This window comes from Grampus griseus, assembly GCF_964374135.1.
Source record: "Grampus griseus genome assembly, chromosome: 1".
In the NCBI taxonomy this organism is placed as follows: Eukaryota; Metazoa; Chordata; class Mammalia; order Artiodactyla; family Delphinidae; genus Grampus; species Grampus griseus.
This window is the reverse complement of record NC_139017.1, coordinates 132,473,985-132,618,163: the sequence shown is the minus strand read 5'-3', so window position 1 is coordinate 132,618,163 and position 144,179 is coordinate 132,473,985. Positions and strand designations below refer to the sequence as shown.

At 40.0% G+C, this 144,179-nt stretch overlaps 1 protein-coding gene across 1 annotated transcript; it reads right to left on the bottom strand.

The window, feature by feature from the left end:
- Positions 1–30,604: 30,604 nt before the first annotated feature.
- Positions 30,605–107,647, bottom strand: LOC309830263 (uncharacterized protein C1orf87; the record flags this gene model as incomplete). The annotated part of the gene is given in 14 exon segments (XM_082666714.1): positions 30,605–30,651; positions 30,654–30,764; positions 38,434–38,638; positions 41,849–41,928; positions 57,202–57,263; positions 57,403–57,500; positions 64,625–64,790; positions 68,410–68,525; positions 70,233–70,366; positions 70,369–70,436; positions 70,438–70,487; positions 70,733–70,861; positions 87,499–87,733; positions 107,541–107,647. Coding segments are annotated over 14 exon segments (1,608 nt in total).
- Between the last annotated feature and the right edge of the window lie 36,532 nt (positions 107,648–144,179).

Here is a 144,179-nt window from a genome sequence, read left to right as displayed (position 1 = left end):
TGAGTACTCATTATGTAGCAGCAAGTATTATACATACAGGTATGCAGTCAATCAATATATAGGGTATGTAAACTGGGACCCACCATTTATTCACATATTCATTCATCCAACAAATGTGTGTTGAGGTCCTAACTGTGCATTGGGCCCCATCCAGTGCCCCCAGGCACTAGAGTTAAAGCAGTGAACAAGATATGGTCCCTCTTGTATCTGTCATTGATTTGCATGAAAATGATTAAGTGCATTCAGGTGGTACAATAAGCAAACAAATGGTTCACTTTGCTTTAGAGGAAGAGGTTCAGGTAGACAGTACAGTGGCATGGAAAGGGTATTCGGCAACTGGAAGAGGCTCAAATTTTGTGTAGCCAGAGGAATGAGAGAAATAAGCAAGGCCATAGAATTGGAGAAAACCTAGGGTAGTCCAGGAAAAGCTCTCCACTGGTTGGTCCTGGTTGCTCTTCCTGGATGTGAGAGTACAAATGATGTGTCATGTGTGAACAAGTCAAACTGTTTACAACAGTGGGTGGCTGTCCTCTGTGTCAGGGTCCAGGCACCTTCTCTACCTGATGCTCACCAAGCCCCCAGCCCTGTCTTCATGGGGCTTATGGACTACTGATGGGTGTGGGAAGCATTCAGTCATGCGTTCAGCAAATGCTTGTTGAACATCTTCTCTGTGTTAGACACTGTTCTAGGTCCTGGGGCTGCAGTGATGAGTTATATAGATACAATAAGAATAGATTGCCTCCATTCTAGAGGAAAACAAGTAACAAATAAATACATGGTATAAATTTCTGGCAATGATACTTGCTATGAAAGAAAATTAAGTAGAGTAAGTGGATAGAGACAGCAGTGTGTGCAGGGGGGCTGGCCTCATTGAGAAAGTGGCATTTGAATGGAGACCTCCATGGACTGAGGCAGTAGGCCATGGCAAGGTCGTGGGGAAAGCATTCTAGGTGGGGAAAGCATGGTGCAAAATGTTTCTGATGTGGTGAACATTTGGAAAGTTTGAAAACTAGCAAGGAGGCCAGTGTAGCCAGAGTACAATCCAAGGGAGAGAGTAGTAGGAGATGAGTTTGGATGAATGGTCAAGGTCATATCATGTAGAGAGATGTAGGCCAGAGTAAGGGGCATAGATTTTATTATAGGAGTAACAGGGAGATGTTGGAAGGTTTCACAAATTTCCACCTTTGCATAGATTTCATTTCTCATCCACTCTACATGTACTGTGTGGTGAGCTGGCTTACCATAGTCACTCAGGGTTCAGGCTGATGGAGGAGCCTGACACACACTTCCAGGAATACCAAGATGGGGGAAAGGAATGCTAATTCTAATCCACCTCCACAGAATTCTTTCATGTCCTCTCTCCATTTCATATTTGTATGTCTCTTCTTTCACCGTGAGACTCTTGGTTCCCCAAATCATCAATATATTTACACATTGGCTTAATCTTATAATGCAATTAAAATGTTTGGGGACTTCCCTGGTGGCGCAGTGGTTAAGAATCCACCTGCCAATGCAGGGGACACGGGTTTGATCCCTGGTCCAGGAAGATCTCACATGCTGTGGAGCAACTAAGCCCATGTGCCACAAGTACTGAGTCCACGCACCACAACTACTGAAGTCTGTGTGCCCCAGAGCCCACGCACCGCAACTACTGAGCCCAAGGCTGCAATTCCTGAAGCCTGCGTGTGTAGAGCCTGTACTCCGCAAGAAGAGAAGCCATCGCAATGAGAAGCCCATGCATCGCAATGAAGAATAGCCCCCGCTCGCTGCAACTAGAGGAAGCCTGCGTGCAGCAACGAAGACCCAACACAGCCAAAAAAAAAAAAAGTTTGGAGAATTGAAATAGTCCACATCACTACAAAAAATAAAACTACTACTAGGATTTCTTTTTTTATTTTCCTACTACCCACTTCACCCAAGACTGAGGTTATATAGTTGAATATTATATTCTTTCATTACTTAGTTATTTCCCCCTTTCAGCATATTTTATTCATTTGAAATAAGGTGGGTTTCTTTGTTTGCTCTTCATTCTTTTTTTGTTTTGTCACCTATTGTCTGCTTTTGTCTCCTTTTCCAACTATATTCTTTTTTTATTACTTTGCTCTCATATTTTAGTGGAGTTTTAGGGACAGAGATTGATAGGCAGATTTAATCCACCATATTAAGTGAATCAAAGTGATCTTGAAACATGTGAATTAAATTATATTTCTCAGAAAAGTCTTAGTTGTGCTGCAGTAATATAATGTGATGAGGCACTGATCTTCTCTTAAAGCTTTTACTCAAAAGTGGCGTATATCACTTCTGGTCACATTCTATTGGTCATGTCTAACTTAAAAGTGGGCTAGAAAGTGTAATCCTACCATGTGACCATAGGAAGACAGCCAGAATATTTGTGAACAGAATTATTGACACTCACAGTATTCCTTATGTGAAATCCCATGGATTAGAATTAGACGTATCAATTTGGCCTTATGGTTTCTAATATGTATATATACATATACATATAAATACATTATCCACATAATGTGTAAATATATGTTTTATCTTTCTAGTATATATAATAGTACATCTATAATATGGCATATATATAGTACACATTATATATATGGATATATATATATAGTGTGTGTGTATATAGATGTGTATATATGCACTCATTATGTATAGATGGGGGAGAAGGAAGGGCTCTTGCTTACAATAGAAGGTTCAGTGCCAACTGGTAGACATAAGGGAGTGGGAAATCATCATTTTGCAACATCATCATAATAAAGAATGGTTCAGGCAAGAATCATCCATGGTGCTAAAGGGGATATTTTAATGAGGAGCAGGATATTTTCATGGTCTTAAACTATCTCTTCACTGATCACTCTATGTATGTACTATCTTTATTCTTACAGCTTTTCTGTAGGTTTGAAATTATTTCCAAATAAAAAGCAAAAAGGAAAGGAAAAAATAAGAAAAAAATCGCAAATTCCTGCAGAGCCATTGTGTGGGTTACCACTGGACATGGTCATGTGCAATTTTATATAGAACACCCCACATGAAATTATTGTGTGTTCCTGAATGCAATAGCACAGACGTGTTTTTCACCTATGCTGTGTTTGAATTTACACAGATGAGTTTAGTATTAAGAGAAAGAAAGAGCAGGGAACTATTGTTTTTTGAATTTTTTGTTTCAAACTTTTAGCTGTGTTTCTGTCTTTTTATTTAAACTAATTTTAATAGGTGGTATAATTTGCAAGGAACAACATGTATTTCTTCTGCATTGGAGTGACACACTGCACAGGTTTTCTAAATGCTAATTAATTCCAACTTCACTTTACCTGCTGTTTCAAAGGCTGGCAGCTTGTCATCATCGTCTGAATGACAGCTGTTTCTTATCTCCTCTTTTTGAAAAGAAATAAGAAAATAAAGATAATAATTTTCAAAGGAATGTAGCAGTTCAAAATGTGACTGCAAATTCTCTGATCTCCCTCCATTGATGGGTGGAGTGTCTCTATCCCCCCTCTTGGGTCTGGTAACTGGTGGAACCACAGAGGAAGCTGAAGTAGCGCTTGGTGACTTCTGAAGCCAGGTCCTGAGAGGCAATGCAACTTCTGCTTTGCTCTCACACCATTTGGTCTTTAGCCCTGAGCCACGAGGTTAAGAAGTCCTGTCATGTTCAGGCCACCAAAGTGACCCATGTGGAGAGACCAGACGGAGAGGCCCTGAGACTACATGGGGAGAGAGAGCTGGCCTTCCCACAGCTGTTCCAGACTCCCATCATTCCTGCGTAAACACTGACTCAAACTGCGTGAGTCACCCCAAGCCAGAAGCCCCTAACTTAGGTGCTTTCAGAATTCTTGGCCCTTAGAAATGGTGGGAGAAAATAAAATGATTGCTCTAGTTTTAATCCACTAGGGGAAAGAAGATGGAGGTATTAGCAGAAAGATGAGAGTTGAACACCGGGGAAATGCAGCAAAAAGCAAGTTCAACTTACACTGCAGGATCTTGGAAAGCTCTAGAAACTGAAGGACCAGGAACCAAGGAAGATGGGGGTGATGCATGAGGCTAGAAAGAATATTGTATTCTTTCTATTTCTATATTGTAATAAAGTCCTTCTATTATCCTTTGCAGGCAGGCATTTACCCCTTCTTTATCCTGGCAGGATGCAGGATGTTTACTCTGTGGAGAAATTGAACCAAAAAAGGCTCTAAACTTGGCAACACCAGGCATAGCAGACCATGAAGGAGAGGCTCGACACTGAAACCTGGAGGATTTAGTAAAAGTCTATGGAGAAATCCTGAGTTCCCTTCTACTCTTGCACATGGATCTTACAATCAGTTTTTGCATGTATCCTTCTTAACTGTGATGAACAAATAAGGAAAATTCCATTGTGAGAGGGATTACAACACACACACACACACACACACACACACACACACACACAGATACACACTTTCGCAGATTATAGGACATTAGTCTCCAGACTAAACAGGCTTACTCAGTATTCAACACAATGCATGGAAAAGACCCATATGAATGTACGTTATCTTAAAATTTCAGAGCACCAGGTAAAGATATGACCCTAAAATGTTTCATAGGATGGGAATTAGGTAATATTCAGAGAATCAAATAGAATAATGGTAATTGGACCTCATCCAAATTAAAAACTTTGTGTTTCAAATGACACCAAGAAAGTGATATGACAATCTACAGAATAGGAGAAAATATTTATCTGTATATCTGATAAGGGATTCCTGTTCATAAAGAACTCTTAGAGTTCAATAATAAAAAGGCAAATAACCCAATTAAAAATGAGCAAAGGATTTAAATAATTATTTCTCCAAAGAAGATATATGAATGGCCGTTAGCACATGAAAAAATGCTCAACATCATTAGTCATTAGGGAAATATAGATCAAAACCACAGTGAAATATTACTTTACACACACTAGAATAGTTGTAATAAAAAAGACATACAGTTGAAGTATTGCTGAGGATGTGGACCAAATGAAATCCTCATACATTGCTGGTGGGAATAAAGAATGGTGCAGCAATTTTGGGAAACAGTCTGGAAGTTCCTAAAAATCTTAAACATAAAGTTGTCACATAACCCAGCAGTTCCTCTCCTAGGTGTATATATATATATATATATATATATATATATATATATATATATATATATATATATCTCCACGAGAAATGAAAACACAGGTCTGCACAAAAACTAGTACATGAATGTTCATAGAGGCTTTATTCATAATAATCAAAAAGTGGCAATGAAGTACTGATACAGGCTACAGAAATGGATAAATCTCAAAAACGTTATGCTTTCTGAAGGAAGTCAGACAAAAGACCACATATTGTATGATTGCTTTTATATGAAATGTCCAGAATATGCAAATCCTTAGAGACTGGGGTGGGGTGAGGTGGAGAATAGGGAGTGAGGCTGATGGGCATGAGGTTTCTTTCTACAGTGATGAAATGTTCTAAAAATTGATTATGGCACAGGTCATACAACTTTGTGCATACACTAAAAACCATTGAATTGTATACTTTAAATGGGTAAATTTTATGGCATGTGAATTATATCTCAGTAACATTGTTCTATCAAAAAGAGTGAAGACAAAATGTAGCCTTTTTAGAAATGCATGTTTTCAAAACATTTACCTCCCCCAAATCCCTGTGTGGCAAGTTCTGAAGGACATGTTACATTGAGTCAATGGGATAAACCTAGAAAGCTGAAAACCTATCATCTACACATCTCATAATACTGGGACTATAGCAATACAGCGGCAAAGGAAATCCCAGGATGGCAGCCATGAGGCAGGTCTGAGAACAACCGTTCTAACAGGAGCTGGAGGAGAAGAGCTTCAATAAGGATGTCCCCAGGGAAAAAAAAAAATCTTGTGGGTGATGTGGTGGATTTGACCTTGTGAAAAATATTATTCAGAATTGACTGTTGGAGAGTTAGGGAAAAATTAGAGCTGGTGATAGAAACAACTAAACAAACAGAAAAAGATGTAATTGTTAATCCTGGAAGGACAAAAAATTGAATAAGCAGTATAATTAGAGTGAACTACTAGGCTAGCAGTGAACAACACTTAAATGGTCATAATGTTATAATTGAATATTGATACAATTGGTGTTGCCCCATTGTCAATAAACAATGCAACCCACCAAGAAAATGGTAGTGTTGGGGATGAGTTTGGGTATCTCTGAGTTCAATGTCTGCCAGAACACCATATTGACACTGTATTTCACAAGTTTAAAGGTGAATTTGGTTTCACTCTGGGGTGTTTAAGCAGACCAATTATCCCATCAATCTCTGAGAAGAGCCCTTTTCAGCTCTTTGCAAATATTCAGCTTTTGAATATTTTGTTTTTCCCAATGAACACAAAAGTGGCTCCAATGAATGAGAAGTGATGAGACACTATCTTTTTATTAAAATGTTTCGATAATTTAAAAAATTGTTCTATTTTATCCAGGACATTTTGTTTTTTAAACAGCTTTGTTGAGATATAATTAACTTACCTATATATGTATAATCTCACATTGACAGATACATTCCCCATTTAAAGCATACAATTCAATGGGTTTTGTTATTACATTAACACATTTTTAAGGGAGTAGGTAAAATATATATATAACAGAAAACTTGCCATTTTAACTATTTTAAAGTATACAGTTCAGTGGCATTAACTACATTCACAGTGTTGTGCAAACATCACCACAATTTTGTTCCGAAAGTTTTCATTACCTCAAACAGAAACTATGTTGACATGATTTGGCTTACGTGTTAAAAGAATAACTCTTTATGCTATGTGAAAAAAAATTTATATTGGGAAGGGGCACGATTGAAATATGGGACCTGATAAGAGTCTATTGCAACAATCTAGGTGAGAGATGGTGGGAGCTTTGGCCAGAATAATATTTGAAAGTTCACAAGAATAGGTCAGATTGAGGATGTATTTTGAGATGAGAGATTATAGGATTTGCTGAAAACGTGAATATGGAGTACATGGAAAATAAAGGAGTCAAGAATGATTCTAAGATTTTGGTTTGATCAATTGAGTTGTCATTTTCTGAAAGAGGTTGGAGCAGGTTTGGAGTTGTGATGGTGGTGGAGAGTTAGGAGTTCATTTTTGGAACTGTCAAATTTGAGATAACTTAGATATCCAAGTGAAGATATGAGTAGTGAGTTAGATGCCTGTAGTTCAGAGGAGAGGGCCAGGCTGGAGATATAAATTAGAAATAGTGGATGTAGGTGGTATATAAGCCATGGATTAGATGAAATCAACTGGAGAGTGTGTATGGATAGAGAAGAACAGAGTCCAGAGGGTTAGGGCTAGTCCAACACTGTGCCACTAACACGAGAAGCAATTTATTATGTTTTTGAGAAAAGACAGAATGTAAGAGATACTATGAGTGTTCACCCACTGTCAGAGTGGTCCAGTTTCTGTCTGTGTGGCCGCATGGACTCCTACACACCCTTTTCCTGTGTCTGCTGTGTGGCTGTACTGGGATCAGCATCTCAGTGGAATGATAACAGTGAGCTGTGGTGAATGATATTATAGTATTACTCTGATGATCACAAGGTATTAAGATTTTGTGTTGGTTGGATAAGTTGTAAACTCATGGGTAACCTCCCATGCCTTTGGTGTGTGGTAGGGTATTTTGGAAGAGTTGTGGTGTTCAAGATCTGATGCTACTTTCTGACATGTATTGTGGTTCCTTACTTGTCCTGTCATTAGTCAGCCCAGAAGCAAGACTGTGGCACATAGAAGTAATATTGATTAAGCCTGACCCTTGGCCAGGTAGTAACGTAAGCTCAGCCCAGTCTTCTTATTATAGTGCCTCAACCTTTCACCACAGCACTCTTCTCCTTCATCATCTTTACCTGCGTCCAGAGACTTTCAGGGCAGTCTTTACTTATAGTCCTTCATGGAGACATTTATGAAAGGCCTACTTTATCCAGGATACCTTAAAGATATTTATTTTCATTTGATTGAATCATCACAGCAACCCTATGATGTAGATTTTTTTTATTCCTACCATTCCCAGTTTACAGATGAGAAAACTGAGGCTCAGGTAGGTCACGCAGATGGTAAATGGCAAAACTGAGAACCAAACACATGCCTGCTGGACTCCCAAGGCCGTGTTCTTCCTGCTTTACACACTAATGACATATCTAATGCATGAAGCATAAACACATAACAGAACTTCTCATGGTTGCTGGTGAGGACTAAGCAGGTTTTCCCAGGAAAAAAATGCAGGTGGGGCTGATAAAAAAAACCCACAAAAACAGCTGGATTTCTTTATAGAAACATCTTTGCAAAAGGGTGAGTGGCCATGAAAGCAGACAAAGGCTTCAGTTGTGACTGTCTTCACATACCAACTAGGTTGGCTGAATTTACTTTGGAGGAAAGAGGTAAACAGTGTACATTTTCATCCATATCGCCAAAGCTAGCACCTCTGATTGAATGTTTTACTTCCTGGGTGGTTGTTTATGCATTGTGAAGTCATGGCATTTATGTCTCAGTGTTGGTGGAGGGTGGTGGAAAGGGACAAGATCAAAGAAATCTAAGCGCTTCAGGCAACGCTATGCCACAAACCAATCATTTTGCATTTACAGTGTACATCCGAGCTTCCCCTTTTTTCCCTCCCATTGAAATGTGACCTTGGCCTCTGTCTCTGAACCAGCCAGCCTTTGAACAGATGTAGTTTTATGGTTTAGGTTGGAAACTCCAGATACAAAAGCTTACACAAATTTTAAGAACGAGCTGAGATAACTGTGAAAGAAAGCGCTTGCTGGAGGAGTCACAAAGCCAGGAACAAATCTCCAGGCCATGTAATCACAAGGGGTTTATGCAAACCTCTTAAAGGAGGTTTCTCCAAATATACATCCCATTTCCCCTTTAGAAAGGGCTGTTCCTTTCCAATGAGTCAGTGTTTAACAGAGCTTGGCAAAGTATGAGCCTGTTGGCTGGAAGAAGATGCGGTTTTAAAACTCGACCTATTCTTTAGAGAAGAAAATAACCCTTAAGCTGCATTAACATGGCCCACCAGGAGCAGCAGGCAAGGGGATTCGGTTATTCTGTTAGCAAGGCGTCCTCTGGGCTGGCATTTCCATTCCAGGCTGCAGCAGCCCCTGCTCGCCTGCACCTGCCTTGTTATCTGCCTCCTGCAGACTAGACTTGCCTTTGTGTGTGCCATCTCTGAGCGTGTATTTGTGAGCAAGGCTCAGCTTTCTGGGCTTTAATTTTGAATGAGATGGAAAACACACTCAGCACAGCCACTGCCTCCTGTGTCTAAGTCTTGGGGCAAAGTTCATTTCATCTTCCTATCGCGTGAGAAAAATGGAACCACATTGGACGCAGACATGGTAGGATTATGCTGTAACGTGCTATTTTTAAGGACTGATCTATTGGTCTTTTTGGGTAGTATAGTACTGTTTTCTTAGTATTTTTATGAATCTGAAATCAGAATCATTTACATCTTGAGATCAAGATCAAAGACACAACTTTTCAACGCATGTGGAAAGACAGATTGCTGGGTAGTCTCCCAGCCTGGTCAGGGCTGTGGGTCTCACATTCTCAGTAAGCCCCCAGTTCACAGAGCTTCTATTGCTAGAATAATTCTTCTCTGCTCTCCTGAAGGAGTGGAATGTGACCTGAAAGCGATGCAGGTAATTCTTCCCTCTCTGGGATCTCCATCTGTAGATGATAACACTAAATGAAACAGAGATGAATCAGAAATGGCTTATTTGAAAGCAATATTATAGCTCTCAATAAAAACCTTGTGGTATCTGCCTCTCCCTCCCCCAAAAAATGTTTGTTTGAAAAAGATCTCCGAAGTTACCAAACAAGAGATGGGATTGAGTGGAGTCAGATGAAAATATCTGGAATTTATTTTATAGCAGTTTCATTATTCTCTTCCTTCTCTCCCTCGTTACTTATCCTTCTCTTGTCTTTTTTTTTTTTTCTGTCTTGACACTCACACTTCACTCCTTTCCCCTCTTGGCTCCAGTTGTCCCCCACAAATAAGTGACTGGACCCTCCTAGCAGAGGCTAGCTGCTGGGGTTCTAGGAGAGACCAAAGTCCCAGGGAGGAGAGGTGTGGGGGGAAGAGACACAGTTGGAACAGGGCAGCTGGCTGCTGGCGCTCACTCTGGAGCAGGGGTCCCCAACCCCCAGCCTGCAGACCGCTATGTGTCTGCTGCCTGTTAGGACCTGGCTTGCGCAGCAGGAGGTGAGTGGCGGGCGAGAGAGTGAAACTTCATCTGCCGCTCCCCATTGCTCCCCAACACTCTCATTACCGCCTGACCCATCATTTGCTTTACTGCTTGAACCATCCCCCCATGACCCCCATCCGTGGAAAAATTGTCTTCCACGAAACCAGTCCCTGGTACCAAAAAGTTGGGGACCGCCGCCCTAGAGGTCTTCTCCACAGTCAGTCCAGCAGAGCCAGGGGGCACCCCAGTTCTGTTCGTTGCCCCTGGCTGCTTGGCCAAGAACAGTGTGTGTGGTTCCAGGGACAGGGACAACACCAGCCAGAGGAGGAAGCTGTGGGGTTGGTGGGCACTGGGGGGACCAGAGCACACAGACGACTAAAACAGCAGTTCTGTGCCATCTTCGTGATGGACTTGTGCCTCTCCCAGCTGCTGTGTCCAAAGTTGTTACTCGGTGGCTCATGCTATGTTCATAAAGTTTTGAAACCATTGCAGAGTTTTAATCAGAAAAAGCTGATGTTGTATAACTCTCTGTGTGAGGGATAAGAAAATTGTAATTGCTGAGTTTGATTTCTGCACATAAGCAATAAAAAACCTTCATGTTTTTGTTCATTCTCGGCTTGTGGGAGACTGACCTGTTACCAGGAAGGAAGAAAACCATGGCATCAACAATGTATCTGTTGAGTACTTTAGATGCTCAACAAAGATTTGATGATAGTTCGTGTTCCATGGAAATGTGTTCTGTATTATTTAGTTCATTATAAAATCCTAGCAATCCTGGGGCTCAGTCCCTCTAGAGTCTTCTAGATGGCTGAAATGGACCTGGGGATGACTCTATGTTAGAGCTCACTGATTATGACAATGGAAGGGACCTCTCACACCACCCTGCCCAGAAGATGTGAAGTGACTTGTTCAGCGACCCCCAGTGAATCTTTGGTAGAGAAAGGAATGGTTGCTTGCTTTACTGGGCAAACCCTCCCAGATAACATTTGCACAAAGCTGGAGGGTGGGAACAGCATTGAGAATTTCAGCAACCCTGAGAGCCAATGCAAGGAGCCATCTGACCTCAGTTTCCTCTTAATTATCCCCCAATTACTGCCTCGGGTTGTATCCTTTCTTGTTCCCATATCCCTTACTGCTGTCACCTCTCTGGCTCTATGGGGCAGAGGTAGGAGGGTCTCTCCACTTCAGATGCTTGGACCCAGGTATGGCTACATGTCCTTCTCCTTGTGTCCTTAGCAAAGCTGAGAGAACTCTGGGGGTGGCGGCTTGAATGAGATTTTACTAAAGGTGGACACGTGGGGACACAACTGTCTCTTTCCTGATAGACTGACATCATCAGAGGAGTCAGGCTTAATGACTGCAGGCTAATCCCCCAGCTCACAACGACTTGGTGGGACATTCAAGGCAGAGACGTAAACTTACAGCAGCTGTGAGGGTAGGCTGGCTGGGCTTTTTTTTTTTTAAAAAAAAGCAGAGACAATCAGATTTCTCCTCCTCAGGTGGATCTTCCATCCTGATGCTGTGTCTATTTCCTGCAGATTTCTCTCCCTTTACACAAGAGGGCGCTGGAGCCCAAGGTACTGCACTCTTGGCTTGGAGAAGAGGATCCAGGGAAAGGCGGAAAAGCCGTCTGGCTGTGTTCCAGTTGATGGCACTAGCTCTGCCAGCTGGAGGTTCAGGTACTGTGTGTGTACCCCGAGATGCAGTGACTCGTAGCGCTGGGAGGGAGGATGTAAACCTCACCCAGGCATCCAGGAGCAAGGGGTTCTGGGCACACGTCTGAGAGAGGCATTGCCTAGCTTGGAGGGTATCCTGCAGAAAGTGACTATGTGAACCAGGCTTGGGACCTTTTAGTTCAGAGAAAAGAAGATTGATGTTTGGGTGGGGGTCGGGGGGATAGGAACTGCCTCTGCAGTCCTAAAAAATTTTTTTTTAAACATCTTTATTGGAGTGTAATTGCTTTACAATGTTGTGTTATTTTCTGCTATATAACAAAGTGAATCAGCTATATGCATACGTATATCCCTGTATCCTCTCCCTCTTGTGTCTGCTTCCCACCCTCCCTATCTCACCCCTCTAGGTGGTCACAAAGCACCGAGCTGATCTCCCTGTGCTGTGCGGCTGCTTCCCACTAGCTATTTTACATTTGGTAGTGTATATATGTCCATGTCACTCTTTCACTTCGTCCCAGCTTACCCTTCCCCGTCCCCGTGTCCTCAAGTCCATTCTCTACGTCGGCATCTTCATTCCTGTCCTGCCCCTAGGTTCATCAGACCCATTTTTTTTTAGATTCCATATATATGTGTTAGCATATGGTATTTGTTTTTCTCTTTCTGACTTACTTCACTCTGTATGACAGATTCTAGGTCCATCCACCTCACTACAAATAACTCAATTTCATTTCTTTTTATGGCTGAGTAATATTCCATTGTATATATGTGCCACATCTTCTTTATCCATTCATCTGATGACGGACACTTAGGTTGCTTCCATGTCCTGGCTCTTGTAAATAGAGCTGCCATGAACACTGTGGGACATGACTCTTTCTGAATCATGGTTTTCTCAGGGTATATGTCCAGTAGTGGGATTGCTGGGTCATAGGGTAGTTCTATTTTTAGTCCTAAAAAGCTTTTGTTTGGAAGAGAGACTAGGCTTATTTTATGTGGCTCTGGTTGCAGAACGGGGACCTATGAATAATCTTTATCAAGAAAGAGATTTCAGCTCAACATATGAAGAATTTTGAACGTGTGGAAGGTAGTGTGGTTTAAGCAGGAAGGGCGTGGGCTGTGGAGGAAGCCAGAGTTCACCTTCTGACCCGCCCTGACCAGCTCTATGACTCATCACCTGATCTCCCTTAACCTCAGTCCTTTTACCTGTAAAATAGGGAACATGTTGTCTACTTTATAGGCTGGTTGTGGAGAGTCAGTAATTTGAATAAAGTGCACAGCATCGTGCCTAGCATTTTTTGGGGGGGCTCAATTAAAAACATCATAGTAGCTAAGCTTGATTCCTTATTCTGTGGAAATTGCTGTGCCATCTCCCATCCATTGTCTCTAAGCCCCCAAACAACCCTATGAGGTAAACGTTCCTACTTGTATTTTACAAAAGAGGCAGGCGGGTTCAGAGGGTGTAAGAGATTTGCCCAAGGTCTCAAGCCTGTGAACTTTTGCGACGCTGAAATCCTAAGCCGGGTCTGTCTGTCTGCAGAGCTGTGCTCCTGCCAGGACACCATGCTGCCTGCCTGTGTCAATGTGGTGTCTTCACCCCGAGGGCCCCTGGGTCTGGGAGCTGTTGGCGGGTTTATGTATCACACACAATGATGCAGGGGCACATATGTTGTTCTGGCAAAGGCAATGCGCCTTTTCCAGTGTCAGTTGAAGCAGCGGATGAATAATACAGGGAGAGGGACCCACAGAAGGGGCAAGAGGAGGCCAGAGTCGCATCAACTCCCCTGCCTCTAACAGGGGCAGCAGAAGGTGCAGCTGGCGGGGCCCCATCATCCCGCCCCTGGGTTTTGCACAGCTTTCCTTCTCCATTCTTTCCCATTTTTGACACTTGTGATTATTACCAATCCTGGTGGCGCTGACGCACGGGAGTGCAATGGTTACCATGGCATGCTTAATAGCGAGAGCAGATGTTTGGCAGGCTAACTCCATGCATTCTAAATACACAAGGCAAAAGGCGGTGGAGGGAGTAATTGATTTGCTGACTGCGATGGGAAGCCAGCCCGTGCCGCGCTGGGCCCAGGCACCTTCCCACATCCTCTCTCTTACACAGCATGCGGCCTCGTCAAGAGCTGACCCCTCTGGCCTCACGTGTTACCAGTTCCCACCTGCTCACCTCTCTCCTGCTCAACACCTGTAGCCTCCCAAATAAGCTATGGTCTGTCTCCTGTCTGGGTCTCACAAGCAGTTGCTTCCATCCAGAATCCCATCCCACGTTGCCCACCTGTCCCTCAGTTCTGGGCTTGGCTCTCTAGCATGCCCTCCTGAAGGCTGAGTTGGCAGGGTCACCCTGTGCCTACCCTTTCATAGAACTTACTGCTGGGCAGTAATTGCTTGTTTAATTGTTTATCTTCCCAGTAGAAGGCAAGGTTTTTGAGTGCAGGTACCATGATGTTTACAGGAATAATTTTGACTCTAATTTATATAAAAATCACATGAAATAAAACTTCCATCTTTTACCATTAGTATCGCATTCCTTGCAAAAACACCTCACAATTGGTCATGACAGCAAGTGCCCATGTCCTCTTTCTAAACAGGATTATTATTATCTGCATACGAAGTACCTCTGAGCCTGTGTTTGCAGCATTGCCTCCATCTAGGAATCTAGTGTTTCCCTTATTCATCTCTACCTTTTCAAATCCTGTCCATCAATCAAGACAGCTTTCAACTGCCATGTAATCTTCTCTGATATACCCCTTTTCCAAGCAAATATGATTGCTTCTCAACCACGGACCCCTTCCCCATCACCCTACTTCCACTGCATACTTAACACCAGAACATACTGTTTGCATTTCTTTTGATACCCTCGACTTTCCAAGATGCAGCCAAGTGCAGTGGAGAGCCCAGACTTTGGCCTCAGGCCCAAGTTCATGTCCTGAGTCTGCCATTTACTTGTTATGTATAATTTTGGACATATTAAATGACCTCCCAGCTGCATTTGCCCATTTATTGGAATGGGTATAATCACACCCACTCCACTGGGGAGCCATGTGGATCGAATGAGATACTGAAGAGAAAATACGCAGCTCAGTACGTGGAAACAGTAAGAGCTCATTAAATGGCTGCTATTATTAAGTCACTGATTACATGTTTGCCTGACACTCCCAAGGAGACTGTGCCCTCGTTGAGGTCTGGTGCCATGAAACCTGCCACCTACAACTGGGTGAGTGGAGGAAACTTGCCCGCCCTGCTGAGCTCCGCTTTCCTTGTCTGTAAATTGCGGTTACAAGACAATCTGGAGAGATAAATATATGAGTTCCTGTTAAACTGTAAGCTCAAAAACAACCTGAGTCAACTTAAAAGAACCAGATGAGAGGAAACACAGGGAGCAAAGTCACATCCAACTTCTGCTTCACTTTGAAGATGCTGGGGCTCGTTTATAGTCAATTATTGCCTTGGTGACACACGTGGTTTGTATTCAACTCACCCACGAGTTCTGAACCAGGTAAAGGAAGAGTCAGAGAAGGGAGTGGTGTGTGTGTGTGTGTGGGGGGGGAGGGAAATGGAGGATAGAGAGAGGGTTTTCCAGAGACAGAACCACTGAGAATTTGTCTGGAGAAGAAAGAGATACTTTCGTTTGACTTTATTTTCCAATCATCACAACTAAGAGTAAAGAAACTACCAGCTCTGTGATTGTGACCAAGACCTTAAATTAGTAAAGAAATCTTTTACCTAGTGGTTTGATGTAGGGCGTTGACAAAAGTGAATGTTAGTGAATGTCACTGAGCTGATCCCCAGCTGGGTGGTAGGATTGAGAGGTCCTTGCCATTTCAGTTACACCAAAGTGTTCGTAGCCTATTTTTCCCCATCTTAATGAAAATTCTGTGATTTTCAAAAACTCTATTTCAAAAGAACTATAACTGTGGCTCATAGTTTTCAAATTATGAAGTGGATTTTTTTTATATCACGTTTTCAACAGTTGCAATTTCCACCTCCTTGGGAAAGTTACAGGAAACACATAATCCCTCCCCTCCAACCCAGTGCTCCCTTGATTCTATGCTTATGAACTGGAGCTCAGGTATTTTCTAGCATGGCTCTGGCTGGAGTTAGCTTGTTCCCACTCCCTCACTTCAGCTGCCATGTGAGAGCTGTGAAGGAAGTCTCTGGGTTATTGCCTCTCTATACTTCATAGACTGCTCTGGCCCCCCGGCATTGGGTGACAGCCACACACAGCCTTCAGGTCTGAAGAGCTGGATTCTAAATCTTGATTTGTCAGTAATTTGTAACACTGAGAATGTATTTTCTCCATTCTGGGCCTCAAGCTTCTCACCTGGAAAACACCAGGATCGGACTCCATCATTTTCTATGTCTATTCAGGAGATCATACGGTTTTTCTTCTTTAGTCTGTTGATAAAATGAATTGTATTGATCGGTTTTTGATTGTTCAACCTTGCATTCCCAGGATAAACCTCACTTAGTACTTAACTTTTCACGTATTGTTGGATTTGATTGGCCAGTATTTTGTTAAGGAGTTTTGAGTCCATGCTCAAGAGGGAGATTGATCTGCTGATATCTTTGCTTGTAATGTCTTTGGTTTTGGTATCTGAGCATCCCAACTGAATTGGATAATGTTCCCTCCTCTTCCATATTCTGGGAGAGTTCGTGTGGATATTATTTCTCCCTTAAATGTTTGGTCAAATTTTCCAGTAGACTCCATCGTTTTGAAGGTTTTTCATATTCTAGGCAGCTCCCAGATAACTGAGGGTCTTTCCTGGGGAAGGTTTGAAGGGGTGTCCCACCTCAGGCCTGTTAGAGGAATAGGGGAAACACTTTCTCCAAACCACACATGGAGGGTTCCTCTTCCATGGTTACTTTTGGTGCTGTGTCACCAACTTGCAGGCCAATTTTCCCAGAATGATTTGGAGCCTCTGGGAGACAGCATGGATAGTGGAAAAAGCTCAAATCCTTGGCTCTAGCACTTAGCGGTCACGTAGCCTCCCACCCACATTCCTAAAATTCTCAGAGCCTCGGTTCCTGCATCTATAACTGGGCAAGGTAAATTTTAGCTTGCAAGACTGGTACGAAGATAGGTTTTCAATGAGCGCTAGCCTCCTTCCTAGGAAATAGGAACACCCCGTCCTACTTTACTCAGGCTGTGGGACCCATCTGTGTATAAAGCCTGTTTGCTCACCTCTGAATCTGGGATAGAGTCTTTTGAAGGGACTCAGAAATGCGAAGACAGAGAGCTATTTTTTTTTTCCCATCTGTTCAGCAAGACAAATGAGTTTACCTTGAAAACAGTCACGTTACAAAGTAATTGCTGGATCGGAACAATTTGTTATAATGCTCCAGTTGCAGGACTTCCCTGGTGGCACAGTGGTTAAGAATCCGCTGGCCAATGCAGGGGACACGGGTTTGAGCCCTGGTCCGGGAAGATCCCACATGCCGCGGAGCAACTAAGCCTGTGCACCACAACTACTGAGCCAGCACTCTAGAGCCCGTGAGCCACAACTACTGAGCCTGCGTGACACAACTACTGAAATCCGCATGCCTAGAGCCCGTGCTCCGCAACAAGAGAATCCACCACCATGAGAAGCCCGCGCTCTGCAATGAAGAGTAGCCTCCACTCGCCGCAGCTAGAGAAAGCCCGCATACAGCAACGAAGACCCAATGCAGCCAAAATAAAATAAAATAAAAAGATAGACTGTCACTCTCCAGTTGAAGAGAACAAGACTCAGGCAATTAAGTGATTTGTCCTTAAGATAATAAGTTGGGGATCCAAAATATAAGTCTAAGTTTTCTAACTCAGAGTCTACTGTTCTTTCTAAGACAGGACTATATTCTGATCATACCAATAAGTGGCTCTCTTCTTCTGTTAAGTTCCATGTCGTTTTAAGGACTCGAATTACCTTTACTTCACGGGATGCTCTTTTATTACAATATGACATGGTTATTGAAAGAAACAAAATCACAATCCTTTGGTCAACATACTTTCCATTCAAAAAGCACAGTGCTCTTTTGAACCTCTGGTGTTACACAGAAAGCCTGAGTTTTGGAATCAATCCTAGCTCCCTTAATTACACATTATGTTATTTTAGGCAAGTTTTTAAGGCCCTTTGATCCTCTGTTCCCTCATCTGTCAGATGGACATAATCACATCTACCTGTTGGGTTGCTGCAATGGTCAAATTACCTGTGTACGGTGTGGGTAGTGCCTAGAAGAATGTTAAGTGCATGGTGGAAGCTAAGTCAATGTGACTTTTCTCTCCTTCCTCCTGTCTAGCGTGTACTTTTTGATCCACTTCCAGATCTCTAAAACTGTCTCCTAACATAGTAACTAATAACAGTGGAAACTAATCTTTATCACTAATGCACAATTCATCTGGGAGAAAGCCATTCCTCCTTAAATCAGGACTAATCAACAGGGCCTCAAGACCCAGACCCATCCTACCATGAGCTTGTAGGAACAGATGGAAAATGGGCTGTGCAGATGGGAAAACTCCATTTTCCAACAGGAATTATTTATTTGTGAAGTTGGAACCACTTGGAATGAATATTTTGAATCAGGAGGATGAAATATTGTAAGATTCAAAACAGGGCCATGAAATTAACTAATGCACTGTAACTCCCAGCATCACTGTGAGGCAGGGAGAAGGAATAATAATGGGGCTTTTAAAAAATGGTCCAAACACATAAATTATTTACTTGCGTGTGCATCAGTGTCAATGACTCCCTGAAGCTCTTCTGCTGATGGCATTATCCCTCACGCCCTTCCTAAGAAAGGCCGTTCTCATTGCAAGGTCCTTTGTCTTTGTGATCAGGTTATTATAGAACATGAACACTATAAATACATAGCTGTCATTTTATGAGACCTGTGTAGGGTTAAGCACTGTATGTGGTTTTCCCATACCTTATATCCAGCCCTTATGATGGTCCTGCAAAGTAGGTACTTTAAAGCCTGCTTTACAGATGAAGAAACTGAAATTCAATGATGTTAAGTGATGTACCCAAGTCACACTGTAGTATGGAAGAGTTTTTCCTGCTTCTGTTCTTGTGTGTCAGAACTTTCCCCTAAGTGGCCCCTGAGCAATCAAAATGTTCACCCCATCTCATCACAGCCCTTTGCCCTCTGTATGGAGTCTTAGCTGGGCACCAAGGGTCTTCAAGATCTGATCCTTCCTTCTCCAGCTTTGCCTCCTTCACTTTCACCTGGAGCATCATGCTCCAGTTCCCAGTTCCTAGAACAGAGCGTTCATATCTCGGGGGTTTTGCTCATTTTGTTTGGCCTACCTGGAAAACTCAGCCCTGCCACCCAAGTACCCCACGTCTGGCCCTGTTCTGGCAATTACTTCTCCTCTGCCAGGACTCAGGTCACTCATAAATAGTCTAGGAGGCCTTGCCTGACGACAATGACACCCCTATCATCGGGCCGAGCTGAGTGCCCCTCTGTTGTGGTGGAGTACTCCTGGCTTTCCTCTCACCTAGCACTTATCCTCTGTGGGACTTAGCAGCTCTAGTGTCTGCCGTCACTGACAGGTGAGTCCTGCCTTACTCGTCTCTGTATGCCTGGTACCCAGCACCGCTCCAAGCACAGTGGAGTGTTCCTTGAACCGATGAGTAAATAAATAAATGGATGGATGGACGAGAATGAGAAAAGCTCCCTGCTAAAGCATCCATGTAGTATGTCTGTGGTATTCATAATGGCCTCAGATCAACAAATAAATAAGTTATCTGTATAGGAGTAAGTCACTAATGCCTCACAGAGATCCCAGAGAGGGTTGAAGGAAATCATAGTGCCGCCTGAGTGCTGTTCTCTGAGTGGGAAGGGTTGAGCTGGGAGACAGGTAGATGGGAGTGGACATGCATTTCCTGACCTGTTAAGTGCCAGTGAAGGAAGCTACCGACAGACCAATTTCAGGCAAGGGTCAATAATGGAAGGAAAGAAGTCCAAGTTAGTCAGTGGTATTTGGCTATAGGCCTTACCTAGGATGTCTGGAAAACGTTCTGTCTGTTGGGAAATCCATTCACACGGTTTACTGAGGTCTGATCACAGTAGATGCTCAGTAAATACTTGTTAAGTAAAACAGAGAGAACTATACAGGGCTGAGCTCTTCTTTTCCCTCCCTAGATACAAGAGATCCAGGGTAATTAGAAATTCCAGGAGGAAGCAGCACCCAGGCAACTGGCCCCCCGTGGGCAGTGCGGAATGGAGGTTAACACAGGCCTTGGCGCTGGAAAAGTCTGTGTATATATCATGACTCTACCACTCTCCTGCTGAGCCTCTAAACCTCAGCTCTCTTTATTCATAAAGTATAAATGGTTCCCACCTCTGAAGGCTGTCATGGGTATTAGGTGAGATTATAGTACCTGGCCACAGCATGTATTCAATACTGAGAGTTTCCTTCTCCTTCTCTTGGGTCAGGGAACCTTGGCATGAGGCAGCAGGAGACAAAATCCAAGCCACCCTGGTGTGTGGAAACGCAGTTCTTTGCACCCTGGCAGGCCTGGTTCTCGGAATGGGGCAGACCAGCGGCTGGCAGCTGGATAATAAGCCAGGATGGAGGAGGACTGGCAGGTCTGACAAGTAATGGCCAGTAAGGACTGTGCTGAGGGAAGGCAGATCATCATCTCTGTCTCCAATTCCTCCTGCGCCTTTAGCAAAGTCACAGAACATCTCTGAGTCTCAGCATCCTCATCTGTAAAATGCTCGCCATTCTTCTTGCATTCCACTCCATCCCTGGCCCAGCCTTGTGTTTTGTTCTGAGGATAGAGGGCATACATGTGCCCTAGACAATGCATAGGCCATTGCAGTGGACCTGGTCAGAAACCACTTCCTCCAGGAGGTGGGGGAATAACCAGCCACCAGTGCTCCTTCCAGAGGCAGGTGTAGATTGGATATCAGGCTCTGGAAGCTGCCACTGTGCACAGGACTTTGTTCTAGGTCTGCCTGAGAAATAGCAGGGGTCTTCTGGACCTCAAGTCAACTGAGGAAGATGTTGATGTGATTACAAGTGTGGTAATAGTTACAAAGAGTAGAGAAGATGAATCCAGTTTAGGGGTAGTGGTACCTTTGCTCTCTTTATCTGGCATTGGGATAAGGTGGCCAAGACCTGGCAACCTCTCAGATGCTTCATAACCCAACAATTCTGTCATTCATAGTGTCCTATACTTGGGAGGGACCACTCATCTTTCCCATTACTGACAGGTTTCCATCTTTTTTTTTTTTTTTTTTTTTTTGGCGGTACACAGGCCTCTCACTGTTGTGGTCCCTCCCGTTGCGGAGCACAGGCTCCGGACACGCAGGCTCAGCGGCCATGGCTCACGGGCCCAGCCGCTCCGCGGCACGTGGGATCCTCCCGGACCGGGGCACGAACCCACGTCCCCTGCATCGGCAGGCGGAGTCTCAACCACTGCGCCACCAGGGAAGCCCTTCCGTCCTTTTTGAATGCTTCTGAGGACAGAAAACTACCTACCTTAGAGAACAGCCCACTTCGCTGTTCACCAGTTCTCACTGTTAGTATGTCTCTTCTCTCAGGTTGAACCAAAGTCTCCCTAATAACTTTCCTCATTTTTCATCCCACTCTTGGACCCAGAAGGGAACAGAACACCTCTCCCAACTGTCTTTTTGTTCCTTTGCTGTCTCTCCCACTTGCTGACTATGAGGGTCGGTGGTGCCACAGTTGAGTAAGGAGTCGGACGTGTCATTAACCAAGATCAGCCCTGGTGGGAGTATTCTGAGCTTGAGATGGCTTATTGGGGATGGGCTGATTATTCAGAGGTGTGCACATGTGGAGCTTAAAAATGGAGGCTGTAGGTCAGGGTTTGCGTTATGGAAAGTTTTATATAGTGAGGGACATATGATTTTGATCTTGCAGGATAAAAAGGCATCCAACAATTAAAAATAAGTGAAAAGGGTATTGCAAGCGGTAAGAAATCACAAACGTGCATAGTATCGTTAGGAAGCAGTGAATGGTCCACGTGGCTGAAATAAAAATGGGGACAGAGTGGCAAGTGAGGCAGGAGAGAGAGGCAGTGGTGAGACACAGGAACGCAGTGCAATGCTTATCTCCAGCAAGATATTAGCTGAGCTGTAGTTGGTCTTATTTGGTAGGTAATAGATAGCTGTTCAGTTAGTATGCAGTTTTATGACACTTTTTTATTTATTCGGAAGTATAGCGTCTTATAGGCCAGACCCTATTCAGGGCCCTGACACTTCAGCAGTGCAGGGCCCAGGATGTAGTATATGCTTTACCTGTATTTTCTGAATAAATAAGCGTGGCGGATGGCTTGTAAGATGTAAGGTGCTGGAACTTTACTTAGGACAGAATTTCTTAGTATCTTGCATAGAACACTAGTTCTGAGGAATGTTAAAATATTATTTGAAAATAAACAGTACTTTGGTCAAATAAGTTTGGATTAAATAAGGGTAAGAGAATTTGTCTTGTTTTGTTTGTTTGTTTGTTTTTTTTGTGGTACGCGGGCCTCTCACTGCTGTGGCCTCTCCCGTTGTGGAGCACAGGCTCCGGACGTGCAGGCTCAGCCTCCATGGCTCACGGGCCCAGCTGCTCCGCGGCATGTGGGATCTTCCCAGACCGGGGCATGAACCCATGTCCCCTGCACCGGCAGGCGGACTCTCAACCACTGTGCCACCAGGGAAGCCCTCTTGTCTTGTTTTGTCTCAGTTGCATGTGCATTAGGCATTTAGACTCACCAAGGGGGAAGAGAGATAGCCTAGGGTGCTCCCCAAACTTACTTGAACATGGAACACCTGTCTGGAGGAGCACCACTCGGTCTTAGTGTTCCAGGAAACACAGTCTGATAAATACAGACCTATAGGTATCAGAAAGTAAGTAAAGAATAAGAATGTTATTTTTTTTATTATTTAAGTATAGTTGATTTACATTACTGTGTTAGTTTCAGGTGTACAGCAAAGTGATTCAGTCATATATACATTTTTTCCATTATAGGTTCTTATAAGATACTGAATATAGTTCCCTGTGCTATACAGTAAATCCTTGTTGCTTGTCTATTTTATGTATAGTAGTTTGCATCTGTTAATCCCGTACTCCTTATTTATCCCTCCCCCCAACCCTTTCCCCTTTGGTAACCCTACGTTTGTTTTCTATGCCTGTGAGTCTGTTTCTGTTTTGTACATAGATTAATTTGTATTATTTTTTAGATTCCACATATAAATGATATTATATAATATTTGTCTTTCTCTGTCTGACTTACTTCACTTAGTGTGATAATCTCTAGGTCCATCCTTATTGCTGTAAATGGCAATATTTCATTCTTTTCTATGGCTGAATAATATTCCATTGTGTGTGTGTATGTGTGTGTATACCACATCTTCTTTATCATTTCATCTGTTGATTGGCACTTGGGTTGTTTCTATGTCTTGGCTATTGTAGATAGAGCTGCTATGAACATTGAGGTGCATGTATCTTTTTGAATTAGAGTTTTCATTTTTTCAGGATATATGCCCAGGAGTGGGATTGCTAGATCATATGGTAAGTCTATTTTTATTTTTTTAGGGAACCCCATACTGTTTTTCCATAGTGGCTGCACCAATTTACATCCCCACCAACAATGTAGGAGGGTTCCCTTCTATCCACACACTCTCTAGCATTTATTATTTGTAGACTTTCTGATGATGGCCATTCTGACCAGTGAGGTGATACTTCATTGTAGTTTTGATTAAGAAGCAGACTGGTTTTAATCATTAAGAGCATGGTAGAAGAACAAAGTGGAGAAGACCCAGCTACTTCTTAAAATATCTGACTGAGAAGGAACACATATAACTTCAGTTCACCTTCCACTGATGAGAACTAATCACAAGGCCATGCCTCAATGCAAAGGGTGCTGGGAAATGGAATCTCTGCTGGACAGCTACTTTTTTCATCTTCAACTCCCCATTATGGAAGAGGGAGTAAAAATTTTGGTAGACAGGTAGCTATCTCTGCCACAGTGTCTGAAAGAAACACTCCATGACTGAGTTAAAGAGAGAAAACTCAAAAGAGTCTGAATGTGCAGCTTTACACTGCAGAGTTCCAAGGGCTGGAATTATGTCCCCTTTTCTCTGACTTTCAAAGGTGTATCAGTAAGCTTAGCCAAGTTTTGCCATGATAACAAACAATCCCAAATTCTTAGTGGCTTAATTTTTGTTCATGCTCCAAGGTTGACTTTTCTTTATGTATATGTCTATAATACTGATTTCCACTCTGTTCCACATTGGCCTTTGCTCCTGGTCCCAGGCTGCTCTCAGACAGCTTTCTGAATTGTGGTAGAAGAAAAAGAGAAGGTGGAAGAATCATACAATGTCTTTTAAAGCTACTGTTAGGAGTGACATGTTTCTTCTACCCATCTTTATTGACCAGTAAGTGATTGGGATCAACAGGGTGGGGTTGACAATTCTCTTGCTGGAAAGGGAGTCACGAGTCACAGGCCAAACTTAACATCAATGAGGTGGGAATGTATCACCCCCTAGGGAGAGGTTACAAGTTTGTAACACTTGATATTTTGAAAAATAATATAATACACCCTACAGGGGACCCAGAATTCCCACCCTTTGGAGTTAGGGCACTGGAAGTTCCTGTGGAATTGCCCACCAATTTCAGGGGAGAGTCACACCTTCCGTTGTTGGCAGTCACTCAGCATTAAAAAGAGGATTTAGATTTGCAGTCTTGTGAATGTCAGAGGTAATGTCTTCCTGACTTGGGCTGCTCTCAGCATCCCTGGAGTCCTGTGTTCAGTACTCTCTCCTCAACACACGTGATGAGGGAAGGACCCCAAATCCTGGCTTATGGAGTTAAGGGAAGAAGGTATACAACCTGGTGTGTGTGTGTATGTGTTGGGGAGGAGAGGATGGCGAATTCTGAAAAATAGGTGGAAAAGAGATTAGATGTGGCTTGCGTATGCTCTTCCCTTTCCTGGAAAGATAATCTCCCTTTACTCACCTGGAAAAATTCCACTCAACATCTCAGGGTGAGCACAAGTGTCTTATCACAGGAAGCTCTCACTGATCTGCTTAAGTGGAGCATTTATACGCTCTGTTTGCCTTCCTCATTCCCAGGAGAAACCTAACAAAGTGCTTGTCACATACATACAATTATTTATTTTCTTGCTATTATGGGTTGAATTGTATACCTGCTTAAAGACAGGTTGGAGTCCTAACCCCTAGTGCCTCAGAATGTGACTTTATTTGGAACTAGGGATTTTACAGAGGTAATCAATTTTAAGGTAATGACCTTAAAATAAGGTCATTATGGTGGGCTTTCATTTAATATGATGTGTCCTTATAAAAGGGGGAAATTTGGGCACAGAGACTGACATGCTTACAAGGAGAACACCATATGAAGATAAAGGCAGAGATCTTGGTTATATTTACGTCTATAAGCTGAGGGACACCAAAGATTGCCAGCAAACCACATGAAGCTAGGAAAGAAGCACAAAACAGATTCTCCTTCACAGTCCAAGGAACCAACCCTGCAGACACCTTGATTTTGGACTTCTAGCTTCCAGAACTGTGAGGCAGCACATTTCTGTTGTTTAAGCTACCCAGTTGGTAGTGCTTGGACACAGCAGTTCTAGCGAGCTGATATACTTGCTTACACATCTGTTCCCCCAATTTCCTCCCAGTCTTGACACCCTCCCCAACTTGAGTCCATTCTGGAGGAAAGAAACAAAGCTTTCTTTCTTCTTCTTCCTCTTCCCCTTCCCTCCCCCTTCCTCCTTTTCCCTCCCCCCTCCCCCCTTTTCCTCCTCAGCCCCTTCCTCTTCCCCCTCCTTCTCCTTTGGCTCCAAGGGAGGGTAGAAAAGGGATTAAAAGGATAACAAATTTTAGAAGAACAAATCGGAGCTGTGTGGAGAGGAGAAGATGACAAGTAGTGAGAGCCACATCTCTGAAGGTGTTCAAACACAGGGAGGCTGAAGGAAACTCTGCTAAGGACTGGTTCTATGAGAATGCTGAGAAAGTGTTTTGCTGGTTGGAATCTCCCAGGGATTGGCCTATTGATCAATATTTTGGAATTCTGGTGATATGGAACCTCACGGAACTGTCAGAGATTGTGTGGGAGAGCAGGATGTGTGTTTTGAGCAAGGGCTTAGTATAAGGTGCCAATTGCTCTCCACCAGATAAGTCTTTGTCAGAGCTCAATCTGCCCGTGAATTTGTCTGGAATCCATTCCCAGCAGCACCATCTGCTTGTGATTGTCCTACCATCTGACTGTTTACCCTCTGTCAACCCCCCTCCCGTGGGCACTCCCACCACCAGTAAGAGTCCACCCATTGTCCAACCTGGATAAACTGAGTCTGAGGAGAGACCTGGCAGCACAGAGAGGGAGGAGGAGGGAGACCATCCAACACACTGGTGTTCAGGGCCAAGAGCCCACCACGCCTTCACACAGGACCTGGGGAGGGAGCGTGTGGCTGAGCCAGAGCCATATTGTGCCCCAGGCAGACTGATGGCTCCACAAGTAATATTGATGCCTTTTGTTTGGAAACTCTTTGTGGAGGCTTCCCATGTCCCAACCAATCACGCTAAATGCTGGGCTTCCCCCAAGCCACTTTGCCTTTTGCACAGCCCCATGGCCAAATGTGCAGGCAGATGAGCGGCCCTGAATGCTAATGAGGGGAATGGCTGGCATTCCAGAGGCACCAGCTCTGGGAACCCCTACCTTTGTTGCTAAGGAGACTTGGAAGCAGAGCTGAAAGGCTCTCACAAGGGGTGGGGGGCGAGGAGGGGGGAGCAAAAAGGCGAGTGTTTATTTTCAGAGCCACACAGTTCTCCAGCCAGCTCCAAAGCTGTCCAGTTTCTGATCTCAATTAGAATATAAAATCCCGTTATTGTTTCTCTTAATGATCTCGGGAAATTCCTCTGAAGAGTTAGTGGGCACTTAGCAAACTGTTTGGATGGCGCGATCTGTACAGTTGTGCTTCCGCTTTTGTGAACCGATCACGTCCAGAGTCCTGAAAACACCCTTTATTCCTGTCTCCAGAAGGTGGTGATGAGCTGGGGGTACTGGAAGAGGGCAAAACGTTGCTGGCTTTTCCAAATGTTCATGTGGAGGTGCCATTCCACAAACGTGTTCCAGGTTCCCATTGGATGGTGAATCTGGGCTCTGTGCTGGGGACAAAGACCAGGAAGACCTTGGTCCTGGCTTGGCGTGTCCACTAGACTTGCTGGGGAGTCAGACCACACACACTAACGGGAATTCTGTGGGTTATTTGCTCTAACTGTGACCTGCAGGGCACTGCTGGACTGGAAGTTGTGCACTGGGTTCTGGTCCTGACTTTGTCACTCACTAGCTGTTACTCCTTTGGCAAGTCCATTTACCATCCGAGCCTCAGTGTCTCATCTGTACAATGGGCATAAGAATGCCCACCTGGTTGGGTTATGGTGAGGAGTAAGGAGAGCAGAGAGAATGAAGAATAGAAATGTGGAGGACATGGTCTCTGCACTCTAGGACCACACGACCAGTGAGCCAACCGTTGGCTTATAAGGTGTCTGTATCTGGAAAGGGCGCATAATGATTTGGCCCATTGAATGGTGTAAAAGGAAACACTGTGGAGCACATCTCTGTGCCAGTGTCAGGCGATTTGTATACATTATCCCCTTCAATGTGAATGACTCTATGGGGAGGTAGTGGATTGCTCAGGGTCACACATCTGGGAAAGAGTCTGCCCAGGTGGTGAGATCCAGCCTCTGCTATGTCTTCAGTGCTCTTTCCATCTTTAGAGGCTGAGGTTTTTGGGGAGTTGGGGCAGATGCAGTCGACACCAAGTCCCTCCAGGGAATCCTGGAGGTTAACCGGGCCACTGCACACAGACACCCATTTAGAAAGATTCTGCTAGAGAAAGCTGGTCAAGATCACAGACACCAGACTCCCTCTACCCAGTGTTTACTAGAAGTTCACAATGACACAGTCACAGGGAGTATACGAAACAACTCTGATCTGAGAAAAAAAAAAAGAGAGAGAAGGGTAACATTGTCCATAAGCAAACCATGCAAAAGCTTTAGCATAGTGGTCACTAAAAAATATTCTGAAGCATAATGACCTCATAGCATTTTGCTGTTTGTGTCCAGTGGTTTGCTTCACAGCCCGGCCTCATTTAACCTCTGCTGTCACTTTGTCACCGAGATATCTAAGCTGTTCTCTATGGCTTAAGTTGATTTTTTGTTTTTTTTTTAATGCTTTACTCAGAGAAAATCTAATGAGTATTTACTTTTACAAGGGCAAGTCTTACAAATACACACCCTCCCACCTACATACCACATACATCCTGGGGTAAAGCAGTGGAGAATTCCAGACCGGAGATGATCTAAGAGCAACTGGCCCTTGGTTCTAGAAAGCAGATGTATCTCAAAATTTGTTTGTGCTGTAGCAGTAGCATTATTGCTCTCTGCCATTTCACACAGACCATTGTTCAAGCTTCCTGAGGCTCAGCAGCTAAGAGAAGGGACATAAGAAAGGCCCACATCTCTACGATGTGTCTGCATGACATGGCTTTCAGTGTTTATAAAACTCCCCTGAAAAGTACAATTACTCCCGTTTTACAGGTGAAGGAACTGAAGCTCAGGGAGATTTAACATTTGCCAAGGCTGCCACCTACTAAGTGCCTGAACTGGATTTTGGCTGGTTTTTTAAATTAATTAATTAGTCTATTTTATTTTATTTTTTTAACATCTCTATTGGAGTATAATTGCTTTACAATGGTGTGTTAGTTTCTGCTTTATAACAAAGTGAATCAGTTATACATATACATATGTTCCCATATCTCCTCCCTCTTGCGTCTCCCTCCCACCCTCCCTATCCCACCCCTCTAGGTGGTCACCAAGCACCGAGCTGATCTCCCTGTGCTATGAGGCTGCTTCCCACTAGCTATCTATTTTACATTTGGTAGTGTATATATGTCCATGCCACTCTCTCACTTCGTCCTAGCTTGCCCTTCCCCCTCCTCATGTCCTCAAGTCCATTCTCTATGTCTGCGTCTTTATTCCTATCCTGCTCCTAAGTTCTTCAGAACCCTTTTTTTTTTTTTAGATTCCATATATATGTGATAGCATACGGTATATGTTTTTCTCTTTATGACTTACTTCACTCTGTATGACAGTCTCTAGGTCCATCCACCTCAGTACAAATAACTCAATTTCATTTCTTTTTATGACTGAGTAATATTCCATTCTATATATGTGCCACATCTTCTTTATCCATTCATCTGTCGATGGACACTTAGGTTGCTTCCATGTCCTGGCTATTGTAAATAGAGCTGCAGTGTATCCCTCCAGCCAATTATCCATAGGCACAACCCAGCAGCTTTCTTCTGCTTCACTTCTCTGAGCCTCTGTTTCCTCAACTGTAAGGAGCTGTGAAAGCTGCCACATCGAGTTGTCAGAGTTGGATGAAACAGAATACGTCAAGATCCTGACACAGTAGTTGCCCAATGCATATTACATTGTCTGATCTAATATTCTAATTTCCCTCATTTGGTACTTTGGTAGCATGAGAAAGCCATGTTTTTCTGCTTACTTCTCTGTTCTAAAAGGCAGCTAGGAAGCCCAAGGGCTCTAGAGTGTTAGAGGGGCATTTTTCTGGGCAACTCAAGGATTATAAAAACTAGAGCAGGAGAGACTAGAAGGCCCTCAGAGATCATTTATGTTGGTGGATCCAAATTATTTTGTTCTTAAGGTTTAATTTATAAGATTTTAGGAGATACCCCACTATGTAAAATGTATTAAAGGGGATGCTCAGAGACCTTTCTCTTTGCTTTTTCCCTTGACCTAACTCCTTCATCCTGTCTTCCACGCACAGAGATTGGAAAATCAGGATCCAGGTCATTCAGCATTAATGATGGTACTGGGAATACTTCTGTCTCTGAAGTCCTGGGCTTCCTTCAATGAGCTCATACTGCCTGAGTGGTGTGATGTGAATGTAAGTATGTATGTTGTGGCCAGGGTGGTGCAAATTGCAGGGGGGTGGATGTTGAGACTAGAAGAACTTTGGGAACTGATGGAAAGTTTTACTTGGTTTTCCTGCCAGAGGAAGCAAAGAAGATGTTACCTATTTCCACAATCCTTTGTTCCAGGAGTCCCTCCTCCGAAGTTGTATTCAATACTCTGGGAAAATATCCTTGGAGACAGTGTAACATCATCTAGTTTTGTACTAGAGAAAATATTGAACTTGTTCAGAAAACTTCACTTGAAATTCTGCTTCTGCTGCTTAGTATTAAGGTAGTATATTGTTAATACTTTTATTTTTCTTACAATGTGGAAATCCTAGAATAGTGACTAGAGGAAAGGCTGACTTACTCATCCAAATAAGATATATTTAGGTCTATTATTTCACAGGCATTTTTGGGAGTTGACAACATCTAGCATGTTTTTTACTATATGGAATTGCAGGGTTTGCAAAAAAACAGTTTGATCAGCAATACAGAAAAAAAATCATTGAATATTCATCACCAGCTTTATAAGAATAGAAGGGGATTTTAAGAAATTGGGTTTTTGCCACCTCAGAAGAGAAAACCTGGTTTCCTTGTATCACTTTGAGCTGCTTATGAGTGAGCATCATAGCCAGAAACCAAGTCCAAGCTCAAAGTGTTGACAATAGCTGCATCGGCCTCAACTCTGACAGCGCCTCCACCACTGCACTCGGGCTGAGGAGAAACATGTGTCCCGGTAAAAAGGGAGACAAAGGGAACATCTGTTCTCACAATATGGGCTTGTTATCATAGCTCCTTTAAGTACTGAAGCGCTGGCTCCAAGAGCATATTTCTCCAGCATGGAATCTCCGCAAGGCTTGGTCAATTTTCTGAGGGCTCAGGGACAGGTTGTAAATGAGATTGTAGTTGTGAATGAGGCATCTGGCTCGTTCATTCTCCAGAACTCCTGCCATTGGGTTGGGTGGGTGGGAGATTTTTAAAAGAGTATTTTTTTTTAGAGTATTTTTAAAAGAAAAAACAAGAAAGAGGAAAATTCATTAGCTTGAATGACTTCTGAGCAAGAATTAAATGCTAATATTTTGAAATTTTAAGCTTCTTAAAAACCAAGTGACACCCTTAAAAGATATTTACAATCCTGGCTATGCATAATAGATGTTGAGAGGAATCTGAGGGTGATTTTGGGGAGGAGATGGGGTCCAATATAATCCATAGGTAGACTCTAAAGCGATTTTAGCTTGTTCTTCGTAGCCATAAAACTTTAAAAGACCAAGTTTTGAAAATGGTGGGGTGCCGGCTAAAAGCAATTCCTAATTGCTCTAGTTTATGTTTATCTTACTGAAATATCCAAACATGTTCCTAGACATGCAGGATTTAAACAGCTCATTTTTATGCATTTCTGGAAATATATTTACTGTGACTCCCTCCAGCTTGCTGTGTGATCACAGGTAAATCACCTAACTTCTTGTGGCTTAGAGTCTAGATCTGTATAATAGAGATGGTGGTGCTTATCACAGGACATACTCTGGTACCCACATGTTATATGTACCAATACGAATGTGTTGTCCATGCTAAGGGTAAGTAGATTTTGATAACTGCAGAGAGGAGTTTAAGGGTAGAACACAACAACAACAAAGGTCAGTGACTCATTCATAAGCTCTTAATTGTGAGCTTATATATGTCAGATACTGTGCTTGGGAATAGAGAGGATTTTGAGAAGTGGTCTGTTACCTTAGGAAGATCACCAACCAGTTGAGGTGATAAGAGATGCAGAAAATTAACTAGAGTGCAACAACAATAACAATAACGACTGATACTCATATATAACATTTACCATGTTTCAGGCACCCCTCCAAACAATTTACCAATATGAACTCACTTAACACAACAACCCATTTTACAGAGAGAGAAACTGAGGCATAGAGATGGACAGTCACTTGCCCAAGGTTGTTCTAGTCCATGCATTTAACCACCATATTGTATTATAGAATGAGGGGAAAGAGACTGTTTCAATCAGGGCTCAGATTGTTTTCTAAATATTTTCCATGAATTGTAAAGATCTACGCTACAGGTGTCAAGCTTTTAAATATCTTTTATAGGGGTGAGATACATCCCTTGCATGTGGCTCTTCTAGTCTCCTGTACTTGTGCAGACTATAATAATGATTGTGAAATTCTTTTTCAAAGAATCCAGAAGGAGTGGTCCCTGGTCATTTTGCAGAAAGCCACGACCAGTCTATTAGATTTGGGCTATAGTGGAACCTGTCATCTCTGTTTGAGCTCTGTTTGGATTTAAACGTGCAAGGACAGTTGAGCATGATGCTCCTCTCTGAACTGCTCTCTAATGAGTGTTTTTAACAGTGGACTACAGACAGCTGGGGTCCTAATGTGATTTATTCCATTCAGTTCTATTCAGTTCAGTCCTGTCCTGTCCCTTCCCAAGCCAACCCATCCCATCCCATCCCATCCCATCCCATCTCATTCCATACCATCCTATCCCATCTCACCCCATCCCGTCCTATCCAATCCACTGTTTTTTAATTGTCTGTTCTATTCAGGTTTATTTACTGTCTCTTTCTCCTATTAGAATGTTGGTCGTTTCCTCTGCAGAAATATCTTCCTTTGAGTTGGTCAGTTGCATCTTTACAATTTTCTGGATTGGGTGGAGGCTCTTGACCTGGTCTAGGTTGGATCCCTCAAGACATTTCCTCATATTCCACCTCTGGAAATATAAGTCATGGACTTTGGAGTAAGTGTCTGACTGAGGAAGTTACTTTAATTTTCGAGCCTCAGTTTCCTTGACTCTAAAATAGGGATAATCAAATTGTTTGAAAATTAATAAAATAGTAAGTGCTTAGCACAATACCCAGAACTATTAAGCACTCATTAATGTAGGTATTTTTATAGGATAGTTATAATGGTTATATCATCAATATTACTTAAAATACACAAGAAAATATTTTAATTAGAAGACATTATTTATATATATAATTTAGTTTATATTTTAATTAAAAATTAGAATTAATATTAAAAAATGCATATAAGAATTACCACTGGTGTGTGGGGGGGCCTTTTCTTCTATCTTCTAAGTTTTACCGTTGGTAGAGGATTCGCGCATCAGACAAAAGTCCATTGACTGAAATTTATCTCTGTCTAATTTGCTGTCATTAGGGGATGCGCAAGACAGCTGCATAAAATAACCTTACAATCCATCTTAGTGTTGGGAAGCTTGTCCTTGTCCCACCAGAACCAGAATGAAATAAGAACCTCTTTACTCTCCACTTCATGTTCAGTTTACAAAGAACTTTTAAATCTCATTGGATCCTTTCTCAAATCTGGGAGGTATGTTTTATTATTATCAGTCCTATTTTATAGACAAGGAAACAGGCTTGGCGAATATAAGTGACTCAGCAAGTGACTCCAGACTTGGTGAAGTCTGGACTTGAATCTGGTTAAAAACACACAAAGAAACAAACCAACAAACAGAATCTCATGAACTTTCTGGTGTGTCATGGGAGATTGGTGTAGCGGGAAGTCCAATAGAACTGGGTTAGAATTATGCCTCAACTTCCCACCTGCTCATATTTTATCACTTTGAGTGTGGCTTTCTCCTCTGTAAATAAGGACATTAATCCCTTCAGCATGTGGTTGATGTGAGGAGTTAGTGATGCAGCGTATGTTAAGTCCAGACCCGTGTCCTTGAGGGCTCTCATTGCACTATGCCTCCTTGAACTCTAAAATATTTTCTGTCTAGCCTTCAGTTCACTGGGAAAATTCCCAATTACCAGTCACTCAAATATTTATCCCAACCACCCATCTTTCTTTAGAAAGCATGACCAGTTATTCATAGTCATTCCTTATTTCTTTCTCTTCAAGGATATTTTCTTGACAACCCCCATTAAAGAATAAGCTCAGAGTAGGTTCCCAGAAATGCTAATTTGATGATGGATGTTCTGCCTTCACCCTGGATGAGGAACGCCCTGGCCTACATATTTCCTTGCACATAATAAAGAGCACTGATTCATCATTGGGCAGAATAGGGATGATCTGCTCAGTGTCTAGAGGAGGGCCATGGTGGTCTGCTAAATACTGTGGCTAATAAACCAACAAGATGACCTCAGTTAATCCTCTTTCCTCATTAAAGATAGTTATAGATGTTTCCAGATTTGGCTGACACATTCCTTGGCTATTGAGGAACTAATGAATTTCATAGAAACAGAGAAAACAGGCATAAATAGTGAAAAGGCCATGAGAAAGTCATTTCAAATCTGCCAGAATCTGCCCCAAAGTCAACAAAACTCCATTTTTCCCCAGAGCAGTTCAGAAGTATGAGAAAGGTCCCAGTCTTTGGGAGTCTCTTAGTAACTAAATTTATGATCCATCATCCATCATCAAAACTCAGCATTTGTTTCTTTGGAAACGTCTTTTCTCTCTACCTGATTTTTGGTTTTGTTTTGTTTTTGTTTGTAACCCCATCAACACTCTCACAGTCTTGATATGTATACACAGACTCATGAAATAAAGGTTATTTCAGTAAACTTTTGATCTCCTTTTTTCCCAGTATCTTCCCTAAATGACCCATTTCAGCTTTCCCTGTGTTCTCCTCTGGTTGAACCTTTGGTGGACACTGCGTAGAGAATGAAGCCTCATTCCAGCCTTCAGGATTCACAATAGGGTCTCAACTTTACTATTCAATCCAACGTGACAGTCAGTCCTGTCTTTCTCACTCTCTTCCCCATCATACTCATTCTCACCTTCTAACCTTTGCAGAAGATGGTTTCACACTCAGAATGCCCTACCCAGCTATTCAAAGTCTACCTCTCCTCTGGGCTCAGCTCAAGTTCTCTCTTCCAAGAAGCCCTCTCTGAGTACTCACTGAGCTTTTTTCATCTCTTCTGTCTTTTCTTTGGACTCCTTAAGTCTAGTTTGTGTCTTTAATTATAATACTTTATTCTGTCTTAAAAATTTTTCTTTTATTGGCTTTGAACTATTGGCAGCCTCTGTGTCTTACCTAAAAGTTCCTTGAGGCCAGAGACCATGTCTCATCCTTTCTGGTTTCCCTCCTGGTCCAGCCTCTAGCACAGGGCTGGGCTCATAACAAATGTTTAATAAATGAGTTTCTAATTCATCTAGATGAATTTTTTACCTAAAATTTTCATTTCCCCCTCTCTTTGGTATAGTTATTAGAAGTCCTTGGGTATTATATGGTATTCATACTTCATGTGGTCTAGAATTAACTTGCATTGGAAATTCAAAGCAAAATGAAACAAAAACATACAGAGAATGAAAAGGCATTAGTGCTGTTATATGATTACTTCTAGAAAGTACTAATGTGTACACTAACTTTTTTATTGAGATGTAATTGATATATCACATTGTGTAAGTTTAAGATATACAATGGGATGATTTGATACACATATATATTATGAAATGTTTACTGTAATAAGGTTAGTTAACAAATCCTTTACCTCCCATAATTACCATTTTGTTGTTGTTGTTATGGTGAGTACATTAAAGCTCTACTCATAATAACTTTCAAGTACACAACACAATATTGTTAATGAGAGTCACCATGTTGTACGTTAAATCCTTGGAATTTCTTATAACTGAAAGTTTCTTCCCTTTGACCAACATTTCCACACATTTCCTGGCAACAACCATTTCTATGTGTTCCATATTTTTAGACTCCACATATAATGCTAAGTCTTCATGAACAACAGTATGTAGTTAAGTACAACGATTTCAGTGCATGTGTTTTTGTATGTGCTGCCTCTTTTCCATTTCACAGGTCTCCGACCTAGTTCTGAATTTCATTATCTCATTTAAGCATTGCAATAACATCCTTTATCCTTTTTATAATTTAAATTTCTCCTTCATTCTTCACATAGCCATCAAGGACCTTTCTGAAATACAACTTCATCATACCACTCTCCTGCTTAGAAACACAATGTGCTCACTATCTTTGAATTAAATCCAAGTTGTTTGGTCGGTCATCTAAGACCGTCCTAGATCTGATCCTATCCTATATTTTCACCTTTTTCATTTAATATTCTTCTTAATAGCCCTTGTATTCTATTCAAACCAAATTCCTTGTATTGAGCTTCATACATAATGCTTTGCTTGGCTAACTTGCATGTTTGCCAGGAAGGGCCCTCTATTTCAGTCCTTTGTATACAAACTGCACTTTCCCTTAATGATCAATTTCACACTAACATAACCTTATCACCTCACTAGGAATGAATTCTCCTTTGTCTGAATGCCCACATAGCACCCTCTAATGGCATTTATCACCTTCTATTTTGGATTTAGTTATTTATGTACATTCATTTATTTGTTTCCTAAAAAAAAGGTTGAACAGAATTGTGCAAGGTACTCAGGATAAAAAAGTATCTTAGTACTTAGGTAGTACTAAGTCCCAAATAGAAAAATACAATATATCAAATATGATAATGGGTGTTAAAGAACTGTAAGAGGCCAGATAAAGGTTGGCCTAAATCTGTCTGGGGAAATCATGGGAGTCTCAGAGGAGTAGAGCTTGAGTTCCGACATAAAAGGTGTTTAGGTATTAATTAGCCAGGTGGACAGTGTGGGGAGTTGGTGGGGACAGAGGAGAGGCAGACAGCTCAGGTAGAGGGTGTAGGGTTAGAAAAGGCACAGCCATGGGCTTCTCTGGTGGCTCAGTGGTTAAGAATCCACCTGCCAATGCAGGGGACACGGGTTCGAGCCCTGGTCTGGGAAGATCCCACATGCCGCGGAGCAGCTAAGCCTGTGCATTACAACTACTGAGCCTGTGTGCCACAACTACCGAAGCCCACGCACCTGGAGCCCGTGCTCCACAACAAGAGAAGCCACAGTAATGAGAAGCCTGTGCACCGCAACGAAGAGTATCCCCCGCTTGCCACAACTAGAGAAAGCCCATGGCAGCAACGAAGACCCAATGCAGCCAAAAATAAATAATTTTTTTTTTGAAAAAGAAAAGGCACAGCCACAGTAGAAAGCAAGGCACAGTTGAGGAAGGCAAGTTATTCATTATGATGGGGTAGGATATGCTGAGAGAATTACAATAGAAGGAGAAGATACTGGTCAGGTGGATAGAGACCAGCTTTTGCCTTGCTAAACAGTTTAGAGTTCAGCCTGTTAGCAGTCATGCTGATGATTTCAATCAGGGGAATTACAAGGTTGGATTGTAGGTTAGACTCAGAGAAACTGTAAGCAACCTGGTGGGGGATTCATGTCTGATTCATCTTTGTGTTTCCTGATTGTGCTCAGCATAGTGCCAGGCACATGGTTTATGTACAAATTGTATTTGTTAAGAAGTGAAAGAAAGGGATGTGTCCACTCTTAGACTGCAACACAAATGGAAAGGTGTGTGACTGCTTCCATGTCCTGGCTATTGTAAATAGTGCTGCAATGAACATCGGGGTGTATGCATCCTTTCAAACTATGGTTTTCTTTGGATATATGTCCAGGAGTGGGATTGCAGGATCATATGGTAGCTCTATTTTTAATTTTTTAAGGAACCTCCATACTGTTTTCCATAGCGGCTGTACCAATTTACATTCCCACCAACAGTGTAAGAGGGTTCCCTTTTCTCCACACCCTCTCCAGCATTTACTGTTTGTAGATTTTTTGCTGATGGCCATTCTGACTGCTGTGAGGTGGAACCTCATTGTAGTTTTGATCTGCATTTCTCTAATAGTGATGTTGAACATCTTTTCATGTGTTTTTTGGCCATCTGTATGTCTTCTTTGGAGAAATGTCTATTTAGATCTTCTGCCCATTTTTCGATTGAGTTGTTTGGTTTTTTTGATACTGAGCTGCATGAGCTGTTTGTATATTTTGGAGATTAATCCCTAGTCGATTTCTTTGTTTGCAAATATTTTCTCCCATTCTGAGGGTCGTTCTGAATGGGCAAAGAAGATGTGGTACATATATACAATGGAATATTACTCAACCATAAAAAGGGACGAAATAATGCCATTTGCAGTGACATGGATGGGCCTAGAGATTGTCATACAGAGTGAAGTAAGTCAGAAAGAGAAAGACAAATATATAATATTGCTTATATATGGAATCTAGAAAAATGGCACAGATAAACTTATTTGCAGGGCAGAAATAGAGTAACAGATGTAGAAAACAAACTTATGGTTACCAAGGGGGGAAGAGGAGGTGGGATGAATTGAGAGATTGGGATTGACATGTATACAGTACTATATATAAAATAGATAACTAATGAGAACCTACTGTATAGCACATGGAATTCTACTTGGTGCTCTGTGGTGACCTAAATGGGAAGGGAATCTAAAAAAAAAAAAATATATATATATATATATATATATATATATATACACACACACACACACACATATATATACACATATATATACATATATATATACACACATATATATACACATATATATACATATACATATATATATATATATATGGCTGATTCACTTTGCTGTACAGCTGATTCACTTTGCTGTACAGCAGAAACTAATACAACATTGTAAAGCAACTATACTCCAATAAAAACTAATTAAAAATAATTTGTGGAGCCCAGTACAAAATGAAAAAAAAAAAAAAGACATATGAACTGTAAGCTGCACACTTCACCTGTACTCAGATCACACAGGTAGAGGGCATTTTCTAGCTTCCTGAGTCTGTTGATCCATGTCTCACATTCTTCAGACGTGTTTTTCATCACTGGACTGACAAAAGGCTGTGAGACTGGCCTGATCTTCAAAGTGCTCAGGAGATCTTTGGGGGCTGAAGTCTCAGCAGGAGGGTTTTCTGGCTGCAAATCCTTTTCTGGAGTTTTCTACCAAAACAACACAAACATTTCACTGGCAACATATTCATAACCCAGAGCTCCCCCAGTATCTTGGCCAACATGAGGCTACACAACTAGCAAGATTTATTGTAGGTCTGGCTTTGTAAAGAACTACTATGTTGAATACTCTCTTTTTTCTTTAAAAGAAGGATAAAATTGTGACTTTTATTCAGTTTGCATTTCTGATTTACACAAACAGAGGTTTTTGTAACTGACTGAGACTTTCATGATGTTCTACTCTGTTTTATACTAGTGGGATCAATAGGCAATGCATATAATTTCTTGGGAAAACCTCTGGATCGTGAGTATGAGATTCTTGACAAAAAGTGATTGAAACAATAATGGTGTTAGCTTTGGCTTGTGGGCTCACTATAATGAAGCATAAGGCACTAGTTCTGTCTGTCCTATTCATTTAACAAAGGAGGCTGAAGTCCAGAGTGGGGAAGTGACTTACTAAGATCATATAGTGAATGGTAGACACAAAACTAGATCGAGGGTATAGAGGTTATACCTAGCTCATCTTTGTATCCTAACCCCACGTCCAGTACAAAATAGAGATCTTTTTAGAATAAATAGACACATGAGTGTCAGTAGAGCCATGTAAGACATTCTGTCACCTGTCATGTAGAGAGAGTGAGCATCTATTGTTTGATCTGCCCAACCCCAGTTTTCCAGGAATTGCCCCTCCTTTCAATCCATATGGCTGTAGAGAGAACCATCATGTGTCTAAGCACATAGTGCAGGACTGGGCATCTAATGCAAAATGTTCAGTAAACACATTTTCCAGTGATTTTGGAACCATTTGTGAGAGTTAAAGCCAGAGATAGGAAAACAGAGATCATTCTGGATGAGAGGTAAGAAGAGAGAGACAGAGAGGATATGAAACTGACAGCGAGAAGAGAGAAGATATAAGAAGTCATGATGATGTTCAAGGTTCAAGTCTTTGATTTTATTGTTATGTTTCTATCCTTGGGGAGATATATGTATACATACATATAAATAAATAAATAAATAAAATATAATATATATAAATATATATATTATGCTCCTTCCTTATCCTTCTAATAAATTAAGTTGGTAGAGTTGGTTATATTAATTGTAATTCAAATATTCTTAACTAATTTTTCATAGAATTAGGCTTTCCAATTTGTATACCATCTGCACTTCTCCCAAATTCCAAATACCTGAATTTCTCCAATTTTGTACCTTGTCTCAAACCTCTCACATATAAGCTGTGGAAATCCCCTTGCTCTAAAGAATAGTAATTTAAATAAGAGGCCAAGTTAACAAACATGGATTCAGCTACTACTGGGGAATGTGAAGAATTGTCTTGTTTAAAATAATATAATGCTATACAAAACTGTACCCATACGGATGACTAGTGACCAGTACATTTTGAGAGATTAATATATAAGAATTCTACTTTGATAAAGTTTATTTTGGGAGAAGCTGAAAGTTTTTATAAAGTAAATAGAATAGTGATTCTCATACTTTTTAGAGCTTTGGACCACTTTAGAAATCCAATGAAAACTTTAGATAATCTACCCAGATGGAGGCACATTTGCCTACAGTTTAGTGGATGATTTTAGAAAATTCAAAGAGGTCCTTAAAGCTGAGAAACTGACTTTAAATAATTATATATTTCTTCAGATAATTAACACTCTCTTTGACCACTAAAGACAGGGAATGGGGGAATTTGTATGGGCCTGAATTAAGCTAAACCTAGGAAGTAAGTACGTAAGTAGATAACTAACTAACTAACTAACACACCCTATACTGTTTTGGTCCCACTGTGTCAGGATGAAGTCCAAATTCGTTGCTTGGCTCATAAGACCATTCAAGTTCTTGTTCTTCCTTCTCTTCTTTCAATATATACATCATTTTCTCCAGCCACATAAAACCAGAAAAAAAAAATACAGCTGTTTGATGCCCTTATGCCCTATATACGCTGTTTCCTCTGTTGTAAAACTCCTTCTTGCTACCTACGCCTTGATACGTTAGGCTCCTACTCATCCTCCAAGGCCCAAATCATATTTCACTTCTTGGGGGAAGCCTTCCCTGATAGCCCCAGCCTAGGGGAGGGGCAATTCTTTGTAGCCCCTTTATCCATCATAGCACTTATTATGGGATAGTGTAATTGTCTGTTAGAGTATCTCTCCCATCTGCTAAAGATCTTGAGCCTGGGCCTGTGAGATAATCATTTATGTATCTTCAAGTTCTGGTTAGTGACTGTCACATAGTTGGTTCTCAAGATATGTTTACAGGATGAATAAGTGAATGAATAAATGAGTGATTTTCCTGGAACAATAGGAAAGTTGCTTTACCAAACTTCTGCTTCAAGTCGCCTTTCTAAAAAGTGGGACAACGAATGCTGCTTATACAGGAATATGAGAAGAATCGATTATTGCAGAGAGGCAGTAAAATCCTCAAACAAGAGGCAAAATAAAAGAGCAAAGTATATATTTTTTATAATCTTATTCACAGCAGACTTAACACTCAAGGAGAAAAGCATTTGCTGTTGTTTCTTGCATGGAAAGAGGCTTGCCAAAATGGATACTATTTTCTAAAATATTTCGAAGTGTGAAGTGCATGAAGAGGCCTCTCGTCATCTGAAGATGAATTATGTTCTAATCCGGGCATTTAAAAACAACAACAACAGAGAAACTCAGGCAGTTTTTCAATTCTGTCTGCATCTTCTCCTGGTTAAGTGCTGGGAATATTAAAATGAATTTTAAATGCTTGCCAGATTTTTTTTTTTAAATCAAAGAGCCCATTACATTTTAAAATGGGATGTCTGGGGAAAAGGTCACCCTAAGTTTCTGGAAGCTGGAGTTAAGATGTTAAAATAGGTCTTACAACCATCCTTTTGGCAGTTGGTGGACTGGTCACAGGCTCTGGAAGGACACCTGTCCACATGCTACAAGTTCAACTTTCAGGGGCCAATGGCAAGCCCATCACTGAGTGGTGATAAGTGGTTTCTGCATGCATACCAGCTAGGAGAGAAACCAACCACACTTTAGGAGTTTGTCTGTATTCCTTCTCTGCTGGAGTAGAGTCTTGAAGTCAAAGATAGTCTGATAGTCAAGGAACTGGGTGGAAATCAAAAATTCAGAAGGGAGGGCCTCACCCAGCATCAGTGAATAGAAGGCGAAGGATTGGTGAAGCCCTTCGCTGAGGTCTGTATACCCAGCTGCATACCATATGTTCAGTTTTTCCTTGAGATATCTCATTAACTTCAGGATGCACTGGAGTAGCAGAGGTTTCCTTTCCTTTCTTTCCTGGATGAGAAAGAAAAAAATGGTTTTAGTTTGGTCTCTTTATTTTAACACATACACATATACACCCAGGCAAAGAAAATGTGGAGGCTCTGCTATACGATTGGCATTGTAAATGGTGATGGGGATACACTGGTGGATAAGAAAGATCTAGTTCCTGCCCTGATGAAGCTCACAAAGGGGAGGTAAATGCTAAGTAATCACTCAAGATTATTATTTAATTACAAACGACCATAAACACAACACAGGAATATGTGAAAATAAATTCCTTTTGGGCTAGGGATAGGAGTGGTGAAGGATCAGAGAAGGCTTCTTGGAGGAAGTGACACTTCAAGTGGGGACCTGAAGGATGAATAGGAGTTTCCAGGCAAAGGTGATTGTGGGCATGTGCATAGAGCAGAGAGTTCCAGATAAGCAGAGACATCAGCCTGTAGAACTGTCCTGAATCAGGAGGGCTTTTACAGTTTGGGAAGTGGCATGGGACCTCTTCCTGTGGTCCTGCCTCTTAGAGAAGCAGGCACTTCTGCCTCCCTTACCACCCAAGTTTGTACTTGAAGGATCGTGTAAAACCTTTGTCTTCTCCCTTCCTTGTTCCTTTCAATGGTCAGAAGTCCTATATGTGAAGAGGTTTGAATGGCATCCCTAACCCAGGAGATTTTACTGTCCAGGTGCTAGCTGCTCAGGCTGCTGCTTTCATGAATAGAAGAAATTTCCTTAGGATGCAGGAAAGAGACATAAAGACCTTCAGTTTAAATCCTCTAAGGCTTATTGTGGGCATCATTCATTCATCATTCAGCACCTGTCATCAGACTTGGCAACATTCATTTACTGTATAAATCAGTATGACAACGACACAGCATAGACTTCTGGGAGCTTCAGCTTCAATATTTAATGTGTAATTCAAATATGCCATTAACAAATACATATTGTTTCTGAGTTGGGTGTTGCTGTTTTCAATAAAATGGTTCAATCAATGAGTTTTAAACAAAAGGTAGAGGGTGACAGTATAACACAGTGGTGGAGAATAGAGGCTCTGAAGTCAGATGCCTTGGGTTTGAGTCTTGGCTCCTTTCTCTATTAGCTGCATGACCTAGGGCAAGGGACTTGTCCTCTTTGTGTCTCAGTTTCCCTTTCTGTAAAATGGGGATAATGCCATCTATAGGTTATTGTGAGGATTAAATGAACTAGAAAATGTAAAGCAAATACTTGGAGCATAGCAAGTACTCAATAAATGTTAACTAATAGTGTTATCTGTGTAAGGATGTTTATATAAATAAATTCACATATTGAATTAAAAAGCCTTTTGTTAGACTTTTAACACTGCACCTACAACTCATTATGAATCTTCTCCCACAGTTTCTTAATGGAGAAGGCAATGTGATTTCATAATCTTCTCTGAAGTCCCAGCACCCAGCATTAGAATAAATACTCATTGCATGTTGGTTGACTAAATGGATGATCATGTGGCCTAATCTGAGGTTTGGAAAATACAGTCACTGAATATATAGTTCTGTGTCTCCCATTCCTTTTCAGGCCCTATGGGAGGAAGGATTTCTCTCTATCCTTCTATACCTAACCCAGATGCTATAGATGAACTTTGGTGTCAGATCTCATGCTATAATCTGGCTGCTTCCCTTTACCAGCTGCAAGCTTTCAGATCCTAATTTTGTCAGTTGTGAAAAGGGAATGATAATAGCTTTCTGCAATAATATTGTGGAGATTAAAAAAATTACCTAATAAAATGCTTAACATAGGGAAGATGCCCAATACAAGGTAGTATTATTTGTTATTGTGTTATTTTATGTGATCTTAAGCAATCTAGTTTCTCCAGAAAAGAGGACTTTACATTAATTATGATGTGCCAGGCATTTTTGTGGGCACTGTTCACATGCATTATCCCTTTTAGTGTAAGATCTAGAACCTAGAGTTTGTCCTGGTCCAGTTTCTCTACTGTCTGCACTTGTCAAAGTTCTATTAGAAGAAGATGCATGTTCATCTCCCTGGTCTCTTTTAAGCTTCCCTTTCTCCCTCCTAACGCCTATAAGCATATTTTAAAAAGTAATGTTTTGCACATGTGAAAATTGAGAAACCTGAGGCAGAGGTGATTTTTTTTCTTTCTATCACAGCAGGAAGGATAAATAATAACCATCTGTCTAGACTGCCAGTTGAAGATTTGTGCTGGAGGAAATAGGTCAAGCTGGCTTCTAGAGATTTCCAGGTATTGGAAGGACCAGGTTTCACAGGGCTTCCAGTGGATTCTGAGTTACACAGCCAGCCATACCATCTCTCCCCCACCCCAACTAATGACTTGAAATCAACGGTCTTCAGCACTGGCTGCTAAAATGCTCCCACCTGGGGAGCTTTAAAAATTACCAATGCCTAGGTGTCACACAGACCAATTATATCAGAATCTCTAGGGGTGAGAACCCTTTGGGAATTCTAAAAAATTCCCAGGTTATACTAAAGTAAAGCCATAATAGATAACAATTGACTTAAAAGAATGAAATAATGCCATTTGCAGCAACATGGATGGACCCAGAGATTATCATACTAAGTGAAGTAAGTCAGGTAGAGAAAGACAAATATAATATGATATCATTTATATGTGGAATCTAAAAAATGATACAAATGAATTTCTTTATAAAACAGAAATAGACTCACAGACATAGAAAACAAACTTATGGTTACCAAAGGGGAAAGGGGCAATGGGAAAGGGAGGAATAAATTGGTAATTTGGGATTAACAGATATACACTACTATATATAAAATAGATAAACAAGGATCTACTGTATAGCACAGGGAACTATATTCAATGTCTTGTAACAACCTATAGTGTAAAGGAATCTGAAAAACATTATATATATATATGAATAACTGAATCACTTTGCTGTATACCTGAAAAATTGTAAATCAACTATACTTTCTAAGAAAGAAAGAAAGAAAGAAAGAAAGAAAGAAAGAAAGAAAGAAAGATAGAATATGGCCTCATTGGACCTACTGGATGAAGCTTTTGTGAGAAGAAAACATATATATCTTGAATATCTATATATGTCAGACATTTCCCACATGTTTTCTTACTTAATCTGAAGAATAACTCTGTGAGGTAGAAATATCTCCATTTGACAGGTGAGGAGACTGAGCAATGAAAGTTTCAGTTATCTGCTTGAGATGACAGAGGTAGGGTTAGGTTGGGATTCTAACCCATTCACTCACTCAATAAACATTTGTTAAATGCTTATTATGATACGACAATGAACAAGGCAGAATCTTCTCATGGAGTGTACATTCCAGTGGTGAGGGCAAACAAGTAGGTATGAAAAATAACGTCAAGTAGTGATAAGTGCCAGAAACACAACTAAAGCCAATGATGGGGGTAGAAAGTAATTGCAGTTGCTATTTTAGATAGAGAATTCACCAAAGGCCTCTATGAAGTGACATTTAAATAGAGTCCTGAGTGGAGAAACAAGGGAGAAAGCCATGCAAATGTCTGGGGAAAGATCATTCCAGGAAGAAGCTATCACAAGGGCAAAGGCCTCAAGGAAGGGAGTATTTGGTGCATTCAAGCAATAACTGAGAGAAGAGCCTAGCTGACACGGGATGAAAAGAGAAGAGAAGTGGGTTAGATATTTGCAGAACTAAAGGGCCTTATGGGCCATGCATGTGACCCTTCATTTTGCTCTTCTAGTGATATCTTGCTGGCCACCCCTCCCTCATCCCAGTGCTGTGGTTTGGTGGGAATAATCCTTAGTTCCAACTCCAATCTTGGTTTGTGATTCGTTGAAGACTATTTTGGTATCCCAATCACAGTCTTGGTTCAAAGACGGACATGAAACTCAGTCTGAGTCTCTGAGATGAGAGGAGATATCTGTTACAGTTTCTTAGCTAGTAAAGTTCTCTCCTTCTTGGCAGGACCTCCCAAAAGAGAGTGCTGTGAGTATATGATGAACATAGCTGCCAGAGCTATTTTGCTATTACAGGAGTGCCCAGAGCAGTTGGGACACCAACATTTAGAGGCTGAAGATGATGCCAACACCAGGTAAAGCAAGCAGAGAGCCAGAAAGGAGCAGATCCTTGATCTGACACTTGAATGGCTAGATCAAACCATGTCTATAGCTCTTGCTGCGGCAAGACTTTTAAGTTACATAAACGAAATCTCATTATTGTCTAAACAAACTGAGTTGGCTTTTCTGTCCCTTCAGTATAAGTAGTTCTAACTAGGAATTACTATGGATTTTTTTTCCTTAATAAAAGGGAGGTTAAGCTCTTAGCCATTTTTCTGTGCTATCTTGAGTGATGGGCCATCAGAAAATGTTTGAGGGGATCAATGAACCTCTGAGGCTACCATCATTCCCTCCTAATTTTCCCCCATCAGTAGTCATGCTATAGCCCTGCTCGATGCTTCCTGCTCTCCTTCTTTCCTTCCCTCACTTCACAGGCTCCACTGTGAAGAGATTCAAAGTTGGGGTCATATTTCATTTTTGTAAAATACTACTTCAGATCTTAGAACAAACCATGTTTGGAGGAGTCTAAGCTCTTTTGTGTTTGTCTTCATGGGAGTTTGTATCATTTCTTGGATCTGTGGCTTGAGATATTTTTATCACTTTTGGAAGGTTTTCAGTCATAATTTCTTCAGATATTGCTTCATCTATACTCTCTTCCTCCTCTCCTTCTGCAACATAATTACACATATGTTGGATAGTGTCACCATTTCCTATATGTCTCTTATACATTCTTTTTTGTATATCCCATCATCTTTTCTCATTTATGCTTCAATCTGGATATTTCCTATTGAATGATATTCCAGTTCACTAATTCTCTCTTCAGCTATCTTCTATTATACCCATCTGTTGAGTTTTTAAATTTAATTTTTGTACTTTTTAGTTCTAGATATTCCATTTGATTCCTTTTATAGATTCAAATTAATGGCTGAAAATTCTTCATCTTATTCATTTCCTTAAACATATTAATTACAGTTATTTGAAAATCCATGTCCTGTTTTGTATCATTCATGACCATTTCTAACTGAACATTTTGTATGGATAATTCAAGAGATTTTATGAGATGTTAATGTCTTCCACAGAGGGTTTTTTTCTTCTTTCTGTTGGTTGTTCAATTTGAATTTCAAACAATACCTTTCAAAGAAATATTGTTTTGTATTTTTAAAAGTTTTTATTGGAGTATAGTTGATTTTAAATGTTGTGTTAGTTTCAGGTGTACAGCAAAGTGAATCAGTTATACATATAGATCTATCCACTCTTTTTTTTAAGATTCTTTTCCCATATAGGCCACTGTAGAGTATTGAGTAGACTTCCCTAGACTATACAGCAGGTTCTTATTAGTTATCTATTTTATATATAGTAGTATGTATATGTCAATCCCAATCTCCCAATTTATCCTTCACCTCACTTATCCCCTGATGACTATAAGTTTGTTTTCTTTCTTTCTTTTTTTGGCTGCCTTGGGTCTTTGTTGCTGCACATGGGCTTTCTCTAGTTGGGGTGAGTGGGGGCTACTCTTCATTGTGGTGTGTGAGTTTCTCATTGTGATGGCTTCTCTTGTTGTGGAGCACAGAACTCTAGGTGCACAGGCTTCAGTACTTGCAGCACATGGGCTCAGTAGTTGTGGCATGTGGTCTCTAGGGCATGCAGGCTTCAGTAGTTGTGATGCACAGGCTCAGTAGTTGTGGCTCACAGGCTCTAGAGCACAGGCTCAGTAGTTGAGGCACATGGGCTTAGTTGCTCTGCAGCATGTGGGATCTTCCTGGACCAGGGATTGAACCCGTGTTCCCTCCATTGGCAGGCGGATTCTTAACCACTGTGCCACCAGGGAAGTCCCCATAAGTTTGTTTTCCACATTTATGACTCTACTTCTGTTTTGTAAATAAATTCATTTGTACCCCTTTTTTAGATCCCACATATAAGCAGTATCATATGATATTTGTCCTTCTATGTTTGACTTACTTCACTCAGTATGACAATCTCTAGGTCCATCCATGTTGCTGCAAATGGCATTATTTTGCTCTTTTTTATGGCTGAGTAATATTTCATTGTGTATATGTACCACATCTTCTTTATCCATTCCTCTGTTGATAGACATTTAGGTTGCTTCCATGTCCTGGCTATTGTAAATAGTGTTGCCATGAACATTGGGGTGCATGTATCTTTTTAAAAATGTATTTATTTATTTTTGGCTGCATTTGTCTTCATTGCTGCATGCAGGCTTGCTCTAGTTGCAGTGAGAGGGGGCTACTCTTTGTTGCGGTGTGTGGGTTTCTCATTGTGGTGTCTTCTCTTGTCGTGGAGCATGGGCTCTAGGTGTGCGAGCTTCAATAGTTGTGGCACGTGGGCTCAGTAGTTGTGGCTCATGGGCTTAGTTGCTCTGTGAAATGTGGGATCTTCCTGGACCAGGGCTCGAACCTGTGTCCCCTGCACTGGCAGGCAGATTCTTAACCACTGTGCACCAGGGAACTCCCACATGTATCCTTTTGAATTATGGTTTTCTGGGGGTATATCCAGTAGTGGGATTGCTGGGCCATATGTTAATTCTCTTTTTAGTTTTTTAAGGAACCTCCGTACTGTTCTCCATAGTGGCTGCATCAATTTACATTCCCACCAACACTGTAAGAGCATTCCCTTTTCTCCACACCCTCTCCAGCATTTATTTTTTGTAGATTTTTTGATGATGGCCATTCTGACTGGTGTGAGATGATACCTCACTGTAATTTTGATTTGCATTTCTCTAATAATTAGTGACGTTGAGCATCTTTTCATGTGCTTTTTGGTCATCCATACATCTTCTTTGGAGAAATGTCAATATAGATGTTCTGCTCATTTTTTGATTGTTATTTGATTTATTTATTCTGATATTGAGCTGCATGAGCTGTTTGTATATTTTGGACATGGATCCCTTGTTGGTTGCTTTGTTTGCAAATTATTTTCTCCCATTCTGAGGGTTGTCTTTTCATGCTGTTTATGGTTTCCTTGCTGTGCAAAAGCTTTTAAGTTTACTTAGATTCTATTTGTTTATTTTTGTTTTTATTTTCATGAATCTAGGAGATGGGTCAAAAAACATCTTGTGATTTATGTCAAAGAGTGTGCTGCCTTTGTTTTCCTCTAAAAGTTTTATACTGTCTGGCCTTATATTTAGGTCTTTAATTAATTTTGAGTTTATTTTATTTATTTATTTATTTACTTTAACATCTTTATTGGAGTATAATTGCTTTAGAATGGTGTGTTAGTTTCTGCTTTATAACAAAGTGAATCAGTTATACATATACATATATCCCCATATATCTTCCCTCTTGTGTCTCCCTCCCTCCCACTGTCTCTATCCCACCCCTCTAGCTGGTCACAAAGCACTGAGCCAATCTCCCTGTGCTATGCAGCTGCTTCCCACCAGCTATCTATTTTACATTTGGTAGTGTATATATGTTCATGCCACTCTCTCACTTTGTCCCAGCTTACCCTTCCCCCTCCCCGTGTCCTCAAGTCCATTCTCTAGTAGGTCTGCATCTTTATTCCCATCTTGCACCCAGGTTCTTCATGACCATTTTTTTTTTTTAGATTACATATATATGTGTTAGCATACAGTATTTTTTTTCTCCTTCTGACTTACTTCACTCTGTATAACAGACTCTAGGTCCATCCACCTCACTACAAATAACTCAATTTCATTTCTTTTTATGGCTGAGTAATATTCCTTTGTATATATGTGCCACATCTTCTTTATCCATTCACCTGTCAATGGACACTTAAGTTGCTTCCATGTCCTGGCTATTGTAAATAGACCTGCAATTAACATTGTGATACATGACTCTTTTTGAAATATGGTTTTCTCAGGGTATATACCCAGTAGTGGGATTGCTGGGTCATATGGTAGTTCTATTTTTAGTTTTTTAAGGAACCTCCTTACAGTTCTCCATAGTGGCTGTATCAATTTACATTCCCAACAACAATGCAAGAGGGTTCCCTTTTCTCCACACCCTCTCCAGCATTTAATTTTTGTACATTTTTTGATGCTGTCCATTCTGAGTGGTGTGAGATGATATCTCATTGTACTTTTGATTTGCATTTCTCTAATGATTAGTGATGTTGAGTATCCTATCATGTGTTTGTTGGCAATCTGTATATCTTCTTTGGAGAAATGTCTATTTAGGTATTCTGCCCATTTTTGGATTGGGTTGTTTGTTTATTTGGTATTGAGCTGCATGAGCTGCTTGTAAATTTTGGAGATTAATCCTTTGTCAGTTGCTTCATTTGCAAATATATTCTCACATTCTGAGGGTTGTCTTTGGTCTTCTTTAGGGTTTCCTTTCCTGTGCAAAAGCTTTGAAGTTTCATTAGGTCCCATTTTTTAATTTTTGTTTTTATTTCCATTTCTCTAGGAGGTGGGTCAAAAAGGATCTTGCCATGATTTAGGTCATCAGAGAGTGTTCTGCCTATGTTTTCCTCTAAGAGTTTGATAGTGTCTGGCCTTACATTTATGTCTTTAATCCATTTTGAGTTTATTTTTGTGTATGGTGTTAAGGAGTGTTCTAATTTCATTCTTATACATGTAGCTGTCCAGTTTTCCCAGCACCCCTTATTGAAGAGGCTGTCTTTTCTCCACTGTATATTCTTGCCCCCTTTATCAAAGATAAGGTGACCATATGTACATGGGTTTATTACTGGGCTTTCTATCCTGTTCCATTGACCTATATTTCTTTTGTGTGCCAGTACCATACTGTCTTGATTACTGTAGCTTTGTAGTATAGTCTGAAGTCAGGGAGCCTGATTCCTTCTGCTCCGTTTTTTGTTCTCAAATTGCTTTGGCTATTTGGGGTCTTTTAGTTTCCATACAAACTGTGAAAAATATTTTTCTAGTTCTCTGAAAAACCCCATTGGTAGTTTGATAGGGATTACACAGAATCTGTAGTTTGCTTTGGGTAGTATAGTCATTTTCACAATGTTGATTCTTCCAATCCAAGAACATGGTATATCTCTCCATCTGTTTGTATCATCTTTAATTTCTTTTATCAGTGGCTTATAGTTTTCTGCATACCGGTCTTTTGTCTCCTTAGGTAGGTTTATTCCTAGGTATTTTATTCTTTTTGTTGCAATGGTAAATGGGAGTGTTTCCTTAATTTCTCTTTGAGACTTTTCATCATTAGTGTATAGGAATGCCAGAGATTTCTGTGCATTAATTTTGTATCCTTCTACTTTACCAAATTCATTGATTAGCTCTAGTATTTTTCTGGTAGCATCCTTAGGATATTCTATGTATAGTATGATGTCATCTGCTAACAGTGACAGCTTTATTTCTTCTTCTCTGATTTTGATTCTTTTTATTTCTTTTTCTTCTCTGATTGCTGTGGCTAAAAATTCCAAAACTATGTTGAATAATAGTGGTGAGAGTGGGCAACCTTGTCTTGTTCTTGTTCTAAGTGGAATTGGTTACAGTTTTTCACCATTGAGGACGATGTTGGCTGTGGGTTTGTCACATATGGCCTTTAATATGTTGAGGAAAGTTCCCTCTATGCCTATTTTCTGGAGGGTTTTTATCATAAATGGGTGTTGAATTTTGCCAAAGGCTTTCCCTGCATCTACTCAGATGATCATATGGGTTTTCTCCTTCAATTTTTTAATATGGTGTATCACATTGATTGATTTGCGTATATTGAAGAATCCTTGCATTCCTGGAATAAACCCCATTTGATCATGGTGTATGATCCTTTTAATGTGCTGTTGGATTTTGTTTGCTAGTATTTCATTGAGGATTTTTGCATTTATGTTCATCAGTGATATTGGCCTGTAGTTTTCTTTCTTTGTGACATCTTTGTCTGGTTTTGGTAACAGGGAGATGTTGGGCTTTTAGAACGAATTTGGGAGTGTTCCTCCCTCTGCTACATTTTGGAAGAGTTTGAGAAGAATAGGTGTTAGCTCTTCTCTAAATGTTTGATAGAATTTGCCTGTGAAGCCATCTGGTCCTGCGTTTTTTTTGTTGGAAGATTTTTAATCACAGTTTCAATTTCAGTACTTGTGATTGGTCTTTTCATATTTTCTGTTTCTTCCTGGTTCAGTCTCGGAAGGTTGTGCATTTCTAAGAATTTGTCCATTTCTTCCAGGTTGTCCATTTTATTGGCATATAGTTGCTTGTAGTAATCTCTTATGATCCTTTGTATTTCTGCAGTGTCAGTTGTTACTTCTCCTTTTTCATTTCTAATTCTATTGTTTTGAATCTTCTCCCTTTATTTCTTGATGAGTCTGGCTAATGGTTTATCAATATTTTTTATCTTCTCACAGAACCAGCTTTTAGGTTTCTTGATCTTTGCTATTGTTTCCTCCATTTCTGTTTCATTTATTTCTGATCTGATCTTTATGATTTCTTTCCTTCTGGTAACTTTGGGGTTTCTTTTGTTCTTTCTCTAATTGTTTTAGGTGTAAGGTTTTGTTGTTTATTTTGTATGTTTCTTGTTTCTTAAGGTAGGATTTTATTGCTATAAACTTCCCTCTTAGAACTGCTTTTGCTGCATCCCATAGGTTTTGGGTCATCGTGTCTCCAGTGTCATTTGTTTCTAAGTATTTTTTAATTTTCTCTTTGATTTCTTCAGCGATCACTTCATTATTAAGCAGTGTACTGTTTAGCCTCCATGTATCTGTATTTTTTACAGATGTTTTCCTGTAATTGATATCTAGTCTCATAGCGTTGTGGTCAGAAAAGATACTTGATACAATTTCAATTTTCTTCAATTTACCAAGGCTTGACTTGTGACCTACGATATGATCTATCCTGGAGAATGTTCCATGAGCAGTTGAGAAAAATGTGTATTCTGTTGTTTTTGGATGGAATGTCCTATAAATATCAATTAAGTCCATCTTGTTTAATGTATCATTTAAAGCTTGTGTTTATTTATTTTCATTTTGGATGATCTGTCCATTGGTGAAAGTGGGGTGTTAAAGTCCCCTACTATGAATGTGTTACTGTCGATTTCCCCTTTTATGGCTGTTAGTATTTGCCTTATGTATTGAGGTGCTCCTATGTTGGGTGCATAAATATTTACAATTGTTAAATCTTCTTCTTGGATCGTCCCTTGATCATTATGTAGTGTCCTTCTTTGTCTCTTGTAATAGTCTTTCTTTTAAAGTCTATTTTGTCTGATATGAGAATTGCTACTCCAGCTTTCTTTAGGTTTCCATTTGCATGGAATATCTTTTTCCATCTGCTTACTTCCAGTCTGTATGTGTCTCTAGGTCTGAAGTGGGTCTCTTGTAGACAGCATTTATACGGGTCTTGTTTTTGTATCCATTCAGCCAATCTGTGTCTTTTGGTGGGAGCATTTAGTCCATTTACATTTAAGGTAATTATCGATATGTATGTTCCTATTCCCATTTTCTTAATTGTTTTGGGTTCATTATTGTAGATCTTTTCCTTCTCTTGTGTTTCTTGCCTAGAGAAGTTCCTTTAGCATTTGTTGTAAAGCTGGTTTGCTGGTGCTGAACTTTTTCACCTTTTGCTTGTCTGTAAAGGTTTTAATTTCTCCATCAAATCTGAATGAGATCCTTGCTGGGTAGAGTAATCTTGGTTGCAGGTTTTACTCCTTCATCACTTTAAATACGTCCTGCCAGTCCCTTCTGGCTTGCAGACTTTCTGCTGAAAGATCCGCTGTTAACCTTATGGGGATTCCCTTGTGTGTTATTTATTGCTTTTCCCTTGCTGCTTTTAATATGTTTTCTTTGTATTTAATTTTTGACAGTTTGATTAATATGTGTCTTGGCGTATTTCTACTTGGATTTATCCTGTATGGGACTCTCTGTGCTTCTTGGACTTGATTAACTATTTCCTTTCCCATATTGGGGAAGTTTTCAACTATAATCTCTTCAAATATTTTCTCAGTCCCTTTCTTTTTCTCTTCTTCTTCTGGAGCTCCTATAATTTGAATGTTGGTGCATTTAATGTTGTCCCAGAGGTCTCTGAGACTGTCCTCAGTTCTTTTCATTTTTTTTTCTTTATTCTGCTCTGCAGTAGTTATTTCCACTATTTTATCCTCCAGGTCACTTATCCGTTCTTCTGCCTCAGTTATTCTGCTATTGATCCCATCTAGAGTATTTTTAATTTCATTTATTGTGTTGTTCATCGTTGTTTGTTCCATCTTTAGTTCTTCTAGGTCCTTGTTAAATGTTTCTTGTATTTTGTCTATTCTGTTTCCAAGATTTTGGATCATCTTTACTATCATTATTCTGAATTCTTTTTCAGGTAGACTGCCTATTTCCTCTTCATTTGTTAGGTCTGGTGGGTTTTTATGTTGCTCCTTCATCTGCTGTGTGTTTTTCTGTCTTCTCATTTTGCTTATCTTACTGTGTTTGGCGTCTCCTTTTTGTAGGCTGCAGGTTCATAGTTCCCTTTGTTTTTGGTTTCTGTCCTCAGTGGTAAGGTTGGTTCAGTGTGTTGTGTAGGCTTCCTGGTGGAGGGTACTAGTGCCTGTGTTCTGGTGGATGAGTCTAGATCTTGTGTTTCTGGTGGGCAAGTCCACATCTGTTGGTGTGTTTTGGTGTGTCTGTGGACTTACTATGATTTTAGGCAGCCTCTCCACTAATGGGTGGGGTTGTGTTCCTGTCTTGCTAGTTGTTTGGCATAGGGTGTCCAGCACTGTAACTTGCTGGTCGTTGAGTGAAGCTGGCTGCTAGTGTTGAGATGCAGATCTCTGGGAGATTTTCGCCATTTGATATTATGTGGATCTGGGAGGTCTCTTGTGGACCAGTGTCCTGAAGTTGGCTCTCCCACCTCAGAGGCACAGCACTGACTCCTGGCTGTATCACCAAGAGCCTTTCATCCACACGGCTCAGAATAAAGGGGTGAAAAAGTAGAAAGAAAGAATTAGTAGAAGTAGAAAGAAAGAAAGAAAGAAAGAAAGGAGGGAGGGAGGGAGGAAGGAAGGAAGGAAGGAAGGAGGGAAGGAAGGATAAAAGAGAAAGAATATAAAGTAAAATAAAATAAAGTAAGATAAAATAAAATAAAGTTATTAAAATAAAAAATAATTATTAAGAAAAAAATTTTTAAAAAAATGGACGGATAGAACCCTAGGACAAATGGTGGAAGCAAAGCTATAGAGACAAAATCTCACACAGAAGCATACACATACACACTCACAAAAAGAGGAAAAGGGGAAAAAAATCGTAAATCTTGCTCTCAAATTCCACCTCCTCTATTTGGGATGATTCATTGTCTATTCAGGTATTCCACAGATGCAGGGTACATGAAGTTGATTGTGAAGCTTTAATCAATGCTTCTGAGGCTGCTGGGAGAGATTTCCCTTTCTCTTCTTTGTTCCCGGGGCTCAGCTTTGGATTTGGTCCGCCTCAGCATGTAGGTCGCCGGCGGGCGTCTGTTCTTCCTCAGACAGGACGGGGTTAAAGAAGCAGCTGCTTCGGGGGCTCTGGCTCACTCAGGCCAGGAGGAGGGAGGGGCATGGAGTGCGGGGCGAGCCTGCAGCAGCGGAGGCCGGCATGACGTTGCACCAGCCTGAGGCCCGCCATGCGTTCTCCCGGTGAAATTGTCCCTGGATCCCGGGACCCTGGCAGTGGCGGGCTGCACAGCCTCCCTGGGAGGGGGGTGTGGATAGTGACCTGTGCTGGCACACAGGCTTCTTGGTAGCGGCAGCAGCAGCCTTAGCGTCTCATGCCCGTCTCTGGGGTCCGCGCTCTTAGCCGCGGCTCATGCCCGTCTCTGGAGCTCCTTTAAGCGGCGCTCTTAATCCCCTCTCCTCGCGCACCAGGAAACAAAGAGGGAAGAAAAAGTCTCTTGCCTCTTCAGCAGGTCCAGACTTTTCCCCGGACTCCCTCCTGGCTAGCCGTGGTGCACTAACCCCCTGCAGTCTGTGTTCATGCCGCCAACCCCAGTCTTCTCACTGTGCCCCGACCGAAGCCCAAGCCTCAGCTCCCAGCCCCGCCCGCCCCGGCGGGTGAGCAGACAAGCCTCTCGGGCTGGTGAGTGCTGGTCGGCCCTGATCCTCTGTGCGGGAATCTCTCTGCTTTGCCCTCTTGTACCCCTGTTGCTGTGCTCTCCTCCATGGATCTGAAGCTTTCCCCCTCCACCACCCGCAGTCTCCGCCCGCGAAGGGGCTTCCTAGTGTGTGGAAAACTTTCCTCCTTCACAGCTCCCTCCCACTGGTGCAGGTCCCATCCCTATCCTTTTGTCTCTGTTTATTCTTTTTTCTTTTGCCCTACCCAGGTATGTGGGGAGTTTCTTCCCTTTTGGGAGGTCTGAGGTCTTCTGCCAGCGTTCAGTAGGTGTTCTGTAGGAGTTGTTCCACGTGTAGATGTATTTCTGGTGTATCTGTGGGGAGGAAGGTGATCTCCGCGTCCTACTCTTCCGCCATCTTCCCCCCCCCATTAGTTTTTGAAAGATAGTTTTGCTGGATTTAGAATTCCAGATTGATAGTTTTGTCCTTCAATACTTTAAGGTTGTTTTTCCACTGTCTTATTGCTTACATCTTTTCTAATGATAAATCTGTTGTAATTCTTATCTTTGCTGCTCTATGTGTAATTTGTCATTTTCTCTTGTGCATTTAAGGTTTTTTATTTACTGCTAGTTTAAGCAATCTGATTATGATGAGCCTTGGTATGGCTTACTTCAAATTTCTAATACTTGAATTTCATTAAACTTCTTAGGTCCATGTCTTTATAGTTTTCTTCAAATTCAGAAAACTTACAGCCATTGTTTTTTCAACATTCTTTTCTTTCCCCCTATTTGTCTTCTCTCCTTCTGAGACTCCAATTTCTCATGTATTAGGCTCCACTAGAGCACAATACCCTTCTGGGGACTCTAATCAATGCCACATGTGTTTCTCTCTGATTGGTGGAAATATGACTATTCCCAAATCTGTGTGAGATCTAAAAATTTCCCCATCTTTTTCTTTTGGTGTTTCTTTCTCTGGCCTTGTGTAGTTTCCTCAAATGCATGCATTAGCCAAGTCTTCATATGAAGACATGAGGGCAACTCTTTGGAAATCTCCAGAAAGTACCCCTAGGGGATCTCCCCTTGCTGCTACTTTGTACTGGACATTCTAGCCTTCTTGGGCTTCCTGAACTTCATACCCTGTCCCTTTAGCTCAAGGAGAATGCTGGGCTCAGTTTGGAATCCCTCTTCTTGTTCAGTAAACTGAGCTTACTTCATTTCCTTCTCTCAGGAATCACTGTTCTATGCTGCCTGATGTCCGAAGTCTGAAAAATATTGCTTCATATATTTTGTTCTATTTTTTATTTTTTTAGGGTGAAATGGTACATCTGATTTACCATTTACCAGTAAACTGGAAGCGGAAGTTTACTGCTTTTGTTTTTCTATGACCAAGAAGATCCTCTGTTCTTAATATAAGCAAACATTCCTTAACTCTGTCTTTAGGTGATAAAATTGATTGCTTCATACATAAAACTTCTAGCCTAAATACAGATCTATGTGTTTGGTATTCTAATAAAGGACCGTGTGAATAAAAAATCAACTTACTTTATTTCGTCCTGGTAACCCAAATCTTGATGGTTAAGCAATGTTTCCAGGAGGCTCAAAGTCAAATACAATCCATGTTTCCCACATATAGCCCTGACCTGCAAATAAGAAAAGATTTAAAATTTCAATATAATGAAATTAAGATTTGAATTTCCCTCCTATAATTAGAACTTATATAATTTGGACAAAAAATTAATAACCAGGAGTGCATTATACCATTAAGATACCATTTAGGACAAGAATGTCCAACTGAATGTGCATCACCAGCAAATTTTTAGTTGCTTGACACAAAGATATAGTTCATTACTCAGAAGCCACTGAACTTTGAAATGCTGATCTTACATTTTTGTCAGCCATGGAATGGGTGGTCCAGACCTAGAAATTATACACACTTATTATATAAGTAAATTACAAAGTAATTTTTTACAACTACTTTGATTTACCAAAGAAGCTTGTTGTATTAGTAAGGTTACTATCACTATCTGTATTTTATATATAAGGAAATAAAGGCTTAGAGAGATTAAGTGACCTTCTCAATGTCACATAGTTAATAAATGATGAAACTTAGTCTAGAAACCAGGTGCTCAATTAATGTTTGTGGGATGGATGAATGCAGGGTCATTGCAGTTTCCCAAGTACTTAATATTTTCTGAGTCCAGCTGACAAACAAGTTCATCTCTGAAGTTGGTGGGTGAGTGATACTTAGATTCAAACACGTCAAACTTTTAGAGTTGTGATAGTATGTGTTCTGTGTTTAGCATAATGTTTAAACATAGAGACTTAAGAATAAAACATGACTAATTTTGAATACCGGATATGCTGCCTGTGATTTGTGTGATCTCAGGAAGTTACTGAACCTTTTTATTCCCAATTACTTCATCTACTAAGTAAGACCAGTATTTTCTACTCCTCAAGAGAAAATAAGCAGTTAGAATAATGCTTGGATTTTAGTAGACATTTGATTAATATTTGTTGAAATGAAGAAAAGGAAGAGAGGGAAAAGGAAGAAGAAGGGACATAGAAGAAAGAGAGAAGAGAAGAGAGGGAAGGAAAGGAAAGGGGAGCAAGAGAACAAGAAAGAGAGAGAGAGGAAGAGAGAGAAAAAAGAAGGAAGGGAGGAGTAAAGGAAGGAAGACAGAGGCAAAGAAAAGAAAAGAAACGTCTAATTCAGTGTTTGGAAAAATTGTAGCTACTATTATTATTTTTCGAGGAATTTCCATACACTGACTGTATTAAGCATGTCTTTTTATTCTGATGCCTTGACATCATGGGGCCTTGCTGATCCTGGAGAGACTGCCTCTCTCCCAGGGCTAGCCAATTCCTAGAGATAGTGAAGGACTGGCTTGCAAGTGTGTCTTTCATCTGCAAACCAACTACTTCTTTGGGCCACTATTTCCATGTCCTGATTACTCAAGGGCCAAGTGCTAGGCAACTAGGAATGGCCCTTATGTCCCTGAGCCCACTGAAATTATTCAAACTAGCCAATCCTAAGCCTTCTTACTCGTCTCACCCATCCCACAATAAAGGCTCTTGCCCACGTTTTCCCTCATCCTCTCTGCCTCCTAACCTCCTGGTGCTTCCCCATGTGGCCTGTGCAGTGTTCCATTCCCCTCCTCTTGGGTACTGAGTAACAAACTGTCTTTTCAATGGCAATCATCTCCTGATCTGTTGGTCTGACCGTACTTGAATAATATAACCTAGATTTTAATACAGTGACAAAAAGCTAATTTTCATTTGTCTTTATGCAAGGAATCAGCCAATCTGGGTTAGAAACTTGCACATTTACTTACTAGCTGTAGAAGAGTATGTCATGGAAGGAAAAAGATCTATTTAAAACATGAAAAAAATGAATAATAGTTTGCCAGAAGAAAAAGGGGTTGAGTATAATTCCAGGCAGAAGAAAAGCATGTATAAATGATGGGTGAGAAAGAGCATGGTGCTTTTTATAAACTGCATGTATTTTGGCATAATTCACCCTACTGTAGTTTTATACCCCTTTTCACTGGACAGTAAATATCTGTTCATGAGAGCTTCTCTAAGAGACAGTGGTTTGCTGAGGGCTGGAATTGCGTCTCCTTCATTTTCCTATCACCATTCCTAGCACAGTGTTGAAAACTAGTTATTGAATAAATGAATACATGGATGAATTAGGAATGAATGAATGAGTTGAAGGTCCTGAAGAGTGGAATGTGTATGGGCATAGGTTGGAAAAAAATTAATTGAGAGAGGTAGAAATTAGTCACATTATGCCATTTTACTCAATAAATAAAAATAGACTTATCCTCATAATTAGAGCATATTAGTGTATTTTTAAGTATCAATATTAAGACGTTATTCTAAAAACAGTTTATTTACTTCTGGCAACATTGAGTTTTGCTCCAGGCTAAATGAACAGCAGATTAGAAATAGTACATCAGGGTTCCTAGAAGCAGATTGATTGATAGCTGCTAGGAACTGACAGTGACAGTTGTGGAAGAGCAATAGAAACATCTACCAGAAAATCCTGGCAATTTAGTGTTATCTAGGATTATTTAAAAAATCCATATTCATTAGGATGTCCCTTGTTCAATAAGAAAATGTTTGGCTATGTATAGTTTCTTCGTTCAATAACGACATTTTAAAAATCAAATGTAAATAAAATATTTATGTTATTTAGGAAATGACATGTAAAATAAATATTCATTTCCTCAAAATGCTCCTTGAGACAGTGATGCACAGATGCTCTCTCAACTTCCTCCCTTCCCATTTATGGTTCCATTTGAATTTTACCCCATCACTCTACTTAAATTGTGTTTACCAAGTCATTAGTAACCTCCACAGTTTCAAATTTAATGAATACTTTTCAGTCCTGATTACAGATGATCTCTTCGCAGCATGTGACATGGCTGATCATGCCATACTTCCATAAATCTATTCTCTAGACTTTCTTGACCACTGCCATATTTCTTTTGATTATTTTTAGTCTCCTTTCTTGGCTTGTCTTCCTCTACCTACTCCTTAACAATGAGCGTCCTCCTCAACCTTCCCTCCTCACTTTCCATTATGTCCTTGAGGAATCCTAATTACTCCCAAGGGTTCAACTCCATACTGAAGACCCTTAAATCATTTAGCTTTAAGCTCTCAACCTACATCAACATGTTCAAAACTGAACTCATCATCCTTTCCTTTACCTCCCCAACTACTGATGTTCTATTTCCTATCTCAGAGAACGGTACCACCACCTACCAAGTTGCCAAAGCCAGAACCTTGGGAGTCATTTTTGATTCCTCTGAATTCAGGACCTACGTCTAATTAAGTCACCAAGACCTACTTTTCTATCTCCTTAATATCGCCATCCCTCCTGCTACTACCCTGGTCTAAACCCTCATAATTTCTTGCTTGAATTACTGGAACAGTCTTTTAAAGGTTCTCTCTGCCTCTAATTCTCCACATTCTATTACAGTGCTCTTTTCAAATATCAAATTTGATCATATCACTCATTTGTTTGATTCCACTGGGGCTTTAGGATAAAGTTCACACTTCTTAGAAAGACCCTTCAAAAACAAGTTCCTCCTTTCCATTCTAACATCAACTTGAGCAGCATCTCCCACCGTCCCCAGCCACCATATATTTACTGTGTTCTGCCTATATGAAATGGCTTACAGTTCCCTGAATTAGCCATGTTCTCTCTTACTTCAGTGACATTTCACATTGCACCTTTTACCTGGAATATCTTTCCTGTCCCTTCCTCTGCTCTCCCCCAGTTCTTTGCCAAATTCACACGTCCTCTAAGATTCAGTATTTGCATCATCTCCTCTGGAGTTTTTGGGTGAGGCTAGGTTGGTGTTCCTTCTCTGTGTTCAAATTTACTGCCATCACTGCATTTTACATATAGAATTGTATCATGTTTAAAACATTACCTTTTCCCTGAGCTCCTGGAGAACTCTGGAACTGAAATCATAATAGTTTGTTGTCCTTAGTGTCTTATCACACAGAACACATTGAGTGATTAATATGTTGAATGTAAGAATAAACATGCCATATTGTTCAGAAATCTGGCTATTGCTTTGGAAGAAGGGAATGATTTGAAGCTAGTAGAAACCATTTATCGTTTAAGGGCAGAGTGTACTGATATAGAAACAACTAAGTACAAAAAAGGAACCTGGCAAACTGCAGAAGAATGTCTTACAGTTCTGGTCACTTGGTAAACTAGTGTCATTGCTGTAGTCTTGCCATGGGAGTGAACCTCACATTCACAAGCCCCAGTTCTCTAAGTAAAGGACTCCCTCTTGATGATAATGAGGGAGTTGCATGAAAATGAAGCAAGAGTAATTAGAGGTAGAGCAACCTGTGTTGTAGCAGCTCCTCCTGGCAGGAAGGTCTGCAAGTAGTTTGGGAGGTCTTTGTGATGTAGAGCAGAAAGAGGATGAAAGAATATGGATTATGTATAAAAGTGTTAAACTGAACCTGCATGCTTGGAAACTTCTTAGGTTCTACACACTATTCACTCTACACCTGATTTAAATAATGGTCAGGGAAGTTAATAAGTAAATGTATGTGGATCCATGTTGCCTCAGGAATTCTTCCTGAGCTATCATTGCGTCAAAAATGTGATAGAGGAACAGAATGAGTGAGTCCACAGAATGAGGATGACAGATATTAGATACATTTTTATACTCTTCTTTGAGAATGGCGACAATGCCATTGATTCGAGTGACAAGACCCATAGATCACCCTTCAAAACTGCATTTATTTATCTGAGAAGAGGCAGATGATCTCTGAACCATCTGAAATATTGGCTGTGAGGATGTGCTCTTTTTCCCCTCGGCACGGGGTGCATAGATTTCGTGAGAAACTTAAGGAGGTCTGTGAAACCCTTCCAACTCAGATGGCCTTTCCCAGTCTCCTCTGAAGTCCTGTGTCCAGGAACAAGTATGTTGGGGTGCAATCCCTGCTGCTTGCTGTGTCCAGTGTCTGTTGGGCCTCAATTTGTCTCACGTTCTGGGGAAACAGAATTCTATTTGCCATGCCTCCCAGAACTGTAATATACTTTGAATGAGTTCCAGATGTCTTAAGAGATGCCAGATGGCTCATGAGAGGCAGACCAGCTTCAAGGAAAATGTGCCCTATTTCCTTGGATATGAACCACAAATTTAAACTTTCAGGGCCAGCTCAGGGTGGAGGACATTCAGGGCCCATTCTGATAGCCAGCGTTCAATGTGGCTATCACTTGACCCTGGGAAAGGTCCTCCTTCCTTAGGCTATTTTGCAGTGATAATTTCACCAAACACAGATTTTTTTTTTTAAATATAAGGAAGGGAAACCTATTTACTGAGTGCCTCATATATCAGACAGTATACTAAGTACCTTTACATACTTATCTTGCTTAATCCTCACAATAGACACAGGAGGTAAGATATTTGGAACCCAGTTTTTCCAGATGGAAAATCTGAGGCTCAAAGAGTTTCAGTAAATTTATTTTGATTTTCAAGTCATTTATGTACCATTCAACCAGTGCATCTGAGAACATTCAAACTTCACTGATGCTGTTATGTATTTTCCAATCTAACAAGAAATGGCTCCTTCTTAGTCAATTTCCACTGATCTTCTCAATAACATAATGAAGGCCATTTATGATGTACGGAATCTCCTATAGTGTTGTCTACTTCTTCTAGTGAAACAGGCTTGCATGTTTAATATTCATGTATACAATATACATGCACACACACATGTACACACTATCATGTACTTTGCCTTTGCATGGTTAGTTGACTGTATAAATGAAAGCACAGAGAAAGCTACTTCTGTCCTAGAATAAGAATCCACTTTCAGCATGTTGTGTCCTTGCTTCTTTAGTAAACATCACTTGTCCTTCTGAATTCTCTGACTCTCTCAATTCTTAACCCCTGTTTACCTGGATGAAAGGCATTTTCCAATCTTTCCTATAGGATTTTTTTGTTTTGGGGGTCTGTAAATTCTAATTCCTTCTACTCCTCTGGAATTCTAACTCCTGTATCCTGGACTCCTTCCAAATATATCCTTCCAGATATATTCTGCCTATTGGAGTTCTAATTGTGTCTCAATTTCCAGTATTCTTCTGTAGTTTGAATCCTGGCTCTGCCTCTTGTTGGCTGTGGTCCTTGAGAGATTCAGTTGGCTTCTCTGAGACTCCGTTGTTATTGTTGTTTTTCATTTATTAAATGGATATTATAACATCTACCTAGATCTTGTACTTATTTGTAAGTGTTAAATGAGTTAATGTAAGTAGAGCACTTAGTGCAGTGTTTGGCACTGTAGGAAGAACTCAGTAAAGCTTGGCGGTGAAAGTTGCTGAAAATGGAATTGCAGTAACAGTGGTCATTATCCAAGGTAACGTCATGACTGGAGTTTGTCTGGCTAAAGACAACACATGAATTAATATGGTTCTGGATCCTCTTTCATGAAACATATCTGCACTGTTAATTAATGCTCCCAAACAGCAGGCTAATCTCTGTTAGCAATAAATCACATCAGTCCCTACAATTTGGTGTCCCTAAGGAACAGAGTACCACCTGCTGACCTCACTGGAAGCTGGTAGAGGGTGTGAGAAATGAACACTTGGTCTTAGAAAAACATTTGTTTTCCATTGTGAAAGATTATTTGGTATTGTTATATTGTCTATTGTTAGCGTAAAACATAGCCCAGTGTAAGTAATTCCTGGACCAATTCTGCACATTTCACAATTCCTTTTCTCTCTTGTTTTTCTCCTCTTGGGCACAGAAAACAAACAATTGTAAAATGTAATCCACAGGCAGAACACAGATCATAACTGTGCCTTCTATCTTTTTAATTTGAATTTTTATTTTAGTGTCTTCTAATCACTTTTAAATTTCTATTAAACAAGATATTGCCTGATTTCCAAAGGGATGGCCAATTTATCATATAAGGGATTAGATGTAAAAACAGGAAGAGGAAATCTTTTACTGTAAACATTCTGTATTCTTTAGCACATCACTTTCCTCCTGGTTGATTGAAATTTGGGAAATGATTATTAGACTTACACAATAAATATTGAACTTACATTATATAAATGCTCCTAGAACCTACATAGTATATATGCACTCCTACTTTCAAAGCTAGCCAGTTATGTATCTCAGTATGTATTATTCTTAGTGAATAATATAACTGTGCCTTCTTACTATAAACCTGGTACCCCGAGGTAGCCTTCTAGAGATGACTGAATCTGAAATCTAATTTCGGTTACCTTGGGTGGGGGCAGGTAGCCAGAGAACGAGCGATCTTCTTTTCGAAAACTCAGGTTGAGATTCTCCATGTTGAGTTTGCCCTTGGTTGCCCTTAGTGCCATCTTCAGGATCTCCAACAGGTGGTGGTTCACTTCTGACTGGGAGTTGGAGTCTTGAGGGGCAGTACTGCTTGGAGAGGCAGGAGAAAGGCTGTGAAAAGATGATCCACTCAAAGCTATATGGCCGGGGCTTCCCTGGTGGCGCAGTGGTTGAGAGTCCGCCTGCCGATGCAGGAGACACGGGTTCGTGCCCCGGTCCGGGAGGATCCCACATGCCGCGGAGCGGCTGGGCCCGTGAGCCATGGCCGCTGAGCCTGCGCGTCCGGAGCCTGCGCATCCAGAGCCTGTGCTCCGCAAGGGGAGAGGCCACAGCAGTGAGAGGCCCGCGTACCGCAAAAAAAAAAAAAATCTGTATGGCCGATTCACTTTGCTCTACAGCAGCAACTAACACACCATTGTAAAGCAACTATACCCCAATAAAGATGTTAACAACAACAAAAAAGCGGCTGTGTGTTTTCACACCACACCTCTCACCCCAATACATACTGTGGAATGAGAGGACCCACCTAGTAAGGCCTTCTAAATCTGGGTAACCTCATCATGGGACTACATGTGGAGATTGCATAGATTAACTAAAGTCTGTTCCACTCTAGTGAGTCCCACAGTCTGTTCTCCCAGGGGTACCAACCAATTGAACTACAACATAGACCAAAACTTGTAATCCACTAACTCTTTTTTTCCAGGTTAGAAAAACTTAGAAGTGACCATAGTCGTTTACTTTTCCTGCTTTATCTTACTTTTCTTAAGCCCAGATAATTATTGATAGCAAATCTAATTTCCAAACTGTCCATTGCCACAAGCAAAGCAAAGCAAAGCAGATCCTACCAGATCCCCGTAACCAGGGAATCTATATAGAAGGAAATCTTGAACCAGGTGAACTTCCTACATTATCCTCGACTCTGCTCTTTGTATCTGGAAAACCCAGAAAATGTTTGGGTACAATTATTTACTTACCGCCTGGCATGCAAATGTAAGTAGTTATTAAAATAGTGTATCTAACTGACTATTGTTACTTTAAATAATTGGCAAAAAACAACAGGTTGATGAAATGTTATAGTCATTTATTTTGTGAAACTAGTTTGAGATGTTTACTCATTTAACATTCCAATGTATGTGTCCTCCCAGATCCAAGCTGCACTATTTTCTCCACAGTGAAGCTTTTCCTTATTTCCACTCCCTCAACTTAAGTGCCACTTCCCTAGAGGGACATTCCATGACGTCCCCCAACCTCCACTCATGTAAATCAATTTCCTTTCAGTGGTGTGCTGGTAAATCTTTAATGACTAGCTCTCCAAGATAAAGCCCTAACCTGTAGCATTACTATTTTTCATGGTGCCAATACTCCCACCATGGCTGATTTCAAGCTGCCAATATGATGTCCCTGAATGAGGAACTGGGAATTGAGGCTCACTGGCGGCCCTCCTGTTGCTCCAGAACCCCCTGCTTGAGAGACTCTTTCATAATTCTTTGTTCTTTTCCTTAATAAGTCTCCCTCAAGTTGCAATTGCTTCCTTATTCTTTTAGCTGTTGTTTCCTGTCTGACCTCCTCCCTAGTAGACTGCTCCATAAGACGTGGGCTGAGTCTGTTTTGCTCCTATATCATGTGGATCTTGTAGAGATTGGCCTTACCAATCTGATGTATCTGTCCCAGATTTGAATCAGAAGTTTTCCTTCCTCTTTCCTTTTCTTGCAACACCAGTTCCTGTGGGTAGGAATTCGTAAGGTTTTGGCCTTCGGCTCAGCACACAGAGTACTGAATGGGCAGGTGTTATATGGAACCCATTTACTGCAGCTGGTGGATTTCGTAGAAAAACCTGCTGCAGGAGTTTACTTCATCTGGTCCAACTTAGGTGATGAGAGCCGTTGCCACTCCTGCCGCCACTGGTGATGCTGGAGGCTTTTTAAACATCACAGAGTGCCCCATATAAGGCTCTACCTGATGGAACCGGGGAGGACCTTTTTCTAAGCTGTACATTAATTAACAAAGAGCCTGGATTAATTACAGGTCATCAGTCCTGCACTTCCATAAACACACTGTCTGGTTTATATAGAGCAGCACCTTCTCTGATGAATTCAAAATGATGTCTTTATGCACCTTTTCTATACAGTAGATATCCGAATGTCCCTGCGAGTGAAGTGATGCAAGCTCTCTGGATAACTGGAGTGCCAATGGCATTCCACAGATATTTATGGAGCATCTCCCATGTGCCAGGAACTATGCTAGAAGTATGCTGGACACTGAGTTGGCCAGGAAAGATACCATTCCTAACCTCAAATGTCAAAGAAGTAATTACAAGCACAATGACTGTTATAAAGAGAAAGGGCTATGCGGTCATATAGCAAAGAGCTATAACCTTTGCTATATGCGGTCATATAGCAAAGAGATATAACCTAGTCTAGGGCTCAAGAAAAGTTTCCTGTCTAGGATTCGTAAGACCTATATCTGCCAATAAGTGGCAATATGTTCTGGTGCATCGTCTACTACCCTTCAGGGCGCAAATCTCACTATCTGTTCCATGTGAAGTGTGGTTGCTGATTATTAAATATTGCCAGGGCTTTACAGCTCTCAGCAGGGCAATTGCGCCAAGTGATAGTTGACTGGTGTACCCACATGGCAGCATCACTTTCTTTGGACTGTGAGCCCCTGAGGGAGACATTGGGCTTTGCCAATCTCTGAATTCACTGTGCTCAGCAAAGTGTGCCTGGCATTCAGTGAATGTGTGTTGACTGAAGTAGTGCAGTCAAAAAGGGCACATCATAGAAAGGAATCAAGTCTATTACTTGGCCCTTGGATATTTTTATAGGACACTGTGCCTTTTTCCTAGAGTGAAGTGATACACTTCAATGCCATGGCTCTTAACCACTATGTCACATTATTTGTAACAGGAAAGAGTGTCTTCTGGTAGGATAGTTTAAAATAGTAAAAAACACTTATATAGCACTTGCTATCTATCAGGTACTATTTTTAAGAACTTTGCATTGACTAACTCAGTTCCTCTTACAAATCTATGAAGTGAAGGGAAATCTATCATTGTTCCCATTTTACAGTTGGGGAATGGAAGCACAGAGAGGGTAAGTGACCAGCCAGATGTTGCAGAGCCACTAATGGGCAGAAACAGGAATTGAGCCCAGGCTTCTGTCAATGGAAGTTATGCTCCTAACCACTGCACTTTGTCATTTTTTGTGGCGAACACAGAGACTATCATGCTTTACTGTGCCTCATTTCTAACGCTATTCCTCACATCCTAATTTTTACGTTGAGTCATTTCTTTCCTTTGAGATGATGTGAAGGAATTTTTGATTTCTGTACCTCAAACCTTTCTCTGCTAGTGCCTGTAACCCAGGAGTTCACTGACCGAACATATTTCTGGAATCATACTGTATGAACTGGAGCTCTGCCCCGGTATACACTCATTTCTTATTTCATAATGAGGTTTTTCATTTTCACATGGCAACTTCATAAAAAAGACACATGCTTGACGTTAAGAAGCTGGTAATTGTTGCAAATAACTTTCTATGCTGGCCTGCGTACAAGAGAGAAAAAAAAAACTATAAGCAGAAGCCAACTGTTGGTGAAGAGCAAAGTGATTCTGCATTAGGTGAAGTTTTCGAGTGTACGACCTCCACAATCCCTGCCAGCTCTTGAAGTCTACAAACACTATGCCCACAAAAAGGGAGAAAAATACCTTTGATGCCTACCACCCTGAGCTTCTTTCACCTTGCTGTCCTCAACTCTTTTGTTTTGCTGTGGATCATCTGAAGCTGCAACTTTTAAACACCAGAGTAGCTTTTCATAATTCACCTGAAAATTAAATATCAAACAGAACATCCTCATTGAATTTACATGTAGGGGAAAGAAGATGCCTGAGATAACATGTATTTGGAAAAGTTTTAGCATTAAAACTGTTAAAAACAGGTTTTAAAATATAATAATTATTCGTGCTTTTTTATCAACTGTTCCTTTTATTTTCCCTTCTGGACATACGGTAAAATAATACTTCCTGATTGTCTTGTGGTTGAGTAGGGTGATGACCAGTTCTGGCCAGTGAGTTGTGAGCAGAAGTGACATGTGCTACTTCTGGGCTGAGGATTAAACTGCTGACATGACACCCTCCAGGTCTCTCTTTTTCCCCTCTGCCGTCACATCCAAAAGTCCTACAGAGTGGTTGCTTCATCAGCATGGGTTTGGAGCTAAGATGATGATGGTACTGAGAAGAGCCTGGGGTGGACTCATTATGAAAAATAAACTTTTATTGTTTTAAGCCACTGAAACTTTGGGGCAATTTGTTACAATAGCATAACCTAGTGTCTAGCTTCTCTCTCACACACACATCTCTTACACAGATATATTCAACAGATATAGTCAGATTACTTAGGGGCAAGGCCTTATTTACCTAGGTGAAAAACTCAAGACTTTTTTTTTTTTTACATAGGAAAGGACTAAAAGAATGTCATCATTTCCATTGCTGGGCTGGATGACATGCTAGGGACTCTGTTCTGGTGGGCAGACAACTCCACGGCAGTAGAGGGCGTAGCAGTGGGGACAGGAAGCCATATAAGGTCCTGATAGAAACTAGATCTCAGGCTGGAGAATTGGCTTGAACTGAAGATTCAGAGAGTTTGTACTAATAGGTTGATACTGTATTGCTAAATACATCTCATAAATATACAACTGATTCTATTTTCACAGATAAGGGATGGGCAGGAGATAGAACTAACATTTATTTGAGTACCTACTAAATGCTAAACATGAGACCAGGTAATTTGCATTTACTTTACTACTAAATCCTCAGATTGGTTTTGGCCTGATTTTCCATCAACACATGCTCACAAATGATTTATCCATTGGTATTATTCCTTCCTATTTTAGGATATTTTCCTTTAGCTCCCAGAATTTGGTTACACTTGGGCTATGCTTTGTATTCATCCACAATGTGAGCTTGGGAAGTGCAGTGCTCAGAGAAAGAACCCTGGTCTCATCTTTGGGGAGCCTTTATCTCTGTCCTGGGTCTACTATTAATTCTCTGGGTGCCCTGAGCAAGTTCCTTAACCCCTCTGGGTTTCAGTTTCCTACTCAGTGAAATGATGGTGGTGAATTATATTTCAAAGATACCTCCCACCTCTTAACTCTCTAGGAACTGTCATGATACATCTTCGATAAGTTCTCCATTCTAACCTCAGAGCCTATAGACTGATCAGCTTGTAAATAGACTCAGGTGGGCCCATTATCTTGATTCTGTAAGTATCCCAATGGTGTTAAGAGCAGACAATGAAAGTTTGGACAGGAAACCCTTTAAAGAGAAATTAAACAAGGCTGAGACCTAAATCTGTTTTCTATATGGGTCTTATCTGACTAGAGATTTCCACATATAAATATGCTTTGTATCTTATGGGTCAATAGTAAAGGTTATTTTCAAGAAAGAAACTTACCTTTTAATTCTATTACTCTGGTGGGTACAAATCAAGTAAACAAAAGGAACCCACACTTAAAATAAAAAGATGGTCATACCATTTCAGGAGATCCCCTCCCAGAAAATCGCTGGCAAAGGATCTTGACTGTTGGTAACTGCAGAGGGACCTCAAACCTCAAGAAGAGGTGGCTCAGCTGAGACTGGAGAAGAAATCCTGAAGAGACAGGATCTTCAGCTCTTTCTGAAGCTTGTCTAATAAGCCAGAACTCAAAAGGCATGACTTGAGTTCTCTTCTGACCAGCAAGAAGAAAAGTGTCTTCTTTTGTTGTTCCACTTGGCCTCTGGCCAATATCCTGAAACAACAACAGTAATAACAAATTAACAGGGCTCTAAAATAAAATGACTAAATGCTAATGCAAGGAAGAAGAAGCCTAGTTGGGCTGGTATCAAAGCATCCACTTTTAAGCCTTGTCCTAAAAGGAACAGGAAAGAACACTTACACTTGAAAGTAAGTATTAAGTCTGGGTATATTCATTAGTTTACAATGTCTCAGGACCTTCAACCACAATAGAAAACAGCCCAACAACTCTTAGGATACAGAGCTGCCCCTTACCATCTGTTCTAAGGACCAGTCTCTAAGGTTTCTCCTGGGGAGGCCATGGATATAGGACAGGGACTGGTCTCCAGTTGGTACAGAGCTGCAGTAGACATTTTCCTGGTTGGGAATCTTAAAGAAACAAAGACAAATGGTAGTAAGGATCAGAAGGGGTGGGTGAAGAGAAAGAGAAAAAAAGGGAGAATATGAGTGAGTCAACAAATTCTTTTTTTTTTTTAAATAAATAAATTTATTTATTTATTTATGGCTGCACGGGGTCTTTGATGCTGCGCGTGGGCTTTTCTCTAGTTGTGTCAAGAGGGGGCTACTCTTCATTGCAGTGTGTGGGCTTCTCATTGTGGTGGCTCCTCTTGTTGTGGATCACAGGCTCTAGGCGCACGGGTTTCAGTAGTTGTGGCACTTGGGCTCAGTAGTTGTGGCTCATGGGCTCTAGAGTGCGGGCTCAGTAGTTGTAGTGCACAGGCTTAGTTGCTCTGCAGCATGTGGAATCTTCCCGGACCAGGGCTCGAACCCATGTCCCCTGCACTGGCAGGTGGATTCTTAACCACTGCACCACCAGGGAAGTCTGAGTCAACAAATACTTAAAACACATTCACAGTTCCAAATGACTTCAGCCCATGTGGTCATTGAGTCATTGAATCCCCACAGAAGAGAAAGGTTACCTCAACATTAACTTCATCATTATGCAGTTAACAGAAGTTTGATAAATAAATGGACAATTAGACACTTTTTCATTTATGCAATAAAGAAGGTGTCTGTGACAAAGAAAAAATAGGTAGACCATAAGATGTTTATAGGCAAATGGAGGGCTATTATTAGAGATAGGGCTATCCTTGGGCTGTTTCAATTAGCAGATTCAAGAAGGGCAGCAAAGGCAATTGTGAGCTTTGTCAAGAATGGAATAGAAGAGATTAAAACACCCAGAATATTACACCCCAAGAGCAATGTTATTAAAGGTTACAACAGAATAAATGATGGAACAAGGGTCAATGATAAAATCCCATTCCCTCATGCCATGGTATATGATGTATTAATAATGTTTTTTATTTTCTGTATTTTATGATGGTTTGACATCTTGGGGGCCTTGCTGGCTGGAGGAGACTGCCCCTTCAAGGGCTAAGTAATTCCTAGAGATAGTAAGCAGCTTGCCTGCTAATACATCTTTAATATGTGAACCAACCAATCCTAAGTCCATATCTCCAACCACCTCCTTTATCTAACTCTCACACACCAAGCCAATATTTCCCCCACCCTAAATCTACCCAGGTCCAGATATCAGACAGGGGACAGCTCCTCTTTGGGCCTCCAGTGGGCCCAAAGCCCACTGGAATTGTTCAGACCAGCCAGTTCTGATCTATTTACCCTGCCCTGCATTACCTTTCCCATGGAAACCCCAGTAAAGGCTGTGGCCTGTGCTCTCCCCTCACTCCTCTGCCCCCTGATTGACTTTGGTGCTTCCACATGTGGCCCTGCATGGTGTGGCATGCCCCCTTTTCACTGGGAAATGTAAATAATACATTCTTTCAAAGGCAGTTGCTTCTATATGTGTCACCTTGCCATACCTGATTAAAACAAAATCCTGGGTACAAATTGAATCACATGGCTATTTTTAATGTCAAGTAATTGAAAGGAGACATTATCAGAAGGATTCATTGAAAACTGAGTGTCTGTACTCAATTGATAGTTATATTGAATAACCTATCAGTATGAATGGCAACCTACAGATGCTGTATAGTCATGAAACATTTTAAAGAAAAATCAAGAGGGTCTCTAGAGTGGGCAGAGTGAGGAGTGGCAGAGGGTTCTAAAATAGGCATAATAAAATAACACGACATATATTGGGCACATACTCTCTACAAGGTACCATTATGAGTACTTTGTTTATATCATTCAATTTAATCGGTACAACAACCCTATAAGGTAGGTAGTATTTGTACCTTTTTATATTTGGAATGCTGAGGCTTAAAGAAGTTAAGTAACTGTATTCCTTCATTTAAGAAATATTTATGGCTTGCCTAGGCTAGGCCAGGCACTGTGATAGGCCCCACAGTGAATAAAACAGATATGGCCTCTGCTCTCACAGAGCTTGCAGATGATGAGAGGCATGGCAAGCGACTGTGACAGTACACCATGGGATGGTAAGGGACACTATTAGAACAGCCCATGGGTCCATCTAACCTGGACTTGGTGGTCCAGGTCTGGAAGCAATGACATTTAAATCTAGGCTTGAAAGATGAGCTAGATTTGGATAGGCTAAGGAGTGGAGACTTCTGTGATAGACGGGATGGGAATAAAGGGGAATAAAGAGGAGAAGAGAAGAAGGAAGAGTACAGGAAAAGGAAACTGGATGTAGAAAACCTCAAAGGTGCACACACGTGCCTAAAAGAGAGTAATGGATGCTCTCAGAGCATCACTTAAGTTTTTGGAAAGGCAAAAGGCAAGGCTGGAGAGGGAGACAGGAGAAAGGAGATGAATAGCCTTAACTCTTGTTAGTATCTGTGTTTTATCCTGAGGGCAGTGGGGAGTCATGGTAATGTTTTTAGTAGATCTAGCACTAGGCTAGACTTGCCCAAAATTTACTCCCTAGTAAATTATGCAGATAAGATTTGGACCCTGCTTTTCACCTTTCCTCTGGGATGAGAACGATTACACAGTCTGTCCACAGAACAGTTTCATTCTGCAAGGTATTTAGTTAGGTATTTCAGACATAGTGTTCTCAGAACAATACGTTTCTTTATAAATACTTGTAATATAAAATATTTATATTTTCAGGTACATATAAATATTTTCTGCCTCTGAGAATTGATACACTTCTATATTACAGTATTCTAAAGCTGCATTTATCAACACTTATCATTCTCATGGAGTCAAGGTGTTCTTTAGTCCCTTTATTCCCATTTATACAGCAAATTTATTGAGTGCCTTTATCTTTGGCACTAGAGATACAGGTGAACAAGACAGGTATGATTGCTGACTGCCCCTCATAGATCTTTTGGCCTAGACATTACAGACTACATTTTATGGCCTTGCCTATGGAAAGGGGAAAATATATTGTGCTCCCAGGAATGCTGTGAAGAATGAATGCCATAATGTATTTTAAATATTTTGCGTATTGTACAACTATATTATGAATTTGTTTGCTATTTTTTTGTGTATCTCCTTCCAAAAGATCTATGAGGGGTGGTCAGCAATCATACCTGCCTTGTTCACCTGTATCTCTTGTGCCAAAGATAAAGGCACTCAATAAATTTGGTGTATAACTGGAAATAAAGGGGACTAAAGAACACCTTGACTCCATGAGAATGATGTGTTGATAAATGCTTCTTTAGAACCCTATGAGAGCCAGAACTCTCTTGTATCCTGCTGACTCCCAGCGTCAAGAAAAACACTGAACTTGAAGAAGAAACCAAGAAAGACAGTGTCAGAATGATGATGATGTCTTGTTCAGGCCAAGGGCACGCCAGGCCTCAGACTTCTCCCTTCACTGATATAAATCATCCTGGGCTGTTTTTCAAAAGCAAAGAGTGTTCCTAAATTGTCAAAGGAGATAAAATGGGAAATTCTGATCAAGAATCACTATGTTTCTGACTTCAGGGGTTGTCAGAGTACCTATAAAGTCTCTGATACTACAGCTTTCTCTCATTTGTTTTACTTTTTTTTTTAACATTTTTATTGGAGTATAATTGCTTTACAATGGTGTGCTAGTTTCTGCTTTGTAACAAAGTGAATCAGTTATACATATACATATGTTCCCATATCTCTTCCCTCTTGCGTCTCCCTCCCTCCCACCCTCCCTATCCCACCCCTCTAGGTGGTCACAAAGCACCGAGCTGATCTCCCTGTGCTATGCGGCTGCTTCCCACTAGCTATGTATTTTATGTTTGGTAGTGTATATATGTCCATGCCACTCTCTCGCTTTGTCACAGCTTACCCTTCCCTCTCCCCATATCCTCAAGTCCATTCTCTAGTAGGTCTGTGTCTTTATTCCTGTCTAACCCCTAGGTTCTTCATGACATTTTTTCCCCCTAAATTCCATATATATGTGTTAGCATACGGTATTTGTCTTTCTCTTTCTGACTTACTTCACTCTGTATGACAGACTCCAGGTCCATCCACCTCGTTACAAATAGCTCAATTTCATTTCCTTTTATGACTGAGTAATATTCCATTGTATATATGTGCCACATCTTCTTTATCCATTCATCCAATGATGGACAGTTAGGTTGTTTCCATCTCCTGGCTATTGTAAATAGAGCTGCAATGAACATTTTGGTACATGACTCTTTTTGAATTATGGTTTTCTAAGGGTATATGCCCAGTAGTGGGTTTGCTGGGTCATATGGTAGTTCTATTTGTAGTTTTTTAAGGAACCTCCATACTGTTCTATAGTGGCTGTACCAATTCACATTCCCACCAGCAGTGCAAGAGTGTTCCCTTTTCTCCACATCCTCTCTAGCATTTATTGTTTCTAGATTTTTTGATGATGGCCATTCTGACTGGTGTGAGATGATATCTCATTGTAGTTTTGATTTGCATTTCTCTAATGATTAATGATGTTGAGCATTCTTCCATGTGTTTGTTGGCAGTCTGTATACCTTCTTTGGAGAAATGTCTATTTAGGTCTTCTGCCCATTTTTGGATTAGATCACTCCCTAACACCATACACAAAAATAAGCTCAAAATGGATTAAAGACCTAAATGTAAGGCCAGAAACTATCAAACTCTTAGAGGAAAACATAGGCAGAACACTCATTTGTTTTACTTTGCATCACAAAATACTGCTTGGGAATGGATAACACAGCAGCCTGAAATGACTTTGAGCGATGCTAGTTTTGTAATATTGACCTCAGAGAATCGGTACAAATGAAGCAGAGAAATTTAACACAGATTCAGCAACTGTCCTTGGGCGTTAGAACTTGAAAGTGTTGGAAGTGTAAACAAGTCTTTTAAAGAGATGGCTTATAAATAAAACTATTTTTAAGTGGTTATATTGTAGAAGACATGAACACTCTGCACCAAGACAAGTGAACACAACAAACTGTCTTAATATTAGGCAATGGATAGCTGTGACTTGGGTGAAAATTTACAGAGACAGCATTAAATGCAGAGTTGAAAAGTTCTATTTCTTTTTTTTTTTTTTGCGGTACGCGGGCCTCTCACTGTTGTGGCCTCTCCCGTTGCGGAGCACAGGCTCCGGACGCGCAGGCTCAGCGGCCATGGCTCACGGGCCCAGCCGCTCCGCGGCATGTGGGATTTTCCCAGACTGGGGCACGAACCCGTGTCCCTTGCACCGGCAGGTGGACTCTCAACCACTGCGCCACCAGGGAAGCCCGAAAAGTTCTATTTCTTAAATAACTTAGGCCAAGGTCCTGATGCATTCTAGAAGGCTGCTAAATGGCTCAAAAAAGGACACTAGTGATAATAAATACAACCATGAGAAAGATGCATGTAAAATATTTGATAGTTTTTGAGAAATGTAGAATTGAAAAAATAGTTCCAAATTAATATATATATATGATTTTAATATACACTTTAAACATATTAATACAGTAAATATTAGAGTTAATCATTTGGCTTATTTATTTTTGTAAAATTTATATTTTATTTAAATTTTAACTTCTAATTACGGAAAACTTTACACATAGGCACATGTAGCGAGAATAGTATGATGAAACTCCGTATACTCATCACCAAGCTTCAGTTATCAACTGAAAACCTCGTTTTTTTATGTCCACATCACCCCCCACCAGAGATGACGTGAACCCCAGACAGTGTATTATTTCATCTGCATTGTTTTAGCATGTATTTATAAAGCAGTGAGTTTTATAGTGTGGTCCTTGGGTCACAAGCCTCAGTATCACCTGGAAACTTGTTAGAAATGTGAGTTCTCAAGACCCACCCTAGACCCACTGAATGAGAATTTCTAGGGTTGGGAGCCTAGAAATCTGTGTTTTAACAAGTACTCCAGTAATTCTAATGCACAATAAAATTTGTGAACCACTGACCAAAGGATAAGGATTCTTTGTAAACATAACCACAATGACATTATTACACTAAAAAATTCCTCATTAACAATAATTCCTTAATATCATCAACTACCTAGTGAGTGTTCAAAATCCCCCAATTATCTGATAAATAGTATTATTAGTTTGTTTATTCAAATCAGGAGCCAAATATCCACATATTGCAACTGGCTAATATCACTTACATCTTTTAAAATTTCTAGTGCTTTCTGGACTTCCCTGGTGGTGCAGTGGTTAAGAATCTACCTGCCAATGCAGGGGACATGGGTTCGAGCCCTGCTGGGAAGATCCCACATGCCATGGAGCAACTAAGCCCGTGCAACACAACTACTGAAGCCTAGAGCCTGTGCACCACAATGAAGAGTAACCTCTGCTCGCTGCAACTAGAGAAAGCTCTCATGCAGCAGCGAAGATACAATGCAGCCAAAAAAAAAAAAAAAAAAATTTCTAGTTCTTCCTACCCTCCCGCCTTTTCACATTTTTTTCCTTTGCAATTTATTTGTTGAAGAAGCTGAGTTGTCTGTCCTATAAAGTTTTCCACCATCTGGATTTTGTTGCTGTTTAACAAATTGTCGCGTATATTTCCTGTAAAACAGCAGTTAGATCTAGAATCTTGATCACAGTCAAGTTCAATCAAATCATAGTTGGTATATTTTCCCATGGAAGCAAATGCTGTCAGGTTGTCTTCCTTTTTGTGATATTCACAGGCACTGATAATCATTGCTTTAGTCCATTTTTTTTTGTTAGGATTTTAGAAAATAGTGGTATTCTCACTCTACTATTACTTCTCATTTATTGGTAGTAATGTTCCTCTAAAGAGAGACTGTCCCTTATCAACCATTATCTAAGATACGGTTTGTAGAGAGAAGGCACATTGAATAAATGCTTGATTCTCTCTCTTTTTTTTTTTTTTTTGCGGTACGCGGGCCTCTCACTGTTGTGGCCTCTGGTGTTGCGGAGCACAGGCTCCTGACGAGCAGCCTCAGCGGCCGTGGCTCATGGGTCCAGCCGCTCCGCGGCATGTGGGATCTTCCCGGACCGGGGCACGAACCCGTGTCCCCTGCATCGGCAGGCGGACTCTCAACCACTGCGCCACCAGGGAAGCCCCTATTATTTTTATTGATATCCAAAATGTCCCACTTTGACTAGTGGGAGCCTTTAATTTTTTTCTTTTTTTAGTGGGAGCCATTTTAAGTTAGATCCTGAGTCTTTTCTTGACAAGTCTTGGAAGGTCTTTGGTATCTTCATTGTTTTTGGTGTAAGCAGATGTTACAGGCTCAAAGCTGGAATCAGCCTTTAGAATTTACTGAACACAATACAGGCGGTAGGGTGCTCATTCACATGGGATTGTTTCTACATTTTTCAATGGACAAGGCTAGGAAATGTATTTTTTTTAAAAAAGAGTTCATACTGATATTTCCAAATCAGATGTAGGAGTATAGGAGTTTTATATTGTCTCATCAATATTATAGCTATATTTCATTTCTCCTACACTGGAAATTCCAAGTCCCAAAACCACCAAGATGGTGACTCATTTGCTTTATCCCCCAATACACATACAGAAGAACAGTATCAACATAATGGTTACTGAAAACCTTTAAAGGTATTTTTTCAAAAATATTTTCCTTAGAGTATATACCCCACTAGAGACATACAGTGAAGTTATTATGTTTTAAAGTTATTTACAATAGTTCCACGCTCTTTGGTTTTGCTGGCAATTAATACATAGGTTCATGTGGTAGCTAGTCTCCAAGGCGGCCCCAGTGATCCCTGCCTCCTAGTACTCATGTTCTTGTGCAGGCCTTCCTCTCCACACTTAATTAGAATTAGTCTGGATAACCAATAGAAGAACACTGTACAAGTGATGGTATGCCACTTCTGAGATTAGTTTATTAAGACATTGGGGCTTCAGTTTTGGTTGTGTACACACACGCTCACTCTCTCTCTCTCTTTCTGGGATAACTTATCTTGGGAAAGCCAGATACCATGTCACAAGCAGCCCTATGGAGAGGCCCAAATTGAAAACAGACAATATCTCTGGCCACAACCAGCAAGTAACTGAGGCCTCTGTCAATAGCCACTCAAAGGGGCCTAGAAGTGGATCTTCTAGCCCTGGGTAAACCTTCAGGCGACTGCATTCCTGCTGACATTTGGCATGAAATTTCATGGGAGACCTTGAGCGAGAACTACTCATCTAAGCTATTCCTGGATTCTTGTCTCTCAGAAACAGTGAGAGATAATATATGGTTATTGGTTTAAGTGGTCACCTTTTCAGATAACTTGTTATGCAGCAATAGATAACTAAAACAGACTGACTTTATTTTGTTTTCAATTTTTAGGGCTTGATTTTTTTAAACATTTAAGTCAGTTTTATATTTATGTAAAATATTTAAATAGTTCCAAAGCCAAATCTACAGAACAAGATTTAGTCAGAGATTTGTGGTTCCTATTCTTGATCCCTCCATTATATTCCCTCTAGTCCCAATAGGTAACCATGTTTTAAAAAAGAAGTTTTCATTAATTCCTTCATTTTTAAAAACATAAGCAATAATAGATATTTAGAAGCATAATCTACATACTTTTCTTCACTTTGCTTTTGTTTAATTAATAGTATATCTAGCTATATTATTCCATACAATGATATATAGTATGGATATAGCCATACAATTATATATATGTGTGTATATATATGATTCATATATATAGTGAGATTCTTCATTACTTTCTACAGTTTTATTAAAGTTTTTATAATACTCCATGTATGGATGTACCTTAGTTTTTTCAACCTGTCCCTTATTGATGGAAATTTAGGTTGTTTACAGTTTTTGATATAATAAGTAATGCTGCAACGAATACCTTCTACATAAATTGTTAAACATATTTCCAGTATACCTTTGGGATAGATTTCTGAAAGTGAGATTTTCATGTCAAAAAATTCATACATAAGTAGTTTTGCTGATTATTGCCTAATTTCCTTCCAAAGTGGTTGTTCCATTTTAAATTTCCTCTACCTTCTAACAAAGTATGTTGTCAATTTTCTGGACTTTTGCCAGTGTAATAGGTGAGAAATTATATCTCAAGGTGGTTTTAACTTACATTCCTTTTATTAAGAGCAAGGCTATATCTTTTGATATGTTTAAGGGTCATTTATATTTATCATTCTGTGACCTGTCTGTTCCTACATTTTATTCATTTTTCTAATAGTTTACTGTCCTTTTTCTTCTTAATTTTTAGATGGAAAATTCTATCTGTTAGGGATATATTTATCTATGACATAAGTTGCAGATATTTTCCCCAGTTTGTTAAGTATCTATGTGCTTCGCTGATGGTGGTTCTGGCCACACATGTGTAATCAAAATTATCACGTTTTTTCTTGTTGTATCTGCATGTTGAGTCACAGTTGAGAAAATTTTCCCTTATCTCAGATTATAGAGGAAATTGCCCATTTTCTTGTACTACTGCGCAGTTATTTTTTATATTAAATCCCTGATCCATCTGGAATACATCCTGGTATACATCGTTACATGTATAATATGTGAAGAATATACATGATTTAAAATTTTCTCTGTGGCTAGATAATCCTATATTGCTTATTAAAAAGTCTATGTTTTCCCTACTAATTTGTGATGTCATCTTTATTATACACAAAATTGCAATATGCCATTGGGTCTATTTATTCACTTTTTTTCCAATTCTATTAGTCTCATCTATTTATGTGCCAAAATAACACTATTTTAGAGACAAAGATTTTACGTTTTATATCTGGTAATGCTAGCCATGTACCCACTGCTTTTCTATTCAGGGTTTTACTGACTATTCTTGCTTGTTTATTATTTCAAATTAACTTTATAACCAATTTGACTATTTACAAAACAAAAATCTGATACTATTTTTACTGGAATCACATTAAGTTTATAAATTACCTCAGAGAGGATTGACATCTTGATTTTGTTCATGTTTTTTCCCATTCTTCAGAATTGTGGTAAAATACCATGACATAAAATTCATTATCTTCACCATTTATAAGTGTACAGTTCAGTGGTATTAAGTCTACTAATGTTATTGTGCAACCATCACCACCATGCATCCACAGAACTCTTTTTATCATACAAAACTGAAACTCTATACCTATTAAACAACTGCCTATTCCCTCCTCCCCTCAGGCCCTGGCACCACCATTCTACTTTCTGTCCCTATGATTTGACTACTCTGAGTATCTTGTGTAAGTGGAACCATACAGTATTTGCCTTTTTGTAACAGGCTTATTTCACTTAGCAAATGTGAAAATTATCCGTGTTGTAGCCTGTATCAGACTTTCCTACATTTTTAAGGCTGAATAATATTCCATTGTAGGCATACACCACATTTTGCTTATCCATTCATCTGGTGATGGACATTTGGGTTTCTTCTCCATTTTAGCTATTGTGAATAATGCTGCTATGAACATGGCTGTACAAATATCTCCTTGAGACCTTCCTTTCAACTCTTTTGTGTATTACCAGAAGTGGACTAGCTGGACCTAATGGTAATTCTATTTTTAACTTTTTGAGAAACTGCTGCACAGCGGCTGTACCATATTACATTCTCACCAACAGTGCACAAGCATTCCAATTTCTCTACATCCTTGACAACATTTGTTATTTTCTGTTTATTTTTCCTTTCTTTCGTTTTTTTTTACTAGTAGCTATCCTAATGCGTGTGAGGTGGTACCTCATTATAGTTTTGATTTGCATTTCACTAATGTGATAGTGATGTTGAATATCTTTTCATGTGCTTATTGGTCATTGTGTATCTTCTTTGGAGAAATATCTATGCAAGGCCTTTGCCCATTTTTGAATCAGGTTGTTTTTGTTGCTGTTGTTGAGCTTTAGGATTTCTCTATATATTCTGGACATTAATCCCCTTATCAGATTTATGTTTTGCACATATTTTCTCCCTTTCTGTGGGCTGCCTTTCTACTCTCTTGATAGTGTCTTTTGATGCACAACATTTTAAAATTTTCATGAAATCCAGTTTGTCAATTTTTTATTCTGGTGCCTGTGCCTTTGGGGTCAGATCCAAGAAATCATTGCCAGATCTAATGTGAAGGTTTTTCCCTATTTTTCCTTTTAAGAGTTTTATAGGTTTAGATCTTAAATTTAAATCATAGATTCATTTTGAGTTAATTTTTGTATATGGTGATCATACTTTTGTATGCAGATATCCAGTTTTCCCAGTACGATTTGTTGAAAAAAACCTGTCTTTTTCCAATTGAATCATCTTGGCATCCTTGTCAAAAAATCATTTCAGGCTTCCCTGGTGGCACAGTGGTTAAGAATCTGCCTGCCAGTGCAGGACGTGGGTTCGAGTCCAGGTCCGGGAAGATCCCACATGCCACGGAGCAACTAAGCCCGTGAGCCACAACTACTGAGCCTGAGCTCTAGAGCCTGCGAGCCACAACTACTGAACCCGTGCGCCGCAACTACTAAAGCCTGCACACCCTACAGCTTGTGCTCTTCAACAAGAGAAGCCACCACAATAAGAAGCCCGCGCACCACAACGAAGAGTAGCCCCCGCTCCCCGCAGCTAGAGAAAGCCCACGCGCAGCAACAGAGACCCAACGCAGCCAAAAATAAATAAATAAATAAATAAATCTAAAAAAAAATCATTTCAGCATATATGTGAAGGTGTATTTTTGGACTCCCTATTCTATTCCATTGGTCCATATGTCTGTCTTTATGCCAGTACTATACCATTTTTATTATTGTATCTTTGCAGTTAGTTTTGAAATCAGAAAGTATAAGTCCTCCAGCTTTGTTCTTTTTCAGGATTGTTTTGGATATTCAAGGTCCCTTGAGATTCCATATGAATTTTAGGATGAGTTTTTACATTTATACAAAAAAGGTCATTGGGATTTTGATAGAAAGTGATGATGTTAATTTTTTCTGTACAAGAATATAATAGCATGCCTTTCCATCATTCAAATATACTCATGTTTTTCAAGAGTATTTTATATTTTTCCTCATAAATGTTTGGACATTATTTCTTGTTCAGTTTATACCTATGTATTTGATTTATTTATTTAGTTAATTTAGTTAAGTATCTATTTGCTATTGTAAATGGTGTTTTCCATTTTATTTTCTAACTAGTTTTTGTACGTACGTATGTGTGTGTGTGTGTGTGTGTGTGTGTGTGTGTGTATATATATATATGAAAGCCACTGATTTGTGGATATTGATGGTATAACTCTATTTTGCCAAATTCTCTTACTGTTCTTTTTTTAAATAAATTTATTTATTTTTGGCTGTGTTGGGTCTTTGTTGCTGCGCGTGGGCTTTCTCTAGTTGCAGCGAGTGGGGGATACTCTTCGTTGCGGTGCAAGGGCTTCTCATCACGGTGGCTTCTCTTGTTGCAGAGCATGAGCTCTAGGCACGTGGGCTTCAGTAGTTGTCGCTCAAGGGCTCTAGAGCACAGGCTAAGTAGTTGTGGCGCACAGGCTTAGTTGCTCCGTGGCATGTGGGATCTTCCCGGACCGGGGATCAAACCCGTGTCCCCTGCATTGGCGGGCAGATTCTTAACTATTGGACCATCAGGGAAGTCCCTCTTACTGTTTTAATAGTTTCTTCATTAGAAATTGTGACAGTTTATATATATAATTTTACCATCTGAAAAGAGTTTTTCCTCCTTTTTAATTATTATGCCTGGATTGCTTTCTCTTGTTTAATTATATTAGCTAATACCTCCAACATAATATTAAAACCCAGCAGAGATATTGGGTACTTTGACTTCTCCTGACTCTAATGTGAAAGCCTCTAGTGTTTCTCCATTAAATAATATGTTGGCTTTGGGTTAATATATAGAGAGATGCATTTTGGAAACAAAAATGAATATTCTCAAGGAATTTACAGACTCATGGAAGGAGATAGACAAGGAAACAAACTATTTTAATAGTATAATAACATCTGCCATATGCACAGATTGATGTAGATGTACCTTAGAAAAGGCAGTTTTGGTGGTGAGACAGTGATGTTTCTTGATAGACTTGATATCTGTGTTGAGACCCCGATGTAATTAGGAGTTAAATAGAGAAGGAGGGAAGAGAATTTCGCATAAAAGTAACTGCATGGTCAAAGGATAGGAGATAAAAAGAAGCAGAACTCTATTTGGGACATAGAAGTTCAGTTTAGTGAAAGGTGGGGATTGAAGGGAAGTAGACAGTGAACAGAGTTGAGTCGGTACAATAAGTCAAGGAGTTTGAATTTTCTACTAGGGCACTGACGATTAAGCAATGGTGTTCAAGTGTTTTAAGTAGGGGCTACACTTGATCAGTGGTTTTGAAATTCCTCCTAAAAAAGGTAGCATATATATATCCTTGCCCCATTGGTGTTGTGCTTTGCCATGTGGCTTGCTTTGGCCAGTGGGATGTTAGTGGATATGACATAAGCAAAGACTTAAAATGTACTTGTGGTTGAGTAATGCAGTTGTGTTTGTCCTTTTGAAATGTTTCCATTACCATGAGAAGAGCTTGCCTTGAGGAGCCCATTGGATTCAGAACAATAAGAAAAACAGAGCAGACCTGAACCAAATCTGCAGTCTGGAGACAAGCCTCGAAAATCCTACTGGAATAAGTAAAAGCTGTCTTACTCACATATGTGGTGTGAACAAAAAGGATTATTGTTATAAACCACTGAGTATTGGGCTTGCTTGTCTCACAGCATTATTACTACCACAGCTGACCAATAAAGAGAAGAAAGCATAACAAAATAAGTCCTGTTTTAAGATAATTAAAATCTTCCCACTGATGTGTAATGGTGGTCTGACTAGGATGATGGCAGAAGAAACAGAAGAGGACACTTTGAGAGACATAAAAAAGATGGAATTTAAAGAGCTCAGTGATTAGTTGGATATCAGAGTTAGGGATGGAGAAGAGGAAAGCATGCACAGATTTCTTGCTTATGCAACTGGGAGAGTTGTGGGACCTTTCTGTGAGACACAGACCACAGGAAGAAGAGCAGGATCAAAGGTTTGGCTTTGAACTTGTTGGAGCTCAGCTGCCAATGCACAGTCAAGTGGAAATGTCCCTGACATCTGTCTATCCATCTATAAAATGAGGATAACATCATGTGTCTCTACCTACCTCAACGGCTGTTGTGGAGAACAAACAAGATAAAACATGCAAAAGGACTTTGTAAAGAACATACTACGAATCAACTGTGATAATTATTAAAATTAAAACACTAACACTTTCATTTTCATGCTGCCAGATGCAAAAAGCACACTTTAATTTTATTTTTGAAACTGTGCTACTGAGTCTGTTTCTAGTTATACATTCTTTTTTTTTATTTTTTGAGAGAAGGCAGAGCTGATGCTTCTGAGAAGCAGTGTAAACAACATATATGTATTTTCAAAGACGTGGAAGGAGAGGACTTAGAGACAAAAGGTCCTAGGGCTGGCAGTGAGAAGAGCCAGGCTCTAACTGGAGAACTTGAACTATCATTTAAGCTCTCTGGGCCTCTTATTCTTCATTTGTGAAATGAAAGTTTGTATTTGTTGATTTCTAAGCTACCCTTACTGTTCTTGGATACATGAAACTACGGATTCTCTTAACATTTTCAGCTTTACTTACCTCCTACTAACGATAATCTTTAAATTTATCTGTAATTTAGAATAGAGTTTCATACTTGCCTGTCCCCACCCATGTTGGCTCAAGTCTCTATCAGCTACTTTTCTTTTAGAGCAAGTTCAGCTGGTCCAGATTGCCTGTTACATCCCAGGCAGGAAGGCTTATTTTCATCTGTGTATGAGGAATAAGGATCTAGAAGTTCTGATTGGTTTACTTCTTTCACTGTGGCAGGATTCCCTTTACCACTTAGTCAAGGTGGTAGTGAGGGTCTCTGTACCAGGCAACTGTGGCTGCCACTGGCCGGCCAGGACCATACACTCGGCAGACAGAACCAATTAGGCCCCCACTTCCTATGAGGTATTGCTGTGTTTGGTGGCTGGGTGTTAGCCCTGCTGAGCCTCCCATCAGAAACCTCCTTGAATACTGGGAGAGGAGGGACAAATCATCTTCCTCTGGCACTACAGAGCTAGCAAAGAATCCAGATTGTGGAGGTCCAAGAACAGCCTACCCAATGAACATTCTGCCTTTTACAATGGCTAATCCAGAAACTGTACCCCAAATGGGTAACTTGATGTGATAGGGAGAGTGCCAAGAAACAAAATTTCATTTATAAGAGAAAAACTAGAAGTGACTTAAATGCCCATCAATAAGGGATTAGTTAAATGACCCATGTTATATCCATATAAAAGAATGAATACAGTTTGGGGATTAAGGACCTAGAACCTGGGCCTCAACTGTGGCTCTGCCACTTCTCAGCCTTATGACTAGGGCAAGGCACTTGACCTCTTTGTTTTTCAGTTCCTTCATCTATGATCTGAAGATAATAAGAGTTCCTACCTCATTGGGTGCTTGGGGAGTAGTAAATTAGTTAATATATGTAAAGAGCTTAGAATAGTGCCTGGCACATAGTAAATGCTATATAAGTGTTAGTTCTGATTATGACTCTCATAGAGACAATAAACATGATGCTTAGGATGAATTTTTTGAAGCTGGGGGAGAATTCTTGATATGAAGTGAATAGACCAGGATAATAAAGAGTATACATAATGGTTCATATTCAGTGTCCATGCATGGAAGAAAGAAGAGAAAGAAATATACCACTATTTGATTGAGTTTTAATTTCTTCTTATTTATATTCTTCCATTTTACAAAATTTCTACATGAGTATATAATATTTTATAATTAGAAGGATCAATAAAAATTTTAGGAAGGAAAAAGAGAAGTCCCCAGTGTTTGAGATCTTGCAAAACATGGTCTGAGTTCCATTGGTGGACTGGTAACCACTCCAAAGTTTAATCTTTGCAGAGTTCTCATGAGCAAAAGATCCCAAATCCACAGGATTTTATATTCTCATGACTGGAAACCAGTGAGCATCTGAGTGATTTAGTAAGGGCTATTAAAATTATAAACTAAAAATACTTATGTTAGAGTTTACTGCAGACTCTAAGTCAGTATTCTACTAAAATGTCTGGCTGTTACTTCATGCTTGGCAGTACTGCAAAACTCCTCTATATGTCGGTTTAATTGCAACTTCAGCAATTTTTGGAAATGGTACTTTGTTACCAATGAATCATTAGTTTGTCTTGATTTGGGTCCAGTTTTCAATTGCTGCTACTCTTGCTTTTTAATTACAAAGTAATAATCATTTAGAGTCATCATTACCAAGTTAGTTTGTTGTGGATTGTTTGGTTGATTCTTAACAGAGTGCAGTGATAATATATTTATATCAAGATAGTTTAAGGCTGATAATTTTTTGATGTCTAGACATATTTCATTGGATTTTGAATATAAATGATCTTTTCCTGTAATGTTAAAGCAGACGAACCCTCCCCCTCTAGCACACCCCAAATTTGCATGTATGGTGACATCACTGTATAACTATTGCTGAGTTAGTCACAGATAGAATAGGTTGACCAATTCAGTTAGTGGTCAGCAAAGATGCAATACACAAACTGACCTTAAAATTCATTTTCAGATGAAAAAAAATGATTCTAATTCTATCTGATGCAAAATGTGTTAATTACCATTAGTAGAAGCGTGTGTTGGTGTGAGTCTATGTTTCCAACCTAACTCTCAATTTTCCTAGCCAATTACCAAGAAAAGTTCAGGTATTTGTTACTCACTTGGCCATCCAGAAATCTGCAACTGAGTGCTCCCGTTAGGAGTTTCTGGTTGTCCTCTGGTTTCTGGTTTTTCTCTGGGTGCTTGCTCTTTTCCACTTCATCTGGGTCATGATTGATTTGATGATCTGTGGGATTAGTAGAAGCTGGGGGGTCTCTGCTAATCTGCTTTGCAGTACCAGACGCTGATTTCTGAAGTACGGTTTGAGTTTCTGCCTTCAAGTTCTCATTCTCCTTGCTGGGAAGAAACAGTTTTGCACTTTGTTACTCAGGGCAGACTCCATCTGCACTAGGCTGGTATAAGCAAAGTAAGGTATTAGCATGGTGTTGGGAACATTGGTAACTTAGCATGGCGTAATGAAGAAGTAAACGTTGGTTAGTTGTCTAGGGATCATTTACCATAGAGAGACCATGTTATTCTCTTCTCAGGTTTTATCTTCCATATACTCATAATCTGTCCATCTGCTCCAAAACCCTTACTGTAAGAAACGGCAGTGTCAAAGATGAACTGTAAAGGTTATCACATATCTTTTTCACTTACAAGTCTAACAGGTATTTTCAGTGTTTGCAACTAGAAAAGGAAGAAAGTCAAGGCAGTTTGCCAGCTCCAGTTCTGCTCTATGTCTCTCCTTAATTGCCTCACTGTGAGGCTTCTTTTTCTCTCAGTAGTCTTCCATTTAATTTTAATATTAAATATAGAGGGAAAAAAAACCTGTAGGAAATTTAAATAAAAAACAAAAATCTAAAAATTATTCAATGTTGTTTAATAACTAAAGACATAAGTCAAAACAATTACAAGGTATTGTTTTATTTGTTTAATTTATTTTATTTTTTTAAGTATTATTTATTTTTAAAATTTTTGGCTGCACTGGATCTTTGTTGCTGTGAGCGGGCTTTTTTCTGGTTGCAGTGAGTAGGGGCTACTTTTCGTTGTGGTGCACGGGCTTCTCATTGTGGTGGCTTCTCTTGTTGTGGAGCACAGGCTCTAGGCACGCAGGCTTCAGTAGTTGTGGCATGCGGTCTCAGTAGTTGTGGCTTGTGGGCTCTAGAGCACAGGCTCAGTAGTTGTGGCACATGGGCTTAGTTGCTCTGCGGCATGTGGGATCTTCCCAGACCAGGGCTTGAACCTGGGTCCCCTGTCCCTTGCATTGGCAGGTGGATTCTTAACCACTGCGCCACCAGGGAAGCCCAAGCCATTGTTTTAAATATAGAAAACTTCTTTGGAAATAAGAAAAACAAATGCTCATGGTCTCATAAATAGATATAATTCTTATAGTGGATGACCAGACTAAACACGTTAAGAGTCAGGAACTTGAAATTTTTAACCTAATAAATCAATTTTTAAGACTGTATATTAAGGAAAAAATGCAGAAAAAGAAAAATTTAAAACTCTATTTTTTAATAGATGGATGTGTTGAGTATTTCATTCTATGTTCATATGAGAGAATGTATGGAGCCATTAAAATAGTTATGAATAATTTTAATGACAAAAGAAAATGTCTAGTTATACAAATAAATGAAAATATATAATTATCTTAACTATAAATTCATGTATAGATGTATATGTGTTCATGTGTTAGAGTACATAGTATATCTAGAAGGAAATGTCAGAAGTAAACAGTAAGTATCTCCTAATAGAAGTTAGGATATTGCATTATGCTATATTATATCATATTATATCTTATAAAACTATTATTCTAAACTTCCTACATGAGGAAATGTTATTTTATTATCAGGAAAAATAAATTTAAAAATAGCTATGCCTTAAGCAGAACACTCTATGACATAAATCACAGCAAGATCCTTTTTGACCCACCTCCTAGAGTAATGGAAATAAAAACAAAAATAAACAAATGGGACCTAAAGAAACTTAAAAGCTTTTGCACAGAAAAGGAAACCATAAACAAGATGAGAAGACAACACTCAGAATGGGAGAAAATATTTGCAAATGAAGCAACTAATAAAGGATTAATCTCCAAAATTTACAAGCACTCATGCAGCTCAATATCAAAAAACCAAACAACCCAATCCAAAAATGGGCAGAAGACCTAAATAGATATTTATCCAAAGAAGATATACAGACTGCCAACAAACACATGATAGGATGCTCAACATCACTAATCATTAGAGAAATGCAAATCAAAACTACAATGAGGTATCACCTCACAATGCTCAGAATGGTTATCATCAAAAAATGTAGAAACAGTAAATGCTGGAGAGGGTGTGGAGAAAAGGGAACCCTCTTGTGCTGTTGGTGGGAATATAAATTTATATAGCCACTATGGAGAACAGTATGGAGGTTCCATAAAAAACTAACAATAGAACTACCATATGACCCAGCAATCCCACTACTGGGCATTTACCCGGAGAAAACCATAATTCAAAAAGAGGCACATACCACAATGTTCACTGCAGCTCTATTTACAATAGCCAGGACATGGAAGCAACCTAAGTGTCCATTGACAGATGAATGGATAAAGGTGGCACATATATACAATGGAATATTACTCAGCCATAAAAAGAAACGAAATTGAGTTATTTGTAGTGAGGTAGGTGGACATAGAGTCTGTCATACAGAGTGAAGTTAAGTCAGAAAGAGAACAACAAATACTTTGTGCTAACACATATATATGGAATCTAAAAAGAAAAAAAAAAAGGTTCTGAAGAACCTAAGGGCAGGACAGGAATAAAGACGCAGACATAGAGAATGGACTTGAGGACATGGGGAGGGGGAAGGGTAAGCTGGAACGAAGTGAGAGAGTGGCATGGACATATGTACACTACCAAATGTAAAATAGATAGCTAGTGGGAAGCAGCCGCATAGCACAGGGAGATCAGCTCGGTGCTTTGTGACCACCTAGAGGGCTGGGATAGGGAGGGTGGGAGGGAGATGCAAAAGGGAGGTGATATGGGGATATATGTATATGTACAGCTGATTCACTTTGTTATATAGCAGAAACTAACACATCATTGTAAAGGAATTGTACTCCAATAAAGATGTTAAAAAAAATAAATAACATTAAAAACAATAGCTATGCCTTATGCCTAGATGGTTGTATACATTTTAGCTCTTGTTATTGACACAGTGGAAAGGACCCATTTTAAAGCATGTCATGTTATGTGAGCATAAAACAATTGCTACAATACTTGTTTATTTGAATAAGGCCAAGATTTGATGTATGTATATTTTTTACATTAATTCTCTTAGTCATGGCAGCATGAGAAGCAAAGAAGGCTTAAGAAAGAACTCTGAGGAACACCTACATTTACAGAGGGAAGAGCCCTAAAAGGAGATTTAGAAGAAATTCTAAGTAAGGTGGAAGGGAAACCAGGAGAATGTGGTCTGGCAGCAAAGTGAAGAGAATGTTTCCAGAGAGAGGGCATAGTCAACAGTGTCATGTGCTGCTGAGAAAGATGAGTCCTGAAATGTGTCCGTTGAGTTAAGCCAGAAGTACGTCATCAGGAATCTTGATAAGGGGAGCTTCCTGAGGTAACAGAGGTGGACGCTAGAGTGAAGTGGGTTGAGGGGAGAGGGGAGACATAAAGCTAAAGGTAGGAAGTATAAAGACCTCTGTGAAGAATTTTGGCTGCAAGAGAAGAGAGCGATGGGGTGGTGCTGGAGTGCAATGTTGATTTCAGATAGGGCTTTGTTATTATTATGTTCATCTCCTAAATATACAAACAGCTTGTACAACTCAACAACAAAAAAACAAACAACCCAATCAAAAAATGGGCAGAAGACCTTAATAGACATTCCTCCAAAGAAGACATATAGATGGCCAGTAGGCACATGAAAAGATGCTCAACATTGCTAATTATTAGAGAAATGCAAATCAGAACTACAATGAGATACCACCTCACACTGGTCAGAATGGCTATCATTAAAAAGTCTACAAATGACAAATGCTGGAGAGGGTGTGGAGAAAAGGGAACCCTCCTACACTGTTGGTGGGAATGTAAGTTGGTGCAGCCACTATGGAAAACAATGTGGAGGTTCTTCAGAAAACTAAACATAGAATTACCATATGGTCCAGCAACCCCACTCCTGGGTATATACCTGGACAAAACTATAATTCAACAAGATACATGCACACGTATGTTCATAGAAGCACTATTCACAACAGCCAAAACATGGAAACAACCTAAATGTCCATCAATAGAAGAATGGATAAAGAAGATGTGGTAAATATATACAATGGAATACTACTCATTCTTAAAAAAGAACGAAATAATGCCATTTGCAGCAACATGAATGCAACTAGAGATTATCATACTAAGTGAAGTAAGTCAGAAACAGAAAGACAAATACCATATGATATCACTTATATGTGGAATCTAAAATATGGCACCAGTGAACATATCTACAAAACAGAAACAGACTCACAGACACAGAGAAGAGACCTGTGGTTGCCAAGGGGGAGAGGCGTGAAGGAGGGAAGGACCGGGAGTTTGGGATTAGCAGATGTAAGTTATTGTATATAGAATGAATAAATAACAAGGTCCTACTACTGTGTAGCACAGGGAACTATATTCAATATCCTGTGCTAAACCATAAGGGAAAGGAATATAAAAAAAAGCATGTCTCTATGTGCATCACTGAGTCACTTTGCTGCACAGCAGAGATTGGCTCAACATTGTAAATCAACTATACTTCAATTAAAAAAAACAAAATTATAAAAAAGAAACTAAAGACAGTAGGGACTTCAACATATTTAAATGAAGAGCCGGGACTTCCCTGGTGGCACAGTTGTTAGGAACCCGCCTGCCAATGCAGGGGACACAGTTTCGATCCCTGGTCTGGGAAGACCCCACGTGCTGCAGAGCAACTAAGCCTGTGTGCCACAACTACTGAGCCTGTGCTCTAGAGCCTGTGAGCCAAAACCTCTGAAGCCCGCATGCCTAGAGCCCGTGCTCTCAACAAGAGAAGCCACTGCAATGAGAAGCCCACTCATAGCAATGAAGAGCAGTTCCCGCTCACCACAACTAGAGAAAGCCCGTGTGCAGCAACGAAGACCCGACATAGCCATGAATAAATAAAAAAATAAATAAACAAACAAAAAATAAATGAAGAGCCAACTGACCAAAGGAGAGGATATCATTGATTAAATAAGGTGAACCCTGACAAAGTAAGATCTCTGAGAGAACAGAGATAGAAATGAAACTTCAGGGTGGGGAAGTAGGAAGATGGGTGAAGATGCAGGCAAATTTTAACATTTGGCGACAGGAGACTGACCAAATTGCTGACAGCTTGAATTTTCTCTTTGACATACAAGGTATGGTTACCTGTTGGGTCTCAAGAAAGGAAATGCTGGGGTAGGAAGTCTGAATTAAGGACATATGGCCTGACATAGCGTCTATAAAGAGCGGAAGATAGCTGATCAGAAAAATAAGGAAGGTTGTCTGGGCACAACTGAGCAGCCACTGAAGGTTGGAGACCAGGGATTTTGCAGCATCAGTTGGAGAGGGCACATGCCCAGTAGTCCTCGTGGAGACGCAAGGAAGGCAGACAGCGGGGCTCGTCCAGAGCTGGGGCTTTGCCAGACAGGTGCAATCAAATGGCAATACAGCAAGATGGGAATGCTAGAAGAAGAGTGTATATATAACACACAGTTCTTGCAATGAGAGAAGACATATAACATATGGTCCCTGACCTCAAGAAATTTCATTTCATTTCGCTGTCCAAAAATAACAGAAATAATGTTAACAACTGGTATAAACTTGCTTCTAGAAGTCAGGATAGTGGTTATCTTTGGGGGGAGGTATAAAGTCCAGAAGGGAACATCAGGGGGCCTTCTAGGATTTTGGTACCATTCTGTTTCTGGATCTGGATGTCTGACGCAAGGGTAAATCAGGTTTGTGAAAATTCAGTGAGTGGTATACTTGTAATGTGCACTTTTATATATTACATAGGTATATTTCTATAGAGTGTTAAAAGAAATTGGCATAAAATTTACATAAATAATATGAAATCTACCTAATTTGTATATAAATAAATGTCAAGTGAGTGTTACAAAGAATCAGTGCTATTTGAAGTTCCTAAGAAAGATAAGTAACTATGGTTTGCAATGGTTGCAAAAATAATGGTATTACTGGGCTTCCCTGGTGGTGCAGTGGTTGAGCGTCCGCCTGCCGATGCAGGAGACACGGGTTCGTGCCCCGGTCCAGGAGGATCCCACATGCCACGGAGCGGCTGGGCCCGTGAGCCATGGCCGCTGGGCCTGTGCGTCCGGAGCCTGTGCTCTGCAATGGGAGAGGCCACAACAGTAAGAGGCCCGCATACTGCAAAAAATAAAAAAATAACAATAGTATTACTGAGTATTTAGCTACATGGCAGCCACATTATAGCCATTTACAAACATTCTTTTATTTAATCTTTAGATCAACCCTATGGGTAGGTACCCGTATTACTTTCATTTTAGGATGAAAAAATATAGGTTCCGACAGTTCACGCGATTTGTCCAATTCTACATAGATACATGCACAGGGTCTAAGTCTTCTTGATCGCACCTTGATTGTTCCGAGTCAGGACAGGATCCATGGAAGTTAGGAAATATGTGAGGAACAGAAATTAGAGGACGAGGCATGCAGGAAGTGAGGATTAAAAAGCAAAAATGGTCCTGGGGCAGACAGTTAACTCTTCTGGATGAAGGCAAGGGGGATGAATCATCTTTGCTTTAATCACCTTCAAAATCATTTTGTGGGCAGTCTCAGGACAGAATTGCCTGAGAAATGTTAAATGTAACTGTCTGTTAAAACAGCCACAGTAGATGTAAAATCAAAAATGACCTGTTAACTCTGTTCAAAGTAAAAGCGGTTTTTCTTTTTTTTAAAACAAACAGCATACATAGCACTTTAAAATTATGAGAAAGACTCCCTAGCTGAGAAATGGCATGTGTCTGCTATGAGCACAATTCGTCAACAGGCATTTGTGGTTATGTTGTTCACAAACCCACAGTTCTTTCCTCTAGGCTTGTGTGCTCTCTACCTGCAGTATTGAAAATAGAAATTTGCCATTTCAAAGGAAGGAAAAAAATGTCATCAATACTGTCTAGGAAGCAAGACACAGCTAGCTTCCTCATATGTACTGCTAACCTCAGCTGCTGCTCTCAGGGATGCTGTGAAGGGTTTAGTGTCATCTGGGAACTATGGCAATTAGGAAGGATGACAGTAATGCTGGATGATAAATAAATGAGGAGAAAACTGTCCAATTGTTCCCTTTCTCACACTAGGCTCTTCCTGCAAATCAGCCCTTTAGTGCCACCCTTTTGTAGAGCTCAGAGTCTCAGGATTAGAAAGAAACATTGCAAGGGTGTCTCGTAGCATCCTCTGCCCAAAGCAATATACAGATCCCACACTGGCCCCACCTCCCATGCAACTCCATCTCACCAGATCTCACATTTGATTTGGATTACACCCCTCGTGAGAACATCAACTCGCAAATGGAGGACCCAGGGGGCTCAGCAGAAAGGTCACCAGATGCCATCTTAAAGGTCTGCCAGCCTTGGCAGAGGTTCAGTGCTGCCAATTTCCAACTGCGTACCATCTAACAGGCCTCAAACCCTCTGGAGAAGACAGTCCAGAGTGTGCCAACACAGTGAATGGGGATCTAATTTCAGTAAATGAAAGCATGTTCTTGTTTGGAAGTAATAACAGATAATCGGCACAACCAGACTTTTCTCTTTTAAAAAGACAACAACAAAATAAAAAATAAAGTGGGACTGGGGAGGGGACTGCAGCTGAAAACCTCACCAAACTCCATGGGGAAGCTGAAACGTAAAGCCTGTGCTAATGTAGCAAATGTTGTTGTGATGAAATGTGAGGGTTTTTTCCTCTTCTTTTTTTTTTTTTTTTTTGTTTACTCCCTGGAGCCATCCATATACTATTATCATTGATGTTTAGTCTTCAGAAAGATTTTTAAAGTACATTAATTCCCAAACCCATGCCCAAATTATTTCTTTGTCATTGTAATTATGCTAGCTAACATGTCCTACATGCTTATTTCTGTGTCAGCCACTGTGTATAAGTTCACATAAATTATTTCATGTTATTCTAATAATCCTGAAAAGTAGGTATTATGATCATCATTGTACAGAAGAGAAAAAAAATCATAAGGGAGATTAAGTAAATTGCTCATTGATAAACTGATAATAAGTAGAGATCTAGGGCTCAGACCCAGGTCTGTACGGATCCAAAGCGTGTACTCCTTCCTCCACATTTCTCCTCAACTTCATACCCATAATAAACAAAATGGCTACTGTTAAACAAGAGGATTTTGATTCTCTTTTAAAATGTTAATAAAAAATAATGTATATAGAAGTACCTAGTCCATCTTCCAACCTAGGCTTATAAAGTCCCTCTCAGAACACCCAAGTGGCCATCCTTCAGCTTTGATTTGTACCTTCCCAGGGACAAGGGATTCATAACATTCCCAAAGTTATTTCCAAAGTATCCCACATCTCTCTTCATAGCATTGAGCCACATTCTGACAACAATGAAAATAACCAAAGTGTATTTTTCGTGGCATTTTGCACTATACTACTTTACAGAATGAGAACAGTTTCTCAAATTGGGGCCATTTTGGCTGCAAAATTAGTAACCAGTTCAATCACCAATTGTTCTTTGGTATGATTTACTCCTCCCCTCCCCCTTTTCTTTTCTTTTTTAATTGAGGTATAGTTGACTCACAATGTTATATTAGTTTCTGGTTACAGCACAGTAATTCACTATCATTATAGATTTTACTCCATATAAAGTTATTATAAAATGTTGGCTATATTCCCTGTGCTGTACATTTTATACATGTTTTATACCTAGTTGTTTGTACCTCTTTGTCCCCTTCACCCATTTGCTCCTCCCCCAACCCCTCTCCCCTCTGGCAACCACCGGTCTGTTCTCTGTAACTGCGAGTCCCTTTCTGTCTTGTTATATTCATTTGTTTTATTCTTTAGCTTCCACATATAAGTGAAAACATACAGTATTTGTTTTTCTCTGTCTGACTTATTTCACTAAGCATCCAGGTCCATCCGTGTTGTCATAAATGGCAAAATTTCATTCTTTTTTATGGCTAAGTAATATTCCATTGCATATATAATGTTCTTTATCCATTCATCTGTTGATGAACACTTAGGTTGCTTCCATATCTTGGTTACTGTAAATAATGCTATGAACATTGGGATGCACATATCTTTTCCAATTAGTGTTTTCGTATACTTCAGATAAATTAACTCACAGAAGATGATATGCCAACATACCTACTCTTCTGAAACCTTTTTACATGTAAGTCCAATTCTACAGCATTAGGCATATTTACACCACGGATGTTTTCTTCTGTTTTACTTGTTTTTTAGCTATGCATTATTACCTTCTTAGTCAGGGTTGCAGTGAGCATCCAATCCACTCACTGTCTTCAGGCTGTGTTGTCTTCAAAGATCTCACAGTTAAGCGGGAAAAGCAGACATTTAAACAGAAAATTATAATATAATGTGATAATTGAAAAAAATAGAGTATGTAAAAAAAAGATATAGAATCACAGAGGGTTGTCAAACCAAATCTGCTTAAGAGGAGTGGAAATGACTCCATGAAGGAATTGATTTATAAGATAGCAGGTGAAAGAGAAAGTAAGAGGTGGGAGAATATTCCAGATAGAATGAAGGGCTTGTTCTTGGAGAAAAAGACAGTGATTGAACTTCAGACCACCTGAGGCGGGTAAGAATTGTGTAGGGTGCTGGATAATAAGATAGAAACTTGGGTCACTCTGAACTTATTAAATCAGAATTTCTGAAAGCAGGACAAGAAAATTTATATTCTTATCAAACACCTCAGATGATTCCTGTGTACACTGAAGTTTGAGAAACAATGGCATAGACAATGAAAAAGGAAGGTCTTTTCCATAGTTGTGCAAAATGTACAAATAATTTCAGGCAGTGGCTAAGGACGTGAGCTATATGTCCAAGACACCTGGTTTTGAGTCCTAACCCCAAACATAACTTGTGTGATTTTGATAAGTTATTTCACATCTCTAATTTTCAGTTTCTCATCTGTGAGATTAGAAAAATAATACTTATCAAGATAAGGTGTATAAAATATTTAGCACCGAGCCTGGGTTCCCAGTCAGCCCATGACAAATGGTAATTTTATTTTAGTCCTAAGTTAAAGTGCTATCTCCTTTATCAACACCTTTCTCATCACCCAGGTATAGAAGGGGTGCTCTTTCCTTTGGATCCCCAAACTTTCTTTGTTGATAGGTAAAACTAAAGTTTGAAGGATCAACATTTCACAGTTCATAGGAACTGAGGAAAATCTATTTAAACAGATAAAAAGACAGAGTTCATGTAATCTCTCCCACCACCTTGTTATTTACTAATAATAGTAAATACAAGTTATAGAAATCATCCACTTTAAAAAAAAGCAGATTAATTCATATTTAAAATCTGCTCTGATAAAGCACAATTCTTTGGAATCACATTCCTTAATTTTACAGAAAAAAAAAAAACCCCAAAACCCCAAACATTGTTGTATCAAAGTGTCCTCAGGTGAATTATACCCAGGAGCTGTGCAGACTGTGCTGTTTTTAAATCTTTGAGCCAACAATTTCAACTATAGGCTTGAAATTGAATGTTCTTTGCACTTGCATTCTCCCCTGTTTCTAAGCAAGATAATTGTGCAACTGCCTGGCCTCTTCATCAATTATCTCCGTGCTTTAAGGCACAGCTCTGAGCCAGGTTTTCCATCCATGCTCTGAGATCCTCGAACGGCTCCTACAGTTCTTCTCTCTCTGTAACATGTTCTGGATACATCCGCAGGGTCTATGGGAACAAGGAGCAATAATGATTGCTATAGGGGTTTTGTTTAATTAGATTGAACTAAATCAGTGGTATGTAAAGAGACCATGGATTTGAAAAGTGTACTATAGGAAAGGAGGGGAGGAATGAATAGGCAGAGCACAGGATTTTTAGGGCAATACTACTCTGTCTGATACTATAATGGTGAATGCATGCCATTATACATTTATCCAAACCCATAGAATGTACAACACCAAGAGTGAACTTTAAAGTAAACCATGGACTTTCAGTGATTATTATGTGTCAGTGTAGGTTCATCAATTATAACCAGTGTACCACTCTGGTGAGGGATGTTGATAATGGGGAAAACTACGCATGTGTGGAGGCAGGAGGTATATGGGATGTCTCTATACCTTCCTTTCAATTTTGCTGTGAACTTAAAACCGCTGTAAAAAATAAAGTCCTAAAAAAAGTGTACTGCATAAAAATAAATCTGTGCTTTCTCAAAATTATAAGTGGTTAAACTATATGTGGCAAGGTATTATCTCTTTATAGAAAGTTTCCCTGTATGTATACAAGAACTTATGTTTTGTTTTGCTCTTAAACCAAACTAGGATTATACAGTTTTGTGATCTTTTAAAATTTTTCCAGTTGACAATATAATGTGGATACCTTACACATCAATGTTTATGTATCCACAAGAACATTTAAAGTGTCTAGATAGTATTTCATTGTATAGATATACAAGAGTTTATTTAACTAGTCCTCTATTATTTGGGAACATTTACTGTTCTCAAATTTTTACTAGTTTAAATATTGCTTCTCTGCTGGACATTCTCCTTTTCTCCAACTTCCTTGTGTCCTCATCCACCCTGAGAAGCTGAGCTTTGTGGACTGATCAGCTGCTCAGCTCCCATGTCTTCTGATTCTGGCCCTGGCAGGAGACTGGTTCTCCCTGCAAGAGTGTCTCAAGCTACTTGTGTCTTCTGCCCAAAGGTCACTATTTTCTCCAGGTGGCCTGAGTTACAGAATGCTTCCATCTCAATAACATTCCCCTTTTCCAATCTCTGCAGACCTTGCAGCTGCTAGCCCATGATTCCTGTATTATATCTTGCAATTCTTTTACTCTTGTAAACAAATCCTCCTAGAATCATCCTAATTTGAGTTATGTAATCTGTTTCCTACTGGACTCAGACTTGTATATGCTTGTGTACATTTTTGAAACCAAACCATTACATCTACCCATAATTATTTCCACAGAATTGATTCACAGGTGGTGATTTGATGCCAAAGTACATACACTTTTAAGGCTTTTTATAAGTATATCTAAAAAACAATAGCATATGAGTACTCTTTTTCCTAAACCCTTGTCAACCTTGGTATTTCCATTATAAAAACATTTCCAATTTGATTGTTAGAAAATAATATCTCACTGTTGTTTAAACTTCTTTCATTACCACTCAGGTTAATTCCCCACCCCACTTCCCCAACCATACATATATACCTAGTGTTCATTTTTATTTCTTCTTTTGTGAATTGCCTGTCTAGATCTTTTGCCAGTTTTTGAAACTGGGCTGATCATCTTTTTCCTATTGATTTGTAAGGGCTCTTTATACATTAAGAGGATTAATTTTTTCCTGTCATATATGTTGTAAATAGTGTTTTGTTTTTGCCTTTTACTATTTATTATATTTTTGGAAGTGTAGGATTTCAAATGGTAAAGTAACAACTTTTACCTCACAGTCTCAAGATTTAAGATCAATGGCCACCTGTTTTTTATACCATTGATTTGACATTTACTCACATAAAGCCCTATACTCTAATTTAAAGCTCTATGCCTATGTCTTGGGCTGGAGGCTTATGTCCCAAACAGTATCTCATGCTCCTTTTTACTTCTCACAGTGTTTAGAATAATAATAATAACTTAAAACCTATTGTAGGAGGTTAATAAAAAAGGAAAAAAACAGTGGAAAGGGCATAGGAGGAGTATGATTTTTAGCATATTACTTCATTTCTTTGAACTTGTGAAAACATAGACAATTGTTTGTGCTCTGATATCGTTCTGTTTTAGGGACAGATTGAGTTCATGGATAGTAAGGTAATATGTAGATTATATAGCAAGAAATACAATAAACAAAGATAAAGTATTACAATTAGTTATTTCTTTAAAAAAAAAAAATAAGTAGGTATTTGAATTTTTAAATCACAAAGTTTATCCAGGCTTTATGTAGGGACTATAATTGATTATTGCTACCATCTCCTGCCTGGATTACCATAATGACTCCCTAAATGGTCTCTCTCATTTTACTCATGCCTCTTCCGGTTTATACTCCACTCAGCAGCCAGAACCATCCTTTAGAAAGCATAAATTCGATTGTGTCCTCCACTGCTCTCAATTTTCCAATGTCTTCCCATTCTACATAGAACAAATCCAGAGTTCCTACCAGGGGCCACGTGGCCCATGATCTGAGCCCCGAGGGCCTCCCTGATCTCACTTCCTACGCCCCTCCCCTTGTTCACTAGCTCCACCAACTCTAGCTTCCTTGCTCCATAGTTTACTCTCTGTGTAGAACTGTGGAGGCACGGGGATGGTGATGAACACCTGTGGTGTCGCTTGGTACAGACTGACTCTCATGGGTGGAAAATCAGCAGCTATGCAGCTGCCCTGATCTCTGGGTGCTGTGCTCCTGGGAAGTGACACTTTGGCACTTTGTATGAAGCAGGCATAAGGCAACCTAGTACCAAAAAAATCTGCTTAGACTCCAGATGCTCAACTTAGGTGCTATTTGTAGCAGTTGTTGGGGAAAGCCAAATGTTCAGTATCTGGAGAACTTGGGGTCTGTGGGAAGTTGCAGCCTCTTCTTCTGGGGCAGGAGAGGGAAGAAGAAACTACTAGTTTTATGGAAAGTTGGAATCTGGTGAGCCACACCCACTGGGATAGAGTTGGGCTAGTCTTAGCCAGCTCACTGCTAGTTAACCATGGATAAGTCTCATTGGGTAGTTCTGACTCATCTCTACACAGTCTCAGTTAAATGCCATTTGCTTAGAGACGCCTTCTGGAAACGTCCCTTGTGATTCCATATACCCTTATGACCCTCCTCTATTTTTCCTCATTGCACTATCCTCACTCGAATGGTCATTGTTTACCTGTTCGTTGTATGTCTCCCATCACTAGGATTTTAGGTAACCTGCTGTGTCCCTAAGGCTTGACACTCAGCAAGTACTCAATTAATGTTTGTTAACTGAAAAGATGTCAATTCCATACATGCATTAATTTCTAAAACTGTTAACATTAACACTTTAAAAGAGTTCAAGAAACTCAAAAATATTGTATTAATGTGAAGGGCTTTGAGGGATTAAAAAGTGACAGAATATGGGCTCCATGAGAGTCATGTGGAAAAATAAAGAATTTTATATTTATTGGCTCTAAACATCAATGTACATTATTACAAATATTTGCTATTCTTTCCCATAACATCTTGGAGTCAGCTTCCCCTGTGCTTAGCAATTCTATACCAACAGCAATGTAACTATGGAATAAAATGCTTTGGGTCATTGATTCTTGGCATGGGAAGGAACTATAGAGTCCAACTTTATTCACCAGAAGCATCTCTACTCACAGGAGTTTCTTGAAAGGGACCCAATTCCTCTTTTATTTAACAACTCAATTTCCAGATTCTATAAATGTTCCCCTAGGCCACTTGTCACACCCTGGAGCTTCCATAATGCCACCCCTTTAGTGCTTGCACCTTTAGTGTGCCAGGATCCCTCCTAAAATGTGGCATCCAGGATGAAGCATAGTACTCCCAGGTGACAGGTCTAGTTCTGAGTATGATGCCTGCCTCCTGCCCCACCCCCCATTCCTCTATCTGGACACCTTTGGCTCATGCTGAGCTTAAACCCAAGTGTACAGGGGAAAACCCTCCATTTTATTCTCCACTCTACTCTCTACTACTACCACACACTACTGGTCATCAAAGAACTCCAAGCAGTTCTTTGACATCAGCTGAGGGTCCTACATTTCAATTCCGTTCTGACACTATCTACCTGGAGTGAGCACTGATGCCACAGGTTAAGGGCTCAGTCACACAAGACTGCCCTGCCCCCTTCAGGTGTCAGTCACAAGTCCAGGTTGGTACCTATATTTCTGACAGGGTGGCTATAAATTAGGATTCCCACAATTCCCTCCTCAGGTTTGATGAATTTGCTAGAGTGCCTCACAGAGCTCAGGAAAACCATTTACTTGCTAGATGACTGGTTTACTGTAAAAGGATACAACTCAGGGACAGCCAGATGGAAGAGATGCAGAGGGCAAAGTATTTGAGGAAGGGCATGGAACTTCCATGCATTCTACAGACATAACACCCTCCCAGCACACAGATGTGTTCAGCAGCCTAGATGCTCTCTGAACCCCATACCTTTGGGATTTTTAGGAGCCTTCATCATGTAGTTATGATCAATCATTCACTCAGTCTCCAGCTTCGCTTCCCTCTAGGAGGATAGGGTGGTGTCAGGCGCTGAAAGTTCCAAGCTTTTAATCATGGCTTGGTCTTTCTCGTGACCAACCTCCATCCTGGAGCCACCCAGGATCCCACCAAGAGTATCCTCATTAGAACAAAAGACACCTTATCACTCAGGAAATTCTTAGGGCTTTAGGAGCTTTGTGTCAGGAGCCAGGGTCAAAGATTAAATAGTAGAACAAATGATACTCCTAGTACTCTTATCTCTTAGGAAATTGTGAGAGTTTTAGGAGCTCCATGCCAGGAGCTGGGTGGGAGCAGAGACCAGTATGTATTCTTTTTTTAAATTGAAAATTTTTTTTCATTTTTTATTTTTTGGCTGCACCGCACAGCTTTCGGGATCTTAGTTCCCCAACCAGGAATCGAACCCGGGCCCTAGGCAGTGAAGGCACGGAATCCTAACCAGTGGACTGCCAGGGAATTCTCAGAGACCAGTATGTATTCTATTACTTCACAGCAAGTAAAACCCAAACATTTATTCTATATAATCACTTACATGTACCCTTATCTAAAGACATACTTTACATATATTTCTCTTGATTTTATCTTGCTGGTTTTCGCTCATTTTCCTGCCAAGTCTTCCCAGCATTCTACTACTTACCGTTTACTAAAGTGATTTGTCTATCTTCCTTCAGTTGGGGATTTCAAAAAATGTTGACTAAGAACAGGGTCACACATAAATCCTCTCAACCTCTCCACCTCCGACACATTGTGTTTACATCCATTGTTCAGTCACTACCAGGTTGGTATGTCGCCTATCTTAATACTATTCAGTCCAGAATTTTCTGCCTTATTTCAAGGCTTTGTGAGAAAAATGTGCCTAATGACTCACTGAAATTAACCAATACTGTGGTTAATTCCCTTCATCTGCACTGCAGTAACCTCATCAATAAAGAGAATGTGGTCAGTTTAGCATGCTCTGTTTTTTAGTCAACATGCACCAACCCTTAGTGACAATCACCTTTGTGTTTTGTTCTCACATCTAATATATTTAATTCTTTGGCCTGTAATTTTGCCAGGGATTGTCCACAAGCCTCAAGTTCTGTGATTTCATTACCAACTTTTATCTCCTTTTAGAAAATGAGATATTTGTCTCAAGTCAACTGGCATATATGTTCTTCTGGATCAGCTATCAGATGACTCATCAGGGTTCCATAGTAATATCTTCGTGTTATTTTAGCAACATGGGCCTTTAGACTTGTGTTTAAAGCACTAAGAATTGTCTTTCTAGATCTTTCCTTTTCTTGGCATCTATTGTACTCTAATTCATTCATTAGGCTTTCAATATGTACAAGACTTTGCACTCAGTGCTGAGGGTACAGATGTGCACGTAGAATTTACAGGTAAATGGGGGGAACACAGAAATGCACAGGAAATTGTCAGAGTGCAATAATCCCTACGAATGCTATGGGAGCCCACAGAGGGAGGGAAGCAGGCAAATCTGAGGCCGGTGATGGCGGCAATTCATTAGATTTGCATTTTACAAAGACGGTGCTATAGCTATACTTGAGAATTGGGCTTCTCAAACACGAATGTTGCATAGGCCTCACCTGGGAATTGACAACAGTGCAGATTCTGACTCAGTATGTCTGGAGAGGGGCCTGAGAGTCTGCATTTCTAACAGACTCCCGGGTGAGGTCGATGATGATGGTCCATAGACTACCCTTTGAGGAACAAGGATTCAGAGAGTGAATGAGAGAATGAGATTAGAGACAGGGAGCAGGGTTGGAAGGCTGGTGTAGGGATATATGAGGAAAATGATGATGGCACAAACTGAGGGACACCTGCTTTACTCTTTAAGCCTGTACCTTGATCTTTTTTGTGAAAAATATGTATTCTAAGTAGGCATTGAGTATTTTCCGTTCATCTCCTGTTAGTAAGTGTCCAGGCTTAACTAAAAAAAGACGGAGGGAGTGCTATTCCAGTCTTAATTCTTAATAAGTGGCCTGACTTTAAGTTCACTGAGGCCTCAGTTGTCTCACCTCATCTGTAAAATGGGAGACTGGTTGTTATGGGTTATGTGCCTCCCTGCCAACTCATATGTTGAAGTCCTAACCCCCAGTATCTCAGAATGTGACCTTATTTGGAAATAGGGTGACTGCAGATGAAATTAGTTAAGATGAAGCCATGCTAGAGTAGTAGAGTTATAAGCCAACTGACTGGTGCCCTTATGAAAAGAGGAAATCTGTACACAGACACATATATAGGGAGAGGCAAGGAGAGAGACCTGGAACAGAAGGATCCTTCCTGGGCACCTCAGAAGGAGCAGGGCTCTGCTGACACCTTGGTTTTGGCTGACTAGTCTCCAGAACTGTGAGACAATACATTTCTGTTGGTCTAAGCTACCCAGTTTATGACATTTTCATTCAGCAGCCCTAGCAAACTAATAGACTGATTTGTACCTTGAAGATCACTTCTCTGATATACTATCCATCTTTTCCACACATCCTATAAGAAATCTGAACTAAATGTGGTTACACAAGAATAGTTCTATTTTTCCATCCATTATTAATTTGTAATTTTTTTAATCCAGATTTTCCTTATAGAAACTTCTTCTTCTTTTGGCTTTTACTTATGTTTCTTATGTACATTTTTAATTTATGGGCTCAACTGATTTACCCCAAAGAAAACACCTTCTTGAAGCCCTGGCTGAAAGGTGTAGATGTAGTATGATTAAAATGTTTTTTAGAGTCAGACTTCGGAACATGCAAAGGCATGGTAGCAGTGGGTCTGTCTTTAACTCAGCAACAAGAAGCCTCTTGAGAGTTATTTATTTTTGAACCATACAAAAATACTTTAGGAAAGCTTGTTAACTGTCCTATGTCATTCCAGCAACAGTAACATCAAGTCCATAGAAACAGAAAGAGAAAACTTATTTTAATATTAAAAAAATAACAATTGTTTTATTGTCTGTGTCATAGAAGAAACAGAACTGTCTTTTATTTCCAATTAATGTAGTTGACGTAATGTACTCTTAATTCCTGAATCTAAAGTTTAAAGAATAAAGAGAAATAAATACAGGTACCTTCTTATAAGACAGATGGAATTTTTCTCTACTTTAAAAGGACAAGGATGCTTCCCCCACCTCCCACCCCCATTAGGAACGTATTAGACTCTGATACCCCTGGAAAAAGGAAGGGGTTGGGGATGAAGGGGTTAAACAAACAACCTCAAAGAGGAATGGAAATTAGTAGACTAGCAATGTCTTCCAGGTAGAAGGAGAATTGAGCAAGGCATTCCAACTGATCTTATTTACTTTTCTGGACAACGACTGGGATTTGTCAAGATCAGCAGATCTTGAAATAATCACTTATCACAGTATCTTAGTTTCTTCATCTACAAAACAGAGATAACCTGGCATAGAATATAAAAGGGATGCCAAGTGTTTCATAGAAAGAGATTTGATTTTTTACTTAATGTCTTGTATCCATGGAAAGATTTGCCTCAATAATAGTAGCAGAACCACTTATTAAGCACGTTGAATATACTTCTAGGCACTGGAAAGATGTTTTGCATACTTTTTCGCATTTGATCCTCACAACAACCCTACTAGATAGATGGATTTTATTCCCACTTGATAGAATCTGAGGCCAGAGATGTTAACTCACTTTCTCAATGTCAAAAGTCTAGGAAGGCACAGAGCCAGGATTCAAACTCACATCTCTCAGGTCTGTAGGGATCTCAAATGTATGACTCACGTGCTGCAAAGCTCACTTCCTGTGCCATGACAGACATTACTAATTGATTACAGTACTCACTTTGGAATCTCTTGGGGCAACCGTACTGATTGGTGGGGAGGTAAATTTGCCCTTCTAAAGCCTATACTCCATAACAGTAGTCCTCATGGCCTCATCTTCAGGGATTCTGATTTAATAGGTCTTGGGTTGAACCCCACATCTTTACTTTTAAGGACTCTCTGGGTGATTCTGATGATAGCCAGGTTTGGTGTCCACTGCTTTCTGAACCTATGTTCAATGAGGTTAGATCTTTATGTTTCTCTATTTTTTTGGTCTGTGGGTTTCTGAAATAGAGGAAAGAACTAAGGAAATCATTTTAGGAGGGAAAGGCAATTATTAACGGGCTGCTATTTATGGAATATCTACTAGATGAAAGGCAGGGTTAGTATCTTCTTTTTCTTATGCAAACCACCAAAACTCTGGAAGGAAGAACTGGTCATACTTTTCTGTGCCAAACATCTAGAGAATTTTAGCGATATATGAATGTCCCCCTTCAAGTGTGACTGTGATGAGTTTAGAGGAAGAAAGCCCTCTTAGTTATGTTCTAAGAAGCCCCTATTGGAGGAGTATGGATTATGAAGAAAAGTAAGTGAAACTCTTACAATTGATGACTCATTACCAATCCCACTCCTTTAATTCATAACAATTTGATTAACAACCTTCCCCTCTCCCTCCCCACCCCCCCAAAATGACTAAATGTGGTAGATTACAAACCTGATGAGAAGAAGCAGCAATGCTCCATTAATATTTATAAATGTCTCAATGCTTATATTTCCCATCTATTTGGAAAATCAGCCCAAGTAATTAAGGAGTATGGGGAATTACAAAGATGAAAACTTTAGGAAGACACTGTGCATAGAAGTTATCAACACTATTTTACTTTTACTGTTTCATCTTAATGACTTAATTTTCCATGGACAGTGTTTTTAAAATGTAAATTTCTGGATTAAAGAAAAAACTTCATTATCATCCAAGCAAAACAGGTATTTTTCAAATAGTAAACTTACATCTTTGGCTTCTCCACAAGGTATCGAAAGTGTTTACTTCCAATGATTGTCACCATCATCTCAGGCATTGCATTTGATCCAGGGGCAGTCTTCCAAACTGAAGACATAATTCTCAAAACCTCTTCAAATCCTTGGGGGTGGAAAATAAGTAAAACTCTTTCTCTGGATTTTCCACTAGGCAACTGTAGCATCCTTGTCAATAATAACAACAACAATAATAATAGCGAGACCAAGTGCTTTACCTATATTATTATTTCAGTATTTCTAATAAAATCATGAGAAAGATACTCTTAATTACTATTATCATTCTTGTCTTACAGTTGAGGGAACAGGCATAATGTAGCTAAGTAACTTATCCAATATCACATAACAGTAATTAGCAGAGTTGGGAATTCCACCTAAGAGGGCTGCAAAACTGGTTGACAGCCATTCGGTGATGCTGCCTTCCTGTACTACAAGTCAAGTGACAGGATTCTTGTGAGGTCAGAGAGGAAACCAGGGCTTTAGAGGGACGTGTGAAGAACTCAAATTCAGTTTTGAAGCTCAGTTTCCCTATTTATGAAACCAGAATAATTCCAGTTCTGCTCTCTGGATTCAGGGATAAGCCAATGAGATCATGCATCTGAAGGAGCACTGTCCATAGAAAAGGGGATTTTTCTCGTTATCACTGATCTGTTTCTGCAACAATGCAGTGGATCTAAAATTGAGATCCAGCACTAGATATTCATTGCATGTTTAAACAGCTGTGATGCCAGGGGAAACTTAGAAGTTCTATAAACCTGGTCCCAGGCTAACCATTCCCTATCAGAGGCTCTCAGAGATTGAAAGGCTTTTAGAAATCATTCTAATCCAAATGCTCCCTCTACAGATTGGGAAACCAAGGCCCAGAGAGGGTGTTATTTGACCAAGGTCACACAGCGAGTGAGAGCATACCTGTTTCCAGTACTCTGGTCTGATAAGTAGACCAGGGTTCTTCCCCAAACCCTAGCTTCACTTAGTGTGTGGTGAGCAATAGGACCTGCTCTGCGAGGGTAGCCCCATCCCTACAATTTCTTTGAAGCTATCTGGAAACTTCAAGGACCAGAATTTGTGATTATGGGGGTCCTCTCTACCCAGCAGCTGCGTGTCAATCCTTTCCCTGGAGAGCTCAGAGGGGGCGGCCTTACCGCCCGGGCGGCTCAGGGGTGCGTGGTCAGTGCTTCTCCCCAGGATCCCGACCTACGGAAGCCTGTGGGGACCGGGGTGGGGCGGGAGACCGGAGCCCAGGAGTCGGGCCAATCACAGGGCCCCGCTCCTGGGCGGAGGCTGCACCAGCCCCCGGTCGCTAAGGACGCAGAGGGCTGTTGCTGGGCGGGGACCAGATCGCCCACCTGCGGGAGGCTGGGGCCTTCCCCGCGGGTGCCCAGGGTGTGGCTGCTGAGAGGCGAACAGTCTGGATGTTTTTTTCAAATCTGGTCTTTGGAACTTCCTCGAAGATCTGTGAGCGTCCTTCTTGAAGTCCATCTCTCTCACTTGTGTGGTCACGCCTGTCCCGCTCTTTCCCTTAAGCTTCATTTTCCTTCATGAAGTGTGGACGCAGCTGGGAATCTTACACTTGTCGCTTCACATCCAGGCTCTTCCACTGTATGGCTTTGGATAAATCCCTTCTTTTCCCTGAGGTTCAGTGTCACAACTGCAAAATGGAGGAAAAGTACTAACAGGGGCATAAAGGTAAGTTGGTGATGCAATTAAATAAGAATATTAAAAAAAATAATTTCGAGTGATATCCATCTGCCACATCCTTCATTTGAGCCAGATAAATATTACCTTATAAGTTAACAATTACCAATAAAATAACTTTATTTCGATTTTAAAGATTAAGAATACAAGGCTTGGGGTATTGAGAAATTACCCAAGACCATACGGAGGTAATTGACAGAGGCAAGATTTGAATATAAACCTACATATATCCAAAATTTCTAGGCATTCTTTATTATGCTAAAAGTTTTCAGCAAATGTGGGTAAAGGCACTTTAAACTGACTCCAGAATGGTGTTATTTCCATTAGCAGCAGGAGCAGTCCCAGCATCCACAACCCCTGCCTCCTGCCCTCTAGCTGTGCTGTGTTTTGTGCTTTACTGTAATCATCTACTGGCACATGCTGCCAGAGATGGATGATATACTGGGCTCCCCTCTAGGGCTCACTCTCTAGTGGGCAAGACATACGGGCATATTCTATGATATACAAAGTGCCAAGGGAGTAGAGGCGAGGGGGCAGCTCCCTTCTCACTCCCCCAGTCCAGCTTTCACGTTGTCACCAGATCAGTCCTCCCAAGGTACAACTCTGATAAGCCCCTTCCTCTAGTCCAATGTCTCAAAGGCCTCCCATCAGCCATGGAGGATGTCCATGGTTTCAAAGTCTTCTGTGCCCTGGCCTCAAGCTAGACCTAACTCGCTATCCCACTACTTCTCCCAGACTTGCTAAACTCCATTCAACCTGGTCCACTCACTGGCCTGAATCTGCCTTTCATTTCTCTGCCCCTGTGCCTTTGTTCATTCTCTTTTCTCTGTCTACAATAACCTTCTGTTTCCTCATTGTGTCAGCCTGCTCTCCATTCTTTAAGTTCCATCTCAAATGGCCAAAAGTATGTGCCTGGGAATCAGATACCTTGGGTTCAAGTCCTGGCTCTACTATTTCAATGTGATCTTACTCAAGTCACTTAATGTCTTTATACCTTAGTTTCATTTTCTATAAAATGAGGGTGATGTTTTGTAAAGATTAATTGAGTTATATAAATAAGGCATTTAGAACAATGCCTGACACGTAAAGAGCAATATAAATGTTGGCTCTCATCATTATTATAATTATCTGTCAAGAAGCCAAACCAGATCCCAGAAGCTGAAAAGGATTTCTCCATTCTCTGTATAATTTGGTTTCTCTTTTATAAAACGTGTCTTTCTTTGCCTGTTTGCATCAGTTATCATATCTTCCAGGACGACGCTTGTGGTAGGCTGAGTAATGGCCCCCCAGATGTTCACATCCTAATCCTTGGAAGCTATTAATGTTACCTTCTGTGGCAAAAGGGACTGCGGATGTGATTAAGTTAAGGATCTTGAGATGAGGAGATTATCCTGGATTATCCAAGTGGGTCCATTATAATCACAAATGTCCTTAAAAGAGGCAGGCAGTAGGAGATTTGACTACAGAAGAGGAAGTAGGAGATATGACCTTGAAAGCAAAGGGTTCGAGTGATTTGAAGAAGAGGTCCTGAGCCAAAGAATGCAGGTGGTCTCCAGAAGCTAGGAAAGGCAAGGAAACAGATTCGCCTCTAGGGCCTCCAGAAGGGACCACAGCCTGCTGATCCCTAGACTTTAGTCTCACTTTAGTGAGACTGCTTTTGGGCATCTGGCCTCCGATTTGTGTTGTTATAAACCACCAAGTTTGTGATAATGTATTTATTATAACAGCCATAAGAAATGAATGCAATGCCACTGAAGGATCTACTTCTTTATAGACCTGGTCATACTCTATGGCTTGAATAGGCTGAACAGTTCTCATCAATGACTAGTACACAGATATCAGAGGATAAAGAAGTCTTCTATCTGCCCACAGCTTAGTAACCTGTGAGGATAAGGTGTTGAGGCTGCTGGCAGAGATCTATATCAACACATACTACCTTTTTCTCAGTAGACGAGGAGGAAGCCAGATCAGAACTGAAAATAGAGCCAGTGTGTGAAAGGTGACAAGACAAAGAGCCTAGATCCAGCTATACCTGAAGCTAGAGTCTAGAATTCCCAAACAGAGGAGAGATAAATTTCCCTTTTACTTAGGATATTTTGAGATGGGCCTCATTAATCTTTACCCAGAGAGTTCTGACTAATACAGAGACTCTTAAACTTCATGTTGCTAAGGTTTATATGTGGGGCGCAGTTAAAAGATTGAATGACATTTTAAGTTTCACTATAAATTCTGTGATAAAGCTTGATGGAGAAAATTGATCTTGATCAAATCTGATATTCTACTAAAGACTATCCTTTGACCTTATCTTGACTTAGAGGTTTTATAAATGCTAACTAGAAACATAATGGCATTGGAGGGAGGCTTTCCATAATGCAGCTGTTCTATCAGTTTGGAGGTATTTAGATGAAATTTGATATATTTTTTCAGACCCCAGGGAGCCTTTGATTTGCCATTTCCTAGCCAAGTGACCTTGAACAAACAATTTAACTCTTTTATCTTTAAGGTAGAGACAAGCAATAACTACAGTCAGAGCTGCAAAGAAAATCTAGGTGTGTTTGACTCTAGAAGTAGCCTTTATAACCACAACTCCACACCTCCTCTGTGGGTGTTAGTTAGCCATTGTTGTTGTTAGCATTGTTACTATTAATGTTAATGTTTTTATTGGCATTGCTTTAAGGCTCTAAGTCCCTTAGAGAAGCAGATTCTGTGACAGAATTCTTAAGAAGGAATGGCCTTTTCTTATCCGGGATTTTTTTTTTTTTACTTCACACTCTGCTTTATGAAATGACATAACCAGGAAACATCTCTCCGGTGGTTTATATTAAACAAGACAAAACAAAAAGCTATGCAATAAACGTCTCTGCAAGATTAAATACTGCGGTTAAAACTGCCTTCCTAGAATTCAACAGCTTTAGATTACGAGTCACCAGAGAAAGATTCCAGAGAAACATCTCCATCCAATAGTCAGCTCTCTCCCCTTCACCCCCCATAAAGATGAATAGCTGTAATAAGGGGACCAAAGAATGCCCCCACCTAAAACTTCATGATTTTACATTTACCATCAAACAGACTAAGGAAGAGGAAAAAATTGTCTCCAGTGTTTGGTTTTTGCCCATATAAGTCAGAACAGAATGAGATTATAAATAGGAAGCGATAAAACACTGCTCTTTTGAACAGTTTATTCAAAGATCTATAAAACTGAGGCATCTTACATTGAAGTCCCTGTCCAAAAAGAGAAGGGACAAATACGAATGTAAGATGAGCTGTGTTGCAAAGAATATGGGGTATTATACTTATTTTTTTTTTTTGCCAAATAAACATACAGGACCCAAGCCAATGATCTTTATGACTAATGGAGGATGTCAGGTAAAAAGATGAATGAGGGCAGGCTGATTTTAGAACAGAATGCAAATATGGCCAAGTTTCTTTCCTCTTTAAAATGCTCTCATGGCTCTGGAAAAACAAGGTCATGTAGCATACTACATGGGTTGACTTTGGGCCCTATATTAGTTTGGGTAGATGGGTTGACTTTGGACCCTATATTAGTTTACTAGTGTTGCCATAACAAGTACTACACAGTGGGTGGATTAAAAACAGAAATTTATTGTTTCACAGTTCTGGAAGCTAGAAGTCCAAGAAGGTGTCAGCAGAGTTGGTGCCTTCCGAGGGCGGTGAGGCAGAATCTCTTCCATGCCTGCGTCCTTGCTTCTAGTGGTTTATTGACAATATTTGGTGTTCCCTTGGCTTGTAATTTCTGCCTTCATGTTCATATGGCATCTCCCTGTGTGCACATGTGTGCTCACTCGACTCCAATATAACCTCATCTTACCTCTGCAGTCATTCTATTTCCATATAAGGTCATATTCTGAGATATTGGGGGTTAGGATTTCAATGTGTGAATTTGGGGGGCATACAATTTGCTATTGACTGAATATTCATGCTCCTCCCCCATCCATATATTGAATCCCTAACCCCCAATGTGATGGTATTTGGGGAGAGGACTTTGGGAGGTAATTAGGTTTAGATGAGGTCATGAGATTGGTGCACTTATGAGGAAAGAAGGGACCAGAGCTCTTTCTCTTCATCCCGTGAGAATACAGAAGGAAAGTGTACCTCTGCAAACCAGGAAGAGGGTTCTTAACGGGAACTGAAATGGCTGGCACCTTGATTTTGGACTTCCTAGACTTCAGAACTTGAGAAGTAAATGGTTGTTGTTTAAACCACTCAATCTATGGTATTTTTGTTATAGTAACTTCAACTAACTAAGGCATAATTCAATCCATAAGAAGGCCTAACTGCTTGGATACAAAATCTGGCTCAGCACTTAGTATGGTGTTACTTCAGGCAAGGTACTTTGCCTTTCTGTAACTTTATTTCTTCATGGGTAGTACCAATGCCTACAATCATGTAAGGTTGAAAGGAATTAACAAACGTTTAGGATAGTATTTGGTATATGGTAAGGGTTTGTCTTTAGCCTTCCTCCTTAGGATGATATACATGTTCTTTCTTTCTTTCTTTATAAATGTATTTATTTATTATTTATTTTTGACTGTGTTGGGCCTTTGTTGCTGCGCGTGGGCTTTCTCTAGTTGTGGAGAGCATGGGCTACTCTTCGTTGCAGTGTGCGGGCTTCTCATTGTGGCGGCTTTTTTGGTTGTGGAGCACAGGCTCTAGGTGCCCGCAGGCTTCAGTAGTTGTGGCACATGGGCTCAGTAGTTGTGGCTCGCGGGCTCTGGAGCACAAGCTCAGTAGTTGTGGCACACGGGCTTAGTTGCTCCCTGGCATGCGGGATCTTCCCGGACCAGGGCTCGAACCCGAGTCCCCTGCATTGGCAGGTGGATTCTTAACCACTGCACCACCAGGGAAGTCCCACATGTTTTTTTTATGGCCTCCTTGGTTTGGCTGTTACTCCTCCAATTCCATCTCCCTCTCTTTCTGTCCAACTGAAGCTGCACCAAGTTGCCTGCAGTTCCTTAAAAACCTCCCATGAAGTTTTATCCCTCATGCCTTTGCAGAAGTTGTTGCTTTTGCTTGAAATGTTTTCCTCATGACCTTGTTTCTTTCAAGATAAGATTGAATGTTACCAATTCTGTGAAGTTATCTATTCTCAGTGTCCCTAGGCAGGTAGGTCTGCTCTCTTCAGTAAACTAGCAGTCTAAATGAACCCATGGGTTAAATCCAATTCACCTGCCTTCACTAATCAAGGTTATTTTAAGATTTGCTTGTTCTCCAAGCAGCATGTCCTCCAAGCAGCATGTAGCCTGAACAATAAGATGTTTGCCTGAGCTGTTTTCTAGGACTTGGAGTCAGCTGTGTCTAGTTTGAGCTGAGCCAGTTAAGACTCGATAAGACCACCGACCCTTCAACTGGGCATGCGCGAGTGTCCACTCAGTGATCTTTTGAACGTGCAGAGGGCTTATAGCTCTTAGTTACGCCTGCGCAGAACAACCATTGTTGCACCTTTTCCCAATCACCTTTCTCCGCTCCGCATGCCTCAGGCCTACCACTTCATTCTTCATTATCCCATAAATACCCCAAGCCCCTTGCCTTCTGGGCGGGGAGGTAGATTTGAGATTTGTTTTTCTGTCTCCTTGCTTGGCTGCCTTGTGAACAAACCCTCTTTGCTGCAAACTTCAGAGTCTCAGCATTTTGGCTTGCTGTTCATCTGCAAAATGAACCTGGTTTGTAACATTAACACTTACTGCTCTCAATTGTAATTACTGGTTTATTATCTTTTTTCCCTACTCGGTTTCTCTTGTTGATGGTAAATATTATGCCTTATTCATCGTATGGCCAGTTCTAAGCACAGTGCTGGCATGTAGTATGTGATCATAAGTATATTTTAAATATATGAAAGGAAACAAACATATGTTGGATAATTTGTAATAGCATAATACGAATTATGATAAGTAAAGACCATTTAACAAAAGATAGCATCTTCTATTTAAGATTTACAATATGTCAGTCACTGAATGAGTCACTTATGTGTGGTATCTCATTTAATTTCAGTAATGTTCCTATAAGGGATATATTATTTATTTTTTTGTTCTGTTGAGGAATCTGGTCTCAGAATGCTGGATTAGACAGGACTTTTGATGGTAAATAGGAGAAATTCCACTAAAGCCAATGATAGCGAAAGGGGTATTTCTCATGAAACTCAAGTACAGAAGTGAACTCAGGCCTCTGGCACAGTCAGGGATATGGAGATTATTTTTTTTTTCTTAACCTTTGTCTCTGCTTCTCTGTGTACATTGGCTTCATTTATTCTCTTCTCTGCTATATGTTGGTGTTTTCTGATCCCAGACCATGGGAAAAAGTTATTCCCACAATTCATGAGTTTATATTATTTCCATTCAAGAGACCAGTAAACCTAGAATTCCTTGGTTCCATTTACTAGGGTTGGCCTAGTTTGGGTTAGGCCAATTCATCTGAACCAATGAATTGTTGCACTGAGAGAAAGGAGATAATAGCAGAAAGATAAACAAAATTGTTGGAGGAGACCTTAGCCTTAAGGAAGAGACAGTATCCAGCAAGTTACAAGGTATAGGAACCTGGTAGAGGTTAGTCTGATAGGAGGTTGAATAATTTGCCCAAGGTCTTGCAGCAAATTAGTGGTAGAACAGTGATTCAAATTCACATCTGTCTGACTCTAAAGTATTGCATCTTCTCCTTGGAGCAACATTTTTAACCTCTAGAGTATAAAAAAAGAGTCCTAGAAAAATGTGGTCTTAATGAAAGGTCCTAGAGAATGACTGCAGACTAGAAGTTCTAAATCACAGAAAGACCATTCTGGTCACCTCTGCCCTGGATTGTTAAGAACATTACCTGATTTTAAGTTTTAACATCTGTAAATCACAGAATTTCAAGGTTGAAAGGAATCTCATAAGTTATGCCCAGTGATTCTGAAGGCTTCAAAGAGGGTATATGGTAGAATTAAGAACACTGACTCTGAGACCAGAAGGTTGGGTTCAAATATCAATTCCACCACTTACTGTTGCATGTCCTTGGGCAATGGGTTTAGCATTTATGCCTTGGTATCCTAATCTGTAAAAGGAGGATCATAACAATAACTACATTATTCTTTTTTTTAAAGCAATATTTGTTACACACTTATGTGCAGACCCTTTTCTAAGTGTTTTCTATTTACCAACACATTTATTATCATAATAATTCTGTGAGGTAGGGAATATTGTTTTCAATTCAGGAAACTGAGGCAGAGGGAAATTCAATACCTTGTCCTAGATTATACAGTTACTTAGTGGTAGGGCTGGGATTCAAACACATGCAGTCCAGCTTCAGTGCTTATGCACCACCACCATGTTCTACACCTCCCTGCTGCTCTTGGGAAGAACAAGTGATAAAGTATACATAAAGTGCTTAGCACAGGTCCTGACACACCCTACATTCTCAATGAATGTCAATGCTGCTGCCATGACTGTCCTCCCAGTTCTAATCTTCTTACTGCCAGCTATGAAACCCAAGTGCCATAAACTCCTCAATTCCTGAATGCTTGTGGGGAAAGAAGGAAGCCTGCTTCATTTCCTAATACTGCTTCATGGCCTAGAAGAGGGACCTTGTGTAGATGTAGGACTTTTCAATGCCCAGTATCCCCACCCACTTCTAAAATGGCCTGATTGGGATAATGCTCCCTCTTTTTGGTGGGAAGTAAGAAAGTGGTTGAGAGAAGGAACACTTCTTGATAGAGCCCCCAAATGGTCTAAGTTGATTTTATGATAAAACTTACTATATTAGTATCACTGGTATCTATATCTATTAAATATTTATAGGGCATAATTTTAAGGTACCACACTGAGATGTTGAAGATACGATGATGAATCAGATTTGAATGCCCCTCTCAAGATTACCAATCGGAGAGGTAAAATATGCTCATAAATATTCATAATACAGGACTGGAAAGATTAATATTCTTGAAGTGTCCATACTACATGAAGCAATCACAGATTCAGTGCAATCCCTATCAAAATCCCAATGGCATTTTCCACAGAAATAGAACAAATGATTCTAAAATTTGTATGGAACCACAAAGAAATCTGAATAGCCAAAGCAATCTTGAGATAGAAGAACAAAACTGAAAGCCTCATGTTTCCTGATTTCAAACTGTTACGAAGCTGTCGTAATCAAAACAGCATGGTCTTAACATAAGAACAGGCACATGAATGTCTAGATCAATGGAATAGAATACAGAACCCAGAAGTAAACTCATGCATAGATGGTCAGTTGATTTACAGCAAAGGAGCCAAGATATACAATGGTAAAAATCAGAATCTTCAGTAAATGGTGTTGGGAAAACTGGACAGCCACATGCAAAAGAATGAAGCTGGAGTATTATCTTACATCATACACAAAAATCAACTCAGAATGGTTTAGACTTGAGCATACCTCCTGAAACCATAAGACTCCTAGAATAAAATATAGGCAGTAAGCTCCTTAATGTTGGTCTTGGTAGTAATTTTTTGAATTCGACACGGAAAGTAAAGGCAACAAAAGCAAAGATAAACAAATGGGACTACATTGAATTAAAAAGCTCTGTACAGCAAAGGAAACCAACAACAAAATGAAAAGGATACCTACTAAATGAGAGAAAATATTTGCAAATCATATATTTGATAAGGGGTTAATATCCAAAATATATAAAGAATTCATACAACTCAATAGCAAATAAAACAAACAATCTAATTATAAATGGCAGAGGATCTGATTAGACATTTTTCCAAGAAGATATACATGGCCAGGTACATGAAAAGATGCTCAGCATCACTGATCATCAGGAAAATGCAAGTCAAAACCTCATTGAGATATCACCTCACATGTGTTAGAATGGCTATTATCAAAAAGACAAGAAATGACAAGTATTGGTGAGGATGTGGAGAAAAGGGAACCCTTATGTACCGTTAATGGGAATGTAGATTGGTGCAGCCACTATGGAAAGCAGTATGGAGATTCCTCAAAAACTTAAAAATGGAACTAACATATGTTTCCAGCAATTCCATTTCTGGATATTTATGTGAAGAAAATGAAAACCCTAATTTGAAAAGATGTATGCACCCCATGTTCATTGCAGCATTAGTTGCAATAGCCAAGACAGGGAAACAACCTGTATCCATTGATGGATGGATAGAAAACGAAAATGTGATTGCTGTATCTCTCTATATAGATATAGGAATATTAGTCAGCCATATAAAAGAAGGAAATCTTGTCATTTGTAACAAAATGGATGTACTTTGAGGGCATTATGCTAAGTGAAAAAAGTCAGATAGAGAAAAATACTGTATTATATGTGGAATGTAAACAACAAATAAGCAAACAAACAAAAAGTCAAAGCAAAGCAAACTCATAGGTACAGAGAACAGATTGGTGCCTACCAGAGGCGGGGTGGGGTGGGTGAAACAGGTTAAGGGGGTCAAAAGGTACAAACTTCCTGTTATAAAATAAACAAGTCATGGGAATATAATATACAGCATGTTGACTATAGTTTATAATACCATACTGCAGATTTGACAATTACTGAGTAAGTAGATCTTAAAAGTTCTCATCCCAAGAAAAAAAATTTTGTAACTCTGTGTGGTGATGGATGTTAACTGGACTCCCAATGATCATTTCTCAATGTATACAAACATGGAATCATTATGTTGTACACCTGAAACTAATATGTTATATGTCAATTATACCTCAGTTAAAAAAAGAAGTGATTGTATAAGTGTTCAAAGATATAGATGCAGTGTGGCATTTTTTTCTTTTCCTTTTAAATAAATCCTGTATTTAAATCTAAATCTTTTTTTTTTTTTTTTTTTTGGCTGTGCTGGGTCTGTTGCTGTGCGGGCTTTCTCTAGTTGCGGTGAGCGGGGCTACTCTTCATTGCAGTGCGTGGGCTTCTCATTGCGGTGGCTTCTCTTATTGCAGACCATGGGCTCTAGGCATGTAGGCTTCAGTAGTTGTGGTGCATGGGCTCAATAGTTGTGGCTCGTGGTCTCAGTAGTTGTGGTTTGCGGACTGTAGAGCACAGGCTCAGTAGTTGTGGCACACGGGCTTCATTGCTCCGCGGCATGTGGAATCTACCCAGACCAGGGCTTGAACCCCTGTCGCCTGCATTGGCAGGCAGATTCTTAACCACTGTGCCACCAAGGAAGCCCTAAACTTTTTTAAAAAAATATTTATTTATTTGGCTGCGCCAGGTCTTAGCTGTGGCATGTGAGATCTTCATTGCTATGTGCACAACCTTCGTTGTGGCATGTGGGAACTTTAGTTGTGGTATGCTAACTCTTAGTTGTGGCATGTGGGATCTAGTTCCCTGACTAGGGATAGAATCCAGGCCCCCTGCATTGGGAGTGCAGAATCTTAGCCACTGGACCACCAGGAAAGTCCCATGGACTTTAAATCTAATTTAAAGTACCAGATTTTATACTCCAATAAAGATGTTAAAAAAAAAGAAGCATTAGATTTTAGATTATGGAACATTCATGTAATGAACCACAGAGCAGTCATTGGAAGTGACGTAATTAGACATAGACATGTAAAGATGATCACGATATATTAAATTTAAAAACCAAGTTACAAAATTGTATGTGTCATAAATGCCATTTAAAAACATATAGTAAAAATAACATACTCTAGTAATAGAAAAAGAGTTCCGGCAAGACACATTAAAACATTACAGTATATAATTCAACAATAAAAATATAATTAATTCAATTAAAAAACAGGCAAAGGATTTGACATATGTATGAATGTTACTCAGTCATAAAAAAGAAGGGAATCTTGCCATTTGCTACAACATAGCTGGACCTCGAGGGCATTACGTTCAGTGAAAAAAATCAGACAAAGAAAGACAAGTCCTGTATGATCTCACTTATTTGTGGAATCTAAAAATAGAAATAAAAAATTAAAAAAAAAACCCAAACTCTGAACTCATAGATACAGAGAACAGATTGATGGTTGCCAGAGGTGGGAGGTGGGCGGGGGTGGGTGAAATGGGTGAAGGGGGTCAAAAAGTACAAACTTCCAGTTATAAAATAAGTCATGAGGATATAATGTACAGAATGGTGACTATAGTTAATAATACTGTGTTGTATGTTTGAAAGTTGCTAAGAGAGTAGATCTTAAAAGTTCTCATCACAAGAAAAAAAACGTAACTATGTGCAGTGATAGAAATTAAGTAGCCTGGGGTAATCATTTTACTACACATACATATTTCAAATCTTTATGCTGTGCATCTGAAACTAATATAATGTTATGTGTAAAATAAGCATAATACAAAATATACAGTTAGAAGGAGCAGCAAGAAATATGAAAATCTGAAGGAAGGAGAAATTACTTCAGCATAGTGGGATTAGGGAAGGTTTCATTGGAAGAGTTAGCACATGAGTTGGGCCTTTTAAAGATGGCGATTTGATATGTGTGGAGGGAAGAGACAGTATGCCAGGCAAGGTAAAAAAAGAGCAAGGAATTGTGAGATGGGGTCAAAGAATGGTGTTTAGTTTCACTTGGAGGATGGTAGAAGGTAATTTCGGAAGGTAGGTTTGGGCCAGTTTGTAGAAGATGTTGAGTATGGATTAAAATGCATATATTACTTTGGATTAGGACAGAAGGTTGTGTATGCTATTTTATGGTATGAGTGAAATGACCTCACCCACAGCATTAGTCAGGAGGGTCCAAGTTATGTCTCTTACGTTGTTAAGAGACAACATTTACATTTCAGTGGCTTAAGAAAACAAAAGTCAAAAGTTTATTTTTATTTATGCAAATTCTGCCGTGGATTTGGGCAGTTCTCCAGGACAATTATCCTCTGTGTGTTGGTTGGCTCCGCAGTCTGGTCTCTGTGGACGCTGTGGCACCTTCATGTTAACACAGGCTTCCACAATGGCTGTGGCAAGAAAAAAGTTCTGAAAGGTTACCCATCTGGAACTAAGTTACTTTGTTCTAGAAGCCACACATGCACTGCTTCTGCTTACAGCTCATTGGCCAGACGAGTACCGCGGCCCTTCCTAGTGCAAGCGGGGCCTGGGAAGTATGGTCTCTGTGTGTCTGAAATGGAGAGGACATGGATACTGAGGAGGCCTAGTAATGTCCGCCACACCCAGACTGGCAGAAAATCACTGTGATTCAGAACAAGATTGTATTTACAAACAAAACAGAGATACGTAAGGCTTCTAATACTCTATTAACAGAAATTTCCCCATCTGTTGCATTTACAACTTTCAAATGAAGGAAATACTGTTTACGGTTTATCCACCCACAACGTGTAATGAGAGGAAGATAGCTACTTATTTCTGTAGTCTGCCTGTTATTATCTCTAGGGCAGCACAAATTGGTGTATGTTGTATGGGGCATAAGCTCTGCCGACACACAGCTGACACCTCACTTGGCTTCAGCTGCAAGCTGCAGTCTAGTCATTATAGACCACATCTTCCAAAGGATGCCTCCTCATCAGAATGTGATGAGAGAGAAAGCCATGCTTAGGGAAAGAAGAACACTGATGAAATGTGTATACACACAGTCGCCTGTATGTGGTGTGAACATGTTACACGATCTACATAAAAGGAAGATATTTTGAGAATGGAATGTAGAGCTAGTATGGCCTAGTCAGAAGTGCCTGAGCTTTGGAGTCAGAGATCAATAAGCTAGAATCCTAACTTTATGAACTAATTGCTCTGTGACTTCGAGCCTCAGTTTCTCATCTTTAAAATGGCATTGATAACAACAGAATTCTCCAAAAAGGTGTTAAGGATAACAGCTAAATTTAATTAAGAGCCTGGTATGTGTCAAACTTTTTACATGTGATGTTTTATCACATCATATCTATCATCTGTCCTCTATCCATCTCTCTCTCTCTTTCTCATCAGCATATGTAAGGACATTGATTCAGCTCTTATGCAATGGGAGGGAGTGTTCCAGCTTGAGTCTAAACTGATGTACTGACCTGGTGAATAAGGCCTCAGGTAGTGGGTTTGCATGAGGGATTTTTCCAGGGGTAGAGAGGAGCTACTGAAGGAATATGATAAAGTGGTTTCATGTGGGTATCTAGGAATTAGCTTGAAATAGGATGGACATTATGGTGTTTGTTGAGATTTAGGTATCCCACCACATACCCAAGACTGTAGATAGCTAGAAGTAGATGGTAAAGGAGATGATGTGGAGAGACTCTGAGACACAGAGACAGAAGCAGCACTTGTTTGGTAAGTAGGTGACAAAGTGTAACACACGAGAAAGGAAGGCTATTTCCCTCCACCTTGGCATGAACACCATAAGAATCAGAATGTGGCTCTGCTAGAGTCTCTTGAGAGTGTGATGCTTTGAGTGCACTGGACCACAGCACCCTTGGGAGGTAATCAATATCCACCTGGTGGGCATCCTCATCTGTGACTGTGACAAGGCTGCGCTATCCTCAAGTGGCTTCCTGATCAGTTACCATATCCTCAAGGGAGAAAAGGAAAATCAACAAAAGTACCATGTTGTTGAGAATGAATGGAATACCCACTGGGATCCTTTGAAATTTTAGGGAGGCTCTGTCTTTAATAGCCGATCCATAGATTCTAACCCAAGGTCTGACACAAAGGAACTCAGAAAATGCTTTATCAAAGAATAAAAGAAGGAATGAAGAATCATCCCCATCCTCAAGTGAATGCTGTGTTTCTCTGTGGGGACAGTAGTGGCATTCTGGATGGAACATTCTTCATTGTGCAGGACTGTGAAGAACATTTAGCACTAGTTTCCAAGAGCATTTTCCATTCCATATTTTTATTGGCAATAAAAATATCCACCACCCCATGCTTATTGTGGGGATGCTACTCCCTCAGGTTGAAAATCATTGATCTAATGGGACCCAAGACTGCTATGCAGGCTTAGAACCAATATTTCTGTGGGAAGCCATACAGCCTCTGTAGAGTGGGACCTTTTTCTCTGTATGCTCAGGACATTGGTGACTGGGATTTTCTCTTGCTTCCTTTGGTTGGTGCCCTAGGAATCTCCTAGAAAGGAGCTCCGCTTGACATCCCCATGTGCTTTTCCTGAGCAGTGAGTCTGCCAAGACCATCCCAGTATCATCCTGAGGAGCCAATCCTGGCCCCTCAACACCACCACCGTCTTGGTCTCTGTCGTCAGAAGTCTAGAAGCTTCTAAGTACTGCATTCCAACTGGTGGAGATTTTTGAAAGAGGAGTCAAATGAGAGTAAAAGAATCAGCTTTATTTATAGTCTGGTAGGTATTAAAGATCAGGAAGATCAGGGCTCTTTGTCAAAAATGGTTTTGGGACTTTTTCTACCGCATAGTCCGTAAGCCATACAAGAGACTTATAGAATCTGCCTGGAATATTGTGTTTATGTATGTAAGCGGAGGGGATTACTTGGATAGGGAAGGCGAGACGAGTGAGACAGAGAGAAAGATGCCTTTTAGGATCATTTGTTTGTGTCTTTTTATTTTATTTTTTTTTTCTTTCACTTTCTGCCTCCTAAAATTCCAGCAGCAATACTGCCAGTTCTAATATTCACCACTAGGTGGCAGTAAAACAGAAATGTCTGCAAAGAAAGCAGAAATCCCTTCAGAATTATAATAAGTTTTATAGACCAAGACAACTGCAGTTGTAAAACATTATGCTGTATCAATTGGCATATTTGCTGATCAAATCTTTACAAGGTTCGAATAGGCTCATAAATACTGGTTTCTCTAGTTTGGCCTATTCATGCTTCATGCTTCTGTTTAAGACATTTTGGAGGCTGGGAATCCTGCGCATCGTTGAAATATCAAAGCAATATGCCACTGACAATTTGTTTTCCTGTGATTGAGGGAAAATATATATGCCTCGATTAGAAGCACTACCCAAACAAGCAGAATTTGCTACATTCAAAGATGAGCTCATTTTTCATGCAAGGCACAGCCCAGGCTGGAGTGAACCAACAGCTAAATCATTTTGCTACTTGATTTTTATAAGTGAGTCCAATTCCCTTACCATTCCCACTAGAGTCTTATTATGCAGGGATGTTTCCATTTTTTTTCTAATAAATGGTAACCAGCTGATGATAAAGTCAGGCTTTAGGATAAATGCATAAAATCATAGCGAAGGGGGTGACATCAAAATACCCTTTTTCATTGAAGTGTTGGTCTCATGTGGGTGGTTGAAAAGAAAAGTGAATTGGTTTATGACTATCAGCATTTGATAATGGGGAAACTGAGGCCTAGCTGTTAAGTGACTTGCCCAAAGACATGTGACTAATGAGTGATCTAACCATACTGTGAAACTAGGTTTCCCTTAAGGCAATGGGTGGGCTGTGAAACTGATTACCGTTAGAGAACTATTCAAGAATTTTTGGATACCAAAGCAAGTTGAGTAGGTAAGCTTCTTTCTGTTTTTTGCAGATGTGCACACGGATTGTTTTAGAGAAAAGGGTGACATTTCTTGAAAAGGTAGACCATCATATGGTGACTGCTTATTTTATATACTTAGATAAGGATCTTGTCTCTGGCCAATCATTTGTGATAGATTCTGCCTTAGGGAACATCTCTTTGGCTTCCTTCTCAGAGCTAATGCTTACGTTCGCTTTGCTCTATCTAGAATCCTCTGCTTCTGTTTTCACCTGGATAAATTCTGTTGAAAATGAATTTGGTGGCCCTTTGATGTGTTCCCCAGATATCCTTCCTAGGTACTTTCTCCAGGGAGGAACAGTTCTTTGTCATCATTGCCTGAATTTCCATTAGATGCAAGGTGGAGACCTTATCTGTTTTGCTTGTCGTTATATGCATGGAAGTGCTTGACGCATAGGAGATCCTTGAATAATTACTGTATGAGAGAATAGAGTGATCCTAACCCTGGCTTTTACACAATGATACTCTTTTTGAAGATGGAATATTTATTTGATAATTTGAAATAATACAGAGTATAAAATGTTTAATGTATATTGCATATTAAATGTATTGTAATCATTTTAAATAACTGAAAGTTTTAATTTTATCACAGTAATTATATATGCATATAATTATACTATGTTCATATATATATATATATCAATTTATCTATCAGATATATATAGACTTGTTTGTTTTGCTCTAGGGAAAGAGAGACTAGTAATTATTGATCCTTGCTCTGCAGCAGGCACTGTATTTAGGTCCTTGTACATATTGATGCTATTTAATCTTCAAATATAAGCAGTTTGAGTGACTAAATTAGAGCTCAGATAATTATATGGCTTGCCACGCACTCAGAATATAAGGAAGCTGAGTTCATACCCAGACCTACCTTCCTCAGAAGTTCCTGGTATTCCATTCTCCAGAAGTGAATGGGGCTCAGAGAGCAGGTGTCCCTTTCCTACTGTCAGACAGCTAGTCAGTGGCAGAGCTGAGTGGTAGAATCTGGGACTCCCGACCTTTACAAGATTTCACAAGGCCCAGACTTTCCATCAGCTCTGTTTACACTGAGAAATGCATTAATTTGGCAGTTGTCTGGGCCCCATGTGAACAGCTGCTAACTTGTGGTGTTAGCTAGTTCACAGATTCCCTGGTCCTCTTGACTCCAGCTTCTGCAGAAGTTTAGGATTGGGAAATACAGATTTTGTCATTCATTGGCTTGTATGTAAAAATCCATTTTCCAGCTCTCCCACTCCTTAGTCTCGTCCTAAGCCATCTTGCTGTGCATTTGTCAAGGACATTTGCCATTTTCAATTTGGAGAGAATAATTCAAGTCAGAGAAAACTAAGCACCAGAATTCATGAAAAAATATATTAGGAACAGTTTAAAAATGGGAATGGCTGTATTTGCTCTATAACAAGCAGAGCATTAAAAACAATCAATAATAAGAACAACAACTAATGGTGATAATGTCTTCCCTGACTCATAGGGATATTTAAGAGTAAAATGATGTAATTGATGGGAAACACTTTGAAAAATAAAAGCAGCATGCAGCCCAAGACATTATGATGACTATACGATCGTCCTTAAGCACAGCTAAAAGTGAGCCTTATCTCCCTCAGGACCAGATGTCATCAATGAGAAATCATTTGTATAATTCCCTAAGCGCAAAGGATGTCTGCAGGGCTCCAGGCTCTTATACTTGTTGTTATGATCTCTCCATAGGGTGTTCCATGGATGTGGCCCAGGGCAAATTAGAACCTCTCTGAGCCTTTGTTCCCAGGTCTGTGAGATGGGGATTAATCTTATTAGTAATGGCTGCCTTCTACAGAGCAATTATATGTGCCAGGTACCAAGCACCTGGGGTTTATCATTTCATTTAATGCTTACAAAGGAAATGCCTTATTTTATAGATGAGGAAAATGAAGCATAGGGCAGTGAAATATATAGGCCTAGATCACACAGCTGGAGTATCGTGAAGCGTGTAGAAATCCACAGATCTTAACTTAGTCACTGTGTGTGGTGGCTTGTGCAGATCTGACTCTCCATGCTTTTCTCTATCCCCTCTTCTTCTTTGGGCAGTCACCACTCCTCCAGAACATAGTCCATAGTATTCCGTGCCTGTCCATGTCACCACAGGGTAAGAGTATGACCAGGCCTAGCCAGTCACAATAATACTCTCACTCTAGCCCCATTAACTGACTCAAGGGCTGGGTACAGGATGAAGCCCTGGCCAACCAGGATCCCTAGGATTTATATATATAAAAGTGGGGAGAGAGACTGTCTCTCCTGTAGGATTGCCAGCCAGGATGAGGTAGGAAGACTCAAGAAGACTGTTTACAATAGGAAAGAACGAAGCCAACAGAATAACAGAGGCAAGAGATGGAGAGCATTCTGGCTGCATCCTTTAAGCCCCTAGGCCCAGCAGTGCTTGAGGTGAGATCCACCCCACGCTTTCCAGTCATGGGAGTCCGTAAATACCATTTTTTTTTTTTAAAAAAAGACACTTTTTTTTAGAGCAGTTTTAGGTTCACAACAAGGTTGAGAGGAAGGTACAGAGATTTCCCATATCCTCCTGCCTCCACACATGCTTAGCCTCCCCCATCGTCACCCACCAGAGCTGTACGTTTGTGACAATTGACAAACTTACATTGACCCATCATAATCACCCAAAGTCCATAGTTCACATTATGGTTCACTCTTGGCGTCATACATTCTATGGGCTTAGACAAATTTATGATGACATGTTTCCACCACTGTAGTATCATACAGAGTAGTTTCTGTATGATACTAAATAAAATTTTTTTTAATTTATTTACTTTTGGCTGTGTTGGGTCTTTGTTGCTGCTCGTGGGCTTTCTCTAGTTGCAGTGAGCGGGGGCTACTCTTCACTGCGGTGCGCAGGCTTCTCATTGCAGTGGCTTCTCTTGTGGAGTACAGGCTCTAGGCTCACAGGCTTCAGTAGTTGTGGCACACAGGCTCAGTAGTTGTGGCTCGCAGGCTCTAGAGCACAGGCTCAGTAGTTGTGGTACACGGGCTTAGGTGCTCTCGGAGCAGGGCTCGAACCCGTGTCGCCTGCATTGGTAGGCAGATTCTTAACCACTGCGCCATCAGGGAAGCCCTAAAAGTCCTCTGTGTTCTGCCTATTTACCCTGACCTCCCTCTCCATCCCTGGCAACCACTGACTCTTTCACTGTCTCCATAGTTTTGCCTTTTTCAGATGTCATATAGTTGGAATCATACTTTTCCAGATTGGCTTCTCTCACCTAGTAATATGCATTTACGTTTCTTCCATGTCTTTTCATGGCTGGATAGTTCATTTCTTTTTAAAGCTGAATAATACTCCATTGTCTGGAGGTACCACAGCTTATTGATCCATTCACCTACTGAAGGACATCTTGGTTGCTCCCAGGTTTGGGCAATTATGAATAAAGTTTCTATAAACATCTGTGTGAAGGTTTTTGTGTGGACAAAAGTTTTTAACAAATACAATTTTAAAGCTAATTGAATTAGATTTTTGGCATTTGCAACCAAAAAAATTTCTGAGTAATATAATAGGTAACAAAGTTTGTTTATACACATTGTCTTCCTTGGTTCTTCCAACAACTCTGTTCCCTGTATTCTTATGAGTGGCTTTTTCTAATAGAAATAAGAAGAACCAGAAAAAAACTAATGACACACTTGATATTTATACTCAGTGTTTGTGCCTCCAAAGACCTTGTGTTTTCCATACTATCCTGCTAGACACAGAAGGTAGAACCAGACATGCTAATGAGCTTTGATTTTACTGTAAAACAAAGGCAGATAATCTGTCATATTAGAACAATCTCTTTTTTAAAATAATTAATTAATTAATTAATTTTTGGCTGTGTTGGGTCTTCATTGCTGTACGTGGGCTTTCTCTAGTTGCAGTGAGGGGGGCTACTCTTTGTTGCGGTGCACGGGCTTCTCTTTGTGGTGGCTTCTCTTGTTGCGGAGCACAGGCTCTAGGCACCTGCAGGCTTCAGTAGTTGTGGCACGTGGAATCTAGAGTTCAGGCTCAGTAGTTGTGGCGCACGGGCTTAGTTGTTCCACGGCATGTGGGATCTTCCCAGACCAGGGCTCGAACTCATGTCCCTTGTATTGGCAGGCATATTCTTAACCACTGCGCCACCAGGGAAGCCCAATAATCTCTTATTTATTCTGATTATCCCCAAGAAGTTAACAAACGTTTTTCTAGTTATTTAGGCAAGTAAATGCCCCAGACTTATTTTAATAATATTTTGTTTTAAATACATTTGACACTTTCGTGCCTTTTTGACAACAGAACTGTAATCATGATTGTACTTTTTACTTGATGATCAGGGTCATAATTTCCCCTGTCATAACAGACAACACTCTTTGTTGTTAATGTGATTGTTTAACTTTCCAATTAGATGGTAAGGTCCATGTGGGTAGACAGTATGCTGTCATTGTCACTGTCATCATCATCACCATCATCATCATCCCAGTTCTTAGCCCAGTACCTGGTATCTACTGTTAACTAAAGGCCTGAGTCATGAATGCATGCATAACAGGCATAATTGTAAAATGAGCTGAATAATTCTAATGCAATTCAATTACAAATGTTTAAGAGGCTACTGAAATATGCAAGATTGGTTCTTCATTTAGCCCCAGATCACTAAGGTTTTTGTCTGCTTTTTTTTCACATTCCTTCCTCTTTTCCAACATGTTTTGCTGTTCATATGGGTCTACAACTGTGGGTGTTATATAGGTGTGTGTAGAAAGGAATGACCAGTCTCTAGTATCTGATAGGTCCTGGCTCTGTCGTTCAATATTTGTGTGTCCTTGAACACACCCCTTAACATCTCTGACCTTCACTCTCCTCCGATGCAAAATGGTAATCCAATAAGCTACCCCAAAGATGTGTGATAAGGATTAACTGTAATAAGGCTATCAAGTCACCCAGTAGGTGAACCACAAACATGTTTTAATGAGATGTTAAAGAATCATGTTCCAGAAGAGTAGGACACTGAATGCCAAAGTATTAAAATGAGGTGAGGGACAGTGCTGCCTGGATGGAGGAAGTGCACAGGGGAATGAAGGTATCACTCAGAGGGTTTCCAGTGTGGTTTTGATACTGCAAGTGCCAGGCCAGCCTGAGGCCAAGATCAGGTTGTGAATAAAGAGGTCTTTCTGAGCAATGGAAGGAACACATTTGTTTTCAGAGCAAAGGACTCTTTCCTTTAGTAAGTCAGTGTACTTACTAAATGATGAAGTCAGTGTACATGAGTCCCATTGCTTTAGATCCCCATTGCCGTCACCTGCGTGTGCAAACCACAAACACCTCCAGGGACCAACTCCAGACAGCTTTGTGGGACATCAAGCTGTTGCTATGTCATCACTTTTTCCTTTCCTGAGGAACATCATCTCTGTTCATCAAAGGTAAAGGAAGATTTTTTAAAAAGATAAAGGAAGATAAATATTAGGAAAGCAGTTTGGGATGCAGGAGATCCTTAGACCTTGCTACTTACTTAGCCTTTCAAAACATATCTAAATAGATAACTATTGATTACTGTGTTAGCAGGAGAGGGTGGCTGTTGAGAATATGGTCTGGAAGTCACATCGACAGGGATTCACATCCTTGCTTCTGTCTTTACCGGTTTTGTGACTTTGCACAGGTATCTAACCTCTCCAAGCCTCATTACACTCACCCATAAAATAGGTATAAAGTACGTCCTTGGCATGATTGAAGAAGAGCCCAGAACTTGGTACTTAGCAGTTAACTGACTGTCGCAGTTGCTTGGATTTTTGTACAAGTCATATCAGTGAATCCGAGAGCTAGCAGGACAGAGTTCGCTCAAGGTAGAACATCCCTGGCTGTACTGCATTGTTGGACTCTCCCTCCCTCTCTCCTTTCCTTTCCACTGTTTTTATTCAGTCCTTTGTATATTTCTTTCTTCCTGTCTTTGTCAAACATCTCTTTAAAAAGAATTTTTTTTTGCAGTATAGTTGATTTGCAGTGCTGTGCCAGTCTCTGCTATACAGCAAAGTGACTCAGTGATACACATATTTTTAAAGTCAAACATCTCTTGATCATTTACTTTGTTCCTACAACGGAGCAATCAAACTTCTTTACAAAGTACTCTTGTGGACATTCATTTTGCTTTTACATATTTTTCATTTTACAAAGTACATTTATATAATGTGTGTTGTTTTATTTCAATACATTTTATTTACCTATGATATATATTCAGAAAAATGTATGAATCACAAGTGGTCAAGTAATTTTTACAAAGTATGTGTACCTATGTAACCAGCACTGAGATAAAAAAGTGAAGATTTCCTATACCCCCCCCCCCCCCGCAAATCTCCCTGTGCCTCTTCCTAACCAAAGGTAACCGCTGTTCTGCTTTCCAACAACTTAGATTAATTTTGCCTGTTTTTGAACTTTAGTAGATGGAATTATATACTCTTACGTGTGGTTTATTCCTTTCAATTAGTTTGTGAGATTCATCCATGTTGTTACTTGTAGCAATAATTCTTTCTTGCTGCTGTATAGTATTTTTTAAAATTCATTCTACTATTAATGGACATTTGGGTTGTTATGAATTCTTCTGTTTGTCTTTTGATATACGGGTAAAACAGAAACACATTTCTGCTGGTTGTATACCTAAGAGATAAATTGCTGTGTTGTAGAGTGTAAATCTTCAGCTTGATTAGGTACTGCATAAGGTTTCTCAGAGTAATTCAAACAATTTATTCCCCCACCAGCAGAGAATGAGAGTTCTAGTAGCTCCACATACTTACCAACAATCGGTATTGTCAGAATTTTTATTTATACCCTTTCTGTTGGGTGTGTAGTGGTATTATTTTTATTTCAATTTGCATTTCTCTAACACCTAATGAAGTTGAGTGTCTTTGCATATGCTTATTGGCTATTTGAATATCTCCTTTTGTGAAGTGCCTCTTCAGGTTTTCTGTCTTTTTTCTTCTTGATTTGTAGGCTTTTTTTTTTTTTTTTAATTCTGGATACGGGTTCTTTGCTGTATACATATGGCAAATATATTCTCCCAATTTGTGGTTTACCTTTTCACTCTGTTTATATATGTATTTATTTATATATTTATATTTTTAATTTTTATTGAAATATATTTGATTTACAATGTTGTTTTATTTTCAGGTGTACAGCAAAGTGACTCAGTTTTATATATATATATGTATATATATACACACACACTATACATCCTCTTTCATTATAGATTATTACAAGATATTTTGTATAGTTCCCTGTGCTATATAGTAGGCCCTTGTTGATTATCTATTTTATATATAGTAGTGTGTATACTTTAAGTTTTAGGGATTTTCTGTTTAGATTTTTGTTATTGTTTTCTAGCTCTAAACCACCGTGTTCAGAGGGCATATTATGTATGACTTAAATTATTTGCAAGGTGTTGAGACTTGCTTTATAGTCAGGTGTATTGTCAATTTTGATAAATGTTTTATGTACACTTGAAAATACTGTGTGTACGGCTACTGTTGCTCTCAGTTGCAGTGTTCTATAGCTGTCAGTTAGTTCCAGAGTATGATTTGTGCTATTCAGATCTTTTTTTGTTTGTTTTTACTGATATTTTTGTCAGTGTATATACTGGTTATTGAGAGAGGCATGCTAATATTTCTATGATTATATATTTATTTTTTCTTATGTCAGTTTATATTTCATGTATTGTGAATCTATGCAATTGAGTTCATATTAATAAGTGTTAAATCATCCTTTTATCCTATGAAAATTTTTTTTTAATTTCTAAAAGTGTGTCTTGGGACTTCCCTGGCGGTCCAGTGGTTGGGACTCTGCGCTTCCAATGCAGGGGGCATGGGTTCAATCCCTGGTCAGGGAACTAAGATAACACATGCTGTGCGGCACAGCCAAAAATTTTGTTTAAAAATGTGTCTTGCCTACATTGTCTGATGTAGTTGTTTTTCTTTTTTTTAAATTAGTGTTTGCATGGTATATATATTTTCATTTGTGGCTGAAGCTATGGATGCCCTGCTGGTATCTCCTCAGCACTCAGTCTTCCAGGAAATGCTAAATCATCCTACTGAGTCCCATAAGCACCTTCAACTCTCTGCCTGACATTTTTAATTGACTCCTGTGGCAGACAGGAAGTAGGGGGAGTTAGTAGTTCTCCAGGCAGAGCCCTCTGCCAATAAGGTGTGGGAGTTTAAGGATAAATACCTCAGTTTTCTAACCCCTCAGTTGAGACAACTGTGATATATACTTTATACCATCCCACATCAGTCCATAGCAGAATTCAGTTACAATTGCCCCAAGAATTAAACTGTTCATTAATGCATCCAGTATCCTTCCTTTCCCTGTCTTATTTTCTCATTCCCTTACATATGATCCTGTCATCACTTAATAGTAAACTATTTGCACTCAAATACTTGTGTCAGGGTCTGTTTCTGAAGAAATCCAGCCTAGGAAGCTATCTTTTACTTACAGTTTGTCTAATATCTTTATATTTAAAGATGGAGCATATTGTTGTGTTTTGTTTTATTCAGTCTGTTAATTTTTGTTTTTAATCAAAATATTAATCCACTTACACTTAATGTGTATACTGGTGTATTTGTGTGTTCTGTTTTCTCTCATGTCTAGCTTCATTATTTCTCCTCTATTAACCTGTTAGTTATACATTCTTTTACCATACTTTTCGTGGGTATCCTAGAAATTACAAGCACACTTAACTAATTACAGTCTAATATAAATTAGATCTTTTACCACTTCCCAGATATTGCTGATTGAGAACATTCATACTCCTTTTATTCTTTTCCTGATTTTTGGTTATTAATGTCAAGCAAAGTAACACATACATTTTAGAGTTCGCAAGACATTATTATCATTGTTTATAGATAATATTCATTTAGGTTTATATACTTGATGTACCTCTACCAATTGTCCTTAATTCTTTCCTGCATTTTGATTTTATTGCTTAGAATCATTTTCCTACTGTCTGAAGAGCTAACTACTTTAGTGGGATTCTGTTGACAATGAATTTTCTCAGGGTTTTTTGTTTGCTTGTATAGAAACATTTTTATTTACTCTTTGCTTTTTTCTTCTTTATATGTGACATTGTTTTTACTTAGGAACAACTTACTTACATTCAAAGCACAAAATCTCAGCATTCAGCTTGATGAAGTTTTATGTATACCATCCAAATCAAGGTTTTGAACATGTAGAGAACTCCAAGACGTTTTCCCATCCTTCCCTACAGACACCACTTTTGCTATAGAAGTAACTGCAATTCTGCGTTCTTCAACAATACGTTAGTTTTGCCTGTTCTTGAACTTCATACAAGTGGTACCATACAACATGTACTTTTGTTTCTGGCTTCTTTGACTCAACATTAGGTCTGTGGAATCATCTTTTATGTGTAATAGTGGGTTTTCTTTTTATTGCCATGTAGTATCCCATTGACTCTATTACAATTTATTTATCCACTCTATTATTGATGGACACGGGTTGTTTTTCATTTTGGGCTTTTAATAATAAAGCTGTGACGAACATTATTGTACAGGCTTTCTTTTGGTAGGACATAAATACTTATTTCTGTTGAGTATGTACCATTTCTCATTGGTTTTAGTTTTGGGAGTTAATAGTTATTTCCTTTAAGAACTTTAAAAAGCATTTTTATAGTTTTATAGCCTCTAAAGTTTCTATTGAAAAGTCAGGCATTAAGTTTTACTATTGCTCCTTTGAAGATAAATGTGCTTTTTCCTCTGGCTGCTTTTAAAATGATTTTGTTTTTGGTTTTTAGTAGTCTTATTATGATATTCCTAGGTGTGGTTTTCTTTTTGTATATCCTACTTTAATCTGTGGCTTAATATCTTGTCAATTTTTGATAATTTTCAACTGTCAACTTTCAAATATTGCCTTTGATCCTTTCTTTTTCTTCTTCCTTTACACAATTCCATTATATACATGATAGAGCTTTATATCCTCTCTCACATGTCTTTCTTGGTACTTCCTAAAATTTTCATCTTTTCTTGCTCTCCCTGTGTTAGCTTGAATAGTTTCTATTGACCTAACTCCTGGTTCACTGTTATGTCCATATAGAATTCTTAATTTTGATTATTATATTTTTTAGTTCTAAATTTTTAATTGGATTTTTGTAAGTGCCAGTTCTCTGATACATTCTCCATCTTGTCATCTCCACATTTTACTGACATTTATTTTTTTAATTAAGTTGGACAAAGGCTTTTTAAAAAATTTATTTATTTATTTATTTTATTATTTTTTTAAATTTTTGGCTGTTGGGTCTTTGTTGCTGCACGCAGGCTTTCTCTAGTTGCGGCAAGTAGGGACCACTCTTTGTTGTGGTGCGCAGGCTTCTCATTGTGGTGGCCTCTCCCATTGCAGAGCATGGGCTCTAGGTGTGCAGGCCCCAGTAGTTGTGGCATGTGGGCTCAGTAGTTGTGGCTCGTGGGCTCTAGAGCGCAGGCTCAGCAGCTGTGGCACACAGGCCTAATTGCTCCTTGGCATGTGGAATCTTCCCGGACCAGGGCTCGAACCCGTGTCCCCTGCATTAGCGGGTGGATTCTCAACCACTGTGCCACCAGGGAAGCCTCTACTGACAGTTATTTTAAAATTCATGTCTGATGGGTTCCCAAACCAGGTCATCTCCCGTTCTTTTTCCATTGTCTGTGGTTTTCCTGTTATTCTTGTTTGTTGATATGTCTGTTATGTTTAATTGAATGGCAGACATAATTTATGGGAATTTGTGGAAGCTCTTGGTGATGTCATTTGCCTCTAGAGTGAGTTTGCCATATGCTCAAGATCGTCAATAGAGGGCAGGTCACACGAATACAGTCTGAGACTGAGATGCATTGAAGCTGGGTTGCAAATTTGGTAATGTTCCATTTGCGTCTGGTCCATCCCATATCTGGAGGGTAGACCCCCATAGACATTATTTATTTGATTCTTATATTGTATCAGGTAGGATTCCCTGGGATGCTGCAAGTAAAACAAAAAGTAGCTTAAACAGAATAAATTTATCATCTTACATAACAAGAAGTTCAGAGATAGGCTGGTTCTTTGGCTGCTAATTCATAAATGCACCCCGGATCTAGCTTGGGTTCTTTAAAATTCTCTTGGCTTTGTTCTCATGGTTTTATGGTCGCTGCATTTATGGGTCTTATATGTAGCTAACACTATCCTGAGGTAGGAAAGTGAAGTTGTCTTTATGGGGCTCTGTGTAAGAGTGAATAATCCATCTTCTGAAGGCCTCCTTCCCCCAGAGTCTTCCCTTCATGCCTCTTTGGCAAGAATTTTGTCACATGCCTATGCCTAAACCAGATTTTGTCAGGAGCAACGGAAGGGCCATGTTTGACTTAGACTAGTCAAGAGTAACCACTGAGTCCTGGGGAGGGGTCCTTCCTCTGAGCATATAGCCAAGGAGAGTATGAACACCTAAGCAAAACTGGGACCTGATTAACAAAGAAGGAAATAATATGTATCTGTCACTTGGAGAGATAGCTGGGTCTCATACAGCAATCCTATGAGAAGCATATTATTGTTGTCGATCCAGTTTTAATTATGAAAATTCTGTGATTTGTAGAGTTTGAATACCTAGCACAAGGTCAGTTATTTGGTGTCAGAGTCTCTATTAAAATAAATATCATCTGATTCCAGATTCTTTGTTCCTTTTCTTAAAATTAATAAATAAATTTATTTATTTATTTTTGGCTGCATGGGGTCCTTGCTGCATACAGGCTTTCTCTAGTTGCGGCGAGCGGGGGCTACTCTTCGTTATGGTGCACAGGCTTCTTATTGAGGTGGCTTCTCTTGTTGCAGAGCATGGGCTCTAGACGCACGGGCTTCAGTAGTTGTGGCACACGGGCTCATTAGTTGTTTCTTGCGGGCTCTAGAGTGCAGGCTCAGTAGTTGTGGCGCATGGACTTAGTTGCTCTGTGGCATGTGGGATCTTCCCAGACCAGGGTTTGAACCCGTGTCCCCTGCATTGGCCAGGGAAGCCAATGTGTGCCCCCAGGGAAGCCCCTCTGTGTTCTTTTGAATGCCTTGCAGTCTTCTGACAAGGATAGAAGTTTCCTTTTTTTTTAATAACCGCCGCTATAAGATGTTCACATATACAAATTGAGGTAGATGTCACCATTTTCTTCACCCTGCCTTTCCAGATCTTAGCAGAAATGTCATGAATGGCCAATCAGGATGAGAATGTTGTGGGGACGGTGTTAATCACCTATAGATCTAAGATTGCCTAAATTTTTAATTTATGTATTTATGTGGCCATTCCTCAATAAGTAGTGGACATAAGCCACCTAGGGCCTAAGCATTATAAGGTGTTGCTATTCAAGATGTAACCACAAGGGACAAATTAGATTTTTCACTTCCATTAGCAAATATGATTTGTGTCCATTCTCTGCTGCCATTCATAATTTTGAACTCCACTCTACTTAAGATATTCCCTCTCAGCGTCAGCTGAATGATTTTCACAAGAATCTGTCTCTTTGAGAAGTACCCTTAGAATGATGGATTAGTGGTCCTGACAACATTTGCTAAGTTAGGAGCCCGTTAGCCCTTTCCATTTTTCTCCTCCAGAGTGGAGGTGGGGAGCCATGAAGCGCTGCCATCAGAAGAGTTGGAGAGTAGACCTCTTCATGACAAAGCAGCTGGAACAACCACAACTGCAGCCCTTGAGAGCAGCTCCTGCCACGGGGTCAGAGGAGCAGCATTTTATGTTCCTTTGTAGAATAAACTGAATATTTTTATAAGAAACAAATCTTCCATCTATAATCCTGTTCCCATTAGTGGGTCAAGGCAAGAGCAAACCGGAGAGGCTTAATTTACTTAGGAGACATTCAGTATAAATACTATATTCCCTTGTGTGATGTTCTTGTTCTGTTAGCCTTAATACGTGCAAACAAAGATGACTTACCCAAAGTTTTGATATGCTCGAAGACCATCCTTCTTATAACAGGGTGTTCTTTCTCGGCTGGGTGTCAAGAAGATCTCAAAAGTCTACATCAACACAGCATGTATTTTCCCTCTGCTAAACTACCATACAATCTGTAATTGCTAACCCCACAAGTTTGAAAGTTTACCTTAACATTTGTGGGAAGCAGATGGTTTTCATACACTGCCAACCTGTTGTTACCAAAGCATTTTCCAAGAATTGTTTCCCAACCACAGTCACTAGCATAATTAACCTTTCTGTGGATTGAATAAACAAGAAAGTGATCACCGATCTGCCTGAAAGCCAAATGCACCATTCAAGATTTGCCTCAGAGCAAGCTCTGGGACACATGTAAAACCACATGTGGCATGATGAATAATCAATTTTTGGTATGTTTTCTGGTGGCCACTATTCCTTCCTCTGTCTCCTCCTCTATTCCATAGTGCACCCTGTGGTTCTGGTCCTGTGTTCTTATTTACCTGTTTCTGTCTGCCGCCATTGGTCTGGCTAGGTCCCAAGATAGTCTTCTGAATAGAATAGTAACCAGGCAAGAAGTGTCTAGGCTGTGAGAGAAAATGGCCTCAGATTTGAAGCTTTAGGATCAGTGCTTCACAGCTGTTTGTTTCCCTACAGGCTTCATCTGGCCTTTTTCAATACCTGTGAATTTCCTGCCGCTGCCCCTTCCTGGTCTTTGCCCTGTGTTTTGTTATGAGTGTCTTGCTGATTTCTCTCACTCTCTCTTTGGTTTATATTCCACTGTTTCTTCTGACTTTTAAAAAACTTTTTACTTTGAAACAATTACAGATTCATAGGAAGTAGCAAAAAAAAAAAAACCCCAAAAACCTAACAAACAAAACGTGCAGAGGTCCCATGTATAGCTTTCAATTAGTTTTTCCTAACGATTACATCTCCCATAACTATAGTACAATATTCATACCAGGAAGTTGACATTGGTACAATCCACCGGGTGTATTCAGGTTTCAACAGTTTTAGATGCACCCGTGTGTGTGTTTATGTGTATGTGTGTGTACATGTGTGTTCTGAGTTTTAAAGAGGAAACATCTGCCTGACTTTGGAATGGCTCAGAGTCAGATTCAATAAACATTCATTAAGTATATGTATGAGACATTGACAGATAATTCACATGAGCTCGTTCAGTTGATCTTCACATCAACCCTTTCAAGAAGCGATTATGTTATTTATTTTACCTGTGAGGAATTCAAGCAAACTCCACAGAAATCCTGTGATATTCCCAAGGTCATCTAAGTAACAACCTGATTCCAAGGCCAGGGCTCAACGATGCTGCTTGCCTGGTCCTTCAGCCTCTGTGTAGACCATGGCCTTTCTTTTCATGCACTTTATTCAAGTCATAGCCTGTCTTGGACCTTAGCTTTGCAGGGGCCTCCTACTTTCCCGCCTCCCTGGCTACTGATCCATAGCCTAGACTCACTTCAGGACAGAATAAAACTCAGGTCTTTTAACTCCTGGTGAAAGTTCTCCACACTGATTCTTGTCAGAGTGGGGGAGGATGTTTTCCCCTTCAGAATAATAAGTACCACTGACTGATGTGTCATGAGCTGTGCTAGCCTTCTTGCCTCATGTTCACTCTGAGAAGTCCTATGAGATAACTATTATTATTATCCCCATTTTACAGTTGAGGACACAGGCTCAGAGAGCATAAGTGACTTAGCATCAGGCACAGAATTATCAGGTGGCAAAACCGGGACTGGAACTTGTGGCTGTCTGACTCTAGACCTGTATTTGGGACCTATAGTTCTTGCTTTGAAAGTGTCAACTGAAAAAATGCACAATGTGAGGGTTGTGAGTGAAGTTTTATTGGGGGCAAAATGAGGACTCTAGCCTGGGAGATAGCATTTCAGAGGGCTCTGAGAAACTGCTCCAAAGAGGCAGTGGGGGAGGTCAGTGTTACATACGATTTTAGTGAATGGGGTACGTGCAGTCAAGCACACATTTTGGCAGAGGCTGGCTGCTAGTCACGAGGAGCAGATGTCACCGTTAATGATTTTAGTGCTTTTGTAGACATGAGGAGAGGCAAGAATTGGGCTCATAAAATCTCCTGAATATATCTAACTATATGAAGACCTCTTCTGCCAGTTTTTCCCAGAGCACAGAGTGCCTCATTCCTGATCTCCACCCTAAACTCCTTTTAGGGAGTGTTGAAGGTCAGCAGCTGCAGTGACTCATGATTTAATTCTTGCAGAGGTAGATGGCATGTGCCAATTTGTAGTTGGCAAAAGAAACAAATAATTAACTCATTTTCCTCTAGACATAAAAACAAAACAGAAAAGTTCAAATTGTGTGATATAGAGATAAAAGTTGAAGATTAACCCTATCAAATTACCAATGGAATTTTTCACAGAACTAGAACAAGAAATTTTACAATTTGTATGGAAACACAAAAGACCCCGAATAGCCAAAGCAATCTTAAGAAAGAAAAACGGAGCTGGGGGAATCTGGCTCCCTGACTTCAGACTATACTACGAAGCTACAGCAATCAAGACAGTACGCTACTGGCACAAAACCAGAAATATAGATCAATGGAACAAGATAGAAAGCCCAGAGATTAAACCCACACACATATGGTCACCTTATCTTTGAAAAAGGCAAGAATATACAATGGAGAAAAGACAGCCTCTTCAATAAGTGGTGCTGGAAAAAATGGACAGCTGCATGTAAAAGAATGATATTAGAACACTCCCTAACACCACACACAAAAATAAACTCAAAATGGATTAAAGACCTAAATGTAAGGCCAGACACTATCAAACTCTTAGAGGAAAACATAGGCAGAATACTCTATGACATAAATCACAGCAAGATCCTTTTTGACCCACCTCCTAGAGTTAGGGAAATAAAAACAAAAATAAACAAATGAGACCTAATGAAACTTAAAAGCTTTTGCAAAGCAAGGGAAATCATAAACAAAATGAAAAGACAACCCTCAAAATGGGAGAAAATATTTGCAAACGAAGCAACTGACAAAGGATTAATCTCCAAAATATACAAACAGCTCATGTAGCTCAGTATCACAAAAGCAAACAACCCAATCCAAAAATGGGCAGAAGACCTAAATAGACATTTCTCCAAAGAAGACATACAGATGGCCAACAAATACATAAAAAGCTGCTCAACATTGGAGTAGCTTTTGGAGTAATCCAAAGCTGTAATCCAATGTATGCTCCAATCCAGCATCATTGGAGTAATGCAAATCAAAACCACAATGAGGAATCACCTCATACCAGTCAGAATGGCCATCATTAAAAAGTCTACAAACAAATCCTGGAGAGGGTGTGGAGAAAAGGGAACCCTTCTGCAATGTTGGTGGGAATGTAAATTGATACAGCCACTATGGAGAACACTATGGAGGTTCCTTAAAAAATTAAAAATAGAACTACCATATGACCCAAAAATCCCACTACTGGGCATATACCCTGAGAAAACCATAATTCAAAAAGGTTCATGTACCACAATGTTCATTGCAGCACTATTTACAATAGCCAGGACATGGAAGCAACCTAAATGTCCATCAACAGATGCATGGATAAAGAAGATGTGGCACATATATACAATGAAATATTACTCGGCCATAAAAAGGAACAAAATTGAGTTATTTGTAGTGAGGTGGATGGCCCTAGAATCTGTCATACAGAGTGAAGTAAGTCAGAAAGAAAAACAAATACTGTATGCTAATGCATATATATGGAATTTTAACAAGCGGTACTGATGAACCTAGTTGCAGGCCAAGAATAAAGATGCAGATGTAGAGAATGGACTTGAGGGCATGGGGCGGGGGAAGGGGAAGCTGGGATGAAGTGAGAGAGTAGCATTGACGTATATACACTACCAAACGTAAAATAGATAGGTAGTAGGAAGCTGCTGCATAGCATAGGGAGATCAGCTCGGTGCTTTGTGACCATCTAGAGGGATGGGATAGGGAGGATGGGAGGGAGGCTCAGGAGGAAGGGGATATGGGGGTATATGTATACATATAGCTGATTCACTTTGTTGTACAATAGGAACTAACAACATTGTAAAGCATTTATACTCCAATAAAGATGTGAAAAAAACCTAGAGATTAAAATTAATTCATGTAGTATATTAAAATTTTGAATTATTTCCTAATAATTAAAAATTGGGAGATTTCACCTAAAAATCTGGATTTCTAGATTTTCATGGTAGACCAACACAACTGGCAATGGATTCTCGGCACAGCCCTGAGTCTATGCCTTCTGGGCTGCCATTGTTCCCTGACAGCCCCTTTTCCCTGCCCTTCCAACCCTGCAGGCTTGTGAATCGTTGGTGGTTCCTCAGATAGAGCATCAAGGGAATGGGACAAAGTTGTGGCTTTAAATCACGATTCCAATAGTACCTGTGCACCTATGGCAGTCTTGAAACATCATCACGGGTCCTTTGCCATTTCATTTCATGTTTACCTTCCCTCCTGTTGAATTTGCATGAGTTTATGACTGCTTTGGCCAATAGAATCTGGGAGAAGTGACTATGTGACTTTCAAAGTTAGGTTATAAAGGTCATGCAGTTTCTTCTTGTTCGCTGGAACACCCTCTTTTGGAACTAACCTAGGACCATCATGCTGGAGAGGCCATGTGTAGGCATTCTGGTCAAAAGTCCCCTTGATCTTGGTAATCATTCCACAATGTATATGTATGTCAAATCATCACATTGTACGCTTTAAATCTAAACAATGATAGTTGTCAATTGTATCTCAATAAAATTAAAAAGAAAAAAAGTCCCAGCTGAGTCCAGCCTACCAGCTATCCCTGACAAAGCACCAGACATGAGTGAAGCCATCTTCAGTCCTCCAAACCAGCCCATCTGCCAGGTGAATACTACTGAGAGATTTCAGGGCTACTTGGAAGAGTCATACAGCTGAGCCCTGCTCAGATACTTCACTGCAGAATCATGAGATACAATAAACTGTTACTATTGTAAGCTATGGGGTAGTGGGGGGTTTTGGCAGTCAATTAGACAAAGGATTTAAAGCTCTGTGCCTTAGTTTGATCAGGTATAAAATAGAATTCAGAAAATATGTCTTGTCCTTTTCATACAGATGAAAATAGGAGCAATTTAAAGAATGGATTTAGCAACACATTGGAAAATACCAAGTACTATTCAAATAATGTTATTATGATTATAAAAGACTGATGGCTTTGTGACCATCTTTACCACTTCACCAAGCCTCAGTTTCTTTATCTTTAAAATAGAGATATTAATAGCTATCACTGGCTGTGATTAAGTACTTAGCACAGCACAAAGCACGTTAAGTAGTTCCTTTTCCTTTACTTCTTTTTAGAGCCTTCTAATTATTGTTTCTTCTTTGTAAGGTGTTTCAAGTTTGACTCTCCTCGGACTCATGTACCTAAACTCCAATCTCTCCCTTTTCCACATCAAAACTGAGCAATCCTGAGTGAGCTTCAATTACTCAAGATCCTTCTAAAAGGTATGGTGGGGGAGGGGAGAATGGCATGCCCATTCTTTTAGAAGCAGCATATTGCAATGAAATGAGCACAAATCTTGAAATCAAGAATTTGGTACCTGTAGGATTTCATGATGCCTCTCACATCTAGGCAACTTCAAATCAAGACAGCATATTAGAACACTTCACGAAAAGAGATGCAATGGCATGGTAAGGGAAATGGGACAGTTTACTGTCTGTGGTTCTAAATCAAATTAACTCATCCAGCTCAGGAGAAGAATACTTCCTTGATCTATTCAATATATAGCTTTTGATGTGTATTCCAAAGGATCTGATGCCAGATGTTTCAGATTTGCTGGTTGTGGTATGGTTATTTGGTACTTTTCTCTAAGGTGCTCAGCAATTTCGAGGCGGGTAATTTGTTTCATTCCCTCTGCAATTAGTTTGGAAAACTAATATTCAGTATTTATATCTATATCTGATATGCCCAAGGAGTTTGCCATTTCTTTACTTCCTATAGCCTAAGAGGGAGAAGCCTTCAAGTGATACAGATGTTGTGATAAAGACAGACTTGGTGGGGAACTTAGAAGGCACAACCTCTTTTTCCAAGATTAGATTGTTGATGGTCTGGGCCTCTTCTATTTACTTTCCCAGAGCCTGGGGTAGACCAAGGATGTGAAGACCATATAGGATAAGTGTGCCATGCAGTTTTCGGGCAGATTGTCATGCAGTTAAACACTTGCTATAGGAGTCCATGCGTTACTGACCCTCCCAAGTTGGGCCCCAACAAGGGTCCTCCTGCTGGGTGTGGCTTATGCCAATAGAACTAGACCGAGTTTGGTTCAGAAGAAAAGGATGATCAAAGAATGGAGAGGTGAGAGCTTGCACTGGAGAATTGTTAATGGGCTTTGCTTGGTGACACCTGAAGTTGGTCTCAGTGTGTGTGGATCAGCCTTACGTCATGAAGCAAGATGCAAAAAGCACTTTGTTAGTAAAGCCTGTGAATGTAGTATATATTTTTTGTTTGCTCAGCTTGAAATGCTTTTCCCTACATCCACATCCACATAAACCTAGTAACTCTCATCCATATTTTAAGACATTCTTTTTGCTCTGGAAAAACCTTACTTGAGTCATCTGAGCAAAATTATTCACTCTACTTGT